At 41.8% G+C, this 101,232-nt stretch overlaps 6 protein-coding genes, 3 long non-coding RNA genes and 1 other non-coding gene across 16 annotated transcripts; 6 read left to right on the forward strand and 4 right to left on the reverse strand.

The window, feature by feature from the left end:
- Positions 1–8,666: 8,666 nt before the first annotated feature.
- On the reverse strand, positions 8,667–36,661 carry LOC147228828 (uncharacterized). 2 transcript variants are annotated; one of them, XR_015106958.1, is made up of 4 exons: positions 36,609–36,661; positions 35,997–36,283; positions 34,544–34,588; positions 8,667–10,468 (listed from the first exon to the last, which is right to left on the reverse strand). It is a non-coding gene; the product is annotated as an uncharacterized LOC147228828 (long non-coding RNA). The 2 variants fall into 2 exon arrangements; XR_015106957.1 differs by lacking the exon at positions 36,609–36,661 and having other exon boundaries at positions 35,997–36,334.
- Positions 15,121–20,426, reverse strand: LOC147228829 (uncharacterized). Its single transcript, XR_015106960.1, has 3 exons — positions 20,372–20,426; positions 19,654–19,779; positions 15,121–16,178 (listed from the first exon to the last, which is right to left on the reverse strand). It is a non-coding gene; the product is annotated as an uncharacterized LOC147228829 (long non-coding RNA).
- Positions 36,662–40,477: 3,816 nt separating the features above from the next.
- On the reverse strand, positions 40,478–50,756 carry utp6 (UTP6 small subunit processome component). The gene is made up of 19 exons (XM_086157117.1): positions 50,514–50,756; positions 50,066–50,150; positions 49,948–49,989; positions 49,677–49,769; positions 49,174–49,221; positions 49,004–49,067; positions 48,790–48,908; positions 48,524–48,601; positions 48,344–48,425; positions 48,035–48,116; positions 47,496–47,674; positions 46,818–46,897; positions 46,642–46,719; positions 45,835–46,014; positions 43,561–43,641; positions 43,200–43,309; positions 42,996–43,062; positions 42,572–42,644; positions 40,478–42,413 (listed from the first exon to the last, which is right to left on the reverse strand). The coding sequence occupies exons 1-19, from the start codon at positions 50,603–50,605 to the stop codon at positions 42,259–42,261; spliced, it is 1,788 nt and encodes a 595-aa protein (XP_086013243.1). The 5' UTR covers positions 50,606–50,756; the 3' UTR covers positions 40,478–42,258.
- LOC147228831 (uncharacterized) lies at positions 47,988–49,226 on the forward strand. The gene is made up of 3 exons (XR_015106959.1): positions 47,988–48,461; positions 48,569–48,610; positions 49,187–49,226. It is a non-coding gene; the product is annotated as an uncharacterized LOC147228831 (long non-coding RNA).
- Positions 50,757–51,637: 881 nt separating the features above from the next.
- On the forward strand, positions 51,638–62,052 carry suz12b (SUZ12 polycomb repressive complex 2 subunit b). Of its 3 annotated transcripts, none has more exons than XM_086157118.1 (17): positions 51,638–51,936; positions 52,202–52,346; positions 53,125–53,171; positions 53,265–53,329; positions 53,489–53,557; positions 53,658–53,707; positions 54,056–54,141; positions 54,220–54,451; positions 54,818–54,923; positions 54,992–55,097; positions 55,238–55,415; positions 56,238–56,326; positions 56,981–57,124; positions 57,984–58,141; positions 58,488–58,686; positions 58,912–58,991; positions 59,224–62,052. In XM_086157118.1, the coding sequence occupies exons 1-17, from the start codon at positions 51,922–51,924 to the stop codon at positions 59,534–59,536; spliced, it is 2,082 nt and encodes a 693-aa protein (XP_086013244.1). In that variant the 5' UTR covers positions 51,638–51,921; the 3' UTR covers positions 59,537–62,052. The 3 variants fall into 3 exon arrangements, with proteins under 3 accessions (XP_086013244.1, XP_086013245.1, XP_086013246.1); XM_086157119.1 differs by having other exon boundaries at positions 56,241–56,326; XM_086157120.1 differs by having other exon boundaries at positions 52,269–52,346.
- Positions 58,278–58,386, forward strand: LOC147228833 (U6 spliceosomal RNA). The gene has a single exon (XR_015106992.1). It is a non-coding gene; the product is annotated as a U6 spliceosomal RNA (small nuclear RNA).
- A 217-nt stretch (positions 62,053–62,269) lies between the features above and the next one.
- On the forward strand, positions 62,270–69,793 carry atad5b (ATPase family AAA domain containing 5b). Of its 3 annotated transcripts, XM_086157124.1 has the most exons (15): positions 62,270–62,480; positions 63,188–63,445; positions 63,535–63,631; positions 63,696–63,775; positions 63,866–64,014; positions 64,601–64,760; positions 65,900–66,174; positions 66,258–66,351; positions 66,428–66,492; positions 66,626–66,776; positions 67,163–67,272; positions 67,479–67,698; positions 67,774–68,200; positions 69,394–69,546; positions 69,665–69,793. In XM_086157124.1, the coding sequence occupies exons 1-15, from the start codon at positions 62,447–62,449 to the stop codon at positions 69,762–69,764; spliced, it is 2,373 nt and encodes a 790-aa protein (XP_086013250.1). In that variant the 5' UTR covers positions 62,270–62,446; the 3' UTR covers positions 69,765–69,793. The 3 variants fall into 3 exon arrangements, with proteins under 3 accessions (XP_086013250.1, XP_086013249.1, XP_086013248.1); XM_086157123.1 differs by having other exon boundaries at positions 62,270–62,621; positions 67,479–68,200; XM_086157122.1 differs by having other exon boundaries at positions 67,479–68,200.
- Positions 69,608–72,936, reverse strand: tefm (transcription elongation factor, mitochondrial). The gene is made up of 5 exons (XM_086157126.1): positions 72,819–72,936; positions 72,127–72,596; positions 70,850–70,999; positions 70,582–70,760; positions 69,608–70,481 (listed from the first exon to the last, which is right to left on the reverse strand). The coding sequence occupies exons 1-5, from the start codon at positions 72,859–72,861 to the stop codon at positions 70,217–70,219; spliced, it is 1,107 nt and encodes a 368-aa protein (XP_086013252.1). The 5' UTR covers positions 72,862–72,936; the 3' UTR covers positions 69,608–70,216.
- A 1,224-nt stretch (positions 72,937–74,160) lies between these two features.
- On the forward strand, positions 74,161–83,443 carry LOC147228836 (arf-GAP with dual PH domain-containing protein 2-like). The gene is made up of 11 exons (XM_086157125.1): positions 74,161–74,412; positions 74,927–75,057; positions 75,333–75,424; positions 76,127–76,215; positions 76,298–76,410; positions 76,520–76,666; positions 77,101–77,184; positions 77,270–77,332; positions 77,470–77,547; positions 79,261–79,489; positions 79,612–83,443. Exons 1-11 carry the CDS (start codon positions 74,292–74,294, stop codon positions 79,638–79,640), a joined length of 1,176 nt encoding a protein of 391 aa, XP_086013251.1. The 5' UTR covers positions 74,161–74,291; the 3' UTR covers positions 79,641–83,443.
- A 707-nt stretch (positions 83,444–84,150) lies between these two features.
- Positions 84,151–96,617, forward strand: rhot1b (ras homolog family member T1). 2 transcript variants are annotated; one of them, XM_086157127.1, is made up of 20 exons: positions 84,151–84,470; positions 85,786–85,844; positions 85,977–86,058; positions 86,137–86,180; positions 86,274–86,327; positions 86,961–87,013; positions 87,174–87,282; positions 88,413–88,514; positions 88,778–88,876; positions 88,945–89,053; positions 89,167–89,287; positions 90,915–90,999; positions 91,240–91,385; positions 92,015–92,115; positions 92,619–92,749; positions 93,312–93,395; positions 93,945–94,067; positions 94,138–94,340; positions 95,783–95,905; positions 96,362–96,617. In XM_086157127.1, the coding sequence occupies exons 1-20, from the start codon at positions 84,434–84,436 to the stop codon at positions 96,477–96,479; spliced, it is 1,983 nt and encodes a 660-aa protein (XP_086013253.1). In that variant the 5' UTR covers positions 84,151–84,433; the 3' UTR covers positions 96,480–96,617. The 2 variants fall into 2 exon arrangements, with proteins under 2 accessions (XP_086013253.1, XP_086013254.1); XM_086157128.1 differs by lacking the exon at positions 95,783–95,905.
- The last annotated feature ends 4,615 nt before the right edge of the window (positions 96,618–101,232 follow it).

The raw sequence follows: 101,232 nt of genomic DNA on the forward strand, positions 1-101,232 counted from the left end.
ACTAATTCCCGATCCTATTCATCCTCTTATCCATCCAAAGCGACCCTTCAACATCTTGATCACTGCTACCTCCAGCTCTGCTTCCTGTCTTTTCCTCAATGCCACGGTCTCTAAATCAGAACATGTTCCTGGTTTCACCTTTGTCTTGGACATCTTTTCATTTCATCCTGGATACAAAACCTGCCCAATCACTTCTTCATCATCGCTGTTGCCCTTGGTATGTCAATTGAAGTCTGCACCAATTACCTCCCTCTCTCTCTCGTCAGCATCACTTCATCCAACTTACCCCAGAATTTCTCTTCCTCTCAGTTCCATGACAGGATAACTTCTATCCTGCTCCTTACCTTTTGGCCTCGCTACCTTTCCACTTGATCTCACATTATATCTAACTTTCTCCTCTGCATCATCTAAATGAAGTATCCTAAGCTTCTGCTGTCATAATCCTAGCATTCAAAGAACATCTTCTCCTCTCTATCTACTGACATGCCTTCCTTCCCTCCATCTTTGACCCATAGTCTCATAACAGCAGTTCCCAGTAGGTTATAGGTCATTGTCAACCCATGTTTGACTAATCAGTTGCGAAAATCATAAGTTTGACTCTTGTATTTCGTCTTGCAAAAGTTTGACGTTGGTTGCCCTGCTGCATTTATCCAGCATTGGGTCCGGCTCAAGGAGAACACAGACTTGTGCCACCTTTGGAGAGAAATATTACCATGCAACTTGAAACAAGTCGACGTATACATTTAAAAAAAAGAAGGGAAAAAAAAGGAGTGAAGTTCATTTGTGTGTGTGTGTGTATGCATGTGAGCATGTGACAGCGAGGGTCCTTTTATTTGTATTGAGAATTATTGAGAATGAAATGTTGTCACAAGGGTTTTTTTCCCCAGTTAAGTGTGTTTTACATCCAGAAAAAATTAGGATCTGTGTGTCTTTCAGTCTAGCGCACTTGTCAGTTGCATGTCAGGAAGATTGGCGTGTTTTTGTGGGGTATGGAAGTGCGTGAACAAGCACATATGGTAAGAGTTGAAAGACAGGATGTAGAAGGAGTGGGCGGATTTGAAATCTCCAGTTCAATTTCAGTGAGGTTTTTAAAAAAAAAAGTCAGAAAAATAACTGCGTGCTGGTTACCTGTGTTGTTTTACCAGTTGTGTTCATTTTATTTCTGGCCACAAGAGAAACATGGTGAAGTGAGTTTCATCTGGCAGTGGAAAGCATCCACCACTGTGCGTTTGGGAAGCCTGTGGAGATGCTTGCTCCTTGTAGCCATGTCACTGGAGGTGAGGTTGAGTCATTCTCCATTCTGACCATTTGGGGTGAATAACGTCTTTGTCACTGTGCAACCATGCACACGCAGGAGTTGAGGCAGGCACATTCACTGAATGAATAGGTTATGGGAGCTTTTTTTTTTTCTCAAGCTAATAATCGATCTGGAATTTTACAAGAAAGTGACCTTGAGTATAATTGTGAGTTTATCCTCACTCATGTCCAAATCTTTTAACGGTTTGTCTCTATGATGTTCAAGGATAGTCCCCAACACCTCACAGCTTTACTAACCCATTTTATTAATGAGAAGCTGCCCCTGGGAACATGCCCTCTTGAGGTTTTTTTATATGCTCAATAGCTTTTTACATTTTGGCTACAGACACAAAGCAGGCGCAGCATAAAAATTGATCATGGTAGTGCTCTTAATATCTACAGTTGTTGTCCTCTCCTTTAATTCTTAGAGCAAATTTTGAAATGCTGGGAAGGACACGTTGCAAAAGGGGTGAACGTCCAGCCTAAATACCACCATAGAAAACTGATGAAGGAAGTGTGATTGTAATGAACCAGAACTTGGTTGAGCATTGGTTCAAAGTTTGCCACTAAGGGAATTTGTTCTTGGCGGCTTCTGTCCGTAACCCAGATGAGTGTTTTCTTTTTTCTTTTTTTTTTCTTTTTTGGTCAGAACCTCGGAAGACTTTAGGCTTGAAAGATCATTCATGTGTTAAATGTCGTTGAGCTGTTTGTGAAACTTGCCACAAACCAGAAAAATGGCTCGTGCACAGCTTTTCCCGCCCACAGCTGCTTCACGTCTTTAACACACATACTGTTGATTGACATTTCTTAAATGTCAGCGAGGCTTTATTTATTTAATTTTTTCCTTTCTGCTTTTTTTTAAGTACCTGGTTTTGCGGTTTCTAGCATCTGTGAGTGTCATGGATGGGAGTTGCCTTTGACACTTTTTGACCGCTGGTTAAATCAACCACAAGTAAACATCCAAAATAATGACTCTTTATTTTCAGAGCATAAACCACCTTCTGTGTAGGATGACTTTCAGATTGTAAGAAAACAGTTAAAACATGTTCGTATTAACATTAATGGGAGTGAAGGAGCAGGATTGGCCCCATGAGGATCCCGCAGGGACTTCGCTTGTTGATCATAGCTTGACAAAACTGTCACCTCTGCCATGGATGCCTGGTCCCGGGATTTATTGCTCAGTTCCTTATGAATATAATGTTAATCGAGTGATAGTGATCTTGTAAATCCCATAATAATGACTCCGGGAATGTTTTGGCTTGCTGCTCCATAAATTCCCCATGGCAGTGGAATGTATTTCCCCTATTCTTTGTGCGATGTCAAACAAAAACAATTATAAGGAGGTTTGGGTGCTATTATCCTCAAATTAAGGTGATACAAGTTCCTTGATTTACTTGACATTATGCATATAATTTCGGCATCAAACATATACTACATAAGCATAGGACACATTTCCATCATCAGGTTAAGTAGCATGAGATAAGCATGGGATACTTTCATACCCAGAGTATTACTTTATTAGCTGTTTAAAAGTAACTTCTGAATACGTCCAGATGTAGATACCCAAAAGTGTACTGAATTCAGAGTTTCACTTTATCCAAAAAAACATGCGTAACCCAAGTCTAAATGTGAGCCAGGAATTATGAGGTGCCAAATGATGGAGCAAATGGGCATCACATATACGTGTGTAAAAAAAAAAAAAAAAAAAAATATATATATATATATATATATATATATATATATATATCAATCACCTTTTTTTTTTTGTTTTCTGTTTTTCTCTCATTTATTTGTGTTGAATTATGAGCTCATGAAATGCAGAACGGAGTGCCTGTTACTGATTTCCAGGTGCTCAAATTCTTTGGCTCACCATCAAAAATCACTTTGCTACATCATAATACAGTTAGCAATGTGCCTTTGCCCTTTATAGTAATGCTGACCTGAATTATTTTTATTTTGCTGACTGGTTTATAATGTTTTATTAGTTGCTGAGGGAAATGTTGGCACACAACAGTTTTTATTTTGTTTTGTTTTTTTGCGCACTCTTCTGGAAATCTAAGCTTGGAATAATTTTCTAATGGAGCACAAATACACACAAGAGGCCTCAGTAGTCAGAAAGTCTATGCGTCTATATCTGCATGCTTTTGAATAAGCAATCGTTCCATCACCTTGAGTTTGATCATTCATTTCCAAATCTTGAATAATTTAAACATTATTTTCTGAACTGTGACAGGTATCTTGTTTTTGCTACCAATGTAGTCACCGCTCTGTCCTGCTGTGTTTATTCTGACCTCGTTTTTGGTTTCACTACTTGAAGTTGCAAATGCATTTAATCCTCCAGCTGGGGTGAGCATATCAGCACTTTCAGCAGGACGGGAGAGACCATGGAAGAAGACTTGGATTTCTGTAACACTTTAAAAAACATTTCCTGTGGGAGTAGTACTTCACCGTGCAATTTGTCCTTTTTTGCATGCCTCGATGGTTTTCTAAAGGCCTTTGAAATTCAGCGAGCTTGGCCTCCCCCTTTACTAAAAGCATTTGCATAGATTCATCATTGAAATCATTGACAGCAGTCGGACTTCATTTTTACATGATCAATATTTTCACAGTCCACAGAGAAATATTTCATTTAGACTGTTTTTCCTGTTTTAATTCCCAGTCCACCCCAGCGGGATACTCCTGTGTATTCATCCACAGAATCCTGAGACCGCAGCCATCTCTGGATTGTCAGTCATGATTGTAATCTTTATTGTGATCATCTGTTTATCATTTTGCGTTCCTACAGAGGTCACAGAGATGCTTTAGCACAACTGTGCACACATTCTCATACACTCAGCTTAAACATGTTGTAATTTCCATTTCTGTTTTTTTTTTTTTTTTTTATAATCCGTCATCATGATACCACTTTGTATGAAACATCACCGCACGTCATCATTACCTTGATTGCATAAATGTGGACGTATTCTTTTATTCACGGACAGTCTGTTCCGTCTGGCAGATACCTCTTTTCCCAGACCAAATGGTGTGTTATCACTCCTTCACACTGGTGGATTTAAAAAAAAATTAAAAAAGTGATAATGAGAGGCTTTCAAACAAGCTATACCTTCAGTGAAGATGAATTAACAAAAATGTGATTAAAATACGAGTCAAAGTTATTATCTTGAAGCAGCAAACCTTCTCACACATCGTAATATTTGCTAGGTGCCTTTTCCAAAATCATTCATGGTAAATCTATGTATGACCCAAAAGGGGATTAAAGTAATAATTGAAGATTCATATTTTGTGTAACATTAGTATGAATTTGAGATTTTAACAAAGCTTTCTTTAGTTTTAAGCACAAACATTTGACTCCTGATTGCCTCGACAGAATTCAATCAGATTCCGCAGAAAATGTAAGAAGATTTTATGGATGGAAAATATACCATTTTTGAAATAATGGTTTGTTTTGAAATGTGATATTAATATGCCCCCAGTCATCAGGCCAAAATGCAGCATTTATTTCTATTTTTTCTTAATTGTTTCACTTGAGTTTTGCATAGATGAAAAATACAAGGGGGGTAAAAGAGAGTGCAAGAAAAACCTCAACTCCTTTGTGAAATGTTTGTTTATTCATTTAAATACATTTATTTAAATGTATTACTTATCGATTGGAAGAAAAATACCAGAAGATATAATGTGCCTTTTCCCACAGCTGAATGAGATTGAAGTAATCTACTAAGGAGACAGAAATATTTTTATATATATTTTATATTATAATTGTTTATTTTTATAATTTGTTATAAAAAAATATAACTGTCAGGGAGTATTTTTTGAAAATGTCTGATTTGAGCTAACACTTTTCAATATTGCTTGCCTATGTGCCAAAATGAATAGACCACAGTGTGCCAAATTCAAATACTGTAGGTGCATGCATGTATGTACGCCACATTGCATCTCTTCTTACATGTGTGAACATGTTTGATTGTCACCTAAAGCGGCTGGATTGGAGATGTTTTACACTGCCAGCCCTGTTGCTGCTAGAAATCCCAGTGTGCGTGTGTGTGTGTGTGTGCGTGCGTGTGAGAGAGAGAGAGCGTGCATATGCGTGGGCAGGTGTGTGTATACATGCCTTACACAAAAGCCGGGTGACAGCTTGTTTGAAGCCTGCCACAGAGACTAGCATCAAACACCACATCAACTCTTTGCCCCTCAGCATGTAATCAATCACAGACACACACACATCTCATTCTCACAGACACACACTAGTCATGTATCTCAAACTTTCTTACTGTCTAATGCACACAAAAGCAGACAGTTTCGTTTTGATATGCTTTTTGTATTTTAGTGTAAGGAAGGCATCAAAACACACACAAAGAACATCAAATATTCCGGCTGGATGTAATTTACCATCTCCTTCCTGCCATCTTACAAACATAGGATGTGCACACGCATATAAAGGCTGCCTTTCAATCACATTTTAGCCTAATCTGGGGGTTATTTCATATTAGACCGAGGGGAAAAAAAAAGATAATCCCTCATTGGTCCCATTTGCGAAAAATGTATATTTTATAGACTGATACTTGGAGAAAAGGTGTTGCTTGGTGCATATATCCAACACACCACCAACTGCAATGATTTTTTTTTTAAATACTAAGAACTAGGGGAAACGGTGATGGCCCGACGAAAGGCAAGTAGGGAGTTTGGATCTCAACAGCATGACTGGACGTTTCCCTCCAGATTTTCATGAGTGGGCATTAGTATATCTCAGTTACTTCCTGTGCCCACTCACTGTGTCACAGATCTCTCCTGAAGTTCCAGAGTGTTTGACACAAGAGGTGGGGGAATGCAAAGCAGGAATTTCTTCCCAGTTGATTCTTTAAGTAGAGCTTAACCAGAGCCACCTTCTCTGTCTCTCATGTGAAAGAAAGACGGCTGGCAAACCACAAGATTTAGAAAGCGGAGGGGGGCAGCTTGCAGCTTGTGAGTTGTAAAGATAATCAGGAGGCTAAACTTTGAAAAAGTTCAATGGTTGCACGCAAATAGTTAAAAATGTGGTCAATAAAGTGTCTCGCTCAGGAGACTGGTATTATTGAAATGTGTTAACGGGAAATCTGCACCTACACTGAGTTGTTGCAAACCTTCTAGGTAATGGAAGTCAATTAGATATTAACAATATTGATCCGTATCAATTTAGTCAAAGTTTATTATTGGTAAACTAGTAGTAAATTAGTATTAGTAAACTGTCAGTTCACAATTCAGTGAAATACTCACAGTCATGTGTATCACTCAATTCATTCCCTACTTTAAAACTATTTAACAAGCATGTAAGACATACATATCCAGATGCATAGTAATTAAGTTTAGGATTTAGTGAGGAGGTAACATTTGCTTCTGCCGCGCATGACCTCAATAATATGACGGTATAATACGATGGCACACTTCCAAAAGTGAGCAGAAACTAAAGAATACTGTTTGGTGAAAAATGTGTCAGGGAAATTCCTTTGTGACTCACACTGTCATCTCGTTCTGAATCCCCGTCGGTGCAGGGTTTGGTAACGTCAGCCAGGCTTTTTTGTGCTCCGTCTCACCCTGTATGAGTGTCTTGGGATGGCTGGATGCTGGGAGAAGGAAAGTGGGCGACAGATTTCGACCCCTGCACCGAATACCAAGATGAAGGCTGGTTGATGACATTGAGTCACCTTTGCTTTCTTTTTAATATTCCCCATCATAACTCCAGCTGTCTCTAGATCCTACCCATGTCGCTCGCAATTCATACATAGCCTGCGTGTGATTCTTTTTATTTATCCCCCCCATTATTGCCTTTGCTTTGTGAGACCCAAAATACATTCCGTTTCACCTCTAAGTAACAATGAAATGCAACGTAGCCGTGGATGTCATTTTACATGCTAAGGGCCAGAGTTGCATCATTCATACTGTATTTCATATGATGCAATTTGCTCCACAGATAAGCAATGATTAAAAAAAATAAGTCGGAAAATACGGTATCGGAGGGAAAAATATGGTTGGAAATTATGACCGGTCGACCACAGTGCAAGATTTATGCACGCAACTAATGTGTAATATAAAAATAGAAGTAATGTGTCATATCATCTGATGACTAGAAAATGGTTGTGAGTTTTTTGAAGAGCATTTATTTCTGTCAATACTTGCCTTATCTTTTGTTTACAGTCATGACTTGCCAAGTTTGACTGATGGCTTGCGCACTGAAAACAAAGCTGAGAACACGTGCAAGCACTGGAATCCTGGCTTTACTCAAAACCCTTCTACGACCGCCTTTGCACTGCTCAGTTCGACTGACACAATTCATATATTTTGCTCTTATGCGCTTCTGATAAGATTTGTGTCTTGAGCATCGAGGCAGGAAACATTTACATGGTATAAGATATTCTAATATCCATTTGGAGCTTCACATGCAGTATTTGTGGAAATAAATCCAATGTGAATAAAATATCTGACATGCTGTTTATGCAGACAGATGGTATGTGCCAAGTCTCTGCAAGTCGACCACAGAAGTGATGCAGTAGGGATTGTTAATGCATATACCTGGAGCTCAATAGGGGTTATTTTCTTTGTTCTTCAACATAAATAGTCAGTCAACATTTTGCACAGCTCCTCCAAATGCTTCCCAAAGCTGTAGTCTGTCTTATCATCTGTGCTTGCATCAATGCCGTAACACTGTCGGCTTGACTTCCATATTCAAAAGACAATGTGCTATATGTGTGGTGGGATAGTAATCTCTCTTTCACTCTGTATTGTGAATTTTTTCAGGGTTTTTTTCCAGTAAGGTCTCATTTTTGGTTGACGCTAGATATCATTTTTTTAACCATTCTAGCTCATCTGCTGCATGTCTACAGTCATCTATATCATTCCCACATCTACACACGTACATAGAGATTTGATGTTTATTTCACTAGCTTTCAAAGGTTTGGAAAGATATATAAGTTCTGTTTTTTTTTATCTTTTTTTATGAAATTGCACAAATGAGACGTGGAGAAGGGAGGGGGTTATTACACTTATTGATGCATTTTTAATCAAAGAATAATTCTTTTGTAGTCTGACATTTTTAGCTGTGTCGGGGATGACAGCGGCACACGCTTTTCTCCAAAATAATACCTTGGTCTTTATTGTAAGCAAAGCTGAAAGTCCAGCATTTGTGGTAGCAAAGGTTATAAGGGGCAGCCCCGCTGAAAAATGAACATTCGTTAAAATGACACTTGTGACCAAATGTAAATGTTATACACAAATTAGCTGATTACACTTGAGTTTACTCACGATACAGGGGAAGTGAAAAACCAACACTTTCAAACTAAGCTGTAGGCCTCGCCATGAGCTTACTGTTGTTTCAATTTACAGATGAAAACACAGTTTCCTTTTTTCACTGACCATCTGGACTTTATTGCATTAAAAAAAAACACAGCCCTAGCATGTACAGTACATTTTGCACTCCAGACTTCACCGCTAAACCAACATTTTTCCGACTGAATTTGAAATAAATATTTTATTTTGGAGAACAGTAGAAGTTTGGTTGCTGCAGGCAAGAAACACAAAGGGGTAAAAGTGAATTGTACATGCATGCTTTTCGCTTGAAAATCTTTTTAACTTAGAACATGACTTTCAGGCTATGTAGACATACTTGCTGAGCCAATGTAAATACATATTTGGCTGTACTGCTCCAGCTCGCTGAGAAGAGTGAAATATCGGAGATAACTCTGAGTCACATTTAAATTTCTAATGTCTTTGGAAGAATAGGATGTTTGGGGTACTCAAACTTTGACTTCTTCTTGTCTGTGTGTATGTTTTGTTCTTGTTTTATTGAGTACCACCTGCAGTGATGCCACACTTACTGCATTGGGGTTCTTAAATAATTGCAAGTATCTCACAAATATCCCAGGGATGAGTCCTGCCCCCAGGGTCCTCATCTTTAACACAATATCAAAGCAAAGGTGCTGCATAATCGACTCTCTTTCTTGCAGAAAACTTGATACACGACAGGAGAGAGCAGTTATGTTTGTAGGTAGCTTTTCCATTTTTATTTTTTTTTTGTACTTTGAATGGGACTTGGTTTAAGCAATGCATTTACCAAAGGAAGGGAGAGGGCACAGGAAAGTGTTCTATTAATTACATTTATTTATCATGGTCTATACAGCCTGTGACTAGAACCCAGAACCTGAGTGTGAGAACTGACACAATTCCTTAAGCAAGCGGTAGAAATGTTACGGTAGAAGACAGTGCTGATAAATTCAAGTAAACACAACCAAAGCCTGCAAGCTATGAACTGATATCCAGCTGAATTGTATATTGGCAGGCTGAACTGAACCTGCACAGATTCCATGAATGTGGGACCATTAAATCATTTAGATATTAAATGTCACACTTTTTTAATGCACACATTATTGATTTCTTAATTTCTACAATAATTACAAGTTGTTGTAGTAGTATTATTAGTGATCTAAATATAATGAAAAGGCCCTTTCCTGTGGTATATTTATATAAATCTTGAGTCCAAGAGCCTGCCAATCACTTTTTTTTAGAAGATGATTTTTTTAGCCGTCGGTGAAGAGTACAATTGGTGCTTATATGTTTTGTTTGTCAATGTTTTGATTCATTTTGTGGTGTTGCTTTTGTATTAGGTCTCTAGGATTTAATAAAAAAAACGCATTCAAACAACTCAGTAATTTGTCATTTCCAGTGGGATGCACACAGTTTGGGTACAAATACAAATACTGGTAAAGTAGTCCTAAAGTGACTTTGGGACTAGTAAAAATAAGCCTTCTTAAATGAATAAAAACACTGTTGCCCAGAGCTTCCTGTGAAAAGGCCAGTTAGGGATTGGGATGATGTGTCATGTGGGATGAAAAATCAACTGAGGCCTTGTCTGAGGAAGGAAGTCATATTACTTCAAAATAGATTTGGTTTCTTCATATGGTTTTTATCTGGTAATCCTGCTTTCTTCTCCCTCTCTTCCCCTCTTTTTCCCTTTTGCTTCCCTCCACGCCCCCCACCTCCTCAACACACACACACAGAGCCTCATACTTCAGGAGCAGGCTGTATGGTGTGGTGGTTTTGCTCCTGGTGGTTTCTGGGACCTGCACCAACATGGTGACTTGATCCTTGCTCTGCAACTGGATTGGCTTAATCCGGTCTCTTTGCAGCCATGGCGATCTGGTTCTGCCTAGAGATTGGGTGGGGGTTGGGGGGGGCAAGAAGAGAGGGAGTTTTTATTACAAGGCAGGCTGGCAAGTTGATCAGGAGTTTGTGTGTGTGTGTGTGTGTGTGTGTGTGTGTGTGTGTGTGTGTGTGTGTGTGTGTGTGTGTGTGTTTTGAATGGGGCTTTTTGTTCCAACGTGACTCACAGTGTTCTAGCCACGGTTGGTGCCTGAAGGGAGAGATGGAGGGTGAAGTCACAGAGGAGAAAGACTTGATGTGGTTAAGTTATTAGGAGACTGCCTGTTCGTTGCTGTGTCAAGCTTCAGCCTGCTTCTCTGATGAATCAATAAGCCAACTGCCAGCCAACGAGATGCATAGAGAGCAAGATCAATCCCATGGTTCGTGTTGGGCCAGATCATTTAAAGCTTTAGCCGACTGTCCTACATATCATGCATGCTGGCGTGACTTAAAAGTCCATTTGATGAAGCACTAGTTAATACAGATGGTACATTTGACCGTTCACGACTGCCCATAAATTTGTCAGCAAATTGTAACTTGTCTTTTCATCATGGTTTTGATAACTGTGAAAAAAAAAAAGACAGAATACAGCCGAGTTCCTCGGGAACCGCTTTTGTGTCGGAGCAGATAGGTTTTATTTCGGGTACTCCCCCGCCCCCACCCCACCCCCTCCAAAAGAAAGTAGTTTAACCAAAAGAAAAAAATCAGTCATTATCTGCCCAGCCCCATGGCGTGAGAAGTGTTTTGGTCCACAAAACAATCCAGCAGTTTCACAGGAAAACAGCTCCACTGCTTCCTTCTCAATAACTGAAAGCAAGAGTGACCACAGATTTGAATGTAATAAAAATACAGAGGGGGGGTTTGAATTCCTCTGTACCGCTTGTATCACATAATCCAAGCCTATAAAAGTGCCAACATGTGAAATAGATGTGATAGATATGATTTGCACCGTGTTATTCTGCCAAAACGTCTTAAGTTGTTTTAACACATTTGAATGGGGCTTTCACGGTTCCTCTCGGTTGTTTGAGAGGAAGCTGCAAAACTGTTTTCCTTTGAAATTTCCGATGCCATGTGGACGACAATATCACTAGATCTTCTCTCGGCGTGGAGCTAAGTAGATAAATAGCTTTCACTTAAGGGTTAACTATTTCCCTGGGGTTTCTTTTTAAATTTTCGACAAATTTCTTGCTCACTGAGGAGGCATTATAGCCTCGTCCAATCATGAGATGTGATTCATGGTGGATAATCCTGCAAGGACAAGTACATTAACACTTGATTATTCGCCACTGATAAAGGAAAATGTAAAAAAATGGAATCCTGGCACCCTTTTGCTTTCTGTAGAAATACGCATTCACCACCAGTTGTGCCTCAACACCGCACTTTTGTTGCCCAGCTCTCATTGTCACCCTAAACGTAAAAGAAACCTGTACTTGAGAGCAACCGTGATGACCCTTTCGGGGCTCTCCAAGAGGAAGTCATCCTCTCATGCCCCTCTACTCCCCCTCACCCAATCTGCACCGTTGGCTATGGATGTTTCAAAACCATCTGACCTGACTGTGCTAATGGATGGCTATTTTTGGAGAGGGATGGCAAAACCGTCTGCTACTCGTGATGGCCATTGGAAAAAAGAAATGATTGCAAAGAGTGGGTGGCAGCTGGGTGAATTGAGAAAAATGGAGTGTATCCCCTCGTCCGTAAGTGTGAAAAACTGTGGCCAAGTGTTTTTTTTAAGGTCGTGTGTCACTGTATGCCAAAGAGACTGCTGTTGAAACAGGAGATTTCCTACTCTTGCAAAATGCAGACGTCCGCTGGCCCGTTGTCAGCTCAGCCTGTCACTTAGAAACATTATCAGCATCTTGCGTTGACAGTTAAAACACATACTGCACATAGAAATCTCCGTCTTGGTTTCCATAACCTCGGTCTGTGCATGTTCGAAAGCCGCTCCGCACCAGATTTCATTAATGTTTTTTGCGTAATTTATTCGTTTAACCTCAGGTAAAACCCCTGTCTCTTTGAACAGAAACAACTCAAAGTGAATTAAACTCTCGGGCTGTGTGGGAACCAGCCCCGAACAACAGGTTGAGCAGAAAGGTTTTCCTCACTGTGATTGGGCCATCTCAGTTTTTGCACTCGTATGAAACATTGTCTGCCTCCACACGACTTTACTATTGCAAATAAGGAAATACGTGCTGGTAAAGGATGAGTCAGCTTAGTCAGATGACACACTCATTTCCTAAAATCTCATTTATCTTTAGTAACCAAATTTTCTGAAGAAAAATAATCAAAACCAGAACACTAAAATTTACCTGAAGAGAATAATGAAACATTTTCAGTTGGAAAAAAAAAAATCAGAAAAGAATTGTATCCGCTCTGTAATGATAACGGAATTGTTATGAAAGAAAAAAAAAAATTAAAAGTTACATCCTACATGAAGGATGTGGACACATGCTCACACACACACACACACACACACACACACAAAGACTGGGAACTGGTCTGTGGAGTGAGAGGGCCATTTCTTCCTACTAATTCGCCTAATGTGTCCCTTGTGCTGGAGGTGTGGAGCTGCCAGCATTGTTCGGACGCTAACAGCTGTGTGTACTTACATATGGTAAACACACAAGTAACAGGCATTTTTGTCTTTTGCCACATTTAGTTATTGTTAACAGTCGAGTGGCGGGGATTTGGAGGGTGAATATTGAGTAGGAGAAGTTGCACTCGCAGTCGGAAGGTGGAAGTGAATTAAACCGGCCTCTTGTTTTATACGCAAGTGCGTGTGTGTTCCTTTTAGTAACTCGCTGAAACGTAGAACAGATAAGGTGTGTCTGCATGCTTGCAGATCCTCGACAGTTCCCTTTGGACTGTGTAAGCGGTCATCCCGATGCAGTTTTCGGGGGTGGATTACTTTGGCCTCCTCTGCCGAGCTCATAGGTGTTGCGGTTTTGCCTCGGGGTGCAGCTCCAGGCCCTGTCATGCATGGGCTAGGAGAAGATGCAGTTGGCCGGAACATATTTTTAATTAGATAAAGAGAACTTCTTTCTTAAGTTTTCACCCACTTTCTTTAAATAAATCTCTATGGAAACAGTTGTGGCAGGAACATTAATATTTTATGCGCATTTATCAGTTGAAATGCAGAACCCCCAATCACTGCAGAACTTCTTCAAAATCAGGAAGTAAGTGGGTTTTCTTCTGCCTGTCGAACCCCCGAGATCCCATTCGTGTCCATTGTTCCTCTATATTTATCCAAGCCCGGCTTTTTGTGACATTTCCAAGCAGGAGAACTTTATTTAGCGCAAATAATAATTTGGAGTGGGGACTTGAAGGAATTTGTGGTTTTGCCAAACCGCCTCAAGAACCAAAAATCACACACTCGCAAGAGATTCTTCAGACATGACTAACAGTGATATCAACACACACACCAGATAAGGCACTGAAAACAGATGCAAAGGTTGGGGTGCTGTTTAAGAACATTCTGCTTTCACAGAGAAAACACAATATTTCTGAAGGTTGATGATTGGACAGACGGGTTTAGACTTCTTTGGTTCATTTCAAAATGTTTCACCGCACTCAAATACAGAGACTGCCCCTTTAAGTGTTGCTTTGCACAGGGAATACGATCGTGATCATTCATTTTACAGCATTTTAACAGTTGAAACTGTTTTGTTTTTCTTTCCTGTTTGCCTCAGATTTGTTTACGTGTGAATCTAGAGACAGTCCATGAGTTTTTTCCACCTATAATTTTCAACAAATGCAGATGTGCATTAGCTCTCCACCTGAGTTAGAACTAAAACTTAAATATGACAGCAAGAAATTCTAAAATGTTAAATCACTGTGGTGGAATTATTGACTTTTCAGCGCCTGCGTAGATGCATTTTGTTGCGCAACTCACTATGATCAAACCTTCTAATAAGGATTCTGGACCAAAAACCCTTGACAACTGGACAAAAAAATGACTGCGCACGTTTTCACTGTAACAAAGGAACAGTTCTTCATTGCTGTCACAGCTCATTTGCGGAAAATTATACATGTTCCGTTCTTTATTTCCTTGATTCCTTCTTCACGTAGTTATTTGAAATTAATAGTAACTTTTACTCTCACCATTTCTAAAAAAAAATGTTTTATTTTACCAGTCCCCACTGTCTTCTGATCATGCCACACAGTTAAAACAAAACCGGCTACTATGACTTTTTCTAAAAGAAAATGATAATAATAATAGTGAGACTGTTACCCCGCTCTATATTAATCAATTGTGTCATTTCAAAACCTGAATAGCATCTTGTTAATGCATCAGTCAATGAATTTTCCTCTTTCTTCCAACTGAATAATCCTTAAAATGGCCCCAAAGATCTCTTTACCTACTGCTATAAGTTTTTTAAAAAACAATAACTAATCTAATTGTTCGAAAATTACTTTTTTTTTAGGCATAACCCATGCTAATCTGCTTTGTCTTACTCCTACTGGCGTTATAACTGCTATATGTTGCAACTGTAACAGCGGAATACTAGCAAGGATTATGGGATCGCCATTTGAGGTCTATCAGTTGTTTTGTTAAATTCTTAAATATATTTTTTAACCTTAAAAAAACATCAAGTCACACGTTAACAGCATTTTTTTTCCACAGACAACCACACAGTGAAAGATATTTTGAAGGGACTCTTTATTAATGAAATTAAAAACGTTCACATCCAAGACTTAATTACATTTCTGTTCTATTATAACGGTCGATAAATATGAAATCATGCATTCTCCAAGTCAGCGATCAATCAAAAAGACAGTCATCAGTCAAGCCATCCGTTTCCACATCTGCCCACGCGTCCCTCAATGCAACCTTTGGTTTATTGATTCAGTCTACAATTAGTTATGGTCCCGCACAGGCCAGAGATTCAAAGCTTTTTCACTTTATTTCCATGCAACCATCTGCACCATGCAACACAATGAGCCCCTATCATATCTTGACGGGAGATGAACCCAGTAACCTTGAGTTTGTGAACGCTACTCTCATTTGAAGTGCCCTGGTTGGACACTCTCCAGTTGCCTCGGGGCATTGCCTCTGAGTGATGATACCTTGTGACGGGACGGTTCGACCCTTTCACGCGCACACACACACACAAATATATATCACATATTTATGCCTTGTTCGATTTCACCCCTTTGGTTACCCTTTGCCACCCCGTTCTGGCTATCAACCAAATCAAAGAGGGAACATTCTGTGAGGATGTAAACTTTAATAACCCTTGTCTGCTCCCCTTTCCTTCTTGCTAGGTTCCTTTCCACTGATCCTTTGTACTTACCTTGTGGAGCACTTTGCTTTATTGGCCATTTTAACACATGTAGAAGCATTTTAACTACCTGCCCATGAAACTTATGACAAAACATAGAATTACAAGGTGTTCAAGGTATTAGCATAAAGCTCCAAAAGCGTTACAGGGGTTTTAAGTGAAAACATCAGCGCTGGGGTTCTTAGTCCAAACAGAAATGGATTACAGATAACTCAATACTTTGAAAAGTAACACATTTACCCGGGTCATTAGGTTACAAGTGTGTTAATTTGCAGCCTTCCGTGCCAACTGACTAGAAATCACCACACATTTCCAATCTATTCGGGACAGATAAGATTTTTATTTTTCTATTTATTTTTACTGTCGATTAGAATAATAATGCAAAATATACAGCAAAGATGTTGGAGGCCACTTGATGAAGTGACTGTCATGAGGTGCCTGAAAACATAAATAGTTGTAGAAAAAAGTATAAACATCTATTCAACTGTATGTCAAATACTTTGATATGTATGATTGAAATACCTCATCAGAAATCCAAAAGAGGATGTTATTTATTAGTAAAGGACGTAATTACTCAATGTGTTACATTTTTGTATTACAGACAAATGCGCAATGAATTTACAATATTCTAAAAAATATCATACGGGATTTCTCTAACATTTAGAAGAATGCAACATATACATGAACATAAAGTTAACAAAGTTCCTAATGTGGAGTCGGAGATAAGACAGGATGCATCTATCAGTGATATTTGCATTCAGCCCTAATTGACTCCAGAGGCATTTAGAGAAACCCGGATAAATGCTCAAAATACTAACTATTCTAACTGAGAGAAAGTAGACCCTCCGAGCGGTACATTTATAGGATGTGACAAAAAAATTCAAAGGCTCCATTCTTGCCTTAAAAAGAAGCCTTAAATACTTCCTCCACCCAGTTAATGCCACTCTCCTCAGGCAAAGCAGCTGATTTATTGACAACACGCTGCCATGGCTGGATGTTTTAGAAGCGGGGGATTTTTTTTGCCCAAACATTTTATGGTCTTTGAACCACGAGACACGGCGTGGCGAACGGGATGGAGACCTCATGACTGCCGACAGACATTACAGGAGGAGAGGCAACGTCTCCCCCACCAGCTCTCTCTGTGGGACGCTTTTGTCCGATAAGAGGTCATGCACCACACCCGATTTAAGTCATGTGCTCCTCATTGCATGATAAGCAACACAAGACAACAAGGATGTGTTCGGTTGTGTATTATGTGTTTTGCGTGAGAGGAGGCATCAATGTCACTGGCCGGGTACATTTTGTGCTCATCTTAATCTGAGAAATTGTCTGTTTGTTGTTTAACTTCACATCCTTTTCTTGTCTTGCCTTGTCTTGTGTTTTTCATTTGTGTCCGAGTATCTGCGCAGCTCATTTGAAGTATGAAAGTATGTGCTGACTTGTGAGAGAGATGCTCAGTCCCTGTGAGTGGGTGTGGAGGGTCAAGGCTTTTTAGTACATTAAGACTTTTACTCTGCTCTTGGGGACTCTTGGCCGACACCCACGCCTTGTTCTATTAAGTTCTGGACCACATCGACATTCCTGGGATTAATGTAGCAACGGGCCCTATAGTCACTCGGACATACACATACAACGTATTACTGCTTTAAGATACTCTACGTGTCTTCAGCCAAACCTTGTACGTCAGCCCACTACAGCTCAGCTTCAGCTTGTGAAAGAACGACAATTATATCCTGCAAGTTAAGTCACCGCACTTTCACATTCATTAAACCAACATGAAGAGCGATCTAGTCGGCTACTGCTTTTTTATGAGGTACGATCAGAGTGGACAAGCTGATTTTTATATTTCCAGCTCACTTGTATTTTAGATATTTAGATATTTCAACTATACACTTCATAAAACCTCCACTCAGTTTATTCGCCTTTATTAAAATTTTTGATTAAGTAATCAGTTCAACAGATCATCGGAGCTGCAAAGTTTTTGCACCGGGAGAAACGCTGAGGTCATTTCCTCATGCAAATGATTTATTCTCCATCCCCCGCAAAAATATCCACAATCCGGCTCAATCGCCCTCGTAAATACGATGGGCTGCATTAATATTTGTTGTCTGCAAGTAAAATAGTCATTCAGCTGTTATTAATAATTCCGCTTTTAAATACAATGCATTTGTTTCATTGCAATTCCGTGTTTTAAATATTTTAATAGTTATCGGTGCGCATATTGCGCGGTGGCACACTAGATACCTTTCATCCTTTATGTACTACCTACATTGCCCAGACAGGATGTAGCTGGGTACATTCTGAAAAGAGCCCAAATTATGCTAGATTTTTGAGTCAGCCATTTGGTTGTAAATGTGACCTCATTGATATTTGGTCCCAAAAGCTGGTGTACGATCGGGAATGAGTTTCAGACGAACTCATACGGTTAACTTTTTTTCCGTCGATGGCTAAATGGCAGGCGGCTATCCTGCCAACTGATTTAAGTAGATTTGGAAAGAACACGTGTTTCGAATACTTCACAGACCTCGTAGTGCGGTTGAACTTCTTTTACTTCCCAACGGTGTCCACTGATTAGGTTTCAGAGATCATATATTTGGTTATTTAAAGAAGACAGGGGTCAGTGATCCTAGGTGAAACTTGTAAAAAAGATTAAACTTTTGATAGTTATACAACTAATCATGTACAGTGCTCTTTAGAATATTCAATTTCATTCTGTGAACTGACATAGTTCTTTAAATCTTTGGATCTGTTTTAGAATACTTTCAGATTCGTGTACAGAAGTGAGGTGTCAAAACAGGATACAGTGTTAATCTAGGCAATGTTTGGACTATGTAACTCAGCCGAGTCTTAGACCAAGCCAGCCGAGAAGTTGTCACAACCAGTCGCACAAGTGACTTTTCGAGACTGTTTGGGGTCAAAGATCTCACTTGGCCAATAGGGAACAATTAATGTCCATTCACACCGCCATAACGTTCGGTGTTCCACAGGGAAGTGTTTGAAGACCCTTGATGTTCCAACTATATATTCAGGACTTGAAGTCTTTTCATTCTGTTTGTATTTCCTCTTTGCAGGTGATTTGGTTCTACTTGTTTTGCATTAAGACACAGGATATATGAAACACACTGAGCAGAGAGCTTGTTAATGTTAGGACAACTTAATGATAATGAGCACTTGGGGGAGCCTGAGGCTATGGCATGTTAGTTTTTTCTTTTTTTTTTTTTCTTAGCCATTCTTAGCCAGAAAGGTAAATTGATTTCAATACGGATACTCTGAGAGTGATGACCTTGTACCGTCCACAGTGGCACGTGGAGTACGCCAGTTCATGATTCTACCATGCATCACTCACACTTCTGAAAAGCATTACTAACATGCCGAAATAAATTAATCATGGTTATTTTAAAATTGCACCAATCTGCAATTCAAGATTTCTACGATCCCGATTGTCGGCTGTTTCTCTCCATCAGTCACTCAAACCCCTTCTGCTTAGTGCTGAGTTACAAACATACTCATTACCCCCCATATGTTTACCCAGACAGATCAATCCAGCTGATCCGGCAGCTGTTGGACGTTGACCTTAAAATGACCCTCATAGCTACTGTCTATAAGCATGCTCACATGTTCTCAAGCTTGGCACAAATGTTTGTAATGTCTGTGTTAAGGCCACAGTAATGCTAATTTGTGTCGCAAATTTGGGGACATAAGCAGTTACGCATGCAGCCCTCCATATGTTCACGGTGCCCAAATCGTTGCGAGCACAAGTACGTGTGTTGTTATCACTTGCTAAATGGGAAATATTTTATAGAAGCGCAAAGACTATTCTTGGGTGCGCAAGCTCGTCTTTTCTACGTGCATACTCTATCTCCATGTGTGTTTCTGAATTAGCCTGTCTGTCAGGAGTGCGGTTGTAACTCACTCTAAGTGCCAGCCGAGGCCCCTGGCAGAGAGAGCTGTGGTTCTGGCAGGTCCCAGCAGGGTTTTAAAGCAGCTTTGCAGCTCAGTTCAACTCCGCTGGTGGTTGCGTCCGCTGTCTCCGTCTCCACTAGAGGCATTCAAAAGAAATCCTAACCAGAGGACCTCCAGCATAAAAAAAACAGGACAATGCTATCAGGTCTTATTGTTGGCAGCCATGTTAGCTCAACAAAAAGCTACTCAGCTACTCTCAGCCACTGGGCTGAGGAGAAACAGGGATATTTATGCCAATTGATTTGTCAAGCCATTTGTCCCGAGATGAATGGTAGCACAAGCGCTGCTGAAGTTGCCGCGGGTCTGCCAAGTCCGCCTCAGAGAATCTTAAATTAAATATTTCACACAAAGTTTCATAACAGGCATACATTTCATTTCCTAGAAATATATGCAGACAGTCTGAAAGACTTGCCTTGACTCGGCGGTTCATTAACAGTCACAGTTGCTCAAAGGCAGATTAGTGAATACTTGTATTTCACCGAGAGATGAAAATTTAGGGACGCATGTGTATGTGTTGTACAGAAGACGTTACCCAACCTTAGTATAAAGCATGGGGAAACAAGTCTAGCAGCGACAAATGCAGTTGAATTTTGAACTGACACACTTTACAAATGTTATAAAGAGTAAGGATGGTGGATTAATTGGCAATTTACATTTAAGCTACTTACTGACAAAAGCTGGGAGCACTGACTGTACACCATGAAGCAGGGGCAGTGTCCGGGCTCCTCATGGTAGCAGTCAAAAAATGTAAGAAGAAGAAAAGAAACACTTGAAAACGCTTACCTAATCCTCAAATTGGCATTGGGTCATATTTGAGGATGAAATTGTTTTGTTGCGTTAATTTGTCATTAACGCGCCAAGGAAAGTAATGTAATAAATAGTGACTAATATAATTCTTACTCAGTCATCTAGTGATAGCAAACAACTATTTCACTGCACTTCAGATTAAAAAAAAAAAAAAAACAAAACTGAAAATGCTCGGAAATGGAAATTTGGACGAAAAATGAAAAGTGAAGTTTTTACACCAAATATCCCTGTCAGCAAACCCGTCTAACAGGAAGCAATCATCATTTTATGATGCCAACATTATTTTCATAATTATTAAGCCAAATGGTTGTTGGGTCTATTTGAATTTAAGTGAGCGGAGTGTTTAGTTTTTGTCAAATGAGATTATAATGGCACAAGTGTGCGTGCGTGCCGTGTGTGTTTGTGTGCGTGAGTGTGTGTGTGTTTGTGTGTGTGTGTGTGTGTGTGCGTGTGTGCCTGCCTGCCTGCCTGCCTGTGTGTGTGGCTTTGAAACTCATACCATTTACATCATTGGCTGAATTTCTAAATGCCAGTTTAAACCCTAATGCTCCCAATTCAATCAATTCTAAAGCCAACTCTTCTATTAATTCCATACCCTTTGCAAAGATGCACAATTTAGCTCCAATGTTGTTGTACAATTCCATGATTTTGAAAGAAAAAATATCTTATTTTTCAAAATTGAAAGAACGTGTGATTTCAGACCACTTCGGTGCTGTTGGACGGTGTCATTTTTCATCATAGATTGGTTCGTTCTTCTCAGATACGTTTAATCTTTTTTTGGCCAAACTAGGCTAAACACAACCTTGGCCGGCCTCTAAAGTGATAGGATATGAAATTTCGATTTTGTGTAGTATATTTGAAAGAAGAGTCTGTGAAAATGTTTTAAACCTGTAAGAACTGTGGCAACAGCACAGCCTTTTTTCCCTGTTTTTCTCAAGTATTATAATGTCAAACTGAATGGTCTTATTCTAACACCCGTAATATTCATGTGGCCGTTACTAAACATCCAGAAGAATCATATGGCCGTGACTTGGCCCGCTCCATATTTGGTCACTTTCCCGTGAATACAACGGGACCAATAAGAAAAAAAATTGTTTGTTGTCAATAATGCAATAATACAAGCATTTTTAGAAAACCTATTTGCTCTAAACAAGTGGTAACTCTTTTTAAATTTGGTAATAACATTTTTTTTAATTGATCTGAAGCCAAGCATCACTGAACACAGAAAAAAAAACTCATGAGATTTTTTTTTTTATATATAACCCAAAGACAAGAAAGCCTGAGAGAGACACTCTGCCTTAAAGCACTCAATATCCTGGCATTAGAGGAGGAAGAAGGAAAGAAGACAAAAGGGGTGACTTAATAGTGGCAGATTGATGAAGTTATAAGCACCGCAGAGGTCGAATGGACAAAGAAAGGGTATTAGAGTGACTTTGAGAAGAAATGTCACTTGTAGGAAAGAATGAGAGAGAGAGGTCACGGACTCTGACCCAGATTTTAAATGCTGTCTGACAACTTGATCTGACCTGGCCGCCGTGTGGTCTTCCTTTCTTTTCCACTTGTTTGGATGCATGACGACCACCTCCCTTCTCAGCGTCGTCCTGCCAATTGACGTGCCTGCGCACATCTGTTTAATGCAACATTGAAATGACAAGTTTTGGGGTCGGCGTGTCATGAATTTCTTTCAGGGGGTTTCGAAAAAAATCACGCAGTGCATGTAGTCGTCAAAGATGGACGACACCTCTGGCATCCAAAGAGGAGAAAAATTGAAAGAAAAAAGAAAGTGTTCCAAAATGCTGGCAAAAAAAAACCCTCTTCATGCACCAGAAAGAGAACAGTGCGTGCAAGCAGAAGCTGTTGGCAGCGGTTGTTGGCGTTTGTCTTTTGCTTTGCATGCCCCTGTTTGGCTATTTTACGGCCAAGCAGGAGATAAAACTAAGCCAATTCCTTTAGAAGTTGAAAAAATATCAGGATTTAGAGTGTTTGGCGAGGTGGATGGGATTTCTATCGTCTAATTTTAATCATTCATAATAGAACTGTATCAAAGGGAGATGCCACATTAGCCTGTTGTAACAGCGTGTGTTCTTTTAACAAAGTGTGTGTCTTTCTCTCTGCGACATCATATTTAGTCTTTTTATGAAACGACAGTGTACGTTTCTGGAATTTTTACACCGTCACTCTGAATGAATGTAGACACACACTCACACACACACACACACACACACACAAACAAATATCTCCCTTGCTGTTAGTTAATATGGATAAGTTAGATGACAGATATTTAGAATGCCTCAGCCTAAATAAAGCTCCCCGCTTCATGAAAAACATCCTGCCTCCGGCTTGGACTTGGGTTGTGGATTGTTTCAAATGGGGTAAAAGGTGGGTAGTGCCCTCACACACACGTAAACATGGGCACTCTCATCGAGGCACATAAAATGAACGTTTCTTTTTTAGATTATTTGATATAGGGAGCAATTGTTTTTTTTGGTAGAAGCACACCAGACATTAGCGGCAGTCAATGCTTAGAAACTACACCATGCAGACAAAACCAACCTCAGACGAAATGCTGTAAATGATTACATATGGCCCAGAGTATATAACACACACACACATACACACACACACAGATAACATACGTAAAAGGATCAAAGGTGGGAGGTAACAAGGGGTCATATTTGTTCAATTTTATGACAGAAACAGTAAAATGGTGTGTTTTTTATGTTTGCTTTTTTTTTGTAAAAAAAAAAAGGAACAGTTCAAGTGTGTGACTTTTGGCTATAAATACATTACTGTTTGACTGTCTACAACTTTTACTTCAGCATATCTTTACACCCTGTGTGCTCACCGAGAGAAATCTTCACCTGCATGTGCACGTAAATGCAACATGACCCATATCGGGCAAGCGAGTAAGAAATGGGTGGGGGGGTAAACTGGGGAGGAGAGCTCTGCACCACTCTGCTCCGGCTCCGCTTCCACTGTTGACCCTGGAACTGTAAATCTGAAAGTAAGGGGCCATCCCTTACTTCTCCCTTTAATCCTCCCATTTACCAACCGGTGCATATCATTGACAAGAAGTAACTGTTATGAATATGGACTAATTAAAGGCTCCTGGCAAGCTGTGGTTTACTGGTAATCTGTTTGACTAGTGGTCGAATTCAGAAGGTACAATTTCAACATTTGGCAATGGATCTTGAAAACTAGTCCGATGGCACAACAGTAAATGTCACTTTCGAGTTTCTCCACAACTCTTCGCCTCTTTGTGACGCAATTTTATTTTTGACCAGATAGCGAGCGGCATTTCGTGACTACAGCAAGATTTATCTTTTGTCTTTTCTATTTGTCTCAGACTCATCAAGTTTGCTCGTAAGTCTGCTTTTTTTGTAGCTTTTAAAATATAGCAGGTGAGGTAAGAAATAATTTGTGCTGATACAATCGTATGTGTTGTGAGCACAAAATGTGCAGTTAAAGACCATGATTTCACTTGTGACATTTATTTGATATGTCCACATTTTTATCTGAAATTGATCTAGTTCTAGTTGTGAAGTGTTTTATTACAAATTTTTAATGTAACACATTTCAAAGTGCATGACAGGGTATTACATTTGGACTTAATTCAATATATTGATACATCTTCCAGCCAAAAATGTCATTTGAGAAGAAAATTTCAAAAACGTTTCAGGTGTTTCATAGTCTCTTTAAAAGTCATTTCACTGAAAGTTATTTTATGTTAATTTTACAAAATGCGCTTTCCTCTGGAGCACCAGATTTTATTTTATTTTTATTTCAATGCCATTGCCTCTTTACCCCGTACCGAGCTCCCCGTTTTCCCCTCACGGTCAACTGCATTATCAGAAAAACTAAAACATGACACATCCGTCAAAGCGTGAAGCAAGCAGATTGCAGAGAGAACAAGCGCAGCTCAAGTGGTTATCAGCAAGAGATTAAAATTCAATTCAGCTGTCATGGTTCCAACCAGGCCCCCCTACCAGCCTGAGAGACCAAGAGTGGATCAGGTTGAGATTGAAATGACTCCTAAAATGACTCTCGAGATATTAGTATCTCCAGCAGTGCTCTGACATATTGTCAAAATGTACCCCGAAAGGATCCTTGCAATGCAAAACTATCTCAATGAAACAGTTTTTCGCTTTTAGATTTGCAGTCAACTTCCGTAACGAACCTTTGACTTCCAATAATATATATACAGTATGTACAAGAATGGGATACTGCAACTGCGGCCCATATTTTGCAAAAAGTACTTCTGTTTCAGTAAGGAATCAGTATATTTAACCCTGAAACGAGGAAAAAGTTAATGAAGGGAATTTTTCAATATGTTCTATGAGGTCCGCTTCTGTAGGAAAAATGACCTGCTAGGTGCAAAACAAAATAAATGGAAATGTGTTCAGAGAAGAATCCAGAGGCCTCTCGCATAAACTGAGCTGCAAATATGAAATAATTGATTAGAAATGTAAAGAAAATGTATTCAAATTATCAAATAATTTCCCAGTCATTTTATTGATTTTAAGTCAGATCAGGTTTTAACAATGTAATTTTATTATGTACATTTATATAATAGTTTTATATTTATTACGGTGCTATTTACATTTCTTTGTTAATTTGAATTTGTATTTTGGATATTTTTAACCAATTTCTGAAATATAATTTTGTTCATTTCAAGTTGACCTTCATCCTATTTATTCAAGGTGATTTTGAAAGCAATGAAATTACATCGTAGAAAGTTTTTTTTCCCCCCAAAAAAACTCAGTGTTACAATAGGAGAAGCACAGACAATAATAAATAATGATACATTGTCCAACCTTTCTTTTCGGGGCAATGAATTATCCATCTGAGGGACATTAAGGGAACATTCGAGTCACTGGACAGTCTTAATGAGCTGAAGATCACCATTTATATGTCCAACTTTGGTGGGACAATAATCTATTTTCTATTCTAACATACAGGAAAGAAGGTTATTCCTTTTCCAAAACCGTCTTGAAACCTGGCCTCATTGGTGATACTCCTCCCCCGAGGCAATATCACAACTCTCAACTCCCTTTCTCGGTCTGTCTTCTGGCAGCCATCAGTTAGAAATAGACAAGCTGACAGCAGGCCCACAATCGAAACCAACAGATGGAAAGATATTTTTACAAGATTTGAAATGTTTCATTACATTTCTAACTCCCCTCCACACAAACTTTATTGTGTGCTGATTTTTGCAATAAGTGCTAGTAGTACAATTTATTAGTGTTGTCTTTTCTTGGAGAATTTACAGAGTATTGTGTGGACCAGATCGGAAAATATTTTGTGAATTCTACAACTACGGTTATAGTTGTTTTGTGCATAACACATTTAATACTTTATTTGCCATATTTGGGACATGATGACCTCAGGAAAAAAAAAAAACGGTTTCTTGTGACATGCTGGATAAAGAATGTGATTTGTCCTGCAATTAACCTTAGAGATTTTAGTATAATCATGAAAATCTGTAAGAAGCACACACATAACATGCTCCATAAATCAAGCGGTTATTATCACACTGGGGCTAAGTTTTACGTATCAGGTTGCAAGTTGTTGATGAAATTGATACGCAACTAGGACCCGGGTGCTGCTTTAAAAGGCAAATGCTGAGGTTTTCAATATATTTCCACACGAGAATGCTCAGGTTTTCGTGATGTGGACTAGTGCTTGTAGCGTTGACTTTAAATTGTATAACTTGGGGTGAGAGTCTGAATCACTCTTCAACCTACTTTTTTACAAAACATAAGAACTAAGAAAAAATAGAGAATGCAAGAAAGACTTGAAATTGTCAAAATTATGTTGATTATTCTGGGAAGAACTGGTACATGCTGCATAAACGTGTCCTTTTTCAAACATTTGACATTGACCAATAGAGAAGTGTTGGTTGTTTTTTTTGTTTTGTTTTTGTTTTTTTGGCTGTAATAGCCTCACAGATACACAACTTGTTTGCTCCGTGGGATGTTAATTTGGATGCCGATGACCGAAAGACAGCAAAATGGGACTGATGGAAATTTGAAAAGTTGAGCTGTACTTGCTCTAAACTCCATCACCCTCTACCCCCACCCACCCACCTACACCACCCCATCCAGCCTTGGGAAAAAAAAGAGTGATCTATTCTGAACATTTTCCTTAATAAAAAGTTGATGTATGATGTAACTCGCTGTTACTAAGGCTCTGCAGGAAGATTAGGAACCTTCTTGCTTTTGTGTATTGCAGCGTCCTCGGTAGAGACCGGACATCTTTATCCTCCCGGAGTTTGATACATCCAGAGGCTATCTGGCGATTAAGTTCACCGTTTTGAAACTTTGCTTAATCTGGGTGAGATGAAAGAACACAGGATCACTCTGATACAGGTGTTTTTTTTTTCATATCAATATTTCAGAATCATGAGAAAAAAACATGGTATTACAGTCTAAGCAAAAGCGCCAGTAGGCTTCAAACGACTGTTTATCCTTTCAGTCAACAGAGTCTCACACCTATCTCTTTTATGTCTTTTTGATTATTTTTGAGTAAAACGTGGCAAGTATCCTCACCTTACATAGTGAGGGTAAAAGAGTAGCATTTTAAAACTCCTCATCTTGTCATCTGCCCAAATTTTGAGAATTTTTTTGGTGTCCAGCTCTGAGCGAATGACTTGAAAGATCCCCGTCAATCTTACATAAGTATCACGAATGCACATGTGAATTTTTGGGACGCAGATCGAAGAACGTTCAAAATTTTTGCAAGGATTATTTGTTTTCAAGCTAGGAATTCCCTGCGCTGCTGCTCTTTCGCCCAGGGAATGGCACGGAACTTCCGAGAAGGCACATTGCCACACTACTTTAAGTTGCCTTAGGCCCGGTTCTCACATTGTGACTCGCATGTCCCCGATGCCAATGGTGAAACAGCTTTTCATTCAACACTTGTGATGTTACACGCATACGCAGGCACACAAGCCATGTATTTTTATCCATCTCATTTGCAAAGGTTAGAAAAGCAATGCAGTCGCTTACATTCCATGGAACTGTCAGCTGCAAATGTGCTCTGCACATCAAAATATTTGCATATAACACCAAGAAATTTTAAGGCTACAAAAACACAGGCGCACACACAATCGCTCTTGTTTCTGAAAACCAACCATGGAAGGATCATACTGTGTCCATGTCTGATCGTTTTGCCAACATAAAGACCGAAAAAGAGGCGAGCGAAGTTTTCCAACTGGCCTGAATAACTTCCATTGACAGTTTCGATAGAACCGGAAAACCTTGTTTCTGTAATGGAAGGAGGTTTTTGGGGAAGATGGGTTTTCTCGTTTTCTAATATCCTCAGAGCCAAACTTGGCATGGCGGCCGTCTGGACTGGTGGATGTTGGCTCGGGTCAGACAACAAGACTCCAGGTAACTAGCGGATGAAAAGACTGATTAAAATGTGCTCAAATACGCTTGTTAACTGCGAATGTTATACAGAGAAATGTCATCCTGCCTCCGCTGTAGTATCATTTTATTTTTACTGCATACTAAAATAAGTACGGGCCCACCACAGTTCAACATTAGCCCTCTTAGCTCACACATCAAGCTGTGTGTGGGGAATAAAATGGCCACCTTTCCTTCATGACCGTGAGGAGGTTGGACAGATAAAACACTCACCGCTGCAGGTTTGGTGCATTTTGGCACTGAAACAGCCTCTTTGGCAAATTATATTTCTGCCAAATAAAACACCCACTTTTCCCTCACCCCTTTTTACACACTCACACAAGCGCTCGTATTCAACTCAAACTACACAATAGCATGACATCTGCCAATTGCCTTGTGGAGCTCATTGTTGCGCAACACATCGCGCACAACTGCTGAGCCGAGTTCAGCCCTCCAGCAGATTTTGCAATGCAAAGAGACACCGTGGATGAGATCCGCCAACATGCATCGTTGACCCCAAATAGCCAGAAAACAACTGGAAACCAGCGTGTCTCGGTAGACGGTTGGCAGAGGGAACGTGAGACATGACTTCTCAAAATATCGAGGCTGAGGTGAAAGTCAGGTACCGGAGCAAATTTGAGCTTTTGAGTGCCGCGTATGTCCTCGTACTATAGCAAACAGTTTCACACAATAGCAAATACACATATGGTGCGCTCTTCCCTGTCACAAAAACATATTGAGGAGAAAACTTCAATTCCAGACTTACGGCACTCGCACATCTCTTATAGGCCCGTGATCACATATCTGACCCCGAGAATCCGAAGAGCTCATTTCAATACCAAACACTCCCTCGGTCTAAGAGCTGCAGCTCGAGAGTTTGGTCAGGTGTTTATTTTAACCCTTCGGTCCTCGCAGCACCGCTCGCTGCACTGCCAGGCACGGGCTTATTACTTCTAATTGTGCACATCATCGCCCGATCATTCTAAAAGGAATCGGTGAAATGATTCCCTCCAAAAGTTGTATCGGTCTCATTAAATTCCGTGTAAATTCTGTAGTTGGTACTCGGTGACTAATTACAAACTTCTAATTTACTTCGCCGTCTTCCATCAGTGATGGTAATTTCTTTGCGGTACAGCTTGGCTAAAAGCTGCCGCGAGAATCTCTGCAAAGCAGCTGCCACCAAGCCGAGGTTACACAATTTGGTTTCTTAAACTTCCTCTTTGTTCTGAATATCAAGTCTATTTTTCACTTCTGAAAGGTCAACTAAAATGATAGAAATCGCTCCATCGGCATTGGCAGCAGCTGGCTTTTGATGTTTGAACATAAACAAGCAAGACAGCCATGATTGGCCTCCCCTCCGGCATTGTTTACACTGCTGATAGTCCAAGCCCAACCCCTTTCTTGATTTTGATTGCTCACTTAAGTTACACTGACAAGAGTGGCGGCGATCCAAAAGCCATAAGTACACTGAGTAGAAAAAAGTTTTGCCGTAAAGCAGGTACTGACTACCGCCGTTACGGGAGATATAAAGAAAGACGATTCAGTCAACAAAAAGCGTGCAATAGGTGGAGTGACGTCTTTATTTTATACTTTATATCCCAGTGTGTCACCACGACTGCAGGAAGTCACTGAAGGTTCGCAAGCAGAAGCAAAACCTTCAAGGGGACCATTCGAGGGTGGTTATAAATAGACGAACATCTATTTACTGTAAGTTGCGATTTTAACCTTGATGTTTTGATAAAGAAACGAATGTCACCCGTCACGCTAACCTCGCAAAACATTAAATATCATATGATGCATTGTCGTACATTCAACATTCAAGTCTTTAATTCTAGATCCACCTGTATTTCAGGGTCAGCTAACTGAATCAGCCAGTGCTGACCTTGCACGCATGAGTCATGCTGATGAGAACCGAAAATGAAAACCTGTTGCGTATGACACTCGTGAGCGTGTCTGTAAACAAAGATGTTCAATCGGTTAATTATATACTGTCAAACATAAGAGATAGCGCTTTTCAATTGTATTGGGAAAAAAAATCCATAAATAAACCAATAAATACCTGACTTGCTGACACTTGCTAAAATAAAAGTACATTTTCCTGGAAGCATCTGTGCACTATTATTTAATATATAAAGGAATATCAGCCAGGACAATGTTACAGGAACTTTTTCTTTTTCCAAACATCAGCCCCAAAAGTCCAGTATTAGCCGATCTACCACTTTGACCATTATCCACCTGAATGTTCCTGGGTGTGACTATTCGGTAACACCCGACAACTGTTTGTTTGGCGCCACGCATTTAATTATGCCATTTCTGGATCACGTGCACAACTAGCAACGTTTAAACTTCCTGGGAGAGGATCGTGAAAGCTAAACCCAGTGTATGTTAAGGTATTTTTAAGGGGAACGCTCCATTGTAGATAGCTTTTTCGATTTTACATTTTACTCTAGTCACTTCGGTTTCAAGCAGGTCAGGGGGTTCGTTCTTTCTTCTCATTTTGTCGAAGGCTGGCTGGAGGGATCCTCACAGGGAAGGTTTGCTCCAGTTTTTCCTGCCCTCTCGCTTTTGTCTGCAGTATTTGCTCTGGATTTGAGTGGTTCCTCTGGTGTTGGAGCGCTGACAGCCAACACCCAATGGTAATGGCAACCCCTGTTAAACAGAGCTCTAGGAACAGCACTGCCACTGGTAAGCGAAGGGAAGGGGGGGGTTCAACTAGGCTCTTGGGTGTGTCCCTTTCACCTGTTGAGTCACGCCACCATGTTGCACACACAATTGAATTTGTGATGCATATGATAGAAGTTCAAGGAAGAAGGCTTAACGGAGATGGCCGAGGTGTGTTCATAATGACGCACGTGGTATTTACCCTTCATGACCATCGCCTTCTGATTTGTCAGCTCGTATATACAGTATAAGGACAGGTTCAGCAACTGGGTGCTGAGCAGATAATGAGAAGCCATAGTCATTGTTTTGCAGTTAACCCCTTCACTTGCCTCTCTTCTTTCTTTGTCCTCAATACAAGTTTTTTTTTTCCCCAACCAGAATTACAACTGTCACTGTAAAGATTGATTTTCACAACCATGAAAGAGCTGTTTTGTAACCTGAGCTCCCGAGAGAAACTGAGAATGTTGGACCTCAAAATGTCACACTGTTTATATTATGTACGTTAGCAGAGACACTTCAGTTCTTGGGATCCTCCCGGTTAAATGTTTGGGGCAGTGCTGAGAGACTGGCAACTGACCTATAAACCAAAACTCAACTTTACTCTAAATTATATTTATCTTTAAAAGACCCTTACTCAAGACGTCCCAAGAAGCTGCGGTATACACAGCATCAGAAGCCATTTTCTACAAATGGCACTACAGTGTCAGATAGGGGAAAAAAAATATTGATGTGGCAAAGAGGTCAGTCTTAAGCAGCTACCACTTACACTCCAAACGGAGTGCCGTATCAAATTCTCCGTGTATCAATAAAGTGAGCAATTAAAAGTATTGATTAATAGTTATAATGTGAAAAACAAGGAAATGTGTCTTGTCAAATGAACTTGATTCCTTTTCAGTGAGAAACAACCTTTATCAAAGTAGTCCAAATGCGGCTGTCACTGAAATAGGTTTATTAATAGCATTCATGGCAAAACTTTGCTCTCTGAGATATGATCGATGTCTCTCATTTTCCGTGGTCAAATGTGTTTAAGATGTTAGGATTTTCCAGGAAGCGTGCAAAACCCTAATAAATAAAGTGGACCGGGCTTAACGGGGGTTGGCTATTATAGCCTCGGCGAAAATTCAGAGGGCTTTTAGAGATAATGTGGTGTTTAAATACACACAAGTAATAGTAAGCTGAGTAAAGGGGGCACATAAGGAGGGAAAAAAAATAAGTTATCATAGCAGAACTTAAATTGCCTTTAATGAAGGAAACCCAGTAATGTTCAATTAATCACATGTGATGCCCCGCGGTGTCCCGAATGAAAGGTGACCTAACTTCAGTGAAGCAATTCAAAACCCTCCCTGCGAGAATTTGACCCCCAGCTCGCACCGATCCTCGGGTCCTTCACGCTAAGAAGTGAGCCTGATCGGTGTTCGGCCCGCGGGCGAAACGGTGGCTGGATGGCAGCTGAGCGGCGGCCGTGGGGGAAACACACTGTCAGTCCTGTGATAGCCGTATGAGATTCCACATGCTCTAATGAGTAATTCCTTCCTCCCCTCTTCATCGCCATGTGGTTCATGGCCCTGAGTCATCGTGCACACTTTCCCTCGCTCCCTCTCCCCTTGTCTGTCTCTCTTCTTTCCCTCGGCGAGAAGATTCTTCCTTTCTTACTTCGACATTGTCCGTCCCACTGGGGAAACTCAACAGAATAGCCTCCCTCTGATGACTCATTCACCGACATGGAGAGCTACACGCCGCCCTGCTCTCCAGCCACGACAGCCCACCACACCCAAGCCTGGATCCCAGTCATCCACGACCTGCTGGCTTCCATGTGTTCCCCTCTATCTGTCTGCATCACCGTTTCCCCCCGCTTGTCTTTTCTCGTCGGCCCGGTTCTGTCTCTGCGCGGCTGCCGTCTTGTTTTTGTCTCTGGCTGTCAGCGTGCTTGTCTGCTGTCTGTCAAGATTATTTACCTGTCTTAATACTCCCATCTGCCTCCCAGTATGGCAGCCAGCCTGCGCTGCGTATCTTAATACTCCCTGAATTTGTTTTGTGCCGCCTCTGTTGCTCGCCGTCCAGAACATTTGTCAGTCTACCTGCCTGTCACTTCTGCCTCTGCTTTCAAGCTCGTCCTTTTGACTCCGGTCCGAGCACTGAAGGACACGGGGCGTCGTCTTCCCCCCATCTGCATGATAAACTATGGAGACTTGGCGAGAAATATAATGACAGCATAATTCATAATTCAAGGCAGCCAAAAGAAAAACATTGGTATTGTTAGCAGGGAGATGCTTTTCCTTCTGCGTGCGCAGCTCCCTGATAGATTCCGCTCCAGCTAATGGACGTCGGCGAACATGTTACGTTAGAAGTTTTGACAAAACATCGGCGTTGTTGTCGCCGCCGCTATTCGCTTTCCGCGAGTCCCGCGAGCCGCCATCCTTAAATTCATTAACGTTTGCATGAATGTAACTCCTGTCTCCCACGTAAACATGTTGTAAAGCGCCGTGTTCCTGCAGCTAAGACGTTGTTGGTGTAAATCAGCGACTGTCTACGTGCTGCAACAGGAGATTTGTTGACCATTGCAAGAGCAATAAGGATTTTTAGGGGCATTATGACTGGGTTAATAAAACACAGCTGCCCCTAAAAGTCCCTCACTTTTCTTGCTGCCTTTTCTCTCTCTCCCTCCCTCCCTAGCTTAACCTTTCTCTGTCTCATTCCAAACTTTTGAGATCAAACTACATCGCTTCCTGACTCCTCGGGTACGATTCGGCGTATAAGTCTCATATCTGTTCGGCCCCCCGACAAGCCTGCGCCGACCCGTAGAGATGTGAATTTTGACCTTTTAAACAGGGCTACGCCGTATAGTTCCCGACAGCTAACACATGCTTTCCAATATTTTTGAATTGTGTGTTTACAATAGTGCTTTACAAGGATTTGCAGTAGTTTTTTTTTTGTTTTTTAAGGGGTTCAATGAGTTCACCGACCGTTTTCCGGGAAATAACTGCTCCGTGTGTTCGTTTAAAGTGTTTACGTGGAGGAAAACAAACCGCTTTTACCTATGTGTTCCATAAGATCCAGGCGGATCCCCCCCCGACCCCCCCCCCCGACAGCTACGACCCGTTTGAGATACGAGCAAACCCGGTGACCCGAGGCAGAAAACAAGCGAGGAAATGTAGGGAAAATCTATTTAAAGTCTACAACCCCGCTAACAAATGGTGTGAGGAGAGAGAATATGAGACAGCCGTAAGATGTAAGCAACACTGTGCAGCAAGTGGCAAGATGAGTCCGACCAGGCCTTTCGAACAATGTGAAATGCCACCGCGAGAGGCCTGGCACGCGGTAGCAGCTAGCGCTGTTTAATATCACAACTTTAATCAGTCCGCTTGGTTACTATCCCAGAACTCCCCGTAGCATCAACGCTTATTCAAACCAGGCTCATTCCATGGAGCCTCCCTTACTAGGCCCTCAACCCTCATACTCACACTGGCTCGCACTCTCCTGTAGCATATAAGGAAAGCTTTTGGCGCAGTGGTTTCATCTGTTTTCTGCGAAGTGTCATTGCGCTTTAGGGCGCTTCGTTGGAGGGAATCCGTGAAAATGTCGCGAGGTGCACGAGAAAGATTTCCGCGTGCTCTATCGTTGCCGTTTTAGATATTTTGCAGTAATCATTTGCATGCTAATTAATGTTTGAAAATGATTCACAGATGCTATGAGGCTAATTAACGGCGCTTAGTTGTCCGCAGAAATGAAACCCCCGCCAATTTGGCGTTGGACCCGCCAGATGTTGCTTATGTGTGGCCCGGGAGCGAAAAAAATCAAACTTTGGGTCAAAGCGTAACTTTTTATAGATTCAGCAAATAGAAATGTTTTGGTCTAAGTGCCCGCTGCGACAACCAGGGGGAGTTCACGGGACAGTTTGATTTAATAATCACCGTGGTCCCACGTTTTTTAAAATCAAAAAATCCCATACTTCAGCAAATATCTTACCTATGTGTCAGTTGCAGCGCAGAGATGCCACCAGGACCATCCCCTCTATTAATTACATAAAGCATCTAGTGTCAGGATGCTAAATTCATTAGTGAGGTATGTACGGCATGCAAGGGTCAGGACAGATTTAGAAACAGGCTTCCAAAACAACTTCTTCTCCACTTGATACACTTGTTCAGGCATAATAAGACTGTTGCGCCTCTTCTTCAGGGATCCCACCTCCGCTGTCCCTTTGGGGAACGGTTGGTGTGGAATTTGAGCCTCAATAGAAGGGCTTGGGTTGGCATTTAGTTGTTTACCAGGATACCCACTGCTGCTACAAGTCTGGTCATTTCAAGATGGCTCTAACAATCATTATTTTGGATTTTTTTTATTTTTTAGATCTGGTTTTAGAATCGGGGAGGGGGGTGTAGACTTTGCAAAATGCTTCTCAAAAAATTGAGCAGGGGCAATTAGAAAAATGTCAACATTCCAGGAAAACCTGCTAGTTCATCGGACAGAGGGGACGTCTGCCCTGACTGTTTGTGGCACCCCTGAGAAGCACTTCTGTCCGTCACGAGGAAAGTTCGACTAATCAACATCTTTAGCCAATCATTGGGCAACAACGCTCACTATTTCTTTTCTTTTATACCCAACGGACAGCTGTGCTGTATCATCCACCGTAAGAATTTCTCCTGCTCTCATATCTTGCTACAATATTTGCTCTGTTTGAATAATATTTGCACTTTTACAGAAAGAAATTTCTGTTTGCACAGCCTGGAGATAGATTACCAATCCTCCGGTTGTTGATTATTCAAGTTCTTGTTCTAATTCTTAAGAGGACGTGCGCGAGAGGTATCATCTAAGTGTTTTCGCGGCGAGCCGAATAACCGTCACTATTTTGGATTTGGGATTTTTTTTCGACGGCCTCAGAAACACCCCCTGCGACCCATTCTGCTATTTTAATATCCCTGTTGATAGCAACTGCTGAAAAGCACCGCAGTTTCAAAACTGCGCGGCTGGACTCTTTATCTGGATGGTTTAACATACCTTCACACACGTGTTCCAGTTTGCTCCCGGGGCCCCAAGTGGAGGCCGTAGCACAAACGCACAAACGCACAAACGCACAAACGCAAACATAACTCCCTGTGCTTTCTTTTTTATATATTTTTCTATATTCACTGCGAGACTTTTTTTTCTTACTAAACTGGTGGTCACATGAGCCAGAAACTGGGACTTTGTAGGCCAGTTGAATGAACTGAGGACTCACCTTGCCCGCAAAGACCCAGCCTCTGACACACACCATCATCACTATCATCCCAATCTGCTCCCATCGCAGGGATTCTGTGGAGAAGAGTCCTATATGTCGCCTGTTATGCTCAGAATTTTATATAAATATATATTCACTTCCAGTCACAAGAGAAATGCGATGCACTTCATCTCATGTCTGGCGGATAAATGCATACATACATACCCGGTGAGGTGATGCTGCCCGCCGCTTGTTTACCTGCATGCCCCTCGCAGGTGTCAGCATCCCCGTGGCCACGCGTGGACGTCGCGTAAAATAAAAAAAATAAAATAAAATAAATAAATAAGAAACGCACCGACTGTCTGGCTTGCATGTCTGGCCGATCCTGTGAGCGGATCGCATCTTGCCAGCGAAGTTTTAAGTTCACCGTCCGTCCGTCGTCCGTCCGTCCGGCTGCAGCGGCGGCGGCAGCAGCACCCACCGCCGCCCCGGTCACATCTGATCACTTGGCGCTGCACACATCCCGAAATGAGCAGGATTATCCTTTAGGGAGGCGGTGGTGTGTCGGGAGGAGGAGGAGGAGGAGGGTGGGAGTCAGAGTGGGAGGGGGGTGGGGGGGCAAATTATCTTTTGAAATAAGTCGGACGCCCCCCCCCCCCCCCCCCCTCTTTTGCCCACCCCTTCTGTCCAAGGAGAAAAACGCATGCAAACGCAACAGTGTCGCGCCTTGTGCCATCCCCTCCCTGCCTCTACCCCCCCTTAAAAAAAATCTCCCCCCCCCACCCCCCACCCCCACCCCACTCCTCCGGTGCACACCCAGCCACCGTTATATCCAACCTGGCAAAGAACAGCCGCAGAGCCCGGGAGAGACGCAGGGAGCCCTCGATCCCCATGAGCAGGATCTTCCCAAACAGCTGGAACGCAGCTGATATATGGCGTTGCGCCCCCGCCGGTAGGCCCTCCCCGAAATGGATAAGTAACCTGGTTATTTTCAGCGCGTCACTGGCTCGCCTCCAGTGATCGGTTTCCGTCGGGGGCGCAGCAGCAGCAGCAGCAGCAGCAGCAGTAATAGTGTGTGTGTGTATGCATGCGTATGTGTGTGTGTCTGCGCCCCGTTATTTCCGAGAGGACTTATGAATTGCGCTTGGGGTGTCCAAGAATGTGTTTTGTCTGTAACTGCGCACATTCCTGCAGCGCGCCGTTGCATGTTGCAGACTCATTCAAAGTGCTCGGCTGTTTTTTTTTTTTTTTTGATAGTTTGTTTTATCGATGCTGCCGGAGAGGTGATACACTTCACCACCCCCCCCCCCACACACACACACACCACCACCACCATCACCACCTCCTCTCCCCCAGGTTCATCGCACCTCTCCCGCTCCCGCCCCGATTTGCAACGTGTTGGCGGACAGCGCCCCCTAGTGGCGGCGGCGAGCCACGACACCCCGCGTCGGCGACAAGTCAAACAAAGTGTTGTTGTTTTTCCGGGGGTCACGTGCTGCGAGGGGTTACAAATCCTAATGGGATTATTCATTTTAATTCATTCATATTCAAACACAAAATGATATCTTGTTGAGATTGAGATTATTTGCGTTGCACGTTTTCCCGTGCAGTGACATTGTATGGCAATACTTTTCGCTGCACTGCAAAAATCCTTATAAGAGTAAAAAAAATAAGCATAAATAGTAAAAAAAAATATCTAAATCTTTCACAAAATAGCTGATTAAAGTGGGGGAGTGACCCGAATTGAAAACCTTGTCAACCCTCTAGTGTATTTTATAGAGGATGAGGATTTGTTTCCACTTATTTACACTTTCTTAAGGCCTCAAAGATCAATATTATACAAGTTGTCTTATGTTCCCCTCAAAATCACATTTTATAAATCTCTAGTTCTCACAACACAGCCTTTTGTGGCTGCTACATGTAGTCTTCCCGTCATCTTTTAACATGAATTCCTCACCTTTTCTCATACGTCATTCCAATATATTGTGTGTGTGTGTGTGTATGTGTGTATATACATATATATATGTTTGTGTGTGTGTGTGTGTGTATATATATATTATTCATTTCCAATGTCAGCTTTTTCTCTTCCACATTCCGGACCATTTTTAAGCATGAGAACTCATCGTATTTGTATATTGTTGTTTTTTTTTTGTTTGTTTATTGTCTTCTGTATATGTTTGCTCATCTCTGTAACCGAATAAATCACTACAGCGTTGCTATCTTCCCGGCGTCAGAAATATGTTCCTTCCCATTCCTTTGTATGTTGGGGGTCATGCTCTACTTTCAGTGCCCGTGGAGACTCTTCTACAGTGCCATCATTCACACTCCGCATGACAACCCGGGGCGGAAGTCGATTAATCTGCGTTCAAATCTCAAATATTTTACCACCCTTTTACTTTTACCCTGGAGGCAACTATGATTTTAACTTAAAAACCAGACAGCTATTTGAACCGAATGCATTTTTTTGGTTTAAATGTAGCTTTCTCCCCGAGGCTTCCCGTTAGTCCATCACGAAGCGCGTGTTTTATTTTGAAAGAGTGTACCGGAAGTACCGCAAGTGATGTGTTTTTCGCCTTGACACTGAGTGTTAGCCACCGGCGACTTGAAGCCCGAGAGAATCAGCCGGGTGCCGTCTTTGAACCGCCGCTTGATTGGTCACTCCAGAAACCGCGGGGACGGATGTTCCTCATCATCTTTATCGTCAGGTTCGCGTCAGAGACGTGTCGGTGAGTTTTGGACGTTTGTTTTCGACCCGTGTTTGCACTCCGAACGACCTCCCCCCACCCTCAGCTGTTCCGCCGCCCGGCGATCCACTGATCCGTGATGAGCTCATTGGACCCGGTCACGTGATCGACTCAGGGAATGACGTCATCGCTCGTTGCAGGAGTCGGGTCTCCAGATCGGAGAACACACGCACACTCACAAACATACACACATCAAAACTGGAAGTATCAACAGGCTACTGATTGCTTACGAACCCCCTCCACACACACACACACACACACACACACACACGTGTCTCCCACGTTAGGTGAAAGGTCATGCTCAGTGTTTGCTATGTGTGACGTCACAATTCATGTCTGCACCCCCTGTTGGGGTGAAAGCACCTGCGGGCTCCCTAAATCTGCGTTGACCTTTGTAATTTAGAGCGTAATAAAATCATTAAAAGTTCATAGACATACTTGTTCTGTAATTCTGCTTTTCTCTTCAGGGGTCACGACAGCAACTTAACCTTCTCCATCAAACCTGTTCTCCTCTCTCACACCGACTCCCTTCATTTCCTCTCTCACTACATCCATAAATTTTCCCTTTGGTCTTCCTCTAGACCTCCTGCCTGGCAGCTCCAATTCCAGCATCCGTCTACCAATATATTCACTATCCCTCCTCTGTGCATGACTGAGCCATCTCAGTCTGGCTTCTCCGACCTTCTCTCTAAAGCATCTAACATGTGCTCTTCCTCTGATAGACTCATCCTGATCCAATCCATCCTGGTCACTCCAAAAGAGAACCTTAGCATTTTCATCTCTGCGACCTCTGGCTCCGCCTTTTTGTCATTGTCACTGTTTCTAGGCCATACAGCATCACTGGTCTTCAATCACATAGTATCCCTGACACTTTTCTCCACCCATTCCAACCTGCTTGAACCTGTTTCTTTACCTTATAGGTTTGGTTTGCATATTTGGTTTTGGCAAAAGTTTTACATTGGATGCCCTTCCTGATGCAATCAGAGGGGCCACCTCAGGGAGACACTGGCGATTTACTTATTCCGTAATACTAATTATTTTAATACATTTTGTTTGCCTTACTCAACAGTCAAAACGACCATATAGACATACAGGACTATCTCAGAAAATTAGAATGTTGTGATAAAGTTCTAATGCAATTAAAAAAACAAAAATTAAAAGCTATGTCACAGCCATGTTAGTGCACCTGTTTCAAGCATACAAGTCCATTTTGATCCCCATCTCGCTCTTTGGGAATAACCATTACAAAGATTGCTTTTCTGTTCAGACCCTTGACTCCCTCCACAAATACTGAGTTGAATCAAATCATCAAAAGTGGTCTCTCCTTGGACATCTCAGATGGAGTTGTAACTTATCTTGGCTGTCTGCTGACTTGCATGTTGTCATTGTAGCGCAGCGGGGCCAATAGGCGGTGGATGCCTGCGACACCCAGCTGTAGGCGGCCCTCGAGATGGTCTCTCCCACCATGAAAGCAGTCGTGGATGCCGTGTGGGCAGTCTGGAGCATCGGGGCCTCCATCTATGACTATATCAACACCAACGCCATGGAGGAGCGCATCCATGCCCTGGAGAACGTGATCACCATCCACCAGTGCGTGATCGGGCTGCTGTCGGCAGGTATACTGGTGCTGTTCACCTACGTCCTGCTTAAGAAGCTGTGAGGACGCCCTGAGCAACTGGTTCGGGACGACGTGACTACAAAACGCTGTTTCTCAGTGCGGTCAAGCGTTTACCAAAAAACTTCAGTCTGAAGTCTTCGGGCGACACGAGACGGGCTCAGAAGTACTTGTCTAATGCAGGAGCCGTGAGGAGAAACCGGCAAGAGAATCTATTTTTGGGAGAACACACGCAGCATTGTGGTTTGGAATGAGGTGGGCTTGTGAGTCGACATGATTCCTTGGGTTATGAAGGCTGCTATTGAGAAGTTTTCTTCTAATGATTATCTATATTTTAAGAGCCAACAACCTTTTTAATCCATTTTATTTATTTGTATTTCCACGTCCCGAAGACCACCGGTTAGCGGGTAAATTTTAACCTGAGTTCCAGAGGCTCTGGAACATAAAGGATATTTACAAACAGGAAGAAGTCATTAAACATTATATTTCCAGCTTATCCTGCACTCAGAATGAGAGATGGCTGGAGCCTATCCCGGCTGTCGGGGGCGAGAGGCGGGGTTCGCTGACCGGCATTCACAGGGCCACACGTGGAGACATAAAAACATTCATACATATACACCTATAAAACAATTCACTCTCATTTTGGTATCATACAGAGGCATGCAACCATTAAACTCCACACAGAAAGGCCCCCTGTTGATAGAGAACCAGAGACCTTATTGCTATGAGGCGGAAGCGCTAACCACTGCGCCACCAGCAAACGGGAATCTTTTCATTTAATGTATCATTTAGAAAAAAATCTTAACCATTATGGCAAATAATGTTTAAAAAAAAAAGAACTAACTTAGGCTGAGTTTTCAGGTTTGTACTGTTGAACACTTTGGACTTAGAATGACCTCGATAGAATCTGTACATACGCATCAGTACTTTGCTTCATAGTACTTGTTTCTTTTGCAAAGGGATCACTACTGAAATGTCAACCTCTGCCTTAAAGCATTGCGTCTGCACCCATTTTCCATTCTCAACCTCGGCCTGGTCCAGGTGTAGAAGTGATAAAATGATTGTAAAAGCGGCGCCTAGAGATTACAGCGAAGCTGATTGTCTCTAATTACAGAAACAATGATGCCAGCTGACGACGTCTACAAACCCACTCAATTATTCTTGCAAGTGACAGCTGTGTATTCAGAATCCTCAGGTTCGTGGACAGTGAAGGCGTCTGATGTCAGTGAGTTGTAAATCCAGAGTCCGCTAAATCTACAGTTATGCGTGAGTAACCAAGAATGGCAGTTCACTGCCGTGGCTGAGCTTAAACTACCTTATGTGTCAGTAGTAAACGTTTGTTGTCTGCAAGTCTAACTTGATGCACTTTTAAAATGAACGCTGTTACATTATTGTGTTTAACTGCTGTGTAAGAACACATAGAAGTGACCTTAAGAACTGTAAATATGTGTGTGTATGTTGTTTCTTTTTTCATGTCTGATGAAGAATGTCAAGTACGCCGCTTGAAGCTTATGGTTTTCTGCATAACGCCGCGTTAAACTCTGGAGTGAACACATTTCGACACATGGCTGTATTAAATTTTCATTGAGGTGTAGAAAAACAAAAGACTTATTTTAGAGAATAAAAGGGTCTTTCAATTGTCCTAACAACCTTTTTTAACCAAGACTGTAAATTATTACTCCCAAGACCCAACTGTCCCTGGTGAGCTATAAGAGAGAACACGAGGAATGAGATTGCTTTATTAAAAATAGCTTTTTAACGTTCCAAACACGTTATTCTTTGAAACCGAACTTCCTGGGAATATTCCCAACATTTCGCCGATATCAAATCCAGAGCAAAAACTTGTGCCACGGCGGCAACAGAACATCAGCTGCGGGCAAAAGTAGGTAATTTACTTTTAATATCGCGGGAACATTTATGTTAAAAAAAAAAAAAAAGGACAGCGAACACAGGAAATTTCCCTGGTTTCTGGGTAAAGTCAGTCAAAGAATTAGACAAATCGCCTGGGCGGAGGAACTCACGGTTTCCTCAACTTACAAACCTGAGGGGCCATAGCTGAACACTGGCTCTCATCTAAAATTCGGATTTCTTTTTCTATTTACGCTCGCTTGAAAACTTCTAGAACTACTCAGAGGTGTCCAGTTTGGAGGAGAGCGTATTTGGATGTGAATCTCTCCAAGCTCTCCCCGTCCAGAAACTTAGTGGCCCTCCAGTGGATCTTGCCGCAGTTTTCCGGCTGACCGAGGTTTCCCATTTCCTCTTGGATGTACTGCAGCCACAGATCTTTTTAGGAGTAGAAAAAAAACAACAGCTTTTCATGGGTTGCGGGGAGTAAACAAATGCAGCTCCACTAACTGGATACAATCGCATGTCCATGATAGGTGAGTAAAAATAAAAGTAATTTTGAGCCCCAGCTCCTTTTTCATGAAAACTCATCTCACCTTCATCGGAGGAGCCGAATTCTTGCAGGGCCCTCTCGTAGTAGTCCCTCAGATTCCCTATTTTAGGCGTCTCCTGAAAGAAAATATATCAATGTGCACGCAGTTTCTTTTTTTTTTTTTGGTTGCACTAGAACTCCACTAATAGAGGGTTATTTCAAAAAGAACCTTCATTCATAACATTTAGATTATTTTCTGGCAGTTTTCTCGCAAGTTACTTTGTGCAGATTTTTATTGAGGTGATTGCTGCTGATATTATGATTAAAAAATATTGTTACAAAGTAATATTTTTTTAATATCTCTAATATGTAGTTGAAATTATATATATTTTTTGCCATTTAAAGAATTCAGTATATGAGATACCTGTTCATTAATATTTGATTTTACCTCATCCAGGCCCGGTCAGAAATAGTTATGGTATACTTACTTGTTCCTTCTCAATTTCGATCATCCTGGTGAAAAAGGCCACAGAGAAAGGACGACTCTCTTTGCAACTAAAGGAAAAGAGGAACGCGTTTCAAAATTTCTGATCTTCAATAAAAAGAAAAAACACGAACACAAGTTTCCCCTTTGGGATAATTCATTTTTTGAGATGAATGAGCAGATTACACACGCACACACACACACATACCTTGTGAAGGTCTTTCTGGCTTTCTTGTAGCCTCCAGTGGAGTATGACCAATCAAGGTAGGACTCTTTCATCTCCATGGAAACTGCAGCCACTGCAGACAGCAGTGCTCTCTGGGAACATGCAAGAGAACAAACATGTCTGCTGAGCGCCCTCAGGCCGAACCGGCGCTGAGGGCTGTTTGTACGCTTTGCTTCGTCAACACACCCCCGTGTTAATCTGCAAGCATTAACCCTGTGTAGCGTTCGTTAAAATAAAATGGCACAGTAAATGTTCCGATCTTCCAGGACAAGCAAGAATCCATCTTTGTCCTTGAAATTTTTTTTTTTTTAAATAAATAAACTTTTTTTTTTTGACAGACTACCTTGAAGATAGCTTCTGTTTCCTCGGGACTCTGGGTGGCCGCGCTCCACTGGACCTGCAGCTGCCAAATCGGTAGACTCTCCTGTCAGGCAGGGAGGACAAAAACGACAGGGACCAGACAATATTAAAAACGGCTTGTGAACATCCTTGGCGCGACTGGGGGTCGAGTGAGTTATAGTGCAAACTGTGACGTGACAATATGGGCTGTATGGCCATGAAAATCATAGTTTTTTTTTTAAATAATCAGGCATAACTCACATTACAGTGTGCAGCTTTAAGTGTGGCTTTCGCGCTTACCAAGGGTGCCTTAAGTAGCAATTATTTTGAGCACGTTGGGCAGCATTGACCACATTCTTACCAGTCTGAGTGCAAATGTGACCTGGGCCGCGCTCGGAGGGACTCCCGGTCCCCTCGTTGCGCGGCTGTCTAGCCAAGAATTCACATTTTTGTGCAGTGTTGTGAAATGATTTATGTAACTTTAACTTTACTGTTCTGTGTGAAACTATGCCTATTATCTGAACCCATGTCCATGCTGTTGAAAATATCTTCTGCTCAGTGGAAAAGTACTGAGCGTGCGAAACTCACATGGGGGGACCGGTGAGTCAAAATTATAGCATGTACTCGGCCTCGATGAACAAGATGTCTCTTGCTTAATCAACTATCTGTCTTCCAAACAATGACTTCTTCTCCATCTCATGTGCAAAACCAAGTAATCACACCTCCTGAAGGATGTTGGCCTGTAAGACAACCCCTCCTCTTTACATAAAAACCCAGCCTGCCTTCTGTTTGTTGTACTCTCCTGCAGACTACTCTGTGCTCTGCATGACTTGTACCTTTTGGGGCCTCAAAATAAACATCCAAAGACCATTCTGACCATTCTTTGTTATTGACCAATTTTCTTCAAGTAGCCTCCAAAAAAAATCCACAACAGCAATAACAGCAATGTTTTTTGTTGAAATGGCAGCTTGCTTAAAATATCTGACATTTTAAAAAAAATTAAAAAGTTCCAGTTGCTCTTAGCGGTTTGTGTTGTAATGCCCTTGTGCTTTTAAAAAGTGGAGTTTGGAAAACGTACTTATATTGTGTACCATATTGTCTGTAATGCTATGCGATGCAACTCAGCGCCATCATCTCTAACCCTAGATTAACACATACAAATGTGTTAATCCACCACAATTGCTTCAGGGTTGAGAAAGACTTGCACACTGTGTGCATGTGGTAACCCTTGTGACTCAGCTACTTCTCAGGATCACATTCTTCTGCAATTCCCCAACTTTTATATCAACTGACAAGAAAGCCCACGGCTCAGTGATGCATACCCATAAATATACAGCAGATAATCTGACGTGCCGCCATACAGGGAAATCTCAGCCCAGCGTTTGTATCAACAGTAGCTTCCAGATCACTGAAAATTTCTTTGGACTACTGACTCGATTCTCAGTTCCAGATATTAATTATATATTAAAATCAATCATAATATTATAAAGTTCTGGGGATACAAAAAACAAATCGCATCATGATGGTATTCATGTGAAATGCAACGATTTTTCTTTCGGTCTTGCACTCTGAGAACCCCGAGAGCTGCATCGAGCTGCACTGGTTTTTGCTTTTCGTTGAAGTCTGTGACGTGACGATAGTGGACGACTTTATTCACGATGTGAAATGCAAAAAACTCAAAAAAAAAATCCGGTGTAGAGAGTGGGCCTGCTTCCTTTTTTTAAACTGGTGAAGTACAGGATTGTAAACTGAGGGTCCTTCTGGTCTGACCGCTTTGTTATGACTGATGGAGGATATTTAATCAGTCTTCTAGCTGGCCGTCTAACTTGAAAATAAGCATCAGGCTTTTGATTAAAAATGATCTCATTCAATTTAAAAACTCCCTGTTGTGTGCTAAGTGCATGAAGAAGAGCTTTGACTGGATGTTGGAAAAGGCTTACTCAGGCCGATCCCTGACAGATTTTCTCGGATACTCAATTCCCCCCCTGAAATTTCCACCTACACTTGCAGGGTTATGAAATATAAGTGACGGAACCGTGACAAGCAGGTCGGCGGAGAGCAGGTTCAGTGGTAACTGCAAGACTGCACCGATCTGTGAGTAAAACCAATATTTCTAACGGACGGCTGAAGCTACATGTGTGATTTTATTCATAGTTCTGAATGATCTACTTAGCTTTCACTGTATTGTGAGGTTCCAGACTGCTGTTAGTTTTGTGCTTGCGTTCGACGTGAGGAAAGGCTTTACTGGGAACGGTACGAAATGGAAACGTGCGTGTACCTTGGGGTTCACTTGTCTGAGAGCGTCCTGGAAGAGTCTGCCCGTGTCCCCGCTCCCCAGCTGCATGAGGGTCTGCAGGCTCAGGCTCCATACTGACACAGAGTGGCCGTGGCGCTCCGCGGCTGCCGTGGCAACGCCAGCCGCCCCCTCGGCATCTCCGGTCGCGAGTAGGAGCTGCAGCTGGTCGGGAGGGGAGAAATTATTAGTTCCCGCACACCGGCGGCATTCGCTGAGAGTTGGTTTAGTAAACTCTCGTGCGTCTTCATTTTCAACTTTCTGCTCCGTTGCGATCAAACATGTTCATATCAAAAGACTCGATCTGTACTGGCCAAATATGCAACAAGCCAGTCAATAGCACAGATCCAATTCGTATTATCAAATACAAACTTAACTGACTAAAAAAAGCTCCTGGCTGAAACAGAGGCTTATCACTTGTTACCCAATCTTGTAAATACACAGACATCAAATGATACATCTGCAGCAAACTCAAAAGAAAACTCTGCAGGGGATTTTGTACACCGGGGGAAAAAAAAATATATAAATTCTTTGCTCAAGTACAAAATCCCGTGCTTTGGATGAGCACATGGACTGAATCATGGTCTCGCTCTGGTTTTCCATGCCTACTTCTAACATCTTTGTGCACCAGACCTGAACAGGTAACGGGACTTTTTTGGCTTCCCGTTAAAAAGCCGAGCATGTCTTTGAAAGCCCGTCCGATACCGTTTTCAGATATTGTGTGTGAAAAAGGAAAAATTTGGCGAGACGTCCATAAAGACACACGTTAAGCATTCATGCACGCTGTCTCACCCAGTTCTTGTAATAATTCTCCTTTAGTAGTGAAGAGTCATGGGCACGTCGCATCACCCCCAGCAGCCGCTCCTGTCTCTGTTGTACAAAAAAAAAAATCCACATGTCAGCACCGAATGCGCGATTACACACACACACATACACATATATATAAAAAAGATTTATTTTTTACATACCTTCTCCTTCAGCTCTTGGATGTTTGTCTTCCGTTTGACCCTTTCCTGGCAGAAGGCGATGTAGCAGGACCACATGGCCTCTGGAGCCAAGAGTCAAATTATTGTAAACAACAAATTAAAAAAAAAAAAAAAGTAACAAATACTGCAAATACTGTGCATCACTGTCACTGTTCTATGGAAGTATAATCTAAGTTTGCTTTTGACTATTTCATATTGAGAAAAGAAAGTTTTTGACACTTATTCAGTTTAGGGGAAATTCAAACACTACACAAACAAATGCTGTTTTAGTAACGCGGTAACATATCTTAATTTTTAATACATTGGTTTAAATGGAAAATGCTTTTCTTTTATAGGGAAGGGCGATGTGTTGCTACATGTTTATATACTACATTACCCAGCTGGCTTGATGTTGCACAGAGTCGTCGGAGAAACGAGTAAGTACAACAGCTGCCCAATGAAGAGTATGTATATAGTAACACATCGCTGTTCCCGGTTTGTCAATGCAACAAAGAAGGGTAGCGTGGGATAACGTAGCGAACAGCGCTCTGGCTTTCCAGCAGGTGAAGCGTCCACACGATTGAGAACCACGGGAGCCAGTCAGAACATTTAGGCTGTCACCAAGGGTTGGAGTCTAATGTGTGCATCCATTTACTTCCTCCTTTGCGTCCGCAGATGTACCTGTGTTGAGACTCTTGATCCCTTCCTCGTAGACCTGGCAGCAGCGCTCCTCCCTGCGATTGACATCCGAGGCCTGGCCTTTGGCGCTCTGGAGCTCCTCCCCCGCGCCGGGGGCCGCCAGCTCCCTCTTGGCCATGAAGTCCCAGGTCACGCTGTCCTGCGTGTAGTTGGTTTGTAAGCTGTGGGACGAGCGAGATAACAGATTCGGCACGTTTGGACGAAATAATGCGACCACAGGACGGTGGGAAGGCCGCCTAGCTGTAGGGTGAATTACTGGGAGTAATTCTACTTTTGTTGAATAAATTTACAATTTTACATCATGAGCAGTAGCATCAGTAACCTACGAATACAAAACTTGAGTCATTTGAATGTTTTGTTCCTTATTTCCTGATTCCTTGGGCAATTACGGTGATGGTACTTCATGTTGATTTGACATCATTTCCTGCTTATTTCAAAAAGGTCACAGTTTCACCCTGTAGTTTGGAAAAACAACAAGATGAATTCAAGGAGGAGAGAAGACCACGCAAGAAGAGTCTCACTCCTGTATGATGGCCTCCCGGAGGTCCGCAGTGAAGTCGAAGACGGCGGCGATGTTCAAGAGCGAGATGACAAACTCCGCTTCTGTGGAAACACAAAGAACAAGTGGCAAAAGCAATGCGACTTTCCGACAAAACGCGGCTCAATATGGACACAAAAACATCATTATTACTGCTGTTTTAATATCTTTAAAATGACAAAATGTTACTTTTTAGGAAATATAATTTATGAACTGGAGGTTTGTGCAAGACGGATCTGCTGTATCTTAATAATGTATTTGTTTTTGTCTCGTTCATGTTCGAAAACCTCACCTTGGATTTTTCCCGTGCTATCTCGGTACACGACCTCAGCCAGTTTACCGCTCAAGATCTCGGGAGAGAACTCGTATTCGCCCTGGAGGAGACGGAGAGGGAAAACACCGGTCACAGCGTGAGTGTGTGAATTTTTTTTTTTCCTTCCTTCGGCCTGTTATCAACCTGCGGCGCACTTACGATGTCCAGCTCGGCTTGCTCAACGACTGCCTTCTGCTTCCTCAGCTTCTCAGCGTGCAGCAGCTCCATGCGGAAGTACTAGCGCGAGTAAGAAATGTTTTTAAATTTTTCATCTCATCATTTGAACGATATCTTAAATGCCTGTCATGCACTGCAAAGAAGTTGAACAGAATCATTAATTTAGCCGTTGGCTGCTCCCTCATATATAATATTTCTTGGAGAATTCCTCCTGTTGAGCAAAACACCCGAGCTTTTGCTTCCTTTACCTCTTGGTAGACTTTCTTGTCACTTGGGTGGAAGCGTAGAGCCCTCAAGAAGAGTTGCCGGGCACTTTCAGAGGAATTTCTATCCTCCAGCTCACTTTTGGCCGCCATCACCCACAGGGCTTAAGACAGAGATGTGAATTTTTTTTTCTTCTTTTAATAATTATATGCATGCATTTTGCATAAGTAATGACAAGGAACCATATATATGGCTTACCCGGTTTGTCAGGGTGGATCGCGAGCATGGCGGAGAACACGGTGCTGAGCTGGTTTTTGGTGGCCTGTGGAGGGAGGGGTTCGGAAGAGGTCGCTGTAAATACGCACTGTTTCCGTTCTGATTTTGCGGTACAGAACGCAAAACATAAAAAGGATCAGATTGCTACACACCCATTTCTTACAGAAGGCCACACGCGAGAGCCAGAGCTGCACATCGTCCTGGGAAAAGACAAGGTAAATGAGCATCATACATTCAGTGGCTCATCTTTGTGCTTCATGATTCTCTGCCTGATCGTATCAATAATTTGAAAATAAAAATTAGTATTGAAAGTTGATGTTTTGTTGCAGACTAGCTGGTGGTATACAACAAGTGAATAAAAAAAAAGTTATCTGAATAAATATAGACAACTCTTACTGGCAAATCAAATTGTTGATCTGTTATAACTGCTGCGCATTAATATAGAAGTTGATTGAACATTCAATTTATCAGTTATTGCCACCTTCAAATGAATTAAAAGCCCCGCACACATGCAGTAAAATTACTAGTGTTTGCTTTTCCTGTGCAAAGCCAAAATACAGAGACATCTTGGAAACACCTTGTACTGCTGATTGAAGAGATAAACTTTTAATTCACACTGAAAAGATAATTTTTCATGAATGTAAGACGACACTACCTTCCACTTGTTTGTCGCTCTTTTGAAGAGGCTGTTTATTCTGTGGATGATGGGGTACTCGATCTCCTCCCGTTTGAACTGATAGTGAATGTGCTGCAGAGGAAACATTAACAACAGTCATATAGCGCAACAGCATCTGACTACATCAGAGACAGTGCCATTGAAATTGCATGTAGGTTTATAAGTACAGTGTTAAGCCACATGAGAATATTTCCTGAGACAGATCATTGCTACCTTTGGTTAACATAAGATGGGAAGTGTGGACACTTACCGCACGCCTAATCTTGATCAGCTCCAAAATGTTGATTTCATACTAGAATTTGATGACATTCAACGTTAGATGCAGTTCATTTCAAACCCGGGCCACGCTGTGGATTGTGACACCCCACCTGTATGTACTCTATGAAGTCCTCCCTCTTTATGATCAGCCGGTGAAGCTTGTATTCCAGGGCCGTTACTTTTTTGATGATAGACCTGCAAAAAGAGACAACGCTAAATACTTCCCCTGTGCTATGACAAAAGGGGGTTAGAAATCACAAAATGGTGTTGTTGCTGCTTTATTCTATGTGGGATTCAGAGGGATTCATGAACCCCATTTCCTGATTGAAAAAAAATGAATAAATGCTTACATATTCTCATCTAAAACAATTAAACATCCCGATCATTTCTATGTAATCTAATGATTGATATGCTTTCCCACGTATCTGAATGTTTACTTGTCATGCAAAGAGCCAAACCCCTCTACTGTTTGAATGTTTATTATAGTATAGATTTGGCTATAAACAGCCTTGCTGAAAGGAATGAGTCAGTAAAGAGAACATATTATTGTTGCCTTACTTTACTTCTTTTTTGGTGAAAAGCCCCACTCTTTCCAGCTGCTCCAGCTCAGGGATCCTATCCTCGATACGCCTCTGAACAATTTCCGCCATCTTTTCAACGTGGCAGTTAAGGGCTCAGGTTGAAAAATGATTTTTCGACAGGACAAATCTGTATTTCGACTTTTAACCTTAAATGCCGCAAATCCTATGAGCACCGGGGTTGCAGATTCAAGGAAAGCCTTCCCTTCCACACATGGCTGGAAGTTGTGATTACCGGCTCTTCCGGTTCCGACGTTAAATAGTTCCGTGTAGAAACACCGTGCGCTGGGACGATTGCGATTACAATTAAGGAGAATAAAGCAATAATAGAGTGATAATAGAGCAATGAAAAATATTTATCCACATTGAAATAAATATATTTACATTTTTTTATGATTAAATATATTCAATTTCAGCAACCCATTATTTTCTGTATTATGGTCATCTCCAACCTTATTTACAAATGAATGTGTTGTTTTTTTTTTACTGCCACAATAATTCTACTTCAGAAAATACATTGTAATGGAATGCCCCTTTCGTTATACGTTTCAATGTGAGGCCATGTGTATTTAGTTTAATTTCTAATATTTTTATATTTTCATTGTCCCTAGAGCCCCCCCCCCCCCCCCCGACATCTGTGAATTGGTTTATAAGCATCTAATGTGCGTATGTGTGGTTCAGTTGCGATTTTATTTTCTCACAACTATAAATATCAACAGTAATTCTTTTTATAACTATAAATAGTCGAGTTATGCCGCCTCTGTCATTGAATCACTGAGTAATGACGTTTGCTGCCTGTTAAATAACTGGATTAAAAAGTACACTTAATAAATGTAGGTTGTTGATTTTTTTTTTATTACGTAGCGACGCGAGAAATATGTGATGAAAACAACGCGCATAATAGTCAGAGGTTCGCCAAAAAGTGAAGTTTCAATATGACGCTATTGTGGCTGTTTGCTCGTCGCCTTGTTATGAATTCTGATAAACTCGATTTCCCGCAAAATCGCCGAAAACGAGAGCGGGTTGTGTGTCATCTCCGGGTACCAGCAGCCAATCGGCGGCTCGGATTCCCACAGCCACGATCTCATTGGCTGACAACTGAGCAATGCACTGTTGTCCAGTACAAATTGAAGGAAACCAGGCTGACAATAATTTACAAATAGATCGCCAATGGTTTGACCCTAAATACTCAAACCGAATGCGATATTTAACCGTATTCGTGACCGCCGAATGAACGAAACCACCGGCGAGCCGAGATTTATTTTACAGCAACTATGCTAGCATTGCTAGCTAACTAGCCAGTGTTCCGTCGCCTCCTCTTCATCTTCATGGGTTGCTGCTGTTGAGTCTGCCAGGCTTGTGCTGTGGGCAGCAAGGCTAACAAATTAATGCCATCGGCCAGGGTGGGTTGCTTTTTATTGTTGTCCGACATCTACGGTTCACCGGTTCGAAAGTTGTTGTCAACACAAGTTTGAGTAAACGACTTAACATTTCGCTAAAACACTGAGCTTGCTAACATGGTATAGCATTGTGCGTTGACCTGAGTTAGCTAGCCCGCATTGCTAACGCGAGCACTTGTCCCGGCTAAGATAACTTCCAAGCAAAACCGTCATTTCCCCCCACTGCTTATGTTCTACGTGCTAACACCCATGGTTGTTGTATTCGCAGAACTCAGGTCATATTATGAGTGGGGCGAGTTGCAAAGCTAACGGCGCCGTGTACCCTGCCTCATCAGCAATGATGAACTCTGTGAAGAAGCCGAAGATGGAGCAGATCCAGGCCGACCATGAGCTGTTCCTCCAGGCCTTTGAAAGTGAGATTTGGCTTCTTCGAAACTTAAGACTTACCGCCCTAAAATGTTTTCTTTTCGCCCGAAGAACGTCCCGGGGCCCTCCAACGTGTTGTTAGCTTCTTGAGAAACTTCTCTTGACGGTAGTTTGGAGTTGCCCTGTGTGGTAATGGTTGACAGGCCTCCATAGTTGAATTTCCTGGGCTTTGTTAAATACGGTCTAAAAGTGCCATTTTTCTTTACTACATTTAGCAAACAACTGTCAGGCTGCTCTCGATATTATCACACGTCATGTTAAAAAATGTTTTACTTAGAGCTATTGTTTCAACTAATCCGTGACCACCTGTTAACAATTTTTGTTATGACATCAGACACTCGAATGACCATAGTTAAAAAAACACAAAACTTTTGTTACCGTCAGGTAATTATAGATTAGTTAGAACTTGTAAAGAATGTTGAATAACTCATCAATATCAGGTCAGTTTACTTTATTAACACAGAGGAAGTTTATTTGGGCCTGGGTATAAGACTGAATTGTTTAAGCTAAACATTTGTTGAAACCCACAAATTATGAAATATATTTGTAAAGTCGCTACATCAAAAGATAGTGATGGGGAAAAAATAGAAAGGGGAAATTACACTAAAATGACGATGAGTTTGAAAATTTCAACAGAAGTTATTATCAAAAGAACAGTATCTGTCTAGCGCTTCTACTTTTTTTCTGATCAGAGATGATTTGCTGAAGAGGGATTTTATTTTTTCATTTAGTTTCTGTCTAATACATTTGTCTCTACATTTCCAGAACCAACTCAGATATACAGATTTCTTCGCACAAGGAACTTGATTGCAGTAAGTGACCAACTGTATAGTCATTTTATGGAGTGGGTAGGGCATGTGAAAGAATTATGATTTAATAGGTTAAATACTTTCCCTCCTTTTTAGCCCATATTTTTGCACAGGACGCTCACCTTCATGTCTCACAGAAATGGTCGATCAAATTCCAGAAGGTACTTGTGCTGTTCTTTCTTGGTTTTAAATTTACCATTCAAAATTGTAGATTGTCACTGTTGTCTTAGAAGTGAACCAGTCCTTCATGTTTTACTGAACCAATTTATGTCATGAGTCAGAAGATTCAGTTACTGTAACATTGTGTCTTTTTATCTCAGGAAAACATTCAAAGTGGATAATATGTTGCAAACAGTTGAGAAGATGAAGGAAGAGCAGGAATCTCCGAGGTGAGACTGATTGATAAGATCTGCAGTTACTTCAGGATAACATGATATCGATTACCTTTTCCTGATTTTTTTAATGCTGATATTTTTCTTTTTGTTTTAGCTTGTCTTCGCATCTACAGCTAACTTTCACTGGGTTCTTCCATAAGGATGGTAAGTAGACATCACTCCCTGACACTAAATGATAGAAGGGGCAAAATATTGGTTATGCCTTTATGTGAAACTGAGAACAGTCAAACTGGTCGAACCAAGAAGGGCTTTTAGATCACCAAATATCAATTTACTGGTATCTTTTCAACCACTCAGAACATGTGAGTTTTATAGCTGCTAATGGAAGACTAGTCCAACTTTTAGTTTAAATTTAGGGATAATGGTAAATGTCCTTGGCCCTTCTTTTCAATACTATTGATGTGATGTTAGTATTTGTTTGCTAAAACCATCAACAACAGGCATATTGATGAAATTATTGTCATTCATACGAAACTTTGCATTTCCATCCAGAAAAGCCATCTCAGAATTCAGAAAATGAACAAAATTCTGTGTCCCTAGAGGTGCTACTTGTCAAAGTCTGCCATAAAAAACGCAAGGTAAGGTATTTAGCCAGAACACCACGTTTGCCAGAATTGAATAGAATTGTGCCAATAAATATTTGTCAATTCTTCTAGGATGTCAGCTGTCCAATTAAGCAAGTGCCTACAGGAAAAAAGCAGGTGCCTTTAAACCCTGACAGTAACCAAACCAAGCTTGGCTCCTACCCATCCTTATTGGTTTCCAGCAATGAGTTTGAGCCCAGCAACAGCCACATGGTGAAGTCCTATTCGCTCCTGTTCAGGGTGTCACGCACGGGGAGAAGGGACACAAATGGCCTGGTCAATGGTGAGGCCAACGAGAACATCGGTAAGAAGCTCGTAATTACCCACTAAGCAGCTGTCAGTGGTGGCAGTTACAGAACAAGGAATTTATTGGGATTCAACACATGTGTGTTTGTATGATTTGAGAATAAGGTTTGTTTTTGAAATGGTTGAGCAAAGAATGGCAGAAGACATTTGGTGAACAATGAGCTTCCAGGGGCTACTTCATCTTGTTCAGCTTAATATTGAGTTTCTGAGAAAGGGTTCAAAGTTGGTCGAGTTGTTGTTATGGTACATCAAGTCCCTATTCTCAACTAAAGTACAAACTCGTGAACAATCATACATATGGGAGTATTTGATAAACATACAATAATCATGTTGCTCTCTGTGTTTTGTACTTGTTTGTGCACAGATGTAACAGATACTCCAAGCAGGAAGAAGCGTAGCTCATCTCACCGGGAAGATGGAGAGGCCACAGAGACTTATGTTGCACAGATGACTGTCTTTGATAAGAACAGGTGAGTCTGGTATCAGTGGCTAAAGTGCATTTCTGGACAAAACTAAATTGTTGCATTTGACTTTTCAGAAGGTTGCAGCTGCTTGATGGAGAGTATGAGGTGTCCATGCAGGGGATGGAAGACAGCCCTGTTAGCAAGAAGCGAGCTACATGGGAAACCATTCTTGATGGGAAGGTGGGAGCTTTTACATGTTTTCATTTCAAAATATGACCATATTTGACTTGTGAATGCTCAGAATATGACCTCTTCTTTCATATGTAAATATTACTTGAATGCATCTTGTGTCCTAAATACTGTTTGTCACTCTTTTACAGAGGCTTCCACCTTTTGAGACTTTTTCTCAGGGACCCACATTACAGTTTACCCTGCGTTGGACAGGTGATGCCTGTGGCAAATCCACTGCCCCTGTGGCAAAGCCTCTCGCCACCCGAAACTCGGACAGCTCCAGTCCCATGGAGACCAGGACCAGCAACCACAGAGCCGCACTAATGAGTAAGTGTGAAATGCAAGATTGTTATATGACGTTCTTTAATTGGGATCATGTCCTAGTATGCCTCAAAAAGAATTCCCATTCATGTTCTTGTGTGGGATCATTGTGGAAGATTTATTTGAGATTTATGATCAGGAACCACAAAGCACCTTGACTGAAATCCCTATTGCGAAGGACAGGGAGAATAGTTACTAATACTCTCTGCCTAAAATTAGTGTTCACTTTTATGTTATCTGATTCTGTCAGTAAAGCTGAATTGGTCATTATTTTTTGTTGATATATATTTTTCACCCCCTCTATTTGTGTGGGATGTTCTCATTTTCTCTTGAAGGAAACAAAAAAACAGACAATACAGTATTCATGTTTCTATTTAACTCTGGAGGATATTGTTTCTGTTTGCTTACAAAAAAACACAAGTCTCATTGTATCACTTGTTTTGATGCTGGACCAATTAATAAGCCAAATAATCTAGGGGGCTTCATAAGACAAGAGCCTATTCTTATTGTAGACACGCCATTAGGAGACACAATGTTAAAATGCAACATATGAGACCTGTAAAGGAATCCAAAGTTTCATATATGTATCCTTGTTTGAATGCATAAGGCAATAAATAACCTACAGTAATAGAACCATTATACGTTAAAGCTGTGTCAAATTGTCTTGAGAAGGATGTGCTGCCATGTTAGATTGAGCTTTTTTTTTCTTTTATTTCAATATGCAATACCCACCTTTTTCAATAAATCCATGTTGAATGTACCCAATTCGAAGGTTTTTCTGATCTGATGGCTCTCCCGAGAAATAACTTCTCCATCTATTTTCATCAGCAGTGAAAGAGTCAGTCAGCACAGACATTCAGACGAGGAAAGAGCAGGTCCCATGCGAGCCACGGCAGAAGCTGCGTATATTTTATCAGGTACACCACACGACAGTAAGGAAAACAACTGGGCCGGGACACACTGATCACATGAGTCTTGTGGCAAGGTGGAAAAGCAAAGCAAATTCATTGCTCTGGATATTGCACTGGTTTTCTGATAAGGCATTGAGTTCTATGCTCATGTCAGAGCTCTTTCATTTCAGAGCTCTTGGTTTGGGTAGCAAACTGCAGGTTTGTAGCAGTGCATGTTGCTGTTAATAAATGTAACATTGTGTGTGGAGAAGCTTAATCATGGATTGAAATATCAAGTTAAAAAGAAAAATTGAAAGCTCATAAGTAGATCTCTGACCTATTGTTGAACCTAAGATTCATTGGTCTGTGTTGATTGAGGGGGGGGGACTAAATTTAACTCTTCCTGGAATTACACAGAAAATTCCAAGAGATTGCTGAACATTTCCTTTTTTTTAGGCTTCTCAAAGAAGCCTCATAAAGGAGCAATTTGAATTAATTAGTGAATGAATGTCATGTGATTTATATTGACTGTTAAAAATGACCTGAGCCTTGTATTTTTCAGTTTACTTCATCTTTACACATCCAGTGCAGTTTGATCTCCCATTTGCAGCATGTCTGCTGTAGGATCGCCTTTTCTCTCACACACACCGGTAGTAATTACCGTTCTCCGATTCTCACCAGTTCCTGTACAACAACAACACGCGGCAGCAGACCGAAGCACGAGATGACCTTCACTGCCCCTGGTGTACGCTGAACTGCAGCAAGCTCTACAGCCTGCTCAAACACCTCAAACTCTCCCACTCTCGCTTCATCTTTAACTATGTGGTAAGGAAGTCAGGTGTGCAATAAGTGACTGAGCGTAGTGGGATGGGGATCATTGTTTGGCAATAACATTACGTTTTCGGAAGTGTAGTGTGAGCTCTGTTAAAATGGAAAAACTGCTCAGAAGTTTGAAGTGTGACGATTGCCTATAGACTAGAAATCAGTGAATGATTAATAAAACATGCTTTAGGTCTTATTTCACTATGCCACTCCTGTTGCCACTCATTTGTTTTTAATTGTAGCCTACTGTGTACTTTACGCCTTTTCATATCGCATGTTCAGATTTTATTGAGCTGCTGTGTGGCCATCTGCTGCTGCCGCTTCCCCGCCATCCATGCTCGTGGTGGTCTCAAATTGTTTCTGTGACTCCCCAGTGTCTTGACTGAAATTGTGCCAGTGCTATATCTAGCCATAGCCCAAGTTAATTCACAAAATAATCCAAGGCCTCTCGCACTGTGAAATGATGCACGCTGGGAGACCCCTCTTGTTGCTACAGACAAGTTCCAATTTTGTCAGAGCTTGACTTTAGAGAAGGACTCTGTACAGAGATTTAATATTTTGTTCGCATTCAGGTTTCTCCCGCGTGGTAGTTACACTGCTTTTCTTTTCACTAGGTTACATAATCCCAGGTTAACACTTGTGCTAATAAAATTGCCTCCGCACCGTCTTCACTGGGATTGTGTGGATTACACAGGGACCGTTTTAGATTTAAATCTTCAGGACGACGAAAGACCTGTAACTTTGTTCCACTGCCCAACATTACATTATCCGACAGCCCAGAGGATTGAGGCCTGTTAGTTTTCTACATCTGTGTCTCACACCTGTTGAGTTTCAATATATTTCTATATCACTCAATTTTCAGCCTCACCCCAAAGGAGCAAGGATAGATGTGTCCATTAACGAATGCTATGACGGCTCATATGTTGGCAACCCTCAGGACATCCACAGCCAGCCAGGCTTTGCTTTCAGCCGCAATGGCCCTGTCAAGCGGACAGCAGTCACTCATATATTGGTTTGCAGGTAAACTGATTTTATTTTGGAGATGGACTGTGCATACGAATCTAACAGAATTGTTGTGTATAATTAGTTTCTTAAAGTGTGTGTGTGTATGTGGGGGGGGGGGGGGCTCAAAACACAAAGCATTATTTGATTACGTGTGATATGTCTTCGTTTTCTCACACGTACTAAAATTGGAATGATACAGAGAAGATTAGCATGACCCCTGCGCAAAGATCCCGCAAGGGATTAATACAGTAAAATTAATTAAGAAGGTTTTGTATAAATGTCTGAAAACCTATTAAATAGGAAGGTTGCAATTTAACCAAAAAAGTGCACTTTGTGTGTGTCTTGTCTTTCTCTGCCACAGGCCCAAGAGGACCAAGCCCAGTCTGTCGGAGTTCCTGGAGTCTGAGGATGGAGAATTGGAGCAGCAGAGGACTTACGTTAGTGGACACAACCGCCTCTACTTCCACAGTGACAGCTGTATGCCCCTGCGGCCCCAGGAGATGGATGTGGACAGTGAGGATGAGAGAGATCCGGAGTGGCTCAGAGAGAAGACTGCCACGGTGAGAGACTACAACTGATTTCTTCGATTTCGCCCCATCAGCCCCTCCCATTCCTTGTCTCATTTACTGAAACAATCTGAAAACCAGCCGGTCGCCATTTTGTACTGTCAAGTGCCTTTTTACTTGACAACAGTTTGACTTTGTATAAGATCTGTTGCACGTACTAAGTGTCACGGTTTTCAGTCGTCCTCTCATTTAAAACTTTTTTTTTCTTAACCACTACAGCAACTGGATGAATTTACTGACGTCAATGAGGGAGAGAAGGAGGTGATGAAGCTGTGGAACCTGCATGTCATGAAGCATGGGTATGTCCAGCACTAACAGTCTCTATGCTAGATATAGATATCATATCAACCTTCATAAATGTGGTCTTTTTCTGTTGTGTATTATTTTACATGTCAAAAATAGGATTTAAAAAAGTAAAAGTAATCCTTCACTAATCCCCTTTAGAGGATAATATGAGCTGTATTTAAATACTGGCTACAAATCTAGTTATACAGTACATTGAGCTAAGAACTTGTCTCCTCTGACCTGCAGCTTCATAGCAGACAACCAGATGAATCAGGCCATCATGCTTTTCGTGGAGACCTGTGGCGCTCATATAATCCGCCGCAACCTCTGCCGCAATTTCCTCCTGCATCTTGTTAGTATGCACGACTTCAACCTAGTGAGCACGGCCACAATCGACCGTGCCATGGTCCGTCTGAGGAATATCCAAGATGAGATGCCAGAAACTGAGGATGAGCAACAGGACCAGACTCTGGTAACAGCAGGAACTTGCAATGGCAATGCTGTCACCTCTAGTGGGGGAAAACAGGGCAAGAGGACAAAAAGCGCGCTAACAGACTGATGATGGCTGGATGTCATGGGAAAAAAAAAAAACAGCTTTTTTTTTTCTTTTTTTTTTTTTAATCTTATCTTTCCCCTTCTGTGAACATTTCACACCCTTTGGTGCTTAGTTAGGCGGGAGGAATGGTCAACACAGGATCTGACCTGAAACAGACCAACACGAAAGGTAAACAAGTTTATCACAACTTGAGAACTGAACCAAATATGAACAATATTAAAATGAATCAACCACCTTTTACATAAACTGAGAGTTTTGGGACCGGGTGGTCAGTGGCACCTACTTTAATATGAATCTTGTAGGAGCCACTGAGGTCGCGGTCTTTGGGTGTGAGTGAACGAAATGATGTGGCACATCTGCCTTTGGTCTTTCCTTTTGACATGTTACCAAAAATACAGTTAAAACTGTACTGGTAATGTTGTCACTCTTGATTATTTGTATGCATACACAATAACCTTGTTGAAAATTTATCATTTTAGCTGATTATTTTTAGCACTTGGTGTTTGTATTTAGAAAACTTATGATTTTTTTTTAATTGATGCTGTGCTAAATGTCAAATACAGCATTTCTACTGTTTTCAGTAGAAGAAATGTTATGTCATTTTACTGTTATGAATGAAATTTCTTTTGAAATGTCAATTAAGAGACTATTACCGTAAAATCCTTCACATATTAAGGCTTGTTCAGATCCGAAAGATTTTCATGACAATGGTGTTGATAAGGCTCGGATCCTGGACAAGAGGAAAACGGTATCTGGGGTGCAAACCAAATCTCATTTCATCATTATTAAGGCTTTTGACCAGCATTGATACTAGATCAAAAGTTCCCTGGGGTTTTAAAAAACAAATCATGTTCTTGGACAGAACCAGCAGCACATGTATCTTGTAGAGTGCATAGCATGAAAGAGGAAAATGTCAGGTTCTTTCTTTCAAAGGTATAAACAGGACAAACTTTTTTTTTTTTGTTTGTTTGTTTTCCATTTTCTTTTAAACATGGGTTCTAGTAGCAGAAGATGAGCAACATCTCGTATGTACATTTGATTACATCACTCTTGCAGTTTTCCAATAATGAAAAGACAAGTGTCAAAGCAATATGCGATTTGATGGATGGTTTATATTCAAGGCAAACTCTTAATCTGTTCTGTTTTGTATGGTTAAGGCCAATGGGAATTGATACATCACTCTTATTTCTGTATATTTTAGTGTATGTTTTTGTCCATTCCATGACAAGTTTAAAAAAAACAAACAAAAAAAAAACAGAAAAGTCTTGAGTGTTTGTGTTTTGTAGTGTGGCCACATAATGGTGATCATCTACACTCATCATTTCATCTGGCTTTTCTCATGGACCAAATCAACATTTTCTATCTTCCATTGTTCACTGAGGGTTTGCTCTCTCACGCAGTAAAAGGGAGACACGTTTGCCATTCTCATCAAAGCACCCTGTTAAAATTGAACTGTACACTGGTTAAGGGATTTTTATATTTAAAGAAATAAAAACACATTTGATCTAGTTCATCTTTCTGCGGTGCTGGAAAGAATAGCTCGAGCAGTAGGACGACTTGCGTGTTTCCTGTCCTGTTTCCATTGAACCAGGGGACTGAAATATGACCCCCCCCCCCTTCAAAAAATGAAAATATTAGAATCTGTGAAAAAAAAAACCATCATTGGAGTACTCACGCGTCAATAGAAATAGTTGATACTCCTTCCAATTATGCATAATTCTATGGAAAAGGTCTTTGCTTTCCTGAAAAATTATTCAAACTTAGAGTTTATAATGGATCTGACAGGCACATGGAAATAATTTGAAATTACAAGGAATTCAATCAAAAGTGGTTAACAGTGACTTGTATTTTGTGTAATTCGAATTAAAGTAGCAAGAAAGTCTGAAATTTTGGGAGATGTGAAAATGCAACCGACTTAGTAACAGGCATTAAGGGAACATTAATAATGTGGGGGGGTGCAGACATTTTTCAAGTGTTGAATGTATTTAGTTCATTATAAGGTGAGAGTCTAGAAAAAAAACTTGAGTTTACAATGGGTCCTTGTCCATCTTTTTATGAACTTTTTTTAATATTTAATTATTTGAATTTGCTGAGTAGCAAAGAACTACCAAGAACATTTTTGTGATTGCAAATATGTGCGTGCGATCTCAAGATGGCTCTTTGTACTCAAGTCTGTAATAGTTGCCAAAATCTAAACACAATTATTTACAACATCCAAAATTGAACCGAGGATGCAGGAACGGAACTTTGTGGAACTCGACATTTTCCACTGGTGCTTGAACAGATATTTTAACAGGAACAAAGTCTGGCAACACCAAAACCTCCAAATATATTGAAGGGAAAGCTACTTTGTGTTTTATATAAAAGGTGCTTTTTAAAATGTGAATAAACTTAATCAGAACCTGAAACCTGAGATTTATAATAAACATTGAACAGTTGTCAAACTAATGTGTAAAAATGCATTTTCATCAGTTTTAAGCATTGATTTTATATTAAATTAAATATTTTAGTCAATATAATTTTGTAATATGAAGCGTTTTTATGGAAAATAATGTGCTTTTCTACATGTAAAAAAAAAAATCGTGCGTAGTTATTCTGTTTTGTTTTTTTCTATTTACTAATATCTTCTCTGTTGTTCCGGCAGACGAACTGCATGATGGCGGGCTGACGTCCATTTCCGGGTCACATGTTATGACGTCAGGGGCGAGCGGAAAGCAAATCGGGTTAGAACTTAAAAGTTACGCACGTCTTTTTTTCCACTCGGTTATTTTTAAACATAAAGCAAAAACGCACAGGAATTGGGAAATTTTATATTTCAAAATTCTAAAGTGTATTATTACCACTAACAGTGCGGAAGTGCCGCCGCCGTAGCGCCAAATTCAAAATGCCGTGGCACAACTTTTGACGTCCGCGATGCGACCCGTCGAGTGGCAGTCAAGCGAACAAGGTGTGTGTCGGTCGTGGTTTTAATCCTGGAGTTTCTCATTCTCCCGAAGTTCACTTTTTTCGGAGGTACAACGGAGGTGTTCGGCCGGGGAGCAGCCACTGGTAGCACAGCACTCAATGTCACTGCACTGCTTTTCATCAGGTTAAGAATTAAATGTCTTTTTCCTTTTTTCCTTTGGGCTTTCAGTAGGTCTCCACCGAGAATCCTCTTCCTCCATCTAATCCTCTTCTCTCACCTCAACTACTTTCACTCCTGCCTAGCAACTCCAATCTCAGCATTCTCCCACCCAGATTTTCATCACCCTTCCTTCATGACTTTATCTCCAGAACATCTTAACATTTACCGTCCCTCTGATGGACTCACTCCTGATCCTCTCTATCCTGCTCGCTCCCATGACGAACCTCAGCATCTTCATCACTGCTACCGCTAGCTCTGCCTTCTGTCTATTCCCCAGCAACCAAACAGCATCGCTGGTCTCACCTCAGTTTTCTTCAACTTTCCTTTCATTCTGGCTGATTTGTCCACTAGTTCCAACCTATTCAATCGCATTTCTTCCCCTCTTCTCCACACTGTCCATCACTCTGGACTGTTGACCCTCATTACTTGAAATCCTCCAGCTTCTTCTGGAGCCTCACAGTTCCTCTCGAGTCCCTCTCGTTCACTTACCCCTATTCTGCAGGCTAAGAATTAAATGTATCGCCTTTCAGATGTGGCGAGTCACTGGCGATTGTTTCCCCGTCCGGAAAAGAAAAGAAAGCAGGAAGCCGAAAGCTCACAGAGGTCCTCCAAACGCCCGCGGCCCAGTCTGATGGTGGGGGATCCGCCGAAGGCCCAGCTCAGGAGCTGTCGCCTGAGTCGCACTCACCGCCTGAAGCAGCGAGGCGTGAGCGAAGGCCCTGCGCGAAACATCACAGCAGATCAGGAACTGAAAAATGACACCGATACCTGTCACCCTCCTGAAATAGGTAATAATTCTCACCTGATGTTTATTTTTTGTGTCATTCTTGAGAGTAGTTTCAACTAGTCTTTAACATAAAATGAATATTTTGTCCAGAACCAAAATGCGAGGATGCACTCTGGACTGACAAATACAGGCCCCGCTGTTCGAGTGAAGTCATTGGCAACTCGGTCGCAGTGGACAAATTGCACAGGTAAACTCATCGTATAAAAGCTGAGCCCCTTTCCCAAGACTGATATGCACCCCTCATTTCGTAGTTGGCTCAAGAAATGGAAACTCAGGGCCGACGGCGAGGAAAAAGGAAAAACTGAGGAAAGGATGCAAAAGCCCGGCACTGGTACAAAGTTAATGTTTGTCTGTCACAGCTCAGGGGCAAACGTTTTAAATCTGACGTTGGAAGTGGTGATAAAACGCCTTTCCTTTCCAGACCTGTGGGACTGCGGGGACTTCCAGGGTGAGGCGGGGGATGGCAGGGATGGAGTGGAGCCGCCGTGCAACGCCATGCTGCTCACCGGCCCGCCTGGGGTTGGGAAGACCGCCTCCGTGTACGCCTGTGCCCAGGAGCTCGGGTTCAAGGTCAGGCTTGTATACACAAAACAATGATTTTTATTATTTTTTTTTTTTAATAAAAGATTAATAATAATACGTTTTATTTGAGGTGTGTCTTGACCTCTCAAGGACACCATACAGACATTCACACAAAAAACAAATTTAAAGAAAACAGGAACAATATCAACGCTAAAAATCACAAAGTGGTAAAAAATAAGAAAATACAAACTCAAAACACATCTTTACTTTTATGGTAAAGTCTTCATTGTCATTGTAACAGGTACAATGAGATTTAAAGGTTTTCCTGATACATGCTCACTCAAAACAAAATAAACTGTAAATAATTTAAAGCAAGAAATAAATAAAATAAGTCAATAAAAAATAATTGGACAATTGTATGTCATAATAGCAGCTCCAAAACACATCGACTCAAGACATTCAGGGTAGTTATTGAAATAGGATAGAAACTATGTTTGAATCTATTTGTACTCACCTTTATTATTGTACCGTCTACCTGATGGAAACAGTTAAAATAGAATGTGACCAGGATGGGAAGCGTCCTTGATTGTGTGCTGGTCTTTTTTTCCTCTCCAATAATAAATAAAACGTAAAGGTGTTGGAGGTGAACTGTTCCTCCCGGCGCAGCGGCCGCCGTGTCCTCTCCCAGCTGAAGGAGGCCACTCAGTCACACCTGGTGGAGACGCCTGGGCACGACCCGCCGAGACCCGCTTACTTCAACAGTTACGGCCTGCTCAGGAAAGACACTGGTCCAGGTACGACATGAACTCCTCGGAAATTGTGGTGTATAAAAAGCAGGAATTGGAAATCGGACTCCTCTGTGTGCACATCTAGGCGTAGAAGCCTCTCTGCACTATAAGGGCACAAATACTGCGCACAGAATACGGGCCTAAACATTTCAGCACGTCGTTATTGAGAGTAAAAGATGTATCCACATGTTAGTAGATTTTTGGACTCGTCTTATTTTCCACACTGCTTATCCTGCACTCAGGATTATCCTATCCCAGCTGTAATTGGGCGAGAGGCGGGGTTCACCCTGGACCGGTCGCTAGTCGACCGCAGGGCGACGTTTAGAGACATACAGCCATTCTCACGGCTGAGCAATGTAGGGTCTGCAGTTGACCGATTGTATGTTTTTGGACTGTGGGAGGAAACTGGAGAAACCAGACACATTTTGCATGTTCTTCTCAATGTCTGGGTTCTCAGAATTGAAACCAGGGACCTCCTTGCTGAGAGGCTGAAGTGCTAAGCACTGCATGTATTTTTGGACTGTTACATTTCTGATATTCTCTCGTTGAATGTCATGTAGGAAAATATAAAGGGATATCTGTATGTGTGTTGAAGATTTTATGGATTGTAAGCATTTGGGGAGGAAATTTATATATATTCTGGTATTATCAGTGTCCTCTTAGAGTTTCAACTGGCATCAAACCAGACTGGTGTGGTGGTGTCAGGCTCATCTCTTTCTTCTTCCTTTCTTTCGCCTAAGATAACCATCTACCTCCATTCTCTCACACTGCCTAACCTCATGTCCTCTTTTCACTCCATCCATAAATCATCCTCTCTGGTCTTCCCCTCATCCTCCTGCTGCTTGGCAGTTCCAGCCTCCCCATCAACCCATCTAGATCTTCACCATCCCTCACCTGTCCCCGTCCGAACCATCTCAGTCTGACTTTATTCCCAGAACATCTAACACGGGCCGTCCCTCCAATGGTCTCATTCCTAATCCTCGTTCCCAAAGAGAACCACCACATCTTCATCTCTGCTGCCTCCAGCTCTTCCTCCTTATCATAAGCTTGTGCACTGCTTTTCAAACACCCTCTTCACCATTTCTTTGAAATAGACTTGCGCAGAGGGAGATTTTATATTTTTTTTATTCTCTTGTCTTTGACAGGAGGATCTGCGGCTCCCAAAAATATAAGGCCAGGCGCAAGAAAGCAGCCGACACGAAGGTTTGGCAGCTCCGCTCACAAAAGAGAGGCGAATCCAGCCGCAGTCACTTTGGCAAACTATTTCAAGGCGAAGGCCAGGGTGGATCATTTACACTCCGGTGGCCTGTCATCAACCGAGAAACCAGACAGCAGGAAATCTGGCGAGCGGTCACCGGCATGTGTTCAGACGGAGTCGCATAACCCCAAAAACGCCACATCACTTATCCTCTTTGAAGAGGTAAACCCCCCGAGCCTTATGAGTCCGTGTGAAAGCACAAGGCCGTGTGCAAAACCGTGGCTCAGTCTTTTATTTGCGTGCAGGTAGACGTGGTGTTCCAGGAGGACGTCGGTTTCCTGGCAGCCGTCGAGGCATTTGCGACTACCACGAAGAGGCCGGTTGTTCTGACCACCAACGGTAACGCGTTTCGGAAATTTCGGGAAATAAAGGACTTGGATGACAGCGACCGCTGATGTAAAATGAATCTCTCCAGATCCGACAGTCCGTGAGAGATTTGGCTGCCGCTTGGAAGAAATCCGTTTTAAGACGCTGTCCGCAGTATGTAGACTTTGCCAGCGTGTCATTTTATATAGAATGCCTTTTGCTGTACATCCTGGGTTGAATCTCATTGGCCAAGAAAGTCTTAAACATTACTTTTATGTCATCACAAACACATGGCCTCCGTCCCCAGGTGAGCGCGGGGAGTTTCTTGCAGCGGGTCTGCCTGACCGAGAGCGTGACGCCGGACTCCGACGATGCCTCCGGCCTTCCAACACTGGCCCGTGGAGACCTCAGGCGCTGCCTGCTCCAGCTCCAGTTCTGGGCCCGCAGCACTCGGCAGGGTATGTTAGAACCCTTTAATGATCCTGTCAAGGGGAAAATGGCTTTTCAGGTGTTATTCTTAAATCTTAATAAGTTCTTCACTAGGTTTTGTGAGAAAGATCACTCACTATTAGACATTATTATGTATTTCCAGGTGAATTATCATTTGCTAATTTGGCCTGATTATGATCAGAATGTGGGATTTATTGCTACGTTCAGGCAACAAATTCAGGCCAATGTCTGTTTATGTGTGAGATTTAATAATAAATATTTCAATTGTGCAATTGTGATTATGTCAATATAATCAATACATTGATTTTGTTTTATATGCGTTATGCTGGAATGGAAAGTTAAAGGGTTACAATGCACATTTTGTACCAATTATCAAATGTTTTGCGTTCTCTAGACTCAGGCTTAAACGAGAAACCTCAGGTTCCATCATGTAATTCCGGCTGTGCCATCAGCATGCTGGGGCTACATCCTGTGAGCCAAACCTTTCTGCGAAACATCTTGAAGGTAACATCACTGTTAATGGTCTGGTCAATTCTTGTCAAAATCATCTTTTTGTACGAACTAGACATAATTTTCCCCCTTGAAGATGTTTCTTCTTGTCATGGAAGATTTTGACAAGAATCCATCACTGCTCCTGTTCCTGTTTTTTTTTTCCCCAAATGAATATCCACAAAATCTCTTTCTTGTCCTCTGTTACTCTTCCACGTCAGTCCTGGACTGAAGCGGATGCGGCTAAGCTCTCAACGCTCCTGATCGAGAGCTGGAGAAGAGACGTGCCCCTGCTCTACACCAACCTGGAGCTTCTTCTACCCACCAGCGGCGTGGCCGCCTCCTCAGAGCTGCAGGGCCCGCCGCGTTTGCTGCCAATGAACGTCTCGCTCAGCAACAAACTGAGCCTTGGCAAAAGGAACAGACCTGCAGCGGCAACCGGTGTGCCTTCCATTTCAACATTAGCATCTCAAACAACTTCATCTTTTCCGAAATTTGCTAATCCTGGAGTCATAGTTTCAGACCGTGAGAGATGTGCGGCAGAGCTTGTGACCGACTACTTAAGTGCCATCGGTGATTTCTTTGACCTCATGTCATACCTCGACGCCGCGTTGGCTGGTTCGGAGCAGCGCGCCCCAGCCCCCTGCGGGCAGGGGTTCATCTGGACCGGAGGCGAGCTGAAGGACGGCACTGTGGACCAGATGGGAGAGCCGGAGGTGAAGATTTTCAGCCAGGAGAGGCTGCTGGAGCTCCATGCTGCCGTCGAGGGTCTGGGGGTCCGCTCCTGCTGGGCCCGTGTGTCTGAAATGTGGACCGAAGCCCGGAGATGCAAACGAGACCTCGGAGACACGTGGTGGAGAAACCTGGTGGAGAAACTGCCAATATCTACATCATCCAAAATGAAAAGCCTCAGCTTAGGTCACCGGCCTCTCTGCGCCCCAGGGTGAGCGTGTTCTCAGGGGTCCAATGCGGCTTTACTGAGATTATAATGTATTCTTCTGGAATCTTTATACATTCAAATGTTGTTTTTTTTTTAACACGATGTCAACAGTCATTTATAACCTGGAAAAAAATACCACTCAGACTCCAGGCTTGGAAACATATTTGGAAAATTCACTGAGCTAGAAATGATCTGGAAAAACCCCACTTATGAAAACATGAGCACGCCTTTCAGTAGAGTCTTGAATATAACCTAGAAATCTACATATATTTTGAATCCATCCATGTTCAGTCAAGTACATTTTGATGCAGGTTTTTTTTTCGTAAACTTGAAAATACACTTGCAGATTTAATTCGAAGCCGTCGAAAAAATGAAAATTAAAAAATTGCTATGGACCCTCACTTTGAAGCTGCTCTATTCATCACCTCCCTCCGAGACCAGGCTGCTTCGCTCAAATGACCTCGAAGCCTTTACGGTTTTACCACCCCCTGAAACAATATGAAATGCAAGGATGCTCATGTTTGTTTTTTTAACCCAGACAGCCCTCAGCGTCATTCCTTTACAGGCAGAAACTATCATTGGTGATTCAAACAGCCAAAAATGTTAGGAAAGAGCCGTGAGCATGAAAATGACACTGTGATAAATGTTTTAGTGAACAAAGCTAGAGCCAGTTTTGGTTTGCTGGTGAGAAGGTCAGGTCTTAGACTGGAACATGCGTCGAGCTCGTGACTGGTTCATTTCACACCGCAACTAAGAAATAGTTATTTCTGTTAGTCGGCAGTCAGCGCTTCCACCTCGCAGTAGGAAGGCCCCTGGTTAGATTCCAATTGGGGCCTTTCTGTGCAGAGTCTCCATGTTCTCCCCGTGTCTGCGTGGGTTTCCCCCCCACGGTCCAGGGGGTTCGTTAGAGACCCTAAATTGCCCAGACCGGTGAATGGTTGTATGCCCCAGTATGTGCGAATTAGTGGATGGTTGTTTGGTACTTTCCATTGACCCGCATTCAACAGTTTCATAGGATACACATCTATTCCTTTACAAGGCAGGGACAAGAGGTATATATTAAGAAACCCATGTGGAAATTGTGCATTTGGAGAGTTCTTAGCATCAGGATGCTTTCATTCTTTCCCCAAGAAAACGGCACGAATGGGAAAACATAATTTTCTGATTGCAAGTTATGTTTCTGCTTCCGCCGACAGCGTGTTACAGCGGAGGTACAAGATCGGCAAGTCAGTGCTCAGCAGCCGTCCCTTCAGCCTCCTGGGGAACAGACAGGCTGTCTGTGTCGACTATATGCCGCTCCTCCGCTCCATCAGCTGCTCTCAGAGGCAACCGCGAGTGGAGACAGACAGGTGAGCAGACATACAAAGACAGACTTTGAAAGTAAAGCTTTAAAGTTTTAAGATACATTTAATAACAAACTCAATTATCTGAAAATGTCTTTTAAACTTTTATCTCTCCACTGTTTAGGTGTTTGACCCATCTCAGTAGCATACATATCCACCTCTCAAAGTCAACCCTCCAACTCCTGGCAGAGGATTTCTTAGAGAGCAGTCCAAAAATCTCTTAAGAAAACACCTCTATATTTTACATGTTGAGATATAAATCAGTATTTATTCCATTACAGTTCTCAAGACTGTGTTCAACGCAACTGAGATGTTTTCTTAAAAAAGTGCTGACCATAGTGAATAAATAAATGTCTATTTTTGTAAATTAAAAAAAAAAAGTTTCTGTACTCTGATGGCTCCTTGAACTTTTACAACAAAGCTGAATAGAGTATTTCTTTAGACAGCTCTTCAATATCAGACAGGCATTATTTTATACGACTCTCCCAAATGTCAAGTTAGAACAAATTTGTATCCATGGCAATTCAAGTGATAATCTGTATGTTTAAGCACCAACATAGCTTATCCTGCTTTGAGGGTGTGGAGAGCGACATTAACTGCGAAAGCTCTCAAAGCTCAGAATACGTCTTACGTTTGTGTTGGAGAATATGGCGCGCCATACGTCAGTGTGATGCGGCTAACCCGAAGAGTCGCTGAGCAGTTCATAAAAGGCCACGGCCTGAAGCAAGGCATCGCACAGTTCCTCTCCTCCCCTCCGGCTGCCCATCTGGAACGAGTTCCTGTACTTCACTAGCAGGTCCGAGGGGAAGTTGACCCGGGGGATCTTCTGTGTCGCCGCCTCTGTCATCAGCTGTCGCACTGTCTGAGCTCCGCTGGTACGTGACTCGCCGACCATCAGCCCGAAGTGACGGCCCACAGCCGTACGTATCATGTTCAAGACCCTTGAAGGGTTGACAGCACAACAATCATACAACAATCATTAATGTCTTATATTCAACGACTGTCAATGCCAAAACTCTACTTTGACGTTTATTCTCCTACCTGGGTGGAAGGTTGGCGTCTGGCGAGGTGTTCCTCGGCTCCAGCAGAGCGAACAGCATGGCCTCCACCGTTCTCATGTGGGCCATGACGGGGAACAGAGCTGTGTTCTGCACCGATATAGATGGCTTCTCTATTATGTAGAAATCCGCTGTCGGGAGAAGTGACACGACGGCAGACACCTGTTGACCAAAAAAGTCAAATTTTTATTTTATTTCAAATATCGCTGTTCAGTTTGGGAACATAAGGATTAAAATACAGGCAAACTCACATCGTTCAAGTAAGCAGAAGCCATGTAGGTTCCTCTCAGGAAATTGGGACATTCCAGGTGTTGCCAGTCCAGCACTGTCATTCCCCTGTCCACGTGCGCCCAGGCCACTTTGTTAGTCGCACATACAATTGACACAATGGAGCTGGCATCCTGGGTAAGGAATACAAAAAAAAAAAAAGTTCATGGTGAAACATCTCTAAATTTTTCTATTAATCATCGGCTGATCACTGATTTATAATCTTTAGTCTCCATGTTTTCTATGCTGGTATGTTAGTGAAAATCAGGGGCATGTCTTTCCCAATACGGTCAACTCCAGTGTGTGTTTGTGCTTTCTTTCTGACATGTGACACAAAGCAGAATCACAACAGGCCATGGATCTTAAACGTGCACTGCCAACTTTAAATGCGTCATGTATTGGTGGTCATTGATTTCTTGTACAGTGCTTTCACACCTCCCGGTTTCAAAGCCTTTTAGAAGGTGATAACCAGGCCATCAGAAGAAATTGGGGGTACGGGGTCTTGCCCGATGACAACCCGCAATGGAGACAAGAGGAGCTGGGGATTGAAGCCCCAAACTTTCTACCAGACGAAGGCTCACTCTATCAACTGAGCCACAGCTCCCCCCATAAGGGTGCAACAATATTACTTATTTGTTTTTCTTCTACTTATCTAGCTTCTCTGTGGACAGAAAATGAGAATTTCAAGTGGACCTTTCAGTGTTGAGTTTGTATGTTCTCCCCATTTCTGCACGGCTTTCCTCCGTGTTGTTTGGTTTCCTCCCACCACAGTCCAAAAACATGCAGCAGATTAATTGGAAAAAATTGGGAGAGTTTCCAGTGAGTGAGTGAATGTCTGTCTGGATATGTGGCCCTGCGAGTGATTGGGGAGCAGTCCAGGGTGTAACCCGCCTCTTGCCCAATGATAATTTGGATAGGCACAACCCCAAGTGCAGGATAGGCGGCAGACGATGGATGGACAGATGAAGGGGAAACATTTCCCAGACTGTACATGTGACATTGAACCCTTTGAATAAGTGCAAGACTGAAAGAGCGATAACCTCAGTTGCTTGCTCTGGCAGATCCCATTAAGATCCCTAAGGTCACTACCCTGAACATGAAATGCCAGTCTGTTCACTGCAAACGTTTCTGGCCGATCCAGACATACCATCTGGATCACAACGGTTCAATGAAGAAACTGGATCTTCCCAGGTCACAAGGGCAGAATGAACTTCATGGTGTTTTGTGCATTTTGCACAAATGCACTTGCACACTGACCCACCTCCAACCAGGACCGGTCCACCTCCGGCCTGATGAACTTGGCAAGCTGGATCCTAACTTTCTTTTCCTTCTTCACGGGGTTGAGGATGGAGTTGAAGACTACGACGGCACTTTTGTGCTTCAGCAGGGGGACGTTCACCACGCTTTCCAGAGTCCTGAACGGTCCATTCTTGGTTCTGTACTCCACAATATTGAACGACTTGCGCCCCCTCAGGAGCTTGACGCTTGCCAACTCCGCGGGCGTAGCGGTGTTGAGAAGGCGGAGGATGGCGTCTCGTTGCTCGGAGGTATAGAGAGCGTCTAAGGACTCCTTGCACGGATCGAGGGACGAGATGGAAGCATTCAACGTCTCAAAGCCTGCGACGGGAACGCGGCTCCTCCAGCAGCAAGTGCATTGCAGATACCGAGCCTCAAACTCGGCGAGAGGGTGTCGGGGTCCTCGGAATAAGCCTGGTTGTCCCACATGTTGACCTGTGGATGAAATAACGCCGTTATTTTATCTAGAATGAACAAAACGCTGAAATGACCGAAATAATGTCCAAAATATATTCAGAGCTTCTCTGTTTGCCGTCCCGTGACAACAGATGAAGACACGGAGCAACAGTTCAGGTTAGCATGTAGCATAAGTGAAATAAAATGAATATTCATTTCGCAAAAAAATAAATAGGAGCTGAATTGAAAGCAGAAGCTCACCACTCTGAGCAAAAGACGAGAGGAATCGCCTGACAACCAACATTTTTAACAATAAACGTTAGACTATGCCACGCTAGCTATAGCATCGTGTAGATCCAGCCGTTTGTCCTTTCAGTTGTTGTCCAGCAACTTAAACATGACCGGTGAGAAACAATGAAGACACTCGATGGTTCCGGAGTCTGCAGTCTGTCGTTCGTCTTCATCAACTCTATCATTGCAATAATTCGTTTGTCATTTTGTTCCTCAGATTTTACAACTACAGGAATTAATGGATCCCATAGATAATACCCTTCATGCTAACAAAACGAAATAATTGATTCGATTTTTTTTAGATAAACATCAAATAAATCAATGCATGTATTTAAGGTCTAATTTTTGGTTAAGAGATTACATTTTGATAAAGTACAATTTATTTTCTTTTATTTGTTTATTCATTAAAGCATCTAGGTATTGTACATATTGTAATATGGTGTGTTTCTGGCATGTCACAGATTTGCTATTTGACCAGGCTTTATATTGAAATACAGGACTGTCTCAGAAAATAAGAATATTCTGATAAGGTTCTTTATCTTCTGTAATACAATTGCAAAAACAAAAATGTCATACATTCTGGATTCATTACAAATCAACTGAAATATTGCAAGCCTGTTATTGTTTTAATATTGTTCATTATGGCTTACATCTTAAGAAAACTCAAAAATCCTGTCTCACCATATTAGAATATCATGAAAAAGTAATTTTTGTTTTTCATAATTCCATACAGAAGATTTGGAACTTTATCACAATATTCTAATTTTCTGAGACAGTTCTGTGTATTTGTGCCGTAGTGATGATATTAACATCTCATACTACTGCACACCACAGTGCACGCGCTGTAAGTCAAATATAAATTACATGAAAATAGGGAGATATTTTAAACTCCTTTTTTTATTGTTATTGTGTTATGTTTTTTTTAATATCATGCGATATGATAAATTTGACCCGTTTCTGATGTTTTCTATGATTTGCTCATATACTGACACTAATTAACATTGTTTGAGGTAGTCTTATTTCATATTTATTGCAGTGATTTCAATTAGAGACTTTTGATTTTACAAATAGATTTTAGCACTCAACAGTACAGTTGAATTTTGTCTTTAGGTTTTGCTTGGTTTTCAATCCAAACTGTCTTCAGTCTCCACTTTCCCACAGTAAAAACATAAAACTCAGCATTATATCCAATAGCTATTACGAAAAGAGAATCTCCACAAACACAATCTCTCTCTTTCTTGTGCCTGTAAACCGCTGACGTCTCTTTCACTTCCTTTCTCTGTTATTTCTGGATCCCTGCATTTGTGTCCAGAACAATCAACGTCATGAAGCTGTGTCGTTAAGAGGAAATGCTGAGCCACAGCAGTGCACTGGGCGGTGAGGAGAAATGATATTTTTCACCTGCCACAGAGCCGAGGTGCACTGTTGTAATACAAAGTATGAATGAGTCTGACAGAAAGGATACCACCCTCACCTATGGCCAACCTGGCAAGAAATAACAAACTCCTGCTTGAACTGGTGCGACAGCCTTGTAACAACGCTTGTGCTGATTGCGGTGCTCCAGGTGAGTGAACAAATATTATCAAATTATCCCATTCATTTCACGTTTCTTTTTAAGGACATTAGCCTGGCTTAATTCCCGCTGATATCTCCACATACTGTTGTATCACAATGTTACACCATGCACGTTATATTATTTTATATTATATTGTTCGTTTACTGAATAATCCCCCCAAATTCACAATTTCCAGCCAGCCTTCACTTTCACAAATGGGGAAGTGGCAGGCTTGTGTTTATGAAATTACTTCACTGTTCTTCCTACTTCTGCAACACTGACACTATCACTTACAAAAATATAGGCTTGTGTGTGTGAGTGTTTCGGTGTTTTAAGACGAACAAAACTTTCAGCAAGTTTCTGTATTTCATTGTTTTGTCCTTGACATTAAACACTGCTATTTGTATCTAATTGTATATTATAATCCTTTGTCTTGCTACCGCATTGTGGCACATTGCTGATCTGCAGCAGAGCTTAGTTCCGACTGGGACAAAGTGAATATTGTGATAACACACTCTTCCAGAGCCTGACTGGGCTTCCTACACCCTGGGTATCTTTGTATGTCTGCACTGCTCCGGGATGCATCGCAATTTGCCCACGATCAGCAAGGTCAAATCCATACGTCTGGATCTCTGGGAGGACTCCCTCGTTGAGGTACCGTCCCATATATACTTTGTTTTAATTCAACATTAATCAATCACAAGGTGGAATCCAAAAAATCAGGGTTTGAATAATATCACATACGATATTCTTGTCAAAATCTTCTTGTCGGGATTTTGACAAGAATTCCCCATGACCCGGATGACTGAGAACTTCCACAGACATTGTATAGTATATGTTTTTTTTTTTTTTGTTCCTCTTGCAAAGTGAGCAAAAGCAGTGAACTGAGTTGTAAATATTTTCCATCTTACACAATCCATCATGTCTAGGCCATGCAGCAGAGGGGTAATTCTGCGGCTAAAGCCATTTATGAAAAGTGCGTCCCGGCCTTCTTCTACCGACCCCGGCAGAACGACTGCACGTGAGTTACTTTCATGCACATTCGCTTTCTATTCATACAATCTTAGCAATTCAACAATGCAGCAAATTCTTAGCTTCCTTTGAAATTGTGAAATGCTCGTGTTTTTCTTACCGTTGGGGAATCGAAATTTGGTCTTCCGCGTGACAGGTGGGGATATTATCCAAGTTCTTCAGATTAAGGATTAGGGTAGAAAAGGAATAACTATTGAACCAGAGTGACCCAATATGTTATGTGTTATGAGTCACTGAACACGCAGAAATAGTCTAATAGTGAGTGACAAGGGAAAGGCTTCGGTAAACATATTTACCAAAGTTATCCAAATTATGATAGGAGTTATTTTCAAAATCCCAAAGATTTCGACACAACATAATAATGTGTAAGGAAAACCTTATCAGAAGTGGAACTGTTGCGTGAGGAAATCAATGCAAATGAGTTTTCCGAAAGTCCAGACAGACCATCTAAGTGTTCTCCAAACTTATAAACAATATTTCTTATATTAAAAATGTCGGCAGATATTGATATGCTACTGTTTGGGCAATGGGGTCGCTTTAACCAGTCTTGATGAAGACCATGTCCCTTTGCCTAATTTGTCCCTTGTAATTATTCAAAAGATGTGAAACAGAGCCCACTGATGAAAATAATGGATTTTGTCCATGAGTGAGAAGTTTGCACTGACTTGTATTTATTTGTATCATCTTTCAGCGTCCTAAAGGAGCAATGGATCCGTGCAAAGTATGAACGCAGGGAGTTCACGGGAGAAAAACACTGCTCTCAGGAAGCGTATTATTCAGGTAGCTAAGTTCTTCAAACTGCTCAAGTGCAGGTTCATTCATGTGACTTTTTTTTTTTTTTTTTTTGCTGTTATCAAAACAGATTTTTTTCAGTCAACACTATGGAAAAAGGGCAAAGATAACAAACAGTTTTTGAAGAGGATTTTCCAGCTGTCACGGAAAGACTTCACCCTCAGTTACTTCCTCAAAGAGGATGTGGGTATTCTCTGGTTTCTTTTGAAGCATTGAGAAATATTTTGTGAGTATGCATGCAATTTGTTTATTTTTTTAAAGTTTCTCCTTAACTTTGGTGTTTAACCCCAAGTCCAAGGCTCCCAAAGCAGTTATCAGCATGATGGAGCTGAACGCGATTTTTCAGCCGGAGAAGATTGGCCATGCTCACGGCTTGCAGATCTCCTATGTGCATGATGAACACACCAGGAACCTGTTTGTTTACCACGAGAATGGACAGGTGAGAGAGCACAGGTTGGAATCATCTTTGAAGGCACTGTTTCTTTTGAATATTCATTCAGCAAAAATAAATAGCAAGATAGATTGATAGATTGATAGAATATATAAATTAATAAATGTGTAAATGAGTAAATATACTCATAACTGAATAAATAAATACATAAATTGATGAATGGCTCAATGAATTAATGAATTAGAAAAAAATAGTGAATAAATATTTACATTTAGAAATAAAGAATTTTTTAAATAGATGAATAACTACATCCGTAAATGAATAAATTAATTCATAAATGAATACATAAATTATACATGCGTAAATAAAAATGAATACATGCATGAATGAATTAACAAATACAGAATAAAAACATAAAGACATCAACAAAAGTATAAAAAAAAGATTAATAAATAATAATGATAAATACTTACCCACGGCAGGTCATCGTATCCCTTTTCAATGCTATTCGGGCAACACGCTTGGAATACCTCCAGAGGAAACACCCCACCCTCCATGAGTGTGAGGTGAGACAATGTTTCCCCAAATGTTTTGAATGTCACAGTTTATCATTCAGTGGATGACTGTTTTCAACGGTGTCCCTCGGAACAGCTCATACCGCAGATAACAAGGCATTGCTTGAAGGAGGGATATATGGAGAAAACGGGCCCAACGGTGCGGTAACTATCTAATCCCATTATAAAAGTGGATTTTATTTCCTCCTATTCTTTCATGAAACTTTCCTTTCTTCCACTGCCGCTGCTTCTGCATCCATTCTTTCCTATGCTTGTGTCTTGGTTGTGCAATTTCAGCAACGAGAGCCATTCAAGAAGAGGTGGTTCACACTGTGCTCGGCAAACAGGAAGCTACTATATTTCAAATCTCCACTGGTAATGAATGATCACATATATATGAAATATACATATATATATATATATTATGTAAGTATGTAAGTATGTATGTATGTATGTGTGTGTGTGCGTTTGTACAGTATATGTATATATATGTGTGTGTGTGTGTGTATGTATAACATATACACACATTATACATATATATGTATAATGTTCTAGAATTGGTGAATTTTGGTGTAGAGGGTAACATTTTAAAAATTCAAGACTACACATGACAGTACAACAAAACACTTTGAAAAACATTGATGGAAGATAAAGCTAATTTGTATATACAATACACACACACACACACACACACACACACACTAAAAGGCCAAAAGTATTTGCTCACCCATCCAAATAATCGGAATCAGGTGTTCCAATCCCTTCCATGGCCACAGGTGTATAGAATCAAGCACCTAGTCATGTAGACTGTTTTTACAAACATTTGTGAACAAATGGGTCACTCTCAGGAGCTCAGGGAATTCCTTCATGGAGCTGTAATAGGATGCCACCTCTGCATCCTGTCGTGAAATTTCCTCACTACTAAATATTCCACAGTCAACTGAAGTGTTTGCGAATGACAGCAACTCAGCCCAGAAGTGTAAGGCCACATAAACTGACCAAGCAGGGTCAGCAGATGCTGAGGCGCATAGTGCGAAGAGGTTGTGAACTGTCTGGAGAGTCAGTTGCTATAGACCTCCAAACTTCTTGTGGCCTTCAGATAAGCTCAAGAACAGCACGCAGAGAGCTTCATATAATGGGTTTCCATGGCCACGCACTGCATCCAAGCCAAACATCACAAAGTGCAATGCAAAGCATGGGATGCAGTGGCGTAAAGCACGCCGCCGCTGGATTCTAGAGCAGCGCATGTAGAGCATGTTCTCTGGAGTGACGAATCGCGCTTCTCCTTCTGGCAATCTAAAGGACAAACTCTGAAATTGTCAGCATACCGAGACATTTTGGACAGTTCCATGCTCCCAACTTTGTGGGACCAGTTTGGAGCTGGCCCCTTCCTTTTCCAACATGACTGTGCACCAGTGCACAAAGCAAGGTCCATGAAGACATGGATGACTGAGTGTGGTGTGGATGAACTTGACTGGACTGCACAGAGTCCTGACCTCAACCCGATAGAACACCTTCGGGATGAATTAGAGCAGAGACTCAGAGGCAGCCCTTTCCGTCCAACATCAGTGTGTGACCTCACAAATGAGCTTCTGGAAGAATGCTCAAATATTCCCATAAACACACTCCTGAACTTTGTGGGCAGCCTGCCCAGAAGAGTTGGAGCTGTTACAGCAGCAAAGGGTGGACCGACATCGTATTGAACTCTATTGATTAGGAATGGGATCTCTGTTACGTTCATAGGCAGGTCAAGGCAGGTGAGCAAATACTTTTGGCCATATAGTATTTATATACACATATGCATAGATACATGTATATGTATTCCCATACATTTATTTGTATGTGTATGTGTATATACAGTATATATATACACACACACACACACACACACACACACACACATATATATATATATATACATATATATGTATTCACGTACACACACAGGCATGTATATGTATGTATACACACATGTATACATGCATACATATACTCTAGATACATACATATATATGTGTGTGTGTGTGTGTGTGTGTATATGTGTATATGTATAAATGTTTGCAGCTGTTTTTTCATTGTGGTCCTCAGGACGCCACAGAGCTGGGAGCCGTCTTCATCGGCACGGAGGGCCACAACTACTCTGTTTCAGAAAGCAGCAGCCGCAGCTGCAGGGGAGGCCGCTGGCACTGCGGTATTGCACTAGAGACCCCGGAGAGGAAGTTTTTGTTCATGTGTGAGCAACAGCAGGAGCAGAAGGAGTGGATGGAGGCGCTAAGGAAGGTCATCTCTCAACCTATGACTGCGGAGGACTATACGAGTAAGAAGCTGATTATAAGAACAGTCAAAACTAAATGATAATAAATTTGCATGTCACTGTGACTGATTCACTGATCTTGGTTTATGTTTTTTTTTCCTTTTCTGGCCTTTTTTTTTCGTCAGATGAAGCCAATTTAAGAAGGGGAAAATAACTGGAGCAGCATTATTTAAAGGTTTACACAACTTCCAAAGCTGATAAAGCCTGTTTGTTTGTTTGTTTGTTTGTTTGTTTGTTTTCTACCCCCATGGACTGAACACAATAATGAGAACCAGAAGCAGGTCTTTACCTTCATACAACCTTGTAGTAATGCCTTTGTCAAGAAGACACCAAATCGTTAACATCAATAAAGACATATCAGTATTGAACAAACTTATCTTTTACTTTGAAAATCAAAATTGGGAGACAACATCTGGATTGTTTTCGATGCATCCACTCACACACACACGCACAAACACTATTATAATGCTGAGCATATTCAGAAATAAATGTTACATTACCATTGCTCAGAATTGTGAAAAACACAATCCCAATTCTCTTTGACAACATCTCTATTATTTCCTCTTTCTTCTCCTTTTGGTTTTTCCCTTCAGTGGTCAAAAATCAAGCTTCTCCATCTAACCCTATTCTCTGTATCTTCCTCTCTCACACCAACTAACTTCATATCATTCTCTCATTACGTTCATAAGTCTTCTCTTTGGTCTTCCTCTAGACCTCCCGCCTGGCAGTTCCAATTCCAGCATCCATCTACCAGTATGTTCACTATCCCTCCTCTGTACATGACACAACCACCTTAGTTTGGCTTCACTGACCTTCTCTCCAAAACATCTAACGTGTGTTGTTCCTCTGATAGACTCATTCCTGATCCATCCTGGTCATTCCCAAAGAGAACCTCAGCATCTTCATCTCTGCAACCTCTCGCTCTGCCTCCTGTCTTTTCGTCATTGTTACTGTTTCTAGGCCACACAGCATTGCTGGTCTCACCATTGTCTTGTACACCTTTCCTGATACTGATTCTCCACCCATTCCAACCTGCTTGAACCCCTCTCTTCACCTCTTTTCCTGAAATTTCCTGAAATTTCTCTGTCTTGATCCCACTTCCTGAACCCTCACCGTTCCACCAGAGTTCTTCTCATTCACACACATATATTCTGTCTTGCTGTGACTAACCTCCGTTCCTCTCCTTTCAAGCGGATATCTCCACCTCTTGAGATTTTCCCCAACCTGTTCCCTGCTCTCACTACAGATCACAATGTCAGCTGCAAACATCATGGTCCATGGAGATTCCTGTCTAACCTCATCTGTCAGCCTGTCCATAACCATTGCGAACAAGAGGGGGCTCAGAGCTGATCCCTGATGGAGTCCCACCTCCAACTTGAACTTCTCTGTTACCCCTACAGCACACCGCACCACTGTCTCACAGCTTGCAAACATGTCCTGCACCAGTCTAACATATTTCTCTGCCACTCCAGATTTCCTCATACAATACCAGAGTTCCTCTCTTGGCATCCTGTCATATGCTTTTTCTAGGTCTACAGAAACACGTGCAGCTCCCTCTGGCCTTCTCTGTACTTCTCTATTAGCATTCTCAAAGCAAATACTGCATCTGTAGTACTTTCAAGGCATGAAGCCATACTGCTGGTCACAAATGCTAACTTCTGCTCTCAGTCTAGTTTCGACTACTCTTTCCCATAACTTAATTGTATGGCTCATCAACTTTATCCCTCTAAAGTTGCCACAATTCTGCACATCCCCCTCATTCTTAAAAATGGGAACCATCTCACTTTGTCTCCATTCGTCAGGCATCTTCTCACTCTCTAAGATCCTGTTGAATAATCGAGTCAGAAACTCTATTGCTGCCTCTCTTAGACGCACCTCCACAAGTATATCATCAGGACCAACTGCCTTTCCTCTCTTCATCCTATTCACTACCTTCCTCGGGTCACTTTCACTAATCTCTGCGATTTTGTGGTCTATAATAGTCCCCTCTTCACCCCTTGCCTCTTTCATTTTCCTCATTCATCACCTATTCAAAGTGCTCTCTCCATCTTCCCATCACTCTTCTAGCATCTGTCTATACATTTCCCTGTCTATCCTCAATCACTCGGACCTGCTGTACATCCTTTCCATTTCTATCTCTCTGTTTCACCACCTGTATAGATCAGTCTCTCCCGCCTTACTGTCCAACTGAGCATACAAGTCATCATACACCCTTTGTTTTGACTTTTCTACCTCTATCTTTACCCTATGTTGTACATCCCTGTACTCCTGTCTGCTCTCTTCAGTCCTTTCAATGTCCCACTTCTTTGCTGACCGCTTTTTCCGTATATACTCCTGCACTTCCTCATTCCACTAACATGTCTCCTTATCTACTTTCCTTCCAGATGACACATCAAGCACTCTCCCACCTATCTCTGATAGCATTAGCTGTAGTTGTCCAGTCATCTGGAAGCTCTCCCTGAAACCCATACAATACTCCTCCCTCTTCAGCTTCCACCACTTTGTCCTCAGTGCTGCCTGTGTCCTCTTGATCTTCCTTGTCACCAGAGTCATCCTACAAACCACCATTCTATGCTCTCTGGCTACACTCGCCAACTTTGTAGTCACTAATCTCTGTCAGGTTACCTCGTCTATACAAGATGTAGTCTACCTGCATGCTCCGTCCTCCGCTCTTATAAGTTACTCTATGTTCCTGTCTTTTCTGGAAAAAAGTGTTCACTACAGCCATTTCCAACCTTGCTAAGTCTATTATGATCTGTCTCTCTGTGTTCCTATGCTGTACACCAAATCTGTCCATCACTTCATCATCCCCTCTATTGCCTGCACCCACATGCCCATTGAAGTCTGCACCAGTTACCACCCTCTTATCTCTGGGTATATTCTGCATCACTTCATCTAGCTCATTCCAGAACTTCTCCTTCTCCTCAAACTCACATCCCACCTGCGGGGCATAGCCACTAACAACATTGAGCATCACATCTTCAATTTCCGGTTTCAGACTCATAACTCTATCTGGCATTCTTTTCACCTCCAGAACATCCCTAAACTCCTCCTTTAAGATAACTCCTACTCCATTTCCCTTCCTGTCAGTACCATGATAGTATAACTTAAAGCTTCCTGCCTCACTCCCTTTCCACCTGGTCTCCTGGACACATAGTATAGCCACCTTTCTTCTCTGCATCATGTCGACCAACTCTACCTTTTCCTGTCATAGTACCGATATTCAGTTGTTCCTACTCTCAGTCCCAGGAGCCTACCTTTCCTCTTCTCTCTCTGCTTCTGAACACGCCTTCCTCCTCCTTCTTTGACCCACAGTGGCCGAATTTCCACTGGTACCCTGTAGGTCATCGGTACTAATGGCGGTCGCCGTTAACCCGGACCTCGACCGATCCAGTATGATATGCATATTTGGTTTTGGCAAAAGTTTTACGCTGGATGCCCTTCCTGATGCAACCTTCTGCATTTATCCGAGCTTAGGACTGACTAAGGGAGACAGTGGCCCGTGCCACCCCGCGGCTGCATTTTCGATAACATCTTAATATAATAAGAATAAGAATAAGAATAAGAACAACTTTATTTATCCCAAAGGAAATTGTTGTGCCAGAGTTTCAAGTAAAACATAACAATAATAAATAATAGTAGGAAATTGTATAAACAGTAAAAAAGGCGGGAGAATAAGAAATACAAATGAAACTATAAAGTGTCAAAGTCAAGGCTATAAAGTGTTTTAAGGTTTCAAGTGCAAAGATTAGAAGATTCCCTGCAGCTGAAAGAAGAGGAATTAAAAAGTCTGATAGCCTCAGGTAGGAAAGACATGAAGATATAAAAAATATGTATTTTCTGTTATGCACAGTTTGCACATCCTATTCTGTTCACACACCTTCATTTGCAATGTTCATTTCTTTGTACCTGTAAAGAACCTCAATGTTTTGAATAAATATCGACTTTCCCCCACAATACCAGTTTTATACATGCTGTATTATTTATGAGTATATGCCTCCTTATTATCAGCAGGTTTGTGTAATGGTCTTAGCCGCATTAGCAACCTGGAAAAGTGTGTTTTTAAAATAAACATTCAATTAAAAATATGCATTTATTTCTGTATTTATTTGTCTATTTAGGTTTACCTAACAAAAAGCACATCGATCAAGAAGAGGATTTGTTAAGAATTCAATTTTCGATTATCTGTAGCCTATCTATACATGAGAACCTATCAGTAATACACTTTAAAAGTATATCAGATAATATTTTTTTGCTGAAATTACGAAACTTTACGTGCCAGTGAAGTTACCTGCAGTTTGACAGGACCACTAAAGAGAGAAAAACATTAAGATATCTCACTACTAGGAGATATCTTAGGACCAGAAATGTAATTGAAATTGGAGGTGCAACCGAGTCGAAAAATAACATTTTCGACTTTAGAATTTTAGTTCAAATTTTTTGGGATATTTTTTCGACGTATTATGATTGCTAATGATCACATTTGCTCGCCCGACTGGTTTGTGGATTTATTTGTCTGGCAAAAATGACTGTAATTTTTTTTTTTTTTTGCTAGTGACACGAATCTTCTTTGTATATAGCATCTTTGCTAACCCGCCAGTCAGCTGAATCGGAGGGGCGTGCTGGAGCGCACGCTCGCTGCTCTTGCTAATACTGCTAACCGTGTTGTTTCAATGAAGGGATTAGCTGAGTGGACACAGGAGTCCTAGCGACGCTCGACGAAATTCCTCCTGGCAGGTAGAATACGCACAGCAATCGCTTCTTATACAGGATATCCGACGGTCCACGTCAGTCTCCCCCCGCGTACTCCGACCCGGCGCTGAGATGCGAGCGGGCTGTTAGCTAGCGAGGCAGGCCGTGCGGACCCGGCTGCATCCTTCACCCGGAAAGGAGCCTAAATGTGTCTGATGCTCCGCTTCTTCGTGCTGGACCTCGACGTTGGAGACGATGCGCAAGGACGTGAGGATATTATTAGTAGGGGAGCGTAAGTGAAGCATTTATTTTCATTTTGTTTAAATGACCTTTGACTTGCAATCTTGACTTCACGTTGCTGTGATGCTACCAACTGGCCATGTGATGCTGGCATCAAGATCCACGTATCAACATGATGTGTGTGTGTGTGTGTGTGTGTGTGTGTGTGTGTGTGTGTGTGTGTGTGTGTGTGTGTGTGTGTGGGCACTGATTTCATCACACGTGTCGTTACTCTATGCTCTATTATTAGTAACTAACTCAGTGCTGTTGAACTGTGACTTAGCCTGTCCTGGATGTTCAAGCTTCTGGTTGAGAAGGTTAAAGGTTAAATGTGTGTCTGTCTGTGTGTGTGTGTGTGTGTGCTTGTTCGTGTGTGTGTGTATGTGTGTTCGAGCTCATTGACTTTCTCCCCTGTCGGTTACTGCAGAAACACTGTGATATTGTTATTGTGAGTAAAATGTAGGCGTGTGTTGCGCCACGAGTTCCTCCTCTCGCGAGATTTGGATCCATGTCAAATGTGCGGCTGTCCTGGCTGACTCAGAAAGTAAGAAATAAAAGAATGTGTGTGTGTGTGTGTTTGTGTATGACAAATAAAACACAACCGCAACACAATGACCCAACTTTTCAAAAAGAAGGGGAAGCTATTATGGTTCGTGACCTTTAAATCCCAAGGCACAGCACTAAAATTCTTCTAGAAAGCAACTGTGAACAATGGTGTCCTATTTGTCCCTCGCTAACAGAAAAATGACCTCATTTTGGTAAGAGTATGTAGAAAATGAAAAGCAGAATTTCATGCAGTGATGATAAGTTATTGATTTAAAATGGGGCAGTGTTTAGAACTTCTGCTTCCCTAGATGGTCCCCGGTTCGATTCCCACCGGGGGCCTTTCTGTGTGGAGTTTGCATATTATTCCCGTGTCTGTGTGGATTTTCTCTCATGATCTAAATAAAGCAGGCAGTAGGTTGATTGGAAACCCTTATGTTTTCCTGGCTTGTAAATGACAGTGTGAATTCCTGCACATTTCTGTATGATGTTTGAGTGAGGGGGTGAATAGTTTTATGTGTCTGCATGATGTATGAATGACAGAATGAATGGTTGCATGTCTTCATACGCTGTCCTGTGATTGGCTGGTGAGAGGTTTCGCCCAATGACAGCTGCAAAAGGCTCCAGCACCGCCCTGGTGCAGAATAAGCGATCTAGAAAATGAATGAATGAATGATGATTTGTTTTTCGGTGATAAAATAATTTTCCCAATCTTCATGTTATTACCGATTTACCCCCGCCACTTACCTGCAAGTGTTTGTGTGTCCTTCCTCCCCGGCTAACAGCCAAGGTGGGGAAGACGTCACTCATCATGTCCCTGGTCAGCGAGGAGTTCCCGAGCGTGGTACGTTTCACTATGACTGTTATTATCATCGTGTTTTGAAATGGTTTAACTTCCTGTCACTTTCTAAACATCACCGATGTCTAATATAGAAGCAGGTATTAGAAGGTCTGTGTAAACGTTTCGCCATCTTAGGTTCCCTACCGAGCTGAAGAGATCACTATACCCGCCGATGTCACTCCTGAGAGAGTTCCCACACACATTGTGGACTACTCAGGTGATTCAGGAGTCCGGCTGCACCTTTAGCATGTGTGGATGTTTCTGCTAATATTGTACATTTGTCTCTTGTGGACAGAGGCGGAGCAGACGGATGAGCAGCTGTTCCAGGAGATCTCCAAGGTCAGGTGCATCACCTGGCGTTACAGGTGTACGTGAAGAGAGTTGCTCAGGTTCAAGGGCGGGCTAATGGCTGTCTGTCTTTTCTCTTCACAGGCGAATGTGATTTGCATTGTTTACTCGGTCAATAATAAGAAGTCGATTGAAAAGGTGAGTTGCTGCTGTGTTAGCTTCTACAGTATCACAAAAGTCAAATTGGGCGGAAGGAGGTCCCTGGCTCGACTACCACGCGGTGGGGCTTTCTGTGCAGAGTCTATATGTTCCCAACATGGCTGCATGGGTTTCTTCCGGGTTCCTCCCACAGACCAAAACATGCAGGAGGTTCACTGGAGTCCCCGAATACCCCAGTTGTATGAATGATAGAGTGAATGGTTGTATATCTCTATACCTCTATACTAAGAATATAACTCCCACTGTTCCACAGTCTCCTAGGATTTCATTTTGTATATATTAATATAGCTCGTTGTTTGCACCGAAAGAAACTCTCCAATCTAGCTGTACTTTCAGTATAATAACGAGAAAGGGCATTCTATTCTATTTTATTCTGTTATACTATATATAGTATAACTCTAGTATACACAGTAACTCTAGTATAACTCGACCAGTCCAGAGTATACCCCGCCTCTTGCCCAACAGCTGGGATAGGCTACAGCATCTGTGAGAATCTACTTACAGAAAAGATAATGAGTGACTGAACGATTGTTAGTTAAACTTGTTAACCCAATGTTGGCGGATGACTGCATGACGTTTCCTGTTTTTGCAACCCGATTTCCACCTGGATAGGTAACCAGCCACTGGATCCCCCTGATCACCGAGAACACGGATAAGGACAGCAGGTGTGTTTTTGATTTATATACTCATTTATTGACTCAAATGAAGGAACTGTAACAGATACATATGTCAGCGTGTGTGTTGGTGTGTATCCACCCACGAAAGAGGAGTATGTATGATATAGTGTGCTACAGAATTCAGTTAGGTGTGTGTGTGTCTGTCCAGGGTTCCTCTCATCCTTGTTGGGAACAAGTCAGACCTGGTGGAGCACAGCAGCATGGAGACCATCCTGCCCATCATGAACCAGTACAGTGAGATTGAGACCTGCGTTGAGGTGAGAGACTTTAGTTTTGCAGAACTAATAAACAGCTGAGCCTCTTGTGTTGTACGGCAGGTCAAAGGTCACACATGGACGGAAATCTATAACTTTTGATTTACTCTATAAATAGCGCACACAGTGGAATACACAGAACAGATTTTTACAAGTTTTATAAATTATGTTTTAGGTCCTTCAGCTTGTATATAGTAAATATTTGATCAATGGTGTGTCATCAGACCATCATTTAATAATTACAACAAACACCTAATGGGCATCTGGATTAGAGAGTGAATGAATGAATGGGTGGATGTATGTCTATATGATTATGAATGAATGAGTGAAGCGTTGTATGTCTCTATGATGTGTATATGAATGAATGAGCGGATGGATGCGTGTCTCTATATGACATGTGAATGAATGAGTGAAAGATTGTATGTCTCTATGATGTGTAAATGAATGAGTGAGTGGTTGAACATCTCAATGTGACCCGTGAAAGAGAGTGAATGGGTGTATGTCCATATGATATAAGAAGGAATGTGTGGATGGATGCATGTCTCTATATGACCTGTGAATGAATGAGTGAATGGTTGCATGTCTCCAAATGTGTCCCTGTGATCAGTAGGTCAAGGGTGAACTCCGCCTCTCGCCCAATGACAGATAGACTCCGCCTACCCGGTAACCCCAAGTGCAGCATAATTGTTATAGCAAAATAAATGAATGAATGCCCCCCCCCTTTAATTCTTACCCACAGTGAATAAAATCTCCCTTGATTACTTCTGCTGCTTTGATCGTGGAGTTCACTCCCTTCCGACTCCCGGTGTCGCTCCTCGCGGTGTGACGCCGTCCCTGTCTGCGTTCACAACCGTTAATCAAAGCAGACGTGTTGCTCAGACGGATCCTGTGTGTTAATGCTCTGTCTGGTCTCACTTATCTCTCCCTCCCACACACACACACACACACACACACACACAGTGTATATACATAGACACACACAGACAGGTTAAAAGGGATTCTACCACTGCTTTAGTACGTTGACTTGTACATGTCAGGTAGCATTTTTCACCATGGTTCGTAAGGCTTTAATTTTCTTATTCACCGCACTCTTATGTAATCACAGTGTCATTTTTTTTCTCTTTTTATTGCAGTGTTCAGCAAAGAATCTGAAGAACATCTCCGAGCTCTTCTACTACGCCCAGAAGGCAGTGCTTCACCCCACAGGTCCACTCTACTGTCCAGAGAAAAAAGATGTGAGGGCAAGGTCAAACGGGCTCAGGGGTTCTTAGACTTGTCAGGTGGCTTGTGACTTTCCCTTTCAGTGGAAGGGCTTTGAGGAAACAAGCAGGAGCACACGTACACACACACACACACACACACACACACACCTATACAAACAACCATTTCTAATTGTATTCGACATCAAGTTTAAATGAACAAATTCACTTTTTTTGTTGGTTGCTAAGATATTTTGCTCCATGCACTCTTCGTGTTTTTGGACTTTCTCGCTCTCCAGATGAAGCCACTGTGCGTGAAAGCTCTGACGCGAATCTTCAAAGTGTCCGACCTGGACAATGACGGCATCCTCAACGATAATGAGCTCAATTTCTTCCAGGTAATAGCAATTTCCACGGGTTAATAACAAATTTTGATCCCGGCTCAACCTCTGACTCTTTGACGCAGCGGACGTGCTTCAACACCCCGCTGGAACCCCAGGCTTTGGAGGATGTCAAAAATGTCGTGAAGAAGAATCTGAGTGAAGGAGTATGTAACAACGGACTCACTCTGAAAGGTAGGAGTGCACCCACATACACACATGCACATACACACACACACACGCACGCACACACATGCACACTAATTGTATTGTGTCTTGTTCCTTGGTACTTGGCCGTTCCTTTCCAGGCTTCCTGTTCCTTCACACCCTGTTCATCCAGCGAGGTCGCCATGAAACGACATGGACGGTTCTCAGGAGGTTCGGATACGACGACGACCTGGAGCTGAATCAGGACTACCTCTTCCCTCCGTGAGTGCAGGCCGCACACGCACACGCACATAAACATGCATATACTAACCATTCATATATATGAGCAATTTGTTGTGAAATTATAGTTGAAAAAGGTGTTTATGTCAAACCAGTATTTTCCTAAATTGAATCTCATCGTGCCTTGATGGAAGGGTAGCGGTGGCGCGCTGGTCAGCCTGAGTCTCCATGTTCCCCTGGTGTCCGTGTGGGTTTCCCCGGTTTCCTCCCGCAGTCCAAACACATGCAGGAGAAGCCTCTAATCTCATTGCATCACTCATGACAGGATAGGCAGAATAAGTTAATTGAATGTGTGTCGCTACTCCTTTGTGTCCTACGCTTATCTCCTCACATTTGGACAGCACTGTGATGGGAAGCGCCTTAAATATTATTCATTAACTCCCTTACTCATCAGACAGAGACAATCCATTCATTCATTCGCTCACATGTCATTTAGAGACATGCAACTCTTCGCACTATCATTCATATATCATAATGAGACCTAAAACCTTTCATTCACTCACTTATCATATAGAGACATGCAAGCATTCATACAGCCGGGTAATTTATGATCTCCAATGAACCTCTAGCCAGAAGAGCACAATGCCGAATTTGCCAATCATGGCAAAAGGCCTGCACGGTGTTGGGCTGTAAGCACAACCCCCACCTGTGGACGTCGGGCCCTCATACCACCCTCATGGAGTCTGTTTCTGACCATTTGAGCAGACACATGCACATTTGTGCCCTACTGGAGGTCATTTTGCAGGGTTCTGGCAGTGCTCCTCCTGTTCCTCCTTGCACAAAGGCAGAGGTAGGGGTCCTGCTGCTGGGTTGTTGCCCTCCAATGGCCTCCTCCACGTCTCCTGGTGTACTGGCCCGTCTTCTGGTTGTACTTCCATCTTCTGGACACTATGCTGACAAAAACAGTAAACCTTCTTGCCTCATGTCGCATTGATGTGCCATCCTGGATGAGCTGCACTACCTGAGCCACTTGTGGGGGTTGTACACTGCATATCATGCTAACACTAGAGTGAACACACCGTGAGCATTCAAAATTGACTTAAACATCAGCCAGAAAGCATAGCAACTGAGAAGTCATGCGGTCACAGCTAATTGCCTATAATTTCCACCTATGTTCTATTCCATTTGCACAACAGCATGCAAAATTGATTGTCAATCAGTGTTGCTTCCTAAGTGGACAGTTAGATTTCAAAGAAGTGCAGTTACATTGTGTTGTTTGTGTTCCCTTTATTTTTGAGCACTGTATATCTTGCTGTAGACATAATTGAAGGCTCCTTGTTTCTACTTTTTGCACATGTTTATGCTGATTACATATAGTTTATATTCATTATTTCTTTTTTGTTGTATTTTTTTAGATTTATTTTGATATTTTGAGACTCTGTATGATCAGTCATGAGCTCAAGGTTCTGAAAAATTGTTGTTAAAATAGTTATCAGGGCTTATGAACTTTTTTTGTTAAGAAAAAAGCCCAAAATCCCACCTAAAGGGCAATGATATATGCACAAACCCAATCTTTAATGTTTCATATTTGCGCTTTTGTTCAACCCATGCATCTCGCTCGTTGAAAATACATCCAAGTAATCCAACACCATGATATCTCACCCGTCAGACTGAAGGTTCCTGGGGACTGCACGACAGAGCTCAACCACAACGCCTACCTCTTCCTGCAGAGCGTCTTCGACAAACATGACAAGGTAGAAACCGGTTGACCTGCTTCCTTGTTTACTTCAAACCCCTCTGCGCAGCAGCTGTATAGTGCAAACCCTAAGCACAGCCAGTGCTGACCCCCTGCTGGGGCGTCATTTAACTTCTTGCCACCGAGAAAGGATTGGCAGGAGAATTAGCAAAGGGGTTATAAAAGAAACCTCTTGCACGTGTGACGGTCAGTGAGTTTCTTTTCCTGTTTGCCTGTCTACAACCTCCTTCTCCCCCAGGACCGTGACTGTGCCTTGTCGCCAGAGGAGTTGAAGGACCTGTTCGAGGTCTTTCCCTACATGCCCTGGGGTCCTGACGTCAACAACACGGTTTGCACAAACGACCAGGGTTGGATCACCTACCAGGGGTATCTGTCGCAGTGGACGTGAGTGGACATGGACTGATCCATTAATGGACAGAGAGCAACACATACAGTACACACAATGCACTGAATATTCGTCCACACACACTCACACACACACACGTGCGTGTGTGTACGTATATATGTATGTGTACGTATATACATATGTGTGTGTGTATATGTATGCATGTATATATATATATATATGTATGTATGTAGACATAAATATATTCATCCCGAAACAACCATTCATTCACTCACTCACATGCGCAATTACTCATTTTTATACATGTGTATATGCATATATGCATATGTTTGTGTATGTGTAGAAATATCCATATATATGTATATACAGCGGAGAGAACAAGTATTTGATACACTACTGATTTTTTAGCTTTTCCACTTCCCAGGTCTATAATCTTTTATAGCTACTCTTCAATTGTGACAGAATCTAAAACAAAAATCCAGAAAAACATGTATGATTTTTAGGTAATTAATTAGCTTTTTATTGCATAACTTTTGTTCACCCAGCCTTCCAATCACTCATTCATTCAGGATATATTGACTTTTCTCTGCTGGTGCGTTTGTCGTCTTCCATGAAACTCTGAAATTGCTTTTCCTCCATTTACTTCTCTCATCTTGTTTTTACCCAGGTTAACCACTTACCTCGACGTCCAACGCTGCCTGGAGTATTTTGGCTACCTCGGTTACTCAATAATTGCCGAGCAGGAGTCCCAAGCTGCTGGGATCACAGGTGAATTGTGCTGCCAGGTGTTTTTTATTACAACGTATTCCTGAAAAAAAAAAAAAATTCTATTCTGGTAAAATAGTTTTCATCTTTATAATGATGAAAGTATTCAAGGACATGAAAAAAGACCCTGGAAAGTCTATTTTTCCATTTTCAAATTCATCAGTGTATTTAAGATGAAAGGTTATCAAAACATCACAAGATATTTGTCAGATATAAATATTGATACGCACTTGCATTTTCATAATCTTATATTGGCCCAATTGGGTTTTTTATAAGCATGTAATTATTTAGATAATGACCATGTTGCCGATCACATCAGCAGTCTCCTCTAATATAACATGAAATATGGACAGTTGATGCAGCAGTAGAAAGCCAATGTTTCTGCTAATCAATAAGTGTTTTGTATGGCAGCGAAGTCAACTAATCCTCGTGTGTGTGTGTGTGTGTGTGTGTGTGTGTGTGTGTGTGTGTGTGTGTGTGTGTGTGTGTGCATGTGTGCGTCGCAGTGACCAGAGATAAGAAGATTGACTTGCAGAAGAAGCAAACCCAGCGCAGTGTCTTCCGCTGCAATGTCTTCGGGGATGCCGGCAGCGGCAAGAGTGGCTTCCTCCAAGCATTCCTGGGCAGAAACCTTCAGGTAAAACACAAAGCCACAAAGAGCCAAGAGAGGTGTGACAAAGAGAAATAATAAAACGATTGAAAATGAACCCATTTACTTCCTTTTATGCACAAAAAAGATTTGAAGCAACTTTGTTTCTTTGTTCCTCCTCCTTCCTTGGTGGTAAAGTTAATTCATTCATGCGTTTTCTATGATGCTTATCCTGCAGTCAGGGTCGCAACGATCATTCACACATTCAGGCTATTTAGGGTCTCCGATGAAAATAAAGAAACTGGACAGGATGCAAACTCTACACAGAAAGGCCTCCCTGTTGGATTTGAACCAGAGACTTTCTTGCCGTGAAGCGGAAACGCTCGCTGTTGTGGCACCGTGCTCCCCTTCAATTTTCATTTGAGCTTTACCATTAACACTTTCATATTTGATATCACGGTACTGGGGCAGCGACACAGCACGTTTATGGCGACGCTGTCCAAACACTGCACCTTTAATACCAGTGGCAAAATGTGGGATCTATTTTTCCTGGCTGCTCTGTGTTTCCCCTTTGTCTTATTCCTATATGCCTTTTTTCTTCCTTTCTCAGCAACAGGCACTGATTAAGGAGGAACACAGATCCTACTATGCCATCAGCACAACCTATGTTTACGGTCAGGAGAAATACCTCCTCGTGAGTATCTCTGCATCTCTTTACTTTTTATTTGCGCTTAATTTTTTTTTAGCTTACATAACTGAGTCAGTGCAATGGTAACATTTTAAATGTATAATTTCAACCTAGGGAAGACTGGATACTTGTTGTTTATTTTAAATGGAGAATTTCAAAAACAATACAAAAAAAACAACAGTTTTTAAAGAAGTGATAATAATAATGTCATATTCAAAAAGTAGGGGGAAGAGGTATAAGCTTATTCACTCCCACCTTCTATCTGTTTCTATCAATTGTGTGTGTGTGTGTGTGTGTGTTTACATTCAAACACATATTTACCCTCATTCACAAATACTCATACATGGAGACTGCAAAAAGTCTTTGTAGAAATAAATGCACAATGAATCACACAGAAGTAGGTAATATTGCTGTTTGTAACGCTCTGACATTGTTTTCATGTTGATCCTGCAAAGGGGAGGGCGTTTTGATTTTCGTGTAAGAATCATCTGTTTGGGTCATGAAGGTGTTTGCTCATTGCTTCTGTCTAAGCCTGGTGATATTTCCTATCCTCAGCTTCACGAGGTTTTTCCCGACTTTGACTACCTGTCTGATGCCGACTTGGCCTGCGACATCGTCTGCCTGGTTTACGATGTCAGCAACCCTTACTCCTTCCAATACTGCGCCAAAGTCTTCAAGGTAGGATCTGGCTTGAAATCGCCGTCCTTCAACAGAGACACACTGGCTAACTTGCGCCTCCCCCTGCCAGGATTACTTCATGGACAGCAAGACTCCGTGCATGATGATCGCGGCCAAGTCAGATCTGCCGGAGATCAAGCAGCTGTACGGCTGCAGCCCCCTGGAGTTCTGCCGGAGGAACAAGATGCCGCCACCCCAGTCTTTCACCTGCGACACCGCCTCGGCGCCCTGCAGGGACATCTACACGAGGCTGACTACGATGGCCATGTACCCGTACGTATAAACTCCACTCGGTTGAGAGCACATCCAATCAGTAAAAGTGGCAGTTAGAGGTAAATAAAGTATGTAAAAAATTATAATAATAAAACTACAAAAAATAAAAATTGCAGAGATCAAAACTGACTAAAAGCATTTCATACAAATTAAAGCAGGAAAATGCCAAACTGGAAGCTGGTCTTGAAATTAGAAATGATAATGAAATAATAGATAGACAAGATTGAATAAAATTTTAATAGTTATTATTATTATTAGTAGTAGTAGTAGTATTGTTATTATTATTATTATTATTATTATTACTACCATGAAGTAGATCATTTGTGTAAACAATTATATACAGCAGTCAATATTTGTCAAAAGGACCAGATTCTAGTTTGATATCTGCCTTTATTTGTGGGCTTAATTTGCTGTTTGCCGTTTTTGTCCTGTACCATATTTTGTTTTTACTTTACTTTCTTCTCTTTGCTCATGAAAGAGGCCTTGATGCTTGTGCTGCAATCAGCATTATCTTTTTCCAAATTTCATTTCACTTTCTGGAAATCAAAGGAACTTTTTGTTGTTTTGTCAGAACAGCGGAAACTCGTTTTAGGGTCGGAACTCGGTTTATCGTGATGAAGGCGTTCCTCGCTTGAAGTCACAAACTCCCAGGTCCGAGCTGAGACATGGAATCCTGTGTTTTCTTCTCCAGCCGTCCTCTGTGCATTACATGATCCTTACACACACATCAGATTTAGTACCATGGACAGTAAATAACGTGCTGCTGTAAAATCCCAGATTATGAATTAATTCAACAAATCTACAAATCTCTTTATGTATTTGCACCGAAATTCAGATTAAAGAGTTTTACGATGTAGCATTTAGCATGGAGGGGCCAGATGTATTTAAATGCAGAGTGCGTCTTTTAACATCATTCAAGCAGATCAAAACTTTTTTTTTTTAATCGGGATTTGAGGATTTTTGCAAAATCATCAGCTCTGACAGCTGTAGATATGAAAGTATGATGCTTTTCAATGAACAGCTGCAACTGACACCATCATGTATAGTTAAAATGTTTCCAAATGTATTTAATTTAATTTTTTTTTATGTCCATGGGACAGCTGCTGGAAAAATAAATGGCAATGCAAGAGATTTGTTAAGGACTTAACCTCGGGTTAATACTTTGTCCACAACAGTTATGCATTTGGTTTGTATGTAAAAAAAAAAAAAAAAGGAAGGATTTCACTTAAGTTCATTTTATCGTAAAATGTGATCCATTCTCTTTTGCATCCTCAACCCAAGATGCCCAATTGTATTCTTACGATGTTGCTGTGGTTCTTTAATTCAAATGCCCATCTCTACCTGTATAAATGTGTGTGTAGATTTGTGCCGCCGAATAATCTCTGTGTGCCTGCGTGTGTGTGTGTGTGTGTGTCGGTCTTCTCCTCCGGATCTCTCCTCAGCCATGCGCGGCTGCGCTGCCTGTGCACCTGTAACCGCTGCACCTTCTGCTTGTGTCAGAACCTCCTCAACTCGGAGCTGCTGCAGACAGTCAGGGCCAAACTCTACGCTGTGGTTCTCCGAAGGTCCTCCTCACCTCTTAATATCTCCGGCATCACATTCGCCCCTCCTCTCTCTTCTTTCCCCTCCTAATACACTGCGTCTCGTTTGCTTTCTTTTATCAGCCGATATGCATCTGACATCTGTGAAGTCCGTCATGCTTCCTGTAACTTTTCTTGTGTTTCTTGTCATTACGGCCGAGCGCAAACCCACTCTTGTTTTCATTTCTTCCAGCATTTTGTTTTGTCCACAGCGAAAGAACCCATTTTGATTTTGTGTGGCGTCACATTCCCCCGCTGTTTTCCCCACCCTTTAGCTGCCTCATCCAGCATCCGTGTCTCAGCTGTTTTTTTTCCCTTCTGCACCATCCGCAGTTTTTCCCTTCATATAGGTGTGCGCCATCTTAACCACCTGTCCTCGGATCTTCACTCTTGTAACCTCTGCCCCCTCTCCCCTCCGCTTATGTCTCCCCCCCATCACAGACACGTGAGCCAGGCGGACTTGAAGAGCTCCGCGTTCTGGCTCAGGGCGAGCGTCGGGGCCACCGTCTTCGCAGTGCTTGGCTTCGCCGTGTACCGGGTGCTTCTGAAGCAGCGGTGATGCTCCGCTCCGAACTCGCTCCCCCTGATGCAATTGAGAACTGTCCTGACCCGCTACCATTCGCGGCTCCTATTTGTGAAAAGGAAAAAAACATATATACTCTGCTTACATTGACCTTATTATTTTCTGCAATCTCATTCCACCCTTAAAAAAGATAAACCAGTATTTACTTTTCTATTGAAAAGCATAAATTTGCGTATCTGCTTGCCTAAAAGAATTTGTAAAGTACAGATAATATATTTATATTAAAAAGTATTGCAAACTGCTGACGGAGCTTGGGGAAACAGCATATATAGATATTTTTGGTGACAGGCTTGAGCTGAAGTTGTTATGAGGAACATGATGTGAAAGGTATTATATAGATATATGATGTAAATAATGTATATAACTCAGTCCAAAGGCACTGTTTGAGTCCCAACAGGCAGGTCATGTGACCCCCCCTCCCCTGAAGTCACATGACTATCATTTAACATTAAGGGTCAATATTAGCATCATGGTTTGCTTCCAAGGGGCAACATACGCATCATATTGTTTTGTGTGTCTGATACATCCGCGTGGGATGACGGCTCTGCCATGCTATTGTCTCTTTGTCGGCCATTTTTATTTTTCTGCACATGAGAAAATGAACATTCCCGCAGTTAAATCACTCACAACTGCATTCCGATCTCGACTTTTCCCAATTTATTGAACGTGAAAAAGGACAAAAAAAAAAGAGGATCCAGCAAGTAGCTCATAATCTTGAATGACCTTTGTGGTGACACCCCCCCCCAGCAGGTTACAGCGTACAGGATGCAATAATGTCAGCCTGTTTCTAATTTTGCGTCCTGTCTGCCGTCAAGTCCACCCGGAACTATTTATTTGAGCCCTGCCTTTTCCCAACTTTTACAATAAATGAATTCAGAAATGTCAGACGCCTCTGCAGTGAGAGACTTTCTTACGTGTGATCCTCATCGTCCTCTCTGTTTTCACGTGCTCGGCCTGGTTTGGCATCCGGGGAGGGGGGCAAAGATGTTTTCAGTGGGATTCCTGGATGTCACCAATCTTCTTTTCCCTTGTGGCAGCTCCCTTCAAGGGTTACCCCAGCCAATCACCTGCCTCCATCTAACTCTCTCCTCTGCATCCTAACTTCATGCCCTCTTTCACTCCATCCATAAATCTCCTCTCTGGTCTTCCTCTAATACTTCTGCCTGGCACTTCCTAACTTCAACATCCTTCAAACCAAATCTTCACCATCCCTCCTCTGTATATGTACACCAAACAATCAAAATTCTACTGCTGTCCTTAATGCACTATATGTGTGTGAATGTGTGTGTGTGTGTGTCTGGGCAGAACAGAATAGCAGATTAAAATTACGCCACTCAAATTTTTATTGTTTAGATTAAACACATGGGGGCAGTGTTGCTTAAAAGAATCTATACTTAGATTCAATGAGTGAAATGGATTCAGCGCCTTGTTCTAAGTTTTTGAAAAATTTGTTTTGTTTTTTGAAAAAAATTATCATATTTTCTCAATGGGTTTAGAGCAAGTCTGATCCTTTTCACGTCAACTTGATGTGTCCCACCGTTATTTGTATCCGCAAGGAAATATTAAAAATACAAACATTTAAATTCAGTATTCTGCTGAAAAGCTCGGGGGCTTACAGGCTGAGAAGCTCCAGTTGGTTTTGAGCTAGAAGAGACCTTTAATGTTATTTGCATACAAAAATCAGTAACCCCGACCCTGGCTACTAAATTGTAGAGAAAACATTCGCCAGGGACTTTATATTGTTATCTTGGCCCTGACTTTATCCAACTTTGCTGGTGATTTCCCCCCCCCCCCCCCCCCCCCCCCCCCATCTGACACCCTTCCTCACACTTCTCAGGAAAATACCCTGTTTCCCATCTCGGTTGGTGAGTGTAATAGATCCTAATAGATCCACATTATCGTCTGAAAAGTTGTCTGATTAAAGAGACGGTAGTTTAAATAGTTTTTTTCATGTACAGAGGTTGCTGGCTGTATCGACCACAGTATAAGGTTTAGAGAATGAATAAGGTATATTACCTTTTTCATTCTCTGTTGGCACGCTGTTTCTTTGCACTTTAACAACCAACTGAATGTCTACATATATATATATATATATATATAGATAGATATATGAATCTATATATATATATGTGTGTATGTGTGTGTATCGGTATATATATATGTATATATATATATATGAATCATAGGGTTAGATGAAGAAGGTTGATTCGCTGTGGCGAAAAGCTGAAAGGAGAAGAAGATATGTATATATATATATAGAGAGAGAGAGAGAGAGAGAGAGAGATGAATCAGAGAAACTTTATTTGTCCGTGAGGGCTGTTGCAGGGCACAAGTGGTAGTATAGCAGTGTGTGTATACATATATATGGGTACACACACATATATATTTATATGTATAGAATATAGAAACTGAATTTAAAAGATGAATTTGACATCTACTACCTGTTTTCCAAGCCAGTGGGCTAACCATGGCATCTTGTATACAATCCCGGCAGCAAGTCGTGTTACTTTTAATACAACGACCTCTGCTAATTCGACCCTTTTGGCTCATCTCGGCAGCTTTGCAGCCAGGGACATTGACTAGACCCTGTTCGTTTGTTTATTTATTTTTCAATGCCAACTTTAACACGATGCCTCATGTGTGGGAGTCAGGAAGAGACCCTGAGGCTGGAAATATCAACTGGCCATCGTTTCCATGGTAATGTTATTGTCGGGGAAGTTGAAATCCAGGGATATCGATCAACCCACACTCGGCAGACCACACCGCCGTGACGTAATCTCTGCGCTCAGATGGTTCCCGGCTTCATTTGATGGGCGGGTTCCTGTCCTGAAGGGGCCACTTTAGATTCTGTCAAATTACCTGGAATTTACCAGCTCGGCCACCCACTTCCTTTCAGGATTTGATAGGGTGTTTCCATTTTGTTGGGGTATAATTACCCACGACACAGGATCATTCTTTAACTGGTGATATGAGAAGTTGCTCTGTTGTGGCTGCAGATGCACTCGGTGCGTATTTGGAACTAGACATGATTCAAGCAGCAGCTATGGCTGTTTAGAGAGCAATCAAATGGCGATTTTTGCAGTAGATGTCTGCAAAAAGAGGTGGATGTGGAATGATGTGTGAGATTCAACTTGCATGTGGTTGTTTAAAAACAAGTTTGCACCCCACTTACTTCCCTCAGAAGAAAAACATCATTTGCAAGATTGGATGTTAATCAGGCCTGTTGATTTAAATGAAAAAACAAGCAAATGCTAACTTTAAATGTATTAGAAATTGGCTATGATAAACAAGGTTGGCACTTCAGCTCACTCCAAAGAGTTCCTGGCTTCGGTTCCGACCTTTCTGTGTGGAGTTTGTATGTTCTCCCTGTGTCTGCTTTGGTTTAATCCGGTTTCCTTATGCAGGCCAAATATATGCAGGTCAATTGCCCAGATGAGTGAGTGAATGAGTGTCTGTATGACTCTAGGTGACGTGTGAAAGGTTGTTTTTCTCTATAGAGAGTAAATGATTGTATATCTCCATATGATATGTGAATGACGACCTGTCTCTTTATGACGTGAATGAGAGAGTAAACGGTTGTGTCTCGGTTGTGTCTCTTAATGATGTGGGAGTGGGAGTGTGAATGCTTCCATGTCTCTGTAGAGAGGGGATAGTTGCACGTCTCTGTATGACGTGAATGGTAGTGAATTGCTGTTTGTTTATGTGACCTGTCGATGAGAGAATGAATGAAGCTATGCATCTTTACGGTGTGTGAATGAGTGAATGAATGGTTGTTTGTCTTTACATGAAATGTGTATGAAAAGTTGAATGGCTATAAAACTATTTTACATATGACATGAATGAGAGAAGGGAATGATGGTATGCATTTTTATGGTGTATGAATGGTTGTATGTCTATATGATAGAAGGCATGTGAATGAGGGAGTGAATATGAGGGTGAATAGCTCTGTCTCTGTATGGTATGTGAATGAAAGAGTGAATGTCACTCAACTGGTGACTATTCCAGTGCGAACCCTGCCTATTGTCCAACCATGCAAGCCCTGGGGGCTAAGTGGTATAGATTATGAATGAATGAATGAATTATTCTAGAACACATTCAGCTCCATTGATTATGATGAATATTCATTACAAAATAAAATACTGACATTATAAAGGTAAACCATGTCATCATCATCATCAACTTTATTTATCAAGCACTTAAAGAAGCAGGGGCAAGACACACAGCAAAGAGTAAATATTTCACTTACTATTTCTTTTATGAGATATTATTGTGTCATGTCAGCTATTATCATGTAACTATTATCATGTAACTGTTTGCGCTGCTGTTTTGATTAGTAAGGTGTTTGCTTGGGATTCCCTCTCACTCTCAGCCTTTCCGCCCCGGACAGTCGAGGCAGAAGGCCTGTCTGAGGTTTCTACGCCGGCCAAAGGCAGCTTTTCCTCGTCACTGTCGCCAAGCGCTTGCTCGTGAGGGGAAAGTCTGGCTTTTGTCAATCATTTTTTGGAGTTCCAGACCTACTTGATTTAGAGAGAACAAAGTTGACATGAGTTCAAAATACTTATCAATTCAAAAGTCATCAATCAGCCAATCAATCTAATATTCCATGAATGGAGCACGGGCAGTGTTTATCTACTTATCTCACGAACAGGTAGAGATTATTTATGCATTTATTTTAGAAATCTTTTTTGATAACTGTCATATTTGAAAAGTGTCATGGGGATTCTCCTGC

This window comes from Fistularia commersonii, chromosome 12 (assembly GCF_037954325.1).
Source record: "Fistularia commersonii isolate RoL2024-O1a breed Wild chromosome 12, RoL_Fcom_v1.0, whole genome shotgun sequence".
NCBI classification, from domain to species: domain Eukaryota; kingdom Metazoa; phylum Chordata; class Actinopteri; order Syngnathiformes; family Fistulariidae; genus Fistularia; species Fistularia commersonii.

Bases quoted from the DNA above. Each gene is read 5' to 3' on its own strand.
- utp6 (XM_086157117.1), bottom strand. From the start codon at position 50,605: ATGGCGGAAATTGTTCAGAGGCGTATCGAGGATAGGATCCCTGAGCTG. The intron at 49,770-49,947 runs GTAAGTGTCCAC...TTTCCTCTGCAG, and splicing joins TGATCAAGATTAGGCGTGCG to CACATTCACTATCAGTTCAA. The intron at 49,068-49,173 runs GTGTGTAGCAAT...CTCCCTCCACAG, and splicing joins TGGCCTTCTGTAAGAAATGG to GCCACCAAAAACCAGCTCAG.
- suz12b (XM_086157118.1), top strand. The intron at 54,142-54,219 runs GTAAGGTATTTA...CAATTCTTCTAG, and splicing joins TCTGCCATAAAAAACGCAAG to GATGTCAGCTGTCCAATTAA. The intron at 58,687-58,911 runs GTGAGAGACTAC...TAACCACTACAG, and splicing joins TCAGAGAGAAGACTGCCACG to CAACTGGATGAATTTACTGA.
- atad5b (XM_086157122.1), top strand. From the start codon at position 62,447: ATGCGACCCGTCGAGTGGCAGTCAAGCGAACAAG. The intron at 64,015-64,600 runs GTCAGGCTTGTA...TAAAACGTAAAG, and splicing joins CCCAGGAGCTCGGGTTCAAG to GTGTTGGAGGTGAACTGTTC. The intron at 66,175-66,257 runs GTAAACCCCCCG...ATTTGCGTGCAG, and splicing joins CACTTATCCTCTTTGAAGAG to GTAGACGTGGTGTTCCAGGA.
- tefm (XM_086157126.1), bottom strand. From the start codon at position 72,861: ATGTTGGTTGTCAGGCGATTCCTCTCGTCTTTTGCTCAGAGTG. The intron at 72,597-72,818 runs GTGAGCTTCTGC...TTTCATCCACAG, and splicing joins CTCGTCTTTTGCTCAGAGTG to GTCAACATGTGGGACAACCA. The intron at 70,482-70,581 runs GTAGGAGAATAA...CAACCCTTCAAG, and splicing joins GACGCCAACCTTCCACCCAG to GGTCTTGAACATGATACGTA.
- LOC147228836 (XM_086157125.1), top strand. From the start codon at position 74,292: ATGAGTCTGACAGAAAGGATACCACCCTCACCTATGGCCAACCTGGCA. The intron at 75,058-75,332 runs GTACCGTCCCAT...CATCATGTCTAG, and splicing joins GGGAGGACTCCCTCGTTGAG to GCCATGCAGCAGAGGGGTAA. The intron at 76,667-77,100 runs GTGAGAGAGCAC...TACCCACGGCAG, and splicing joins TTTACCACGAGAATGGACAG to GTCATCGTATCCCTTTTCAA.
- rhot1b (XM_086157127.1), top strand. From the start codon at position 84,434: ATGCGCAAGGACGTGAGGATATTATTAGTAGGGGAGC. The intron at 89,054-89,166 runs GTAGGAGTGCAC...GTTCCTTTCCAG, and splicing joins CAACGGACTCACTCTGAAAG to GCTTCCTGTTCCTTCACACC. The intron at 95,906-96,361 runs GTCCTCCTCACC...CCCCCATCACAG, and splicing joins TACGCTGTGGTTCTCCGAAG to ACACGTGAGCCAGGCGGACT.